The following is a 115922-nucleotide window of genomic DNA, read 5'->3' as shown; positions in this document are numbered from 1 at the left end:
AGAGGAGGATCTGTTTAAAGGTCGAAGTGGGGCTGGGGCTCTCTGGTCCGGATGAACTTGCCTGACCTGATCAGTTGGCAGTTGGAGAGAAGTAGAGAGAAAACAGGAGAGAGAAAAGTGAGCAGAGAGCTGGTGAGGCAAGCCAGAGCACGGGCGGGCGTGCTGCAGCAGCTGTGGGAGGGCCACGGAGGGGAGGGCGCAGGTGCAGGTGTGGCAAGGTTCCTGGAAAAGAGGGACTGGAAGGGAAAGGGGAGGAAGAAGAAGGGAGGAACTGGAGCTTCACAGGTAGTACATGGGGACTGCGGCAGCCCTCCCCAGCCCACACACACTGGCCTCTCCCACAGCACCCAGGCACTGCACCCACAGTTCAGACCAATACTCAGCCCCCTTGGGCTTCCCTCTTCTCTGGTCACCCTGCCTTCCAAACCACTGGCCCAGGGCCACCTCTTACCTTGGGGTGCCTCACCCAACAGCCACCAGGCCTGATAGAGAAGGAACACTGCTTGACCCAGGTTGGTGAAGCTAAAAGGGATGGATGATTGGAGTGAGCGCCAGAGCCCCCTCTGGGTGGTCAGAAAGCCCAGGACCCTCTGAAAGGACCCTGGGGGAGGAAGGGAGTGTTGGCAGCCAGATGCCACTGGCCATAGACTTATAAGTCTAAGAGGGGAGCCTCAGCTGGTTGTGGGGTCCACAGGTCGCATAGGTGAGGCTGGGCCTTTCCTGCTGGGAAAAGTGTAAGAGGGATTGTCCGTGGGAGGGGAGATGGGTGGGCTCGCTAGGCAGAGCTCAGCTGGGCCAGCAGGCACTGTGGTCCCCTTGGCTGAATAGCACAGGCAACCCCTAGGAGCAACAGGCCAAGGTGCATGAGCCCACTGGCCTGTGGTAGTGCCTCAGTGGGGGCCAGAGACCCTGCCTTCAGTCACACGCTAGCAGCTATGATGGTACCTGGGAGGGAGGGAAGGGGCCTGTATGGGACTCTCAAGATTTTATCCTAGATCGCCACTGGATTGCTGACAGACAGAGGAGGTGGGACCCTGACTATCACCCCTGCTCTGCAGTGGATTCGGCTCTCGGCACTCCCAGGCTGGGAGCTGGATGCCCTGCCCTGACAGCATGGCTCAGACTGCACTACAGGTACAGCGTGCCCAGGATGACGTTCCTAGGCTTCTGGCAGCCTCAGAGTCCAGCCCCATATACAACCCCCTCCAAGTTCCCAGCACCTAAAACGTAAACCATGAGCTCTCTGCCCTCTCTGACAGCTCCAGAGAGCACCCACGTCTGCCAGCTTGGGCATGGAGCCTGTTCCAAGAGCCCACAGCTTCAGTCATGCAGGCTGGGAGGCTTTGGGGCTGTGGGGGCCAGCCCTGGTACCTGCGTCCGGCTGGGACGCTCTGCACCTGCAGCCAGGAGTTGTCCACAGGCCCCCATGGGCGTGCTGATGGTGGTCATGCTGATGGTCGTGTTGATGTCTCCGATGATGCCAGGTGCCTCCTTCAGCACATGGTGTGTGCACAGCATCTCATTGCACCGCTATGCCTACTGTGCCAACTCCTCCATCAGCGTGCTCTGGTCCCCACATGAGTACACGTTGGCCAGCAACTCCGAGAAGATGAACTCCTTGGTCTGAGAGTGGGCAAAGAGGGAAGGAGGTTGGGACCTGATGCTTGTGCCCCACTGGCCACCCCACCAGGCCCTACTGGGGCTGTGTGCTGGACTTGGAGCCCTGAGTATGGCTTTTCAGACACGGCTTCTACACCACTTAGACTCAAAGACCTGCCTCCCCACCGCCCTTTTCTCACTCAGATAGGGAAAGAGGTCCAGAGGAAAAGTCACCTGTACTAGGTCACAGATCTGGGAGGGGACCCAGGACCCATCATGCCACCAGGACACCTATCTACTCAGTTTTTAATTTTTGGAGACAGGATCTCACTCTGTTGCCAGGCTGGAGTACAGTGGGTGAGATCAATGCTCACTGAAGCCTCAACCTCCTGGGCTCAAAGTGATCCTCCAAGGTTAGCCTGTTGAGTAGCTAGCACTACAAGCACATGCCACCACCAGGCCCAGCTATTTTTTGAATTTTTTTGTAGACACCAGGTCTCACTATGTTGCCCAAGGCTGTTCTCAAACTCCTGGGCTCAAGCAATCCTTCTGCCTTGGCCTCCCAAAGTGCTGGGATTACAGGCATGGGCCACCATGCCCAGTCCTGTTATAGTTCTATGGGACAGCTCTGGTCTGGACCATGCCCCTCTCTCTAGACCTGGTCTCATAGGGCTGGTTGGCATCTCCCCCAGGCCAACATGGCCACCTGCGTTCCCAGTGCCACAGGAGCCTCTGACCCCATGAGGCAGTGCATGCACATTGTTGATCATGAGGCGCATGGTGGTTTTGGGCATGAGACCAACCATGAGGTCCCACACGGTCTTGTTGACAATGGCCACATAGGAGTCCACCAGGCTCTGAGTGGTCTCCATTTGCTGCTCCAGCTGTGGCTCCATGGAGTGCAGGCACCCCCAGGATCTCAGCCCCTCGAAGGGTACCTGGAACATTGAGGCACAGGGAGAAGCAACCGGCCAGAACACACACCCAGCTCCCCACATGCTCTAGAGGGTTTCAGGTCTCTGCCTCTCAGGACCCCAGACTCCCCTGATTCAGCCTCATCTTCGTTCTGACTCGAGTACCCAGAATTTGCCTCCATTTCCCAATCCAGAAATTGGAAAAGAACATCTCCAGGTCCCTTGCTTGAAGACCTGGCCAGAGCTGGTGCCAGGCTATAGACACCTGGCAGGAGGCAAGAGAAGGGCACACTCGCTTTCCCCTTGTCCTGGGAGGCCCATGCACCAACATTGCCACCACGGCTGCCACCTGGGAGCCCAGCCAAAGTAGACACTTACAGGAAAAGGGGAAGGGTTGAGTGAACCTGGGACACCGCACCCCAACTTTAATGTGTTGATGAATTCAATTTGCTAATATTTTGTGGAAGATTTTTGCATCAATATTCATCAGTGATATTGGCCTGTAGTTCCCTGTTTTGGATGTATTTTTGGTTTTGGTATCAGAGTAATACTAGCTTTGTGGAATGAGTTTGGAATAGTTTGGTTAAGTTCTCTAGTTTTGGAATAGTTTGGGTAAGGTTGGTATGAGTTTTTCTTTAAATGTTTGGTAGAATTCAGCAGTGAAGCACCAGGTCCCAGACTTTTCTTTGCTGGGAGACTTTTTCTTACCACTTCGATCTCATTATTTCTTATCAGTCTGTTCAGGTTTTGGATTTCATCATGGTTCAATCTTGGTAGGCTGGATGTGTCTAGAAATGTATCCATTTTTAGTAGGTTTTCCTATTTCTTTGCATATAGTTGCTTATAATAGCCACTAGTGATCCTGTGAATTTTTGTGATATCAGTTGTAATGTTTCCTTTTTCATCTTTGATTTTATTCACTTGGGTCTTCTCTCTTTTTTTCTTAGGCTAAAAGTTTGTCAATGTTGTTTATCTTTTCCAAAAACCAACTTTTCTTTTCATTGATGCTTTGTTTTCTTCATTTCAATTTCATTTATTTCTGCTCTGATCTTTATTATTTCTTTTCTTCTACTAAATTTGAGTGGTTTGCTCTTGCTTTTCTATTTCTTTAAGATGCATTGTTAGGTTGTTTATTTGATGCTTTTCTACTTTTTAAAAGTAGGTGTTTACAGCCATGAACTTCCCTCTTAGTACTGCTTTTGTCGTATCCCATAGGTTCTGCCATGTTGTGTTTCCATTATCATTTAAGAAATGTTTCAATTTCCTTCTTGATTTCTTCATTGACCCACTAGTCATTCCAGGGCATATTATTTAATCTCCATGTGTTTGTATAGTTTCCAACATTTCTCTTGTTATTAACTTCTAGTTTTATTCCATTGTGATCAGAGAAGATGTTTGATATTATTTCATTTTTTTCTAATGTTTTAAGACGTGTCATGTGGCCTAACATATGGTCTATCCTTGAGAATGATCCATGTGCTGAGGAAAAAAAATGTGTATTCTGTAGCCCAAGGGAGAAGACACCCACCCCCACTCTGCTGCAACACACAGCGCTCCGCTCAGGGATGGGGCAGTGGTGTGCTGTTGTTACCCAAGGGGCTCTCTGTTGGGGAGTGAACAGAGTCTGTTCTGTAGTGTTTGACATTTTCTGTGGTGTAAATATTCCATGGCTGATTTCAAGCTGCCACCGTCTTCTCAGTCTGGGCTTGTTTGTACCCACCCTTGGGAAGGCTTTCCAGGTATTTGAAAGGATGTGGGTGTTGTGCTCTAAACTGTATCTTTCTTAGGGGACGCTCCAAGCCCAGTTATGCTATGGTTCTGGCAGACTCATAGAGGAACTGTCTTGGTGGTCTCAGATAAGATCTGGAAGAATTCTCTGGGCTGCTAGGCAACAGAGACTCTTATTCACTACCTGTAATTTCTCTCCAAAAAACAGTCAGTCAGTCTCTCTCTCTCTCTCTCTCTCTCTCTCTCTCTCTCTCTCTGCTGAGCCACTTGGAGCTGGGGGTGGGCTGACACAACATCCCTATGGCCACCACTACTGGGACTGCACTGGGTCAGACCTAAAGCCAGCAAAGCACTAGTTCTCACTCAAGGCCCACTGTCAACACTACCTGGCTATTGCCTATGTTCACTCGAGGCCCTGGGGCCCTACAGTCAGAAGATGGCAAAGCCAGCTAGGCTGGTGTCTTTCCCTTCAGGGCAATGAGTTTCTTGAGGCCCTGCTGGGTCCAGAGATGCTGTCTGGGAGCCAGAGACTGGAGTAAAAAACCTTAGAAATTTACCTGGTGCTTTATTCTAAGGCGGCTGAGCTGACACTGAAACCATGAGACAAAGTCCTTCCCACTCTGCCTTTCCCTTTCCACAGGCAGAGGAGCCTCACCCTGTGGCCACCACCACAGGCCCACAGGGAGTGCTGCCAGGCTACTGTTGATGTTTACTTAGGGCCCAAGGGCTCTTAAGTCACTTGTGGTGAATGCTTCCAGGCCTGGGCCTCACCCTTCAGTGCAGTGGGCTCCCCTCTGGCCCAGGGCAGGCCCAGAAATGCTGTCTAATAGCCAAGGCCTAAAGTTAGTGACCACAAGAGCCCATTTGGTGCTCTCTACCCTATTGTGGCCAGGCAGGTACCTAAGCTGCAAGACAAATTCCCTTTTAGCTTTCCCTCTGCTTTTCTCAAGCAAAAGAAATCTCTCACCTTAGCCACCATAGCTGGGAATGTGCTGAGTCTCAGCTGAAGCCAGCCACCTCGCAGCGGGAAGGATTGGTAGAGACTACTATGCAGCCATCTTGCTCTGCCCCTCCTCCCTCACTTCACTTTACCTCCTAAGAGTCCTGTTTCCAAATACAATCACATAGGGGGTTAGGGCTCCAAGTATGAATTTTCAGGAGACACCATTCAGTCTATAGCATTTAGACTTGGGAAGAGGGAGGAAAAGAACATGCACAGGAAGGTCACAGTGTAAGCAACAGTATGGAGGTGGGAAAGTTCAGCTCATGGATAGGAAAAATTGACCCAATTAGGCAGGGCCCACAGGGTGGGGTGGTGAGAGGTGGGCCACATCAGAAAGAACCTTGAATGCCAGGCTGAGGTGGGAGGCATTTCCTGTTGTGTAGAAGGTGCCATGAGGTGGTGGGGAGGGTAACATGATGAAAGGGTATTTGGGAGGATGGATCTGGCATCAGTGATGGGTAGAGGTAAGGAGTGAACAAAGCTGGATGCCGGGAAACCGGACACATGACCCAGAGTTCAGGCTTAGGCTGTTCAAAGGCAGTTTCCACACTGAGTTCCAATGTGGATCCAAGCATGCAGGGGGTAGACGATTTGGAAAAGCAAAACCATTCCCTTCCCATTACAGTTTCCCAGCTGAGTTCATCACCATAATCCTATAAATCAGACAGTTGACCTGCCCTAAACTCTGTCCCTGGAAGCTGTGACCCAGAGGGAGCCCTTGTCCAGCTGTAGCCCTGGGACACTGCAGCCTGAGCAAGACTGCACCTGTTCCCTCCCAGGAGCCTCATCTCTGGCCAGGCTTTGGCTTCAAATGCCCTCAGCTTTGGCTTCAAAATCTGTTGGGTCAGATTCATGACAGCTCTGGCATTCTTCAGTTTAGGGATTTTTAAATAGTTTTTTCAAGCAGGCAGTAGATCAACTCTGCTTGCTTACCTCTAAGAACTGGCTACAACCCACAGAAATCTGTTATACTCATAGTTATGGCTTGATTACACGGAAAGGATACAGATTAAAATCAGCCAGGGGAAGAAAGGCACAGGGCTGAGTCCAGGAGGGCACCAGGCATGGAGTGTCCATTATCCCTTCCCCATGCAGTCAGAGTGCATTACCCTCCCAGCTTTGCTATGTGCCAATACACATGGAGTATTCCCAGCCAGTGAGGCTCCCTCAAGCCTCAGTGTTCAGGATTTTTACTGGAACTTCATCACAGAGGCATGCTTGATTGTCCATGTGGCTGCTCTCAGTTTCCAGTCTCCAGTCCTTCCAGGGGTGACCTAAAGCCTGAACTCTAAATCAGATAGTCGCTTTTCCTGGCCTGGCTAGTCCCCACCCTAAATCTTTTTTTTTTTTTTTTTTTTTTTTTTTTTTTTTTGAGACGGAGTCTCGCGCTGTGTCACCCAGGCTGGAGTGCAGTGGCGCGATCTCGGCTCACTGCAAGCTCCGCCTCCCAGGTTCAGGCCATTCTCCTGCCTCAGCCTCCGAGTAGCTGGGACTACAGGCGCCCGCCACCACGCCCGGCTAGTTTTTTATATTTTTAGTAGAGACGGGGTTTCACCATGTTAGCCAGGATGGTCTCGATCTCCTGACCTCGTGATCCGCCCGCCTCGGCCTCCCAAAGTGCTGGGATTACAGGCTTGAGCCACCGCGCCCGGCCCCTAAATCTTATTATTAGACCATCCATCATGAGCCAAGATCCCCAGGCAAAGATATTCCTATCAGATATTACATGTTGATGGTCACCTCCCAGGAGTCTAGGACAAAGGCCAGACCTCTTTTTGGCCAAGGTTAATTTTTTTTTTTTTTTACTATACAACATGCCATCATTCTGTTATTTTTTCTGTTTTGTCTTCAAAATAACCCTAATTGGTGGGTAAGGATGTTTGTTATTATAAACAAGAGGGAGGACACTTGGGCAAAGTTTCACAGTTGATCCTGGACTCATAGTACAAGACTCTTTCTACTCTCTGAGAGCCCCAAGTCCTGAGAAGAAGACGGAAACAAGGTGTGTATATGTGTTTGTGCATGTGTGGGTTTGTGTGTGTAAATGTATATCTAATGAGTATGTGTGGATATGTGTATATCTATGTGTGTGTGTATACATGAGGATGTCTGTGTGTCTATGTGTGTGTGTGTGTGTGTGTGTGTATACAGTGGTGCACACCTGTAATGCCAGCTACTCAGGAGGCAGACAGGGGAAGATCACTTGAACCCAGGAGTTTGAGAGAGACTATTTCAATGATCTGTTTCTTGCAGTTAGAAGGAAAAACCTGGGGCTGGGCATAAAGAGACAAAGCATAGCATAAAGAGGCAGAGAAATGTCTAATAAAAACAAGTGACCAAGAATTAATTAGTTCATCTATAAAGAAATGTAGCACTTTAGCAGCAGACTAAAACTGGAAGATAATTTCCTCTAGAACCCTGATAATCTTTGTGAGAAAACTCTTGGCCACATATGTAATTGTCAAAACTCACAGGGCCCTGTGCAACAGAACTGAAGAGTAAAACCATCTTTTTAAAACTTGCTATGCCACAAGTGGCATTCAACTCTTTCTCAACCAAGACTTCACAAACCTATCTCCAGCTTCCAGATGGTGAGGGAAAGTGTGATGAGATTTTATGATAAATTGTGCCTGTCTCTGAGCCCATCTCCTCCTATTGAAGAGAAGGAAAATGAGGCGAGCACATTACAGCCCTGCTGACAAAAGTCACAAGAGAAGCAAATGATTATTATTTAAAACCAGAGACGCCTATAATTTATTCATGAATGCCACACATTCTATATTAGATCTTCCATTTCAATTTACTTGTATTCTTTGAAGCAAATTTATAAGATTCAAATTATTCAGAAAATGCTCCCAAGTAAATAGAAGAAAACACTTTAACCACAGGAAGTATCATGCCTCACAATATGGTGTGGTGGTGAAGGGTGCAGGCTCTAAAACCAGAAAACACAGGTTCAAGTCCTGGCTCCACCACCTTGGGAAAGTTATGTGGTCTCTCTGTGTCTCAATTTCTCCATCTAAAATGTGGGGATGACAATAATAGTGTCTATTTCACAGAGTTGTTTTGAGGTAAAATATGTAAAGCACTTTGAACAGCAGTTAGTGCTATGTAAGTGTTTGCTATAGTTATTTTAACATTTCAGATTATAAATATCTACCCTGTTATGCAGATAACAAGAGTCCCTAAGCTGATAATATGATGAAGAGCTTTTGGGTTTCTTAATTTCCATCAGTTTTGTGAGGGAAAAAAAATACCACATGAAGAAGAGCAACTAAGCAGGCGTGAGAAGGAAGCTTGGCTTAAGATTGGGGGGCTTGGGTTTATTAGGCTTTTGTCTTCTAAAACTGTCCTAAGCTCCATTGATAAGATGTTTAATATCAATCTAGCTAAAAACGACCAATAGACCCCACAAGACACTGAGTTAGACATAAAAATAGAAGGGTAATAAATGGAATATGGAAAACTATACAACCAGAAAAATAAACAACTACCGGTACCCAAAACAAGGCTAAATCTCACAGGATTATGTTGAATGAAAGAAGCCAGCCACAAACATGCACATACTGAATGATTCCACTTATATGAAGTTCAAGAACAGGTGAAACTAACCCATGGTGACAAAGGTCAGGATCCTGATTAACTTTGAGGGAATAGCAACTGAAAAGGGGCAAGAGGGAGCCCTCTGTGTTGATTCTGTATCTTGAGCTGAGTGGTGGTCACATGAGTGTGCACATATGTAAATACTATGGAGTTGACCAGGTACGGTGCCTCACACCTGTAATCCCAGCACTTTGGGAGGCCGAGGTGGGTGGATCACTTGAGGTCAGGAGTTTGAGACCACCCTGGTCAACATGGTGAAACCCCATCTCTACTACAATACAAAAATTAGCCAGGCGTGGTGGCAGACACCTGTAATCCCAGCTACTCAGGAGGCTGAGGCTGGAGAATCACTTGAACCCGGGAGGCAGAGGTTGCAGTGAGCCAAGATCTTGCCACTGCACTCCAGTCTGGGCAACAGAACAAGACTCCATCTCAAAAACAAACCAAAAAACAATAGTACAAAGTTGTAACTTAAGGTATATGCACCTCACTGTATATAAGATACCGTCTTAGTCCATTTATGGTGTTATAACAAAATATCTGAAACTGGGTAATGGGTAAAGAATAAAAATGTATTTCTCACAGTTCTGGTGGGTGGGAAGTCCAAGATCAAGAGACCAGCAGGTTTGTAGTCTAGTGAGGGCTGTTGTCTGCTTCCAAGATGGCACCTTGAACACTGTGTCCTAACATGATGGAAAAGACAGAAAAGCAAAAGAAGAAAAGTGAGCTAGGTAGCTCCCTCAAGCCCTTTCATAAGGTCACTAATCCCATTCATGAGAGGGCTCCTCCCTCACGACTTAGTCATCTCCTAAAGACTCCACCTCTTAATGCTATCACATTGGGGTTTAAGTTCCAACGTGACTTTTAAAAGAGACACAATCATTCCAACCATTGCAAAAGTACTTTACTAAAAAGAAAAAAAAGGAAAATCTTGTCTCTAAACATAATATTTTAAGAATTTATATATTTACAGCCCAATTTTCCACTTGCTTACATACATATTTGTGACCATGAGTGTCATTCTTAGCTGAGAAAAGTTTCAGTAAATTATTTTTCTCACATTACCTATTAATATCTTATTCAGATAAAACCAAATTTCTAACCTAGATTTTAGGTTAAGACAGAAACCCATAGTTGTTCGTTGCAATGTGAGAATGACAGAGAGAGAGATATTAACTAGCAGAATCCAACTATAAAACTAAATTTAAGGGCACAGTTCTCTGCTAATGACTCCCCCAGACAAATCATTACTTAGATAGCAATGAATCAACCAAAAATGGAAGTGAGAACAGCTAGAGTCCTTTTTGCGATGGATGGATGTTTATGAGACTATTAAGTGAAGAGGGTTCAGAAACAAGGGGATAAATGGCATGCTAATTTGGGGTTGAATGGAGTAATGAGATGATCTTGGAAATATAAGAATCCTGCTTAATGGGACTTGTCTACTTGCAATTCAATAAACCAATATAGTAAATTCAAAGAGACAAAGGACATGAGCACTCAGAACAAAATTACAGGAATAGGGCCGGACGCAGTGGCTCACACCTGTAATCCCAGCACTTTGGGAAGCTGAGGCAGGCAAACCACCTGAGGTCAGGACTTTCTGACAGGCCTGGCCAACGTGGTGAAACCCCATCTCTACCAAAAATACAAAAATTAACCAGGCATGGTAGCATGCGCCTATAGTACCAGCTACTTGGAAGGCTGAGGCAGAAGAATTATTAAAACCCGGGAGGCGGAGCTTGCAGTGAGCCGAGATTGCACCACTGCACTCCAGCCTGGGCGACAGAGAGAGACTCCGTCTCAAAAAAAAAAAAAAAAAAAATTACAAGGAATACATTTAGCAAAGAGGCACCAAAGTTGAGATAAGGGCCACTGTCCCACCTCTGACATCTTCTGACATCTTTAATTCTCGAGTCATGGGGATGGCAAGCCAGGAACAGAGTCTTCTGACTGGAAGCTAAAACCAGCCTTTGGGGTGGGTTCAGAGAGACTGTTCAGACTCAAGCTGCAAAAGCAGATGCTGCCAGGTCGAAAATGTCCTGATTGCAAGAGCATTTGCAAAGACAATGATGCTCAGGGAAAGAGAATGCTGTGTGTTTAAAAAGAAAAAAAAAATTAAAAGAAAGAATGGAAACAAGGAAGAAAAAGTGACCGGAGGGTAGGGTGACCGTATGTTCTCGTTTGCAAGGTGCCTCTAAGGTTATATCTGTTGTCCCGGTGCAATTATTATAGTGCCCCTTTCACTCTCCAAAGTGTCTGGACTTGGATGATAAAGCATATGATCACCCTGGCAAAGAGAGAATATTAGCCAGAAGACCCATGTGTCCATTTAAAATGGTGTGGACTGATCCGCAGTCGCGCTTGTGCCGCTGCCCAGCCGAGCGGTGTGCACTACCTCTGCCTCGCCCTACCCCGCCCTGCGCGGGTCTCCAGGAAGGCTGGAGCGGAACCCTCGGCTCCCACGCTGCTCTGGTGCTCCTGCAGGTTATATGGGGGAACTGCTTCTCCACCCCTACCCCAGTATCCTCCACCCCGCCTCCCCACCCGGACCCTGGGCAGCCTTGGACTTGGCCAAAAGACATTCAGAGCACGCAAAGCCCTGGCTGGGGAGTGGGCTGGACCCGACAGTGAAGCCCGCCTCACACAATCAGACTGGCCCAGTTTAAACTAACAAAGCCCAGCTCCTCTTCTTCCTACCCACTCCTGCCCTGTCTCATTTTGTAGAAGGTAAACTGAAGCCTAATTCAGATTTTTCATTGGTAGGATTGTGAAGCATACAGCTGGAGCCTCCCAGGTGCCATTCCCCACATCTCTGTCTTTCCCCTAATACATTAGGATAGTGGGGAAGCAAGAGAGCTTAAGCTTAGTAAGCTCCTACTGTGTACTGGCCACAGTGGGCACTTTTCTCTCCAGCCTCACAATTGATGGGAAATAGGTGATTACACAACTAGGATACAGGATCAGAGTGGGCTAGTGACGTGCTCACAGTCTCTCAGCTGAATCTGGAACCCAGGGGTCTTTGACTCTGAAGCTAGTGCTCTTTCAGGGTCTCCAGCTTGAGCAATAGTTGCAAAATGCAAAGAGCACCTGAAAATCTAATATTGATCTGTATGAGAATGAATTGCAAGCACAAACATGGAGTGTCTTCGTGGCGGATGATGGCGTGGTGGGGAGATGATCTCAGTTCTATGTAACCTGGAAACTCTCCGAGGAAAATGAATGAAGCATGACTGAGTGCAATTTATCTGATAAGACCTGTCAGAACGTGAGGCCTTGTGGACCCTGAGTGAAGGTAAGAAACCATAGTGCTGGACATTTGCTAACGTGTTCTTTTTAAAATTGCTTAGGGCCTCAATGCCTCCACCTACTTCATGACCGTAGAGCCACTTGCCTCGGCCTCCCGAAGTGCTAGGATTACAGGTGTGAGCCACTGCGTCCAGCTGGTAGGTCTGACTTACTGTGCAGTCAATCCAAGCTGGGGTCAGGCAGGGCTTTAAGGCTCTAGAACTGTAGGAGATAGTGCTCCTAAATTCCACCCCCAGGTCCTCTGCGCTCAGTCTGAGATGAATGATTTCAGGAAATCAGACAAGCAACACAGGATTTCACAATATCTCATACTTGTCTGACTGGCTAGCTTTTTGGAAAATTTCTGTGGTTAGCTAGCTAGCTTTTGTAATCTGCTTGGCTATCAAGTTTGGGATATGTATAATATTTATAAACTGAATTTAGCATAGTCCAGGCAGCTGGTCTCAGTTTAAGGAAGTTCCCTGAGCCAAGAATGAAGGAATTTTCCCCTCACTTGACAGCAAATGCATTTTGTAAGGGTAAATAGAGACTTCCAAACTTCCTGTTTTTTGTTTTTGTTTGGTTGTTTCATTTTGTTTTTGTTTGTTTGCTTTTAGTATGGGGAGAATCTCTTGAAATTCTAGACTCTTCTCTCAACAGAGTCTGCACAGGTATTTGCTTTATTCAGGTCCAGCGGGTCTGGAGCTGACATCTGGATTCAGAGACAAAAATAAATGATGGTATTGGCCCCATTCCTCCCCCAGGCCCAGGCTCAGCCTGTGCCTGTGCCTGGGACCAGGATCAAGGCCACTGCAGGGGAGTGTGTCCTCAGAGACCTGGATCTCCATTCCCTCCCGTCTCCCTCTGCCTGGCCCACCTAGTCTCCACCCACATCGAGGTGCAGCCTGCATCCCACCCACTCCTTCCCGTGACCACTTCTTACCTACATTATAACTGGGGGTGGGGCCTTATCCTAAATCATGCATTCTCAACAGAGGTATTATCACCCCACAGAGGATGAAAAGGCAGGGGAGGAAGGGCAGTTGACCATCTTAGCTATTACCATGGTTTCTGACCCTCCAAAGGCTCACAGTCCATACATATGTCCATGTAAAGAAGAGGTAAAACCATCTCTATTTGCAGATTATACAATCTTGTATTTAGAAAATCCTATGGAATGTATAATGTATCCATGGTATTAAAATTTCATAGAGGGAGGCACAATTGGGAAAAAATGCTAAAAATGCTCCTTAAGAGGACAATAATAATTATTATTATAAAAAGATCCAGAAGCACTGCCCTAAATGAAAAAATTAAAATGAAAGTTCAAGCACAGGCACTAGAAGGTGGGGGTAGCTTCCAGGGACCTGCCTTCTGCATCACCTGAGACTGAAGCTCACGAGGGCACGGGAAGGAGAGACCATGGAGCCTGTCCTCCAACACATGGCCATGCACTCCATGGTGTGGGCCACAGATGGTGCCCGTCTAGACACAGGCTCCCCGCAGGCAAATCCCGGCTCTGCCACATACAAGTTTAATGACCCTGACAAGGTACTCAGCCTTGCTGCTCTGCTGTGCTCCTCTGTAGGAGAAGGATGGGCTGTAACCACATAGGACAGTTGGGGAAATTAAAGAAAGTTACTTGTGCTAAATGGTGAAATCATGTCTGGTACCCAGTTATCTTACCTGGTTGTCCCATGCTCTCCTGCCTGGGCAGGCTTGCCCACTCCTTGGTCCCTCCGATCTCATTGGTGTACATTGACCTTGTTGGAGTTGTGAGCTCTGGCAGAGCCACTGCCAGGTGCTCCTAGAAGAGGATTTAGGGGAAAAGGCAGATTGAACTTGGGGTGCCTATTAGGGGGTCGAGAAGCTCCTGCCCATTTGTTCACAGTTTCATGGACTTTTCAGTTACTAAAGTCACAAAGATTTGTGACCCGAAGAGTGACTTTAACTCCATTTCTAACTAAATTCCTAACTCACCCCAATTCTAACTCAATTCCTAATTCCTAAGGTTTATTCTCAACCTTAAGCACCAAGTGTGCCCCTCCATCTGATCTAATCCCAAATCCTAACCTGGGGCCTCCCCTGAACTTTAGCTCCAACCCTCACCCCAATTCTAAGCCCACCCCATCATTACCCCCAGTTCTAACTTGGGCCCTATCCTTAGCTGTAGAGCTCACCCCAAGTCCACTGGTAACCCAGTATTTCCCCAAATTAACAGCTCATTCACTTCGACAGTCATAAGTTTTGCTCTACCTGCGTCCCTTCCGAGCATGGAGTTACTATTTGTCCTAAGTGGATCTTTAAATAATTCCACTTCAGCATCATTCTGAGCAACTAGGTCCCAGAAATCACACTTTTTTGTTTGTTTGTTTTTCGAGATGGAGTCTCGCTCTGTCGCCCAGGCTGGAGTGCAGTGGCGTGATCTCAGCTCACTGCAGCCTCTGCCTCCTGGGTTCAAACCATTCTCCTGCCTCAGCCTCCCAAGTAGCTGGGACTACAGGTGTGCGACACCTCGCCTGGCTAATTTTTTGTATTTTCAGTAGAGACAGGGTTTCACCATGTTAGTCGGGATGGTCTTGATTTCCCGTCCTTGTGATCCACCTGCCTTGGCCTCCCAAAGTGCTGGGATTACAGGCATGAGCCACCACACCCAGCTGGAAATCACACTTTCGATGAGCTGGTTGTATTGTTTCTTTTTTTTCCTTTCTTTCTTTTTTTTTTTTTTTTTTTTGAGACAGAATTAGACAGAATTTTGCTCTTGTCACCCAGGCTGGAGTACAGTGGCACAATCTTGGCTCACTGCAACCTCCACTTCCCAGGTTCAAGCAATTCTCCTGCCTCAGAGCCTCCCAAATAGCTGGGAATGCAGGCACAGGCCACCACACCCAGCACATTTTTGTATTTTTAGTAGAGACAGGTTTCACCATGTTGGCCAGGCTGGTCTCGAACTCCTGACCTCAGGTGATCCACCTGCCTCGGCCTCCCAAAGTGAGTACTGGGATTACAGGTGTGAGCCACCGTGAACGGCCTGGTTGTATTGTTTCTAACAGATGTTAAAATAAATATAAAAGGTTTAACATTTAACAAAAATGTTCCTCCACATGTCTCATATCTACAGTTATCTCCCATACCACAGGAAGTGCACACAGAACTTTAGAAAGGACTGAGGTGCCGGAGCCTAAACCGCCAGCACCACCAGCACCACCAGCACCACCAGCACCACCATGGCTCATGCCCTTTGCCAGGCACTGTGTGGGGGCTGCAGCTTCTGCTGCTGGCAGAGTCTGGGAGCAGCCCTAGCTCAGCTCCCCTTCTCGCCAGACAGGGTCCCCAGTGTCCTACCCTCTTTGACTTGACATTTGGTGCATCCCAGCCTGGGTGGTATGCACACTAGCCGTGGAGTTTCCTTAATTGTGAGGAGTGAAGAAAGGTGAGAAGGGAGCCCCTTACTCAGGCATACGTGCTGGAGGCACCTGGGGTGTGAGGCGGAGACAAGGCTGAGGTCAGAGGAGGAGATGGGGTCTGCTGGCAGGGCTGGGCTGAGGGGGAGACTCTGAGGCATGAAGAGTGGTCAGGGTTGGGGCCAGGAGTCAGAGTGAGGCTGGGATAGGGAGAAGGGTGGACATGGGCAGGGAGAAGGGTGAACATGGGCCAAGACAAGGGGAGGTAGAGGGTGGGAGAACAGCCTGGCCAGGCTCTGGGACAGCAGCTGGAGCTAAGAGCCAGGTTGGGGTAGGGGGCAAAGCAGATTTTTAAATGACTTTCCCAGGGGTGTGAGGCCCTTGGGCCTCAGAAGGAGACCCTGGAGCACGGCTTGGTTGAGCTGCCACACAGAAAGCTTGTTCTCTACTCTGGGCCCCAGTGACTGAAATGTCCCATCTGGGTGTTCTGGGAGCACAGTGCCACCTCCTGCCCAGACCCTCCATGGTGGGCCCCTTGATCTTGGCTCCCTCAGACCCCAGGACCCCCACAATTGTTTGTTCATCCCAGATTTTGTTCTTTGCTACCCTGAAGACAAGCCCACGTTTTTTTGTTTTTGTTTTTTTCTAAGATCTAAAATGTGTTTATTTTCCTATAATTCATAAAGCACTTTATAAAGCAGTAAGATCTTAAATTTGTGTACTTTCAAAACACACCAAAAAGGTATCTTCACACACATTTTCTCACCGGTTCCCACAAAGATCCCTTGAAGTCAAAAGGAGCCACATTATCCCATTTGACAGAGGTGTGGCCTGAGGATCAAGGAGGGAGGTAAATGTGCCAAAGAGGGCCACAGACTACTACCAAGTGAGGATTGAAACTCTGCATCCTGACTTCTAACCCAGTAAGTTCCCATTAGCTGACATGAGATATATAGTCCAAAGATGAAGCACAGGTGACGTATTGGGACTGGATCTTCTTGGTCAAAGGGTCAAGCTGAGAATAAAACTCCAGGACTGGAATCTGGGCATCTGGGATGGTAGTTGGGGTCAAGGGTGGTGGCACTGATCAATTCCCATTACCTGGCTGCTCACCCACACCAGTGGTGGACTAATTCCTGTAATGCTTGTGCCATGGGAATCCCTCGGGTACTAACCGAAGTTCCATCTGTGATGGCCAAGACAACACATTCATCACCTGTTACCAAAGTCCTGGGCCTCCCACACCTCCCTTTTTAAGGGTTTTACCACTTGTCACTCAAGGAACACAGAGAGAAGTACAGGATTAGCCAGTGAGGGGCAGTGGCAAAGTTCCTGCAGACTCTGGTCTCTGGTTCCTGACTTTCTCTAGGAAGTAATTCTTGAAATCGGTGTTTCTTTCCCTCCATGTGGCACTCCCATTTGGAGATGATCCCAAGGCAAGCCTACCCTGGGTCTCCCCACTTGTCATATGGGGGTTCACATGCTTAAGGCTCACAGCACTGAGCAACAAAGGGCTCTCAGCTCTGCTAAGTCCTAAAAGACGCCCCACAAAACACAGTTGTGCTGGGCAAGTGGCCACAAGCCTATGCCTGGGAGAGCCCCCTCCTATCCAGGCAAAAGGCTTCTCAGTGGTTCCTCTGGGGGTGCTGAGCAGAGTCTGTGATTGGAGCATCAGGCTTTCAAGATTTACATCTTTATTAAAGACTGTGACAGTGGAGGCAGGGCAGAACACCCCTCAGTCACATCTGAAAACAGCGCACATGGTGGGGCTGGAAATCAGTGGGCCCAGTCTCCCTTCCTCCTTCCATCTGCATCAATCTATTTCCATCGGTGCTTCAGAACCAGCGCCTGCTTTAACAGTCTGGCATCAGAATCTTATTTTAAATGCATCAAAGTTCACTGTTAGAGCCAGCACTCCAATTGTGGGAACAAGACCCTGTGGAATTCCTCAGTGGGTCTTCAGGGCCCCCATGGGATGGAGCTGCAGTATGGGCACACACATTTCACCTATTCAGGTCATCAGCCATGGAGGCTAGAGGTCTTGGAAAGCATCCCAGGAGCAGGGAGCCAATGAGAAGGGATGGGAGGGAGGGAGGAGGAGGAAGGGTCCGTTGTTCTGCTAATCAGAGAGGACAACCCTGACCTGCCTCTGTTCTGCTGTTGACCTCTGATGTGACCACAATGCTGGGGGCTAACAGTTTGGAATGGGAGCTAGAATTCAAGGATGAGAAAGCTTCCTGTCCACTGCCTCAGAGGCCTGCTTTCCATTCCCAAAAATGCAGGATGGCACAGAGGGATGGCAGCTCTGAGACCATGGAGGCCAATCAGTCCACTTTACAGATGGGGACATTAGAGCTTAGGAAGGGGCCTGTTCCTAGGCCACACTCACTGCACAGTCAGAGATAGGGACGGGACTTTCTCTCCTGTTCCACACTGCTTCCCCTTGGAGGAGCTGTCTATGAGAGCAGCGGTTCTCAAACTTGAGCATGCACCAGCATCACCAGGAGAACCTGTTAAAACACAGACTGCTGGGCCCCACCCTGAAGATTCTGATTCCAGAGGCCTGCAGTAGAGTCCACGGGTCTGCCTTTCTAAGAAGCTCCCAGGGGATGCTAATGCCGCAGGTCCTGGACTACATACTGAGTAGTGCTGGGCACTCCTTGGGACGGCTGAGGATGAGGGCAGTACAGGAAGAGCCAAGGGCCATGCTGTGAGGGGTCTGGTGGCCTGAGGACCAAAGAGCAAAGCTGTGGCCAAGTAGAGGTGTCTGTGCAGCCAGGAGGAAGGAAGCAAGCTTTGGAAGGTCAGGCTTTGGAAGCAGGGACGTGCATGGAACATCAGTTTCTGTCTTTGTTGATGAGGCCCCTCTGGGATGAAAGAAGGGAACAGAGTTGGCCTCTGGGCAGGTGGAGGGTGGGGGACCCTAACCTCATGAGGGGCAGTTTGGTTTGGAAGGCACTTTGAGTTGCCATGGGCTGCTGGGGCTGTAGCCAGCATCACCTCAGACTGTTCTCTGTGGGAGCTGTCAACAGGTGTCCTGGGGCAGGGGCTGGGGTCAGGACTGAGCTGTAAGGACACCCAAGGTAGTGGCAGGTGGGATGGATGGGGCAAGACCAGGGCCACCTAGAGAGCCCAGAGGTCATGACTTCCTCACTCCAGACCTCCCTGGTTCTGGCTCCTGGAAGGAGGGGGCTGGAGTCTGGTGCACACCTGGGGTAGTGGGTGCTCAGCTTTGGAACCTTCTCTGTAGGATTTTTAGAGAAGAGAAATTTGGTCCCAGAGAAAGGGAATTGATTCTGAACCAAATGACAACTGAGGGCTGGGTACCAGGACCTGGGAATGCTGTGATGGGTGGGGCCTGGCTCAGGGACCCCATCCCTCTCTGCCCACCAGAGACTCCAAGATGGTCACCCCCTCCTCTCAGCTCTGCTGGGAGGCCCTCTCTGCCAAGCTATGGCCAGCAAGAGGGGTGCAGACTCCTTCGGCCTGTGCCAGCGCCAGACCCTCCAACAGCCCTTCAAAGTAGGTACCCAGAGCCTGCAGGTTGAAAGCAGGCTGGGCAGGGGGCAACGCGGTGGTCTGCAGGCTTAGGTAGCGGCTGTACTTCTTCAGGCCCCCCTTCCGGTCACGGCGGTGTGCGCTCAGCAGCTCCATGAAGCTCACATTGCGGAGGGCCAGGAGGCGGGCGTTAGCCCGGGGCAGCACAGCCGCCTGCACCAGGGGCTGCAGGGAGGCAAAGCACTGCAGGTTACTGAAGGGGTAGACATGCTGGGCCAGCTGGGGGCCCGAGGAGACCTCAATGAGGCGGCACAGGTCACGCATGGCCAGCACGGCAGCCATGGCACTGTGCTCGCTCATGTTTCTCGCTAGGTAGGTCTGGGCCAGGTTCTTGAGTTTGAAGCTGCTGGCCCCGGGCACACGCTCCTGGATGAGGGGCAGGGCAGCGAGGAAGCCCGAGATGGCCTCCTGGAATTCCCAGAGCCTGTTAATGTCCTCCAGGGCCTGGAAGAAGTTCGGGAGGCCAGGCCCCCACAGCTTGTAGCAGGCCAAGATAGGGCGGCGCATGGAGCTCAGAAAGCTGAGGAAGTGCTGCAGCCCCACCTCCAGGGACACGGCTTTGGAGTAGATGCTGAAGAAGGCTTCGGGCTGGATGACCACGCGGAACTTGCTTTCCTGGTTCACTGCAGCCAGCTGGCTAATCTTCTGGGCTGGGCAGGAGAGAAGGGCAGGGTGAGGACCCAGGGGCACAGAGAGCTCTGGGGTGGGAGCAGGGGGTCCTCTAGGGCTGCTGACCCACCATCTAGAGACCTCACCTTGGGGCCTGCTGGCAGTAGCCACACATCAGCCCCCAAATGCAGCTCTGACCCTGGTTCTGATGGGATAGCAGTCAGAAGGGGAGGCTCGGCTGCCCTCCAAACACTTTGTTCACCAGCTGGGGATCCAGCTCACCCCTTCTTCACTACCAGCCCCAGAGTTGGCCAAACTCCATGGATCCAGGTCCCTCCTGTCTTCTGTCAGCCTCAGCCACTTACACTAGAGATCCCAAGCTGTTTGAACTTAGCTCTCCATCCCATGCTCCTTCCTCCAATTCCCTCAAGGACGCCAGCCCAGTTAGAGCCCTGGGACATAGACAGCACTCCACTCAGAGCAAGGCCCAGAGCCTCCCACTGAGGTCTGCAAATGACTTTCCTGTACCATGAAAACACTTGCTGTTTCTGTCTGGCTGGGCTAGCCCCAATGTTGAGTCCATGCCACAGGGTAGGGCCTGGGGCTCTGGCTCAAGGAGGGGCATTTGCAGAGCCAGGGTAAGCACTGGAGGAAGTTGAGGGGCTTCCAGAATAAGGCGTCTGGTCCCTCTGTGACCTTGGATCTGTGGGCAGCCCTGTGCAGCCCCCTGTGGGACTGGCCCTCTACTCAGAAACGTGTAGCACAGCCAGAGGCCTTACTTGGATGACTGGACTCATGGCAATGAGCTCGCACATTGTGTTTCTGTCTAGGAGTGTGTTCCCCAGGCTCTCCGTCTAAGAGAAGAACTGGTCAGAGGTGCACTTGTGGAGGCATCTGCCTCCCTCGCACACTCAGGCACTGGACAAGGCAGACATCTTCATTCAAGCCAGCAAATGACACCCCCGGAGCCCAGGTGAGCCGGAGTGCTCTGCCCAGCCTGGCTGCAGTTGTTGGCCAGAGCTCAGCGCTCTCCCGCGCCTGACAGATGGCTCTGCCTGCACTTCTTTTTGGGACTCAGAGACTCAGTTAGAAAGGGGTGGGGGTAGCCCCAGGAGAACCCACTTTCATTGTCAATCTTGAGGTCAAAGAAAACCAGAGGTCTATCTTCTGCTTGGGAGTCAGCAAGGTTCTCATCCAGGACCCTGAGGCTAGTGGGGCCTTCCAGCTGGAGGTCACTGGACTCACTGCTGCTGTCATCCAGTTCTCGGGAGGACTGCAACACAGAAAAACCAAGCGTCAGGGGTTCAGAGCGCCAAGGCAAGCACCTGTGCAGAACACTAGCAAGCTGGTATAGCTGGGGGCATCTGCGTGCACATGAAGGAGGGTGTACCACTGGGAAAGGGGACATGTATGCACAAGAGAAGGTATGTGTGCATGAATGGGTGTGAATTAGGTGTGTCACATGTGAGGGTTACGTGTGTGAACCAGGGCATACACCTTCATGAGTAGGGGAGGGAAGGTGACACACACAGGTTGTGAACGTGCATGTGTGGGAATGAATCCAAGTGCTAAGCCTGTGTGTGCATGCAGAGTTAAGTGTGAGCTGTGAACCTGCGTTGACACAAGCATATGGAAGTGTGAGAGAAAATGCCAGTGGGTGTGTGCACGAGTGTGTTGTGCTGCTTATGGAGGCTCAGGGAAGGAGCCATTTGCTATGGCAGGCAGGACCTGAGATGTCTGCTCCTAATTTCATATTTTTGAGCAGACTCAGAAGAAACACCAAAAACTTGGGATGGGAGAATGAAGCCTCATCTTGAATCCCAGATGATTCTTTGGAAGGGGTCAGGAGCCTGCCTTTTCTTGTCCCCGAAGTCAGCCAAGGTGCCAGTGTCCTACACAAAGGCGAAGGGAAGGGCTGCTTGGCCTCCTGAAGGCCACATCTAGGTGGACACCCAGGTCCCTGGCAGTGAGAGAGCAGTGGAGGCCCTTGGCATCTGACCCAGAGGCTTAGAGAAACCTGAGTTTTGGGAGTCCTTCAGGTGAGGTGTTCTCTCCTGCCCCAAGGTCCTGGTGGGAACACTGTTCGAGAAGCCATGGGCTGGGCAGCCAGAGGATGAGGGAAGGGCTCCAGCTCTGAGATTTTCCCAAGGGACTGGGACTACAGAGGGAGGTGGTGCCTCTGATGGTAATACAGAGTTAACTGCTTATCTGCTGAGCTGCCAAGCCCAGATGTTTAGTCTTTGGTGACCAACTTGGAACCTTCCGTGAATGCCACCTGTGGACGTTAACCAGAGACCAGCAAGGAAGAGACGTGGCCAGGATCACAGGGCCAATTGGGAGCATGGCTGGGACAGAGTCCAGGGCAGGCCTTGGGTTTTTCCTCCTTATGGACTGCCTCTGGCTTCTCAGTGAAGTGGGTGTCACCTGGCGCTAAAGCCTCAGTTAATTCTGGCCTCTGGCTAATGTCCCTGGCCTAGGAGACAGTGCATTTCACTTCCAATGCCCAAGTGAAACATCTGTTTCCAACCAAGCTTCAACTGAGAGAAAAAGCATTTCCGCCTACGAGTAACCTAAGATGTGGTGGGTTTTCCTAGGAGTGGCAGGGTTTCACTTGATTTGCATTTCACAGCCCTGCTCCAGGCTCGCCAGCTTTCTGCCAGTCAGTGTCAGAAGCACTCACTATGAATCCATCTAGAGCTGGCTTTGCCTCTTCATATCCAGGGATCTAGTCAGAGAGTCTGCCCAGCGCCTCGCATCTCCAGATCCTCATTTAGCCACGGTGTCAAAGGCTGATTTCACACGTCTTGCTCCGGGTGAGCCCACACTGCTGTCTCACCTTCCCGACTTGGTTTCCTCCCTGTAAGGAGCCTTCTACAAGGCGTCTTCCTAGCTTGTAGCTGGGTGGCTGGAGGCTCCACCTTCTCCCGCTTAGGGAGAATCCAGTTGTTTCCTCTCTCCAGGCTTCACTGGGCAGCAGCACTCTCCCACAAGCTGCCAGAGGGGCTGGGCTCCCCTCCTGGCTCCTCCCTGGTTCAGATCCCTGGTGCCAATAGCTGAGGCTGAGTCCATGCTGCCACCTACTGACACCACACACAGGACTTTCTCTTTTTCATTCTTCTTCCTGCTCCAAACACAACTGCAAATGCCCTGTGTTCCTGAGTGCCTCCACAAAGCTCGGGGCAATGTCCTCGGCCTTAGAACCAGTCTTCTCTCAGATCTGCTCTTCCAAGAGCAGAGCTCCCTGGAGAGCCACAGTGCTATCTCTTTAGGCGATCTCTCCCATCGTTACAGCAGGGCCATTTATGGCAGCCACTAGACCCTCATTTCTAGAGCCTTCCATTGTCCTGGGGCCAGGGAAAGTCCTTTGTCCTAAACTTACTGGAGCTGCCTTCTCTAAGAAACCTCTGCTTTCTCCCTTAATAAAAGGACACCCCATTCCACCGAGCTTGTTAATGGAGGACAGGCTGGAACTTTCAGCCCTGACTCACTTCCTCCAAAATTCCTCTTGCCGTTGGGAACTTCCATAAAGTATGGCCACCCATGGAGCTGGTCTCACTGGAACTCCAGCCAGCTGTGAACTCAGAATTCTCCCCTGCCCCACCTTAAACTCCAGCATCACGGCTGGGGAGTGCTGACGCATTTAAACAAGACTTTCCGAAAGACTCAGGTTTGCCAGCAGGGCCATCAGACATAGTGGCCTGGTGCAGGACACACTCCCCTCCCTGCTCACTAGGGGAGACTCTCCCATTCTGCCCCCAGGCCCCACACCTTGGCCTTATTTCACAAATTAGGATAACTGGGTGTCGGGGGAGCATAGAGAGGGACAGTCACTAGAAAAGGCTTAGATTTGCTTGGAAGAGAAAAGGAAGGGAGACAGAAGAAAGAGGATGGGAAACAGAGTCTTGAGCCTGCATGTGAGGACTGGGAAGGAAGGGGGAAACCTTTGCTATGTAGTGAAAGATGCCAGGCGCCAAAGAAAAGGGGAAGAGGGACTGAAGAAGTGCTGCTGGGGTTATGAGCTGGATTCCCTTTAATATTCTTTCAAAAGATGCAAGTAGATACTGGGATTTATTTATTTATCATACTTGGTTCATGGACATTGTTTCTTTGAATGCAAAACTGTGTTCAGGCTGAGCCTCGTGAGAACCGGGATTTTTTCAGGATATACATGCAACTTGGATACACATGCAGTCTGGCCCATGAGCTACACCCATCTCACTCCCCTTCCTCATAGATCTCCCGGCCTGAGCAGGTCAACTGCATTCCAACTCAACACAGCAGGTCTAAGAGTTGTCCTAAGCATGCTCAGAGGAAGTGGCTGGATTGGCACTTTAATCACCTTCCAAAAGTCTAGGAGGTGCATCAGGGAAGATCCAGCCTCTCCTCTCCTCTGCTGTATCACAGCCCGGTATGAAAATGTCACCTGCATTCAAGACTGTTACATCTATAAACAAACGATCAGCATTCCTCTACCAGACATGCAATGAATCCCATTCAGTGGTTCTTGACTTTGGCGAGGCATTCGTAGCTTTAAGAAAAAACTCTTGGGGCCTAGGCTGCAGCCAAGACTGATTCAATTAGAATCTCGGGGTGTGAGACCTACGAATCTGTAGTTGGGAAAACTCCCCAATGTACAGCCAGCTTGAGAACAATCGTCCTTATCACTGATTCATTCCAGGTTTGCTCATCAACCAAACACACACAAGCCGAACTCTGAGAGTCAGCTTCCAGCCTCTGGTAGATACAGAGCATCTGACATTCATGCTTATCAAGAGCCCTCAAGCTCCTGAAGAACTTTCTGAGCACTTAAGCATCAGCTACAGCTGGAATCAGTTTGGCAAGACACATGCACTGCTGTCTTTCTGCAGACACAAAACCCCAGCTCTTGCAAAGCCTCAAAGACCCCAGGAATACCGCACATGTTATCAGTGAACTGGACCATAAACTTGGCCAGCCTGTGGCCTCTGCTGCCCTTCTGCCTAGCTCCAGCCTCTTGGTCAGCACCTCCATTTCATTTTCTCAGATGCACGCTCACCAGGGCCACGGCCCCTCCGTGGATCAGCCATTCCCCACAGGCCTCCCTTCCTTCGCCATCACCACTGCCACTTCTGCCACAGGCTGCCCCCTCCCGTTGACCCCCTCCTGTTGCTGCTGCCACCAAGGCACCGGAACCAGTAATCTATCACAAGAGTGAGTGAGAACACCTATCTTTTCCACTTTGGATCCTAAAGCAGAGGCCCCCAGGGCAGGTGCATTGCTGTCCCACTCTGGCAGTTTTTAAGCAAAGTCCTCACCCGAGGTACTCCACAACCAGGCCTGGGGGACTCACCGCTCCACCCCATGACTATGCCCTGCTGCCTCTCGCTCCTCCTTGCACCAGCAGTCTCTCACTGAATCCCTAGGACACAGCTGAAGCTCAAGGGAGGGGTCCCTAAATGCCCTGATACACTTGGAAAGTGTCATATCGTAGCAGACCAGTATTCTGCAACTTTCCTCACTGTAAGGCTGGATACAAGCGGCACAGCTGGGGAAGATGGGTTAGGAGGGAGCCGGGGTCACCTTGGGAATATCACCCTACCCCCTCCCTCTAAGCTGGGGATTAGGAATTTGCAGTGGGGGTGCTGGGGGTACTCTAGGGGCACCAGGGGTCTGGAAAGGGCATAGAAGTTGAGTGACAAATGCATGGGGGGACCTCATTTGTTGGGGTTTTAAAATATATATTTTCTAAAGTTTGGGACTCCTGTAACAATTTTTAAAACCTGTGTCTCAAAGCTACATACACAAAAGCAGCGGTCCTCTGGCTCTCTCCCCACATCTCCAGACCTGCTCTCTAATGTGAGCTCCTAGGTGTTTAATTCATCATCACCTGAAATGTGCTCTTACCCACTCCCTTAATTCACTGGATAGCCCCTAATGACTCCTTGCTGATAGCTGAGCATTAGATACTCTCCGCCCCTAATATTGCTGGGGTCCCTCTACTTGACTGTCCATGATGTCTGGGGAGACTGTTGGCATTCCAATCCCGTTCTCCACCTTTCCTTCCCAGGCTTCTGCCTCTACCCAGGGTCAGTGGTAGCTTTAATTTTACCAAGATTATGAGATGGAAATAAGTGCCCAGATTTCAGAGGAATTTAGACCCTAGAAAGACAAGACACAATAACTGGTTGGATGTAAGGAATAATCAAAAGGGGGGTGCCCTGGGTGGCTGGGGTCTCGGCTTGCACAACGGGGCAGAGAGTGGGGTGAGCTACTGAGAGGGGAGGAGGAGGTGCTGAGTTTGAGGTGCCAATGGGCATCCATGTGGAGCTGTTAGAAGGTCATTGGCCACGCTGGTCTGGCAGGCAGGTGCGAGCATTGGGTATCAGCTACCCCTGGGCGGTAATTGAAGTCAGGGGCATGGCTGAGAGCACCTGGGAGAATACACAGACCGAAAAGAGGAAAGGGCCCAGCAGCAAAGCTGGAGGAGCATCACACCCAAGACAAAACAGAGCCTGCAGAGGAGAGGGAGGAGTGCCCAGAGCTGCACCAGAGCAGGCAATCTTTCCAGGAAAGACTGGGCCCGGCGCCAGTCAAGAATAATAAGGACTAAACACAACATTGCACCTAGAGGCATGGAGGCCACTCTGGTACTGGCGGGGAAGCGCAGGAGGTGGAGTGAAGAAGGGGCAAGGAGGGGGTTGAAGTTTAAACAAGGAAAGCAGAGGAAGGGGAGCCGACAGTTGAAGAGGGAAGTGGATGGAGTTTTCTGAGATGAGAAAGACCTCATTCAGGGTGTTTCGTTCAGAAGGCAGTGGATGCATTAGAGATGCAAGACAGATGAGGAGGAGGAATGAGGCTTCCAGGGGGTCAAGGGCTGGGGCCAGGACACAGGGTGAGTCCTGGAGGCAGGCAGACATCCCTTCCACCCTAACGAGGACAGGGAAGCGATGTGATGGGGATCTGTAAATAGGGAGCAAGATGTTAACTGTCCCTATGCCATTGGAGAGCTCCTGTCTTCTCCCTGGAGCAGAAGGTGCTACCACCAGCTGAGGGTGAGGCTGGGACACGGGTCCAGTGAGGAAAGGCAGGCGGGGGCTGCCCTGCAGAGCAAAAGGATATGCTGGGTAGAGAACTAAGGAGCCCTTAGTAGTTACAGACAACCACTCATAGTTTTCCCAGGCCTTTCTCCCGCAGATCTCGGCCTCCAGGTGGCAGCACAGAGGCGACAAGCACGTGAGTCCTTCCAGGATTTTCTGCTGGGCAGGCAGCTGTGATCCTGATGAAAGATGGGATGAAATGGCGAGTGTGCGGGGCTGGAGGGAGGCAAAGGTAGGACCTAGAGCTCAAGGAACAGGAGGCTGCGGTCAGAGTCCGAGGGGGCCAGCTGAGGGACTGACAGTGCTCGGTGATGGCGAGGTGCAGGGCGCAGCCATGGGGCAGGCAGTTGTCGGGGGGAATGGGGTGATGACCCCTGAGAGGTCAAGGAGTGGCTTGGCGGGCAGGTCGGGGGATGTAGAATTCACTCAGGAGGAAGGCAGGAGCTGAGCAGGGAGAAGAAATCTGGGAGGCGAATGCTCACGTCTGCCCTCAGTGAGGGTAGGCAGGTGAGTGTCTGAGATGAGCTGGGGAGCATAGGGCCCACCCTGAGAGGGACAGAGGATCCTCAGAGGCACAGAGGATCTTACCAGACGGCCAGGAGGGGGATGCAACAGTCCAGGAAGCACGGGGCCTTGACCCTACCTCCCACCTCTGATGCCCATAAGTGTGGGCAGAAGAGGGGACATGGTATCCCCACAGGAGAACCAACTTCCACCGTAGGGAAGAGAGAACCAGCCTGCAGCCAGGAGCTGGATCCATCAGAGAACATGATGGTCATGGAATAAGGGTTCGCAAGGGTGATGGTTCAACAAGTGTTTATTGAGCAGCCACGTCTGCCAGGTCTTGGGATAGCCAGTCCCTGTGCTCGTGGGCTTAGATCCTGGCAGAGGCCCCGTGGAAAAGCTTGGGGTGGGGATCAGGGCGTGGAAGGCTGTGCTATTTGCCAGGGACTCAGAACACAGGAGGGTGCAGGGGTGACAAAAGTTTCTTTCTTGGGCAGAGTCCTGGAATGGTGGCTTGAGTCTCAGCCATGCCTTAGCCTTCCCCTCTCAGCCAGAGAAGACCCATGTCTCCCTGCCCAGAGGTCCATGCGTAGCCATGCATTCACTGAGTCATTCCTTTACCAAGAATTAACGAATGCGTACTCTGTGCAGGGCCTGAAAGAGCATGGGCTAGAGGAGGCAGCTCAGGGGCCGGGCAGGGGTGTTGGCTGCAAGGTTGTAAGAGAAGGGTAGCACTCTCAGAGGCCTGCTTGACGGGCGCCTGGGACTGGGCTGATGGGGGGCCTTTCTGGGGGACCGGGTGGTGGGAATGTAATTGGAGAGGCTTCCAGAGGCACTTGGACTTGAGAAGCCTCCATGGCGCCTCTGACAGAATCTCCAGGGGAAACACCCGTTCCAAGAGTCTGGGCTCTGCCTCCCCCTGCCCCCACCATGGAAGAGTTATCAAGCTGGGAATTCACGGAGGAGAGGGGAAGGGAAAAAAAGTGGTTGAGCCACTGGGATAAATAGGAGGAGCCCCGGAGGGAGCGGCTGCGGGATCGCACAGTCCCTCGTATCCGGCAGGGTGGGCAGATGCCCCTTTGCAGCTGGGCAGGATGTTCCTGGGCATTGGCAAGACGGTTGAGGGGCCCTGTGGTGGCAGGAGTGCTGGCTTGGACCACATGGGGAGACCAAGCCCGAGTAGGGACCCGATGCAATCGAGGGTGCAAGCGGAGGGCGTGGCGAAGGCGGATGGCTCTCTGTGCTCTGTACAACAGGTAGCGGATCCCACGGTGGACGGCAGGGTGCTCCTGGTGATCAGGAGGCTGGCTGTGAGGCTCAGCATCGGGGACGGCAGCCTGCTCAGCGGGCTGGTGGGGAGGCCAAGCTGGGGGGTGGTGTGTGCCACGGGGCAGGCTGGAGGCTCCTTGTGCTCTCAGCAGAGACTGGGCTGGCGAGGACTGTGGCTCGGCGGTCTCCATGGGCTCTGTGCACTTTCCAATACAGAACCTCAGACTGAGGGCTGGAAGAGACCTCAGGGGCCACCCAGTCCAACCTTTCACTCTATTCAGATCCCATTTTCCCCTGGACAGGTGATGGTCCAGCCTCTAGTAATAAACCTCTAGGGACAGAAGGGTCACTACCCATGAGGCCACCTGTTTCATTGTGGAATGGATTTACAGTTCTTTCTTACATGGATAGAGTCAAACCTCACTTGTTTGGCCCCTGAACAGCTGTCCTGTGGCCTCACACCCCTTCATTGGCCCCCACTGGCTGCAATAAACCAAGGAATGGATTCTTGTCCAGCCCTCCTCACTGAGGACTTAGAGGACAGTAAATGCATAAGGAAGTTCCAGACAAAGGCCTTGGACATTCCAGAAAAGAGACAGGGCTCTGGACACATGCTGTCAGCATTTCACAAGAGTACATATGGCTACTGAAGGCTCCTGCCCTGGTGTAGTGGGAGGGCTGGGGTGGTCCAGGCATGCAGCTAGCATTTGGAGACTGTCCTCAGCACAGCTTGGGACTCAAGGCCTCACTGGAAAATTCCCCAGGTGCAAGGCAAGTCTGAGAGTTTACCTGCTGTGGCTGTGTCCCCTGGGACCTGAAATGGGGGGAGGCAAGAGTCCTGGGCTGAACTTCTGGGCTACTCACCGAGTTTTCGGCATCTGAGTCTTCCGAGCTGCTGATCACCACAATGCGCTCCTCTGAAACGGGGAAGCAGAGATGCATTATTAACTGCCCAGGACACACGCTGGGAGGGTGTGGGTGTGCACCTACTGGAATCCTTGCAGGCCAGTGGACTGGGGGCAACGGATGCCCTGCAGGGGGATGGGAATAGCCACTGTATGTGCCAATGTGACTGCTTTACACTTGGATTTGTGTAATTCACAAATGGGTTTCCATAATTTCTTGCTGTGCCTTATCTATGAATATTCAATTAAGTTATTTGCCCAGAATTCAGAATTTGCCCCCTGTACAGCAAGCCTGACAACCACTACCTGGTCTGGAACCTTCTGCAATCCTAAAGAAGCACACTGTTTGTCCCCATTCGCAGCTCCATGAGCTGGGGTGTCTAGAGTTAAAATATGCTTCATTTAGTTAATCAAAATCCATCGATTACCAATAGCATTTGTGGGTAAGGAATATCAGTCAGTGCTCAGTGTGCGACCAGGGCTGGGGCTTGGTCAGAATGAAGAACAAAGCTGTACTCTGGGTTAAGCAGATCCAAGAAGAACTCTCTTGTTCCAGATTTCTCTGGGTTGACCTCAACTCCTGCCCAACTGACTACCTGCCTGGCAGTGTTCGTAGAAGATAACTCTGACAAATGAGATACCTAGGTAGGTGGCCTTTGTAGAAACACTTGGGGAAATGATGGGTGTAGACTGAGAGAGCAGAGTTAAGGTCACGGGGAGTCCAGTTTCCTGTGACGGTATGCCCAAGTCCTCTCTGGGAGTATGCTAGGCATCAGCCAAAACTTCTTGTGGAGACCTGCCCTGTGCAGAGGCACAGTACTGGGCACTGTAAGATTCATGTTTGGGAGAAAGGACTCATAGAACTGTGCATTTTAGCCTGTCAGGCTCCCCACACCTTAATCATGGCAAAACACATGGTAAACCGTATCCACTCTCACCCCCAGGCACACTGTGAACTTTCCCTATCTTATTCAGTGGGAATAAGGGACTCCTGTTGGCTTTGTGCTTTGTGGATGGGGCCAAAAATACAGAAGAGGGGTCCCACCCAGACCCTGGCAGGCAGCAACTGCCCTACCCACCTCCCTACCTGCCTCCCCGGTGCCACTGGCCACGTGGTTGCTGTTGGGCGGGAAGACCTCACTTCCTATGACGGGGCTCCTGGGGTTAGGCGGCCCATCCAGGTGGGGTGGTGAGACTGCCTTGGAGGTGCTGGGCCTGGGCTGCTCCGGGGAGCTCCGAGCCAACCTTGCCTCCTTCCCCTCCTCAGACTCCATCTTGATGACCTTTCTGGGGCACTGGGTCTGGCTGTTCTTCCTCTTCTGGGCTGTGGTTGTATTGGAGACATCCTGCACAGAGGGAGTCACAGAGCCACGTCAGATGCCTCCAGGGGTGGGTGGGCAGAGCCTGCCCTGAGTGCCAGGGGCTTGTGACCACCCTTTTGCTCCTACTGTCCCCTCTCCTCTGCTCTCAACCATGCAGATCACGTCTCTCTTCAGACAGGAAGTCTTCCCAAACTGGTACTGTCTGCTGTCCACCAGTCTCTGCTGGCCTCTGACAGCCCTGGGTGTCTCAGCACCCCTGCTGGGCTGGGAGTGGGCCATGCTTTTGGGGAGCTCCCTGACCATGCAGCCAAGAACAGGGGAGAGCACAGAGAAGGCGCTGAGCAAAATCTTTCCCACGAAGAGCTGATCTGATGAAGGCCTGGATTCCCACCCCAGTGCCAGCTCACTTTCCTGGTGGAATCGAGGCCTTCGGAAGGGGAGGCCGGGGCTGGGGAGAACCTTACCTCTCCGTAGGAGGGGCCTTTGATGGAGAAGGCGTACACTGGCACAGGGTGTGCCCCGGGCACTGACTGTACCACAGCCATAGGCTGGGCTTCAGCCAGCCCCAAGGCCTGAGCCTGGGCCTTCACTCTCTCTGCCTCCTCGGGCTGCAAAGTTGGGAAAATCAAGTCAGAAATGACTAAGCAGTAGCCCCAGGACCAGGTACCCCAGACCTGTGGTTGGCCCAATCCCTGGGGCCTCACCGAGTCACAGGTCCAGGTTCCCTGACTCACAGCTCCGAGCTCACTGGGGACAAGAAGTCCTCCAAACTCTCCATCACATCACTTCCTTTTTTAAAAAAAAATTTTTTTGTAGAGACCAGCTCTCACTATGTTGCCCAGGCTGGTCTTGAACTCCTGGGCTTGAGCAATTCTCCTGTTTCGGCCTCCCAGAGTGCTGGGATTACAGGCATGAGCCACCGCGCCTGTCATCACCTCCTTCTGACTCTGAGTTACTGGTGCCTAGGGACCACTTTGGTTCTTGTGTGTCCTAAGAGGGCTGGAAGATACCCCAGGAATCACAGTGCCCGACGCAGGACATGCTCAATAATTAGCCCAACTTATACACACACCTCCAGGGACAAAGTGCTCACTACTGGCGAAAGCAGCTCCTGTAACAATGAGAAAATCTTCCCATTGAGCTGAAACTGGCCTCCCTGGGACCTTGCCTCTGCCCTCTCAGCCTTAACTCTACCTGGGTCAGCTACTACACTAGTTGGGTGAATTGCTTAAAACTCCTCAGGCCTCAGTCCCCCTCTATAAAGTGGCAGTAACAACATCCACCTTATATGGTAATGTGGATGAAATGTGTTAATACAAGTAAAATATAAAATACCTGGCACTTAGAAAATGTCGTTGATGATAAATATTGTTCTTATTACTACTCTGTGCCAGGCACAGTGCTAAGTACTTCATGTATCTACCTCAAAATTAAATAGAGGCAGTTTCTTAAAAGACTAAATGTAGAATTACCATAGGACCTAGCAATTCTACCCCAGGTGTGCACCCAAAAGAAGAGAAACCAGATGGTTAAACAAAAGGTTGCACGTGAATGTTCAGAGCAGCACTGTTCACAATAGCCAAAAGGTAAAACAAACTAAATGTGCATCAACTGATGAGTGAATAAACAAAAATGTGGTACAGCCATGTGATGGAATATTATTAAGCCATAAAGAGGAATGGAGGACTGAGATGTACAACATGGATGAGCCCTGAACGTATTACATTAAATGAAAGAAGCCAGCTGCACGTGGTGGTGCGCATCTGTAGTCCCAGCTACTTGGGAGGCTGAGGCACAAGAATCGCTTGAGACCAGAGGCAGACATTGCAGTGAGCCAAGATTGTGTCACTGCACTCCAGCCTGGGGCACAGAATGAGACTCCGTCTCAAACAATAATAATAATAATAATAATAATTAATTAATTAAAAAAAAAAAGAAGCCAGACACAAAACACACATTGTATAAGCCTATTTACATGCAATGCTCAGAATGGTTAAATCCATAGACACTGAAAGCAGATTGGTGGTTGCCAGGAAATGGGGGAGGGGGAAATGGGACTGCTTCATGGGTAAGGGGTTTCCTTTTGGGGGGATAAAAATATTCTGGGGCTAGATAGGTGGCAATGGCTGTGCAAGATTATGAAAGTACAGCAGGCTGAGGTGTGACAATCGCCTCAGCCTCCCACCTAGGCAACATAGCAAGACCTCATCTCTGAAAATTAAAAAGAAAAAAATTTAACCATTTGAGCTGGAGCTGCAAAGAAAAAAAAAATTTTAAAAATATTATGAATGTTAATAAATACCACTAAATTGCACACTTCAAGAGTTAAAATGGTGAATTTTATATGAATTTTATCACCATAAAGATTATAGTTTTAAAAAAAAGTAGGTGCCATACTATGATTATTGCCAATCTTCAGAGAAGGAAACGGAGGCAGAGAGAGGTGAAGTGATTTCCAAAGGTCACATACCTCGGGACCTCTGGCCTGGCTTGAATCCAGTGTTTTTTGTTTGTTTTGAGACAGTCTTGCTCTGTTCCCAGGATGGAGTGCAGTGGTGCGATCTTGGCTCACTGCAACCTCCGCTTTCTGGGTTCAAACGATTCTCCTGCCTCAGCCTCCCAAGTAGCTAGGATTACAGGCACACACCCCCACACCCAGCTAATTTTTGTATTTTTAGTAGAGACGGGATTTCACCATGTTGGCCAGGCTGGTCTCAAACTCCTGACCTCAGGTGATCCGCCCACCTCAGCCTCCCAAAGTGCTGGGATTACAGGCATGAGCCACCGCACCCGGCCAAATCCAGTGTCTTGAAATGGAGGCCTCTTCCTGCCCCAGCGTGCTCTTCATTTTCTTTACTTGCTGAGTCTTTTACATCCTTCCCCACCATCTTTCTCTCTTATGTGAACTTTAAACGTCCACTGGACCAATTGTTGAAAATGAGTGAGTGGCAGGGATATGCCTTCCTCATGGGGACAAGCTCTGTCCCTCCCATGTGGGCCTTCTGAGAACCACCCAGGCAAGCTGGGGCTGGGCGAGGAGGCTCCCCACAGAGGCTGCTGGGTGTGTGAGTTAAGGCAGGGATGGCCCCAGCACAGTGCTGGCTCCTGGCTGTGCCAGGTACCAGAACCCCGCCGTGGGTCTTTCTCTTGGGCTCCACACCATTGGCCACGATGGATTGACCTCCTTCCCTCCTCCCTTCCTTCCTTCCTTTTTCTCCACATCTTTAAAAAGAAGGAGGATGATCTCTGCAGATTAGAGAGTGTGAGTCTGTCTGGGGAAGGAGAGAGAACAGATGATCTCCCAGGATCTGTCTCTGCCAGGCCTCTAGGAGAGTCTAGTCACTCTTAAGGCCAGTGGTTTTCAAACTGCAGCTTGTGACCCATTAGTGGATCCAACCATGAAAGCAATTTAGTGGGTCATGACCAACATTATTATATCAAAAATAATAGTATAGAATAGAAATATTATCAGAGTATATCCCATGTAACAATCATAATTTATTTTGTAAAACTTTTTTTTTTTTTTTTTTTTTGAGGCAGAGGCTCGTTCTTGTTGCCCAGGCTGGAGTGTAGTGGCGTAATCTTGGCTCACTGCAACCTCTGCCTCCCAGGTTCAAATGATTCTCCTGCCTCAGCCTCCTGAGTAGCTGGGATTACAGATGCCCACCACCAAGCCCGGTTAAGGTTTATATTTTTAGAAGAGACTAGGTTTCATCATGTTGGCCAGGCTGGTCTTGAACTCCTGACCTCAGGTGATCCACTTGCCTCTGCCTCCCAAAGTGCTGGGATTACAGGCGTGAGCCACTGCACCCAGCCTATTTTATAAAACTTCTCCTTTAGCTACAGTATGTGTGTGCATATGTATACACTATAAGTTAAGATGTAAAATATATACATTTTTAATAGAGGATAGTGGTCAAAAAAGAGTTTAACCCACCTCATACACATTAGAATGACTATTATTTAAGAAAAAAAGAGAGAGAGACAATATAACAAATGTTGGTGAAGCTGTATTCTCTCCAGTCAAAACTTCTATACAGTGCTGGTGGAAATGTCAAATTGTGCAATAAAAAATGGAAAACAGCATGGTGATTCCTCAAAAAAAATTAAAAATAGAATTACCATATAATCCAGCGATTCCACTTCTCAGTAAACATGCAAAATAATTGAAAGCAAGGTCTCAAGGATATATCTGTACACCGTGTTCACAGTAGCATATTCACAATAGCCATAAAATGGAAAAAGCCAAGTGTCCATCAACGGACGAATGGATCAACAAAATGTGGCAGATACACATTATGGGATATTATTATTCAGCTTTAACAAGAAAGGAAATTCTGACACATGCTACATGGATGAACCTTGAGAACATTGTGCTAAGTGAAATTGGCCAGTCACAAAAGGACAAATACTGTGTGATTCCACTTATAGGAGGCACCTAGAGTAGTGAAAATCACAGAGACAGAAAGTAGACAAGGGTCACCAGGGCTGAGGGGAGGCAGCTTGGGGAGTGACTGTTTTATGGGGACAGAGTTCCAGCTTGGGAAGATGAAAATCGTTCTGGAACGGGTAGTGGCGATGGCTGCACAGCAGTGTGAATGTACTCAATGCTACAGAACTGTACACTCAGTATACACTGAACTGAACATTTTGAAATGGTTAAGATGAAATATTTTATGTTATGTGTATTTTACCAAAATTAAACTTTTTTTTTTTTTTTTTTTTTTTTCCAAAAAGGAGTTTAAAAGGTCCTGCTCTATCATTCTGTGTCTGGCTCTGCAAACTGCTGGTATGTAAAAGACCCTCTTTCCAGACAGGTCACGAACTCCCCAAAGGCCGGGCTGGCCTCCTCTCTGCCTCTGTCCCAACCTCCCTGACACACCCTCCATCCACGTTAATAAAACAGGGAACACACCAGAGGGCTCAGTAGAGAAAAACACATCATAATGACGGATTTATAATTTTTATAGCTTTAAATAATAAATTTATTTTTTTCCATTAAAGTATTATAACATGATTACAAAAAGCCTATGAGAAACAGAGGAGGGAAAATATCCAAGCTGCTGCCACCCCACCCAAACAATCCTAGTGAAGCCTGTTGAGTTTTCTCTTCATCTCTTCCAGGCATAGAGTTGCAATGAAAGTAAACAAACCAGCAGTTTCAAGAGGGAGGAGCGCTGGAGCTAGATGCCCAACTCCCGCCTTCTAAGGCAGAAACATGGACCCAAGAGCTGCTTCTCTCCTGGCACAGCTGATGGAGCACTTTCCCTTAGGACAGCCGTCTGTGCCTGCCTCACCTGTCCTTGCGCTCACACTGTGTTCCCCACTTTCTTCCCTCAGCTCCACTGCCATCCCCAGGCAAGGACTGAAGCCAGAGGCTCCGCAAAAAGAGCAACCCTCTAATAGTCCAAGTTCAAACTGCTTCCTAGCTGATAGTGACAGGCCACGTCTATTCTGATTTTATCAAGACAAAGACCCAAAATACCTAGACCTTCACACAAGACAGTGCAGGCTCTCTTGCTGTTCATTCACCAATGACTAGCACCTGGAAGACAGCTGAGTCTGTGGACCAAGGGCACTTCCCCATTATTATTTTGATTTTATTTGTTTGTTTGTTTTTTGAGACAGGGTCTCACTCTGTCACTCAGGCTACAATGCAGTGGTGTGATCACAGCTCACTGCAACCTCAAACTCCCTGGGCTCAGGTGATCCTCTCACCTCAGTCTCCTGAGTACCTGGGATTATAGGCAAATGACACCACAACTGGCTGATTTTTTTTTTTTTTTTTGAGACGGAGTCTCACTCTGTCACCCAGGCTGGAGTGCAGTGGCCGGATCTCGGCTCACAGCAAGCTCCGTCTCGCGAGTTCACGCCATTCTCCCGCCTCAGCCTCCCGAGTAACTGGGACTACAGGCGCCCGCCACCTCACCCGGCTAGTTTTTTGTATTTTTTAGTAGAGACGGGGTTTCACCATGTTAGCCAGGATGGTCTCGATCTCCTGACCTCGTGATCCACCCATCTCGGCCTCCCAAAGTGCTGGGATTAACTGGTTGATTTTTACACTTTTTGTAGAAACAGGATCTCACCACGTTGCCGAGGCTGGTCTCAAATTCCTGGGCTCAAGCAATCTGCCCGCCTTAGTGTCCCAAGGTTCTGGGTTTACAGGTGTGAGCCACCATACCCAGCCTTATTATTTTATATTATTTATTTGCAAACATCATCCATTGTAGCATTGTTTGTAATAGCAAAACAACCTAAATATGCAGCAACAAGGAGCTGGCTAAATAAAGCCTGCCATATCCATTTAATGGTCCATTATGCAGGTATCAGGAAGCTCTCTACCTATTGATAGGATAAGAATTCTGGTATGATGCCGTGTGTATATGGTATTATGCTACCTTTGTGAAGCACAGAATGCAAAAGGCAAATATCTGTAATAATATTTGCTTGTAATTACATAAATAAATTGTGGAAGGATATATAAGAAATTTAAAAAGAGGCGGGGTACGGTGGCTCATGCCTGTAATCCCAGCACTTTTGGGAGGCTGAGGTGGGTGGATCACTTGAGGCCAGAAATTTGAGACTATCCTGGCTAACATAGCAAAACTCTCTCTCTCCTAAAAATGCAAAAAATTAGCTGGGTGTAGTAGTGCACACCTATAATCCCAGCTACTCAGGAGGCTGAGGCATGAGAATGGCTTGTACCCAGGAGGCAGACGTTGCAGTGAGCCGAGATTGTGTCACTGCACTCCAGCCTGGGTGACAGAGCAAGACTGTCTCAAAATAAATTTTTAAAAGATAGTTACATGGGCATAAGAACTGGGGACTGAAGTGGGAGTAAGACACTATTAATCACTTTCTATGTTTTTATTTCTGACTATGTGATTGTATTATGTATATATATATATATATATATATATTTTTTTTTTTTTTAAAGTCCTCTTTTTACTTTGAGGTTGTGTATATAGGAATGCAGTACCCAAGGCAGTTAAGAGTCAGCTTTTAGGCCGGGCGCGGTGGCTCATGCCTGTTATCCCAGCACTTTGGGAGACCGAGGCAGGCAGATCATGAGGTCAGGAGTTCAAGACCAGCCTGGCCAATATGATGAAATTCCACCTCTACTAAAAAATACAAAAATTAGCCAGGCATAGTGGTGCGTGCCTGTAGTCCCAGCTACTAGGGAGGCTGAGGCAGGAGAATGGCTTGAACCCTGGAAGCAAGACGTTGTAGTGAGCTGAGATTGTGCCACTACACACCAGCCTGAACAACAGAGCGAGACTTCATCTAAAAAACAAACAATCAGTCAAACAAACAAAAACACAGTCAGCTTTTAATCTTGCCCCTAACTTGCTGTGTGTAGCCTTAGGTAAGTCACATCCTCTTTCTGGGCCTTAGCTTCGTCCTCTGTTTAAAAAAAAGGGGGTTAGACTCCATGCTCTTGCCTGGCTCTAAAACTCTGAGACTCTTTAAGTCCTGTCTCTTCCAGGAAGCCTCTCCTGATTGCCTCAACCTACAGCACTCTCTCTCTCCTATGGGTCATGCCATGGCAAAAGCTAGGCCCCTACCCACCACCAGAAGACCTGCTGTCCATGAAGGACTGGCCAGTCCTGGGGCCAGACCCTTGATAGGCTAGGTGCACACAAATCTGAGTGACCAGGCTGGGGAAGAGACCAGACGCCAGGTCCAGGAAGAAACCGAGGATGCTTATTCTGGTGGAGAGGAGCCATACTTGTGAGTGCCAAAGGGGGCAAGTCAAAGGGACACCACTGCATTTCCACCCAGAGAAGCACTTTCTAAGTCAGAGCAGTCCAGAGTTGGGAGCAGCTGCCTCTAGAATGAGTAAGCTTCCTGTCCCTGGAGATGTGTACATGAAAGCTGGACAGCCACGGCTCAGGGATGCTGCAGAGGGAACGCCAGCATTAGATGGGACATAGATACCTTCCAACCCTGAGACACTCTGGTTTGTTACATGTATGGTGGCCCTGGAATCACACCAGCAGAACCTGGGCAACTGGGATCGAGATCTGACTCCTGGCTTCATTTCCCATTCCTTTCCAAGAACCACCTGTGGGGAACAGCGGGGGAAGGCCCACCTATGCTGACTCCAAGAGAAGGCTCACACATTGGGGACAGGGTGCAGGAGGGGAGAGGACATCTGCCACATCCCTTAGGGCTGCTGACCCTATATCTAACCATACATCTGACAACCATAGTTTCTCATGGCTGGAAGGCACCCATATGCCATCTAATGCTGGAATTCCCTCTGCAGCAGCCCTGATCTGTAGCCGTCCGTCTACCCCACATCTAACACCCACTGAACCTGGCTCATGGACCATCAAGAGCAACTTCGGCATTTAGGAGCCTAGAGTCAGCCAGGTAGCCAGCCAACCCTTCCTTAATGTCTTCCTTTACTTCCTCTCACTGAAATTTCCAGTCCAGCCACTTGCTGTCCCTCACTCAGACACTCTCCCTGCACACACAGGGATAGCAGGACTCACAGCCTGCCTGACCTGCTGGGCCCCACCGCCTCCCCTTCAGACCTCAAACCCATCTCACCAAGTCAACGTCAGTGGGATCCCTGGGAGTGCTGGCAGCCTCTGGGCTGGCTTTCTTGGCTACAGCTGCATCTGTAGAACACAGAGAAGGTCACAGGCAGGTCAAGGAAATGCTGGTAAGGGACATCCTGACCTGGGACAGTGATAGACAGGAGGTCCCTGTTGCTTTTCCTGGTTACCCATTTTCTAGGGCATCCCACAGCACTGGACAACTCCCTGGAGGGGCAGCTGGAAGGAGAGCTCTCTCGAATTCAGTGGGCAGGAACCCAGCCAGAAGGGAAAGAGAGGTGGCATTACAGTGCTTGCTTTTGGTTCCAAACTCCAAGTGCACCTCTCTCCATCTCTGAGCCACCAGCAAGGCTAAGTGTGAGCAATCATAAAGCCATCATTCCCAGCTCACTGACTCTCTGCATATAGTGAGAGCTCCATGATCTTCCTTATCTGCAGGCTGGTTTTTATTAAATCTAAATCTCTTACGCTTCAGAATAAAATAGCCCTTCTCTCTGCCACTGCCCAGTTATAACACCTAAGACAAGCTGTGTAAACTCTGTGGGGTCACTTCCTTAATATGGGTAACACTCACTGCCTAGGTGGAGAAGGCACAGGTCTAGGCCCTCTAAGATTATCCTTTATGATCCATGTCCAGCTCCAGGAGAAGTAAGTAAGCTCTCTGTCACTGGCACATATCCAGGTGCCTTCAGATTCCGTAGCCTCCCTCCCCTTTCCCAGTAAGGGCGTCCTATACCAGCTGCTCAGAGCTCACATTCCAGCTTGGAGATTTAGTCAAAGAGTCCTGGAGACCCTCCTGTGCACTCCCCTCACCCCTTACTTTGAAAGTCCCCTTATTCCAGCTAATACACAGCTGCCACATCTCCCGGATTTGGATTGCAGAGCTGAGCACTGTCTCATTCTCCAGCTATGTGATGTGGCTCTGGCTCCTTGAGATCAGAAACTGGTCTGTGTCTCCTTACCTCTCAAGTGCCCAACACTAGGCAGGGCGTGCAAAGGTTGTCAGACAGCAGGTCATCCTAGAGACAAGAGGTCTCCTCCACTGAGCCACTGTACGGTTTTGGGTAAGCATCCAATCATCTCCCGGAGGTTTTCTTAGCTCCCTTCTACCCTAACCCCAGGTCCCAATTGACTTCTCTGTTCCGAGACACTGGTGGCTTAAGAGAACCTCCTGAAGTGGTTGGTCCCTCTGGCGCCAAAATGATACTGGGTCTGATTCTCAGCTTTGCAGTTTTTCGTTCCCCATGAGTCATCGCTAGGTCAATCCAGAGTCTTGTAAATTAGTAAAACGTGTCCCCTCTGGGTGGCTGCAGCCCTTTGTCAGGGCCTTATCTCCCCCTTATCCTGTGTCCTGGAACCTAAGACCTTACCAAATCCCAAAGACTGAATAAAAACCCAGTTTCCTTTTCTGTCAAATGGAGACGATCTCTTCTGACTCGCCTTCCCTAGGGTGCAGCAGAGGCACAGGGCGCCCAGGATGGTGGCTTGCGTGCTTACCTGTCCCCTGGGTGATGCAAGAGCTGAGGTCCTGCAAGCGCACCTTGAACTCGTCGAAACCGTCCGTGCGCACAGCGGCTTGCAGGCTCTGGGGTTCCTCCTGGCGCAAGCGGCAGAGCGCCTGGCGCAGGAAACTGTGCATGTCCAGCACCTCCTGGTCCGATGCGTAGCACTTCATCCTCTGCACCAGCGCGCTGCCAGTGCGGATGCGCTGCAGCACAGCGTCCAGGCGGCCCAGCCGACTGGCCATCTCCTTGTAGTCGCGCTGGTACCGCGCGTCCACTGCCTCCAGCAGCTCGCGCTCCTGCGCCTGCAAGTGAGCTACCATCTGGCGCACGCGCGCGCGGATCAGCTCCTCGATCTCCGTGCGCGCGCGGCCCAGCTGGCCGACAGCCGCGTGCATCTGCGCGTGCACCGCGCCAAAGGCACTATCCTGCTCCTGCAGCGCCTGCGTCATGGCATCCAGCTCCTCCTGTCGCTGCTGGATCTCTGCGCTGATGTCGCACTTGAGCTCACTGTGGCCGCTGTCAAGGAGAGCGCACGAGCAGCACAGCGGCTTGGAACAGCCTCGGCAGTAGATGCTGTGGACACACAAGGTTGGCCTGGGTTAGGACTCTCCTGACTTTTTCCTCTTAAAACGTTCGTTATAAAATTCCTTTTCCAAAATTACCAGACTTTGAATCATGGCGTGTTTCTAGGTTTCTGCTTTTCCCAATTCATTGTTTGTGGTTATGGTGATAGTATCCAAACTACCAATAACACGAGTATAAAAAGTTACTACAGTAACAATTTCAACATCCGGGAAACAATACAAAGATATACGAAACGACAATCATCTCTTTCCACCACTTCTGAATTTCCCTTCCTCACTGAGGAAGCACCAGGTAAGCATTGTGGGGTGCACCCTTCCACACCTCTCTCCAGTGAAACCGCTTTACACAAATGCCAGACTGGCAGCTGCTTGCAGGATGGTACAGACTTGACACATGTCAGCCATGCCACTTAACCTTTGCGAGAGCCCCTTGGATGAGAATTATTGTTATGCATATTTCCCAGAGGAAGAAACAGAACATGTTAAATGATTGACCAGGATATCTACAATTTTGGGGGTTGACGTTTGTCAAAAAAAAAAGAAAAGAAAAGAAAAAGAAAGAAAAGAAAGAAATCGGCCGGGCGCGGTGGCTCACGCCTGTAATCCCAGCACTTTGGGAGGCCGAGGCGGGCGGATCACCTGAGGTTGGGAGTTCGATACCAGCCTGACCAACATAGAGAAACCCCGTCTCTATTAAAAATACAAAATTAGGCGGGTGTGGTGCCGCATGCCTGTAATCCCAGCTACTTGGGAGGCTGAGGCAGGAGAATTGCTTGAACCTGGGAGACGGAGGTTGCGGTGAGCTGAGATGGTGCCATTGCACTCCAGCCTGGGCAACAAGAGCGAAACTCCGCCTCAAAAAAAAAAAAAAAAAAAAAGAAAGAAATCAACTCATATAATTACTTTGTAACTTCCTCCTCTTAACAAACTTTCACTCAGAGCATTCCTCTAGGTGCATAGGCACAGATCAGATGTATTCTCTTTAACAACTCTGGTATATCCCAGATGGGCTACAATTGATTCAATCACTCATTTTGCTGGCATTCAGGTAATTTCCTGTTTGTGCATTTTCTTTCTTTCTTTTCCTTTCCTTTTTTTCTTTTGGTGCCAATATGGACAACACTTTAGTAATATCCAACTTATATAGCCTAAACATGGATGCTTTTGTTCCTATGAAATAGATTATAAATATAGGCTTGCTAGATCAAAGTGTTTGTATTTTAATATTTTTATTTGGTTAATTTTTTTTTTTTTTTTTTGAGACGGAGTTTCGCTCTTGTTGCCCAAGCTGGAGTGCAATGGCGCCATCTTGGCTCACCACAACCTCCATCTCCCGGGTTCAAGCGATTCTCCTGCCTCAGCCTCCTGAGTAGCTGGGATTACAGGCATGCACCACCACCCCGGCTAATTTTGTATTTTTAGTAGAGACAAGGTTTCTCCATGTTGGTCAGGCTGGTCTGGAACTCCTGACCTCAGGTGATCCATCCGCCTAAGCCTCCCAAAGTGTTGGGATTACAGGCGTGAGCCACCACTCCTAGCCTGGTTAATATATTTTAGCTAGCAGATACTTCCATAGCATTTATTGTGTATCAGACACTATTATAAGTGTTGGCAAATATCAATTCATTCAATCCTCCTGACAATCCAATGGAATAGATAACATTATTGTCCCCATTTTAAGGATGAGAAAACTGGTGCAAGAGGCGAAATAATTTGTTCAAGGTCACACGATTAGTAAGTGGTAGAGTCTAGATGCAAACTCTAGTAGGCAGAATAGTGGCCTCTAAAGATGTCCACGTGCAAATTCCTGAGACCTGTGAATATGTCACCTTACTATGGCAAAAGGGTCTTTGCAGGTGTTACTCAATTAAGGACCTCGAGATAAAGAGATCATTCTAGATTATCTGGGTGGGTTCAATGTAATCACGTGAATCCTTACAAAGGAAAGGGCAGGGAGGCAGAAGAATGAGAGGAGATGTGATGAATGCAGAGGTGGGAGTGTTGTGATGTTGCTGGCTTTGAAGACAGAAAGGGGGCATGCACCAAGGAATGTGGACAGCCTCTAGAAGCTGGGAAAGGCAAGAAAACATTCTGCCTGAGAGCCTCCCAAACGAGCAAAGCCTGCTGACACCTTAATATACCTCAGTGAGACCTGTTTCAGACGTCTTACCTCCAGAACCATGAGAGAATACATTTACATTGTTTTAAGCCCCTAAATTTGTGGTAATTTGTTACAGCAGCAAAACAAAATATAAAAACCCGGCCGGGCGCGGTGGCTCAAGCCTGTAATCCCAGGACTTTGGGAGGCCGAGACGGGCGGATCACGAGGTCAGGAGATAGAGACCATCCTGGCTAACACGGTGAAACCCCGTCTCTACTTAAAAAAAAAAAATACAAAAAACTAGCCGGGCGAGGTGGCGGGCGCCTGTAGTCCCAGCTACTCCGGAGGCTGAGGCAGGAGAATGGCGTAAACCCGGGAGGCGGAGCTTGCAGTGAGCTGAGATCCGGCCACTGCACTCCGGTCTGGGCGACAGAGTGAGACTCCGTCTCAAAAAAAAAAAAAGAAAATATAAAAACCCAGGTAGTCCAGCTCAGAGTCCATGTTCTTAACCATTACAAGGCTGCTTCTTCAAATATTACCAGGGAAAATACTGTTACTTCCCCAGAAATATTGCTGTAATTTACCCTCACCGGCAGTGATAAGAATAAGTCTTGGTGGCCTGCGCCAGTAATCCCAGCTACTCGGGAGGCTGAGGTGGGAAAACTGCTTGAACCCAAGAGGCGGAGGTTACAGTGAGCCAAAATAGCACCACTGTACTCCAGTCTGGTCAACAGAGCAAGACTCCATCCAAAAAAAAAAAAAAAGAGGAATTAGGCCACCTGAGGCCAGAAGAAAGGGTCTCATCTGGGACCATGTTGAGATCAACTTGTTCTGGAACCAGCAACAGAGAGCCTACTAGCCAGCCAGACTGATACACAGTGCTCATCAATGCTACGCTTAATTAGAAATACTAAGCAATTATGAAAAGAATAACTCTGAAGACGGCAATTTGGCAATACCCATCAGAATTACAAATGCATTTATCCCAGCAATCCTCTTTCTATGAATCTGCTCCACAGCTCTATCTCCACACATAACAAGATGATATCCATACAATTTATTCATTGCAGCACAGTCCACAATAGCAAAGAATTAGAAGCCACCCACGTGTCCATTACAAGGCAATTAGTTACATAAATTATGATCCACCCATACAACGAATACTATGTAGCTGTAAGCCACTGAGGAATCTATATAATGATAAGGAAAATTCTCCATGGAGAAATGAGGTTAATAATAGGAGTACTGGAAGGATTAAATGAGTTAATATATGGATGAAAGTTTGAAAAATGACTGGCATACAATGAGTGTTCAATAAATGCTAACTATTTGTATTATTATGATATATATTTTAAGTTAGAAATCAAGGTGCAGAAATGTGTGTATCAGATACTACCTTTTGTGTAAGAATGGGGAAAAATAAGAATATCTTCATATTTGATTGTATTTGAATAAATAAATCTTAAAAGGACACGCAAATTATTAAAAGTGGCTACGGGATGGGTGGAATGAGGGTAGAGTAAGACATTCACTGTATACCTTTTTAGATTATGTTTGAGCCTTGTGAATGTATGAATGTATTCCTTTTTTTGAAATCAAAAAACAGAATACTAATAAATATGGGCAATTCTATAGAGTATAAGAATAAAGGGAGGAGAATAAGAAACAGTTGTCAGTTTCCCACTTTGGATCTTGGACCCTTGGGGAGAGGGGCTGTGTCTGATGTTGGATCCCTTTCCTTGGAGACAGGGCTCCAAGCCTGGAAGGGCACGCCTCAGGCAGCCTGGCTGGATAGAGAGCAAGACCTTCTGGATGGCCATCGCCTCCGCTGTGTCCTTTTTCTAAGCTTCTTTTGTCCTGAATGGGGTCTCCTTAGGGAGACTGGCCCCTGCTCCCACTCCACATGGAAATGGGTAGCAAGTGTCTGTGAGGTGGCCAGCCTGAATCAGACACTTGGTCTAAAAGCCCCCAGCCCTCTGGTAAGACTGAGGTGCAGACCCTGAATCAAAGGGCTGCCACCCAGGGCCAGGAATGACCTTAGCCAGGCGGTTCCTTTACCTTCATTCAAAGGACACTCACTGAGTACCTACTGTGTGCTTGGCACTTTGGAGGAGGCAGAGGTGAAGTGGGCAACTGCCCAGAAGGGCTCCATGACAAGAACCCAGACTTAACTGTATCTTCAGAAAGGCAAAATAATTATTTATTTGCTTCTGGAATACTCAAAATAATGAGGAAAAACACCACTAACTTAGTAAGAAATTGCTCACCAAAGTGGCTAGATTACATAATAATTAAGAAAGAAAAATAGCATAATTCTATCTTAGCAAAGCAAACAAAAAGAAATATGGGGAAAATTCCATCTTCCCATTCACAGCAGCTATTTAAAAAATTCTACAAAGCCATGGTTGTGTGCCTATAGTCCCAGCTACTAGGGAGGCTGAGGTGAGAGGATTGCTTATACCCAGGAGTTCAAGGCCAGCCTGGGCAACACAGCAAGAACCCCATCTCTAAAAAACTTGTTTTTAATTTTAAAAAGGTACAAAATACCTAGAAAATTACAAAAACCTACTAAGAGATAAAGTCTAAAAAAACAGAAGACTGTATCAAGGTCCCAAAGAGAGAGACTAAATATTATAAAATTATTAATTCTCCTTGAGTTAATAAACAGGTTTAAGGCAATTAAATTATTTTTGAAACTTAACCAAAGTATTCTAAATTTCTTTCTTTTTTTTTTTTTCTTTCTTTTTGAGACTGAGTTCTCACTCTGTTGCCCAGGCTGGAGTGCAGTGGCACAATCTTGGCTCACTGCAACCTCTGCTTCCCGAGTTCAAGTGATTCTTGTGCCTCAGCCTCTCAAGTAGCTGGGACTACAGGTGTAAGCCACCATGCCTCGCTAATGTTTTGTTTTTTGTTTTGTTTTGTTTTGTTTTTTGTTTTTTTAGTAGAGATGGGATTTCACCATGTTGGCCAGGCTGGTCTCGAACTCCTGATCTCAGGTGATCCGCCCACCTCGGCCTCCCAAAGTGCCAGGATTACAGGCGTAAGCCACCATGCCTGGCTAGGTTTCTAAATTTCATATGAAGGAACAAACAGATAAAATAGCTAAGAAAAAAAAATTTAATTTTATAGAGACAGAGTCTCAACATTTTGCCCAGGCTGGTCTCAAACTCCTAGGCTCAAGTGATTCTTCCACCTTGGCCCCCAGAGTGCTGGGATTTCAGGTCTAAGCCACTATGACCAGCTGCTAAGAAATGTTTGAGGAATCAGTGTAAGGAAGGGATAACACATTACAGAAATGCCATTATTAAGAGAATATGGTACTAGTTCAAGAGTCAAGAGAAGGATCAGTAGAACAGACCTGATAGGCCTGATGTAGTCCCTGGCATATAGAAATGTAATATTTTATATAATGAAGAAAGCAACCCATCTTTTTCTCTTGTTTTTTGAGACAGAGTCTCACTGTGTCGCCCAGGCTGGAGTGCAGTGGCGCGATCTCAGCTCATTGTAACTTCCACCTCCCAGGTTCAAGCGATTCTCCTGCCTCAGTCTCCTAAGCAGCCAGGACTACAGGTGTGCACCACCACACCTGGCTAATTTTTTTGTATTTTTAGTAGAGACAGGGTTTCACCATGCTGGCCAGGCTGGTCTTGAACTCCTGACCTCAGGTATCTGCCAGCCCCTGCCTCCCAAAGTTCTGGGATCACAGACATAAGCCACCACGCCCAGCCAGCAGCCCAAACGGATGGACATTAAAGGGGTTTTCAACAATTGGAATCAGAGAAATTAGCTAGGGAGGAGGGTAGGGGGCAGGAATGAAATTAGAGCTTTGCTTCTTGTTTCATGTCCAGATACGCTTCCAATGAATCACAAAGTTAAATGTGTAAAATTACATCTCGAAGGAGAAAACATAGTGGACTATTTACTCTCGCCATAGTAAAGACACTATAATTACTGAAAAAATGAAAGAAACCACACAATCAGTAGATGCCACTGCCTTAAAAATTCAAAACTAGGCCGGGCGCGGTGGCTCACACCTGTAATCCCAGCACTTTGGGAGGCCAAGGCAGGTGGATCACGAGGTTAGGAGATCGAGACCATCCTGGCTAACATGGTGAAATCCCGTCTCTACTAAAAATACAAAAAAATTAGCCGGATGTGGTGGCAGGTGCCTGTAGTCCCAGCTACTCAGGAGGCTGAGGCAGAAGAATGGCGTGAACCTGGGAGGCAGAGCTTGCAGTGAGCCGAGATGGCACCACTACACTCCAGCCTAGGCGACAGAGCAAGACTTCATCTCAAAAAAAAAAAAAAAAATCAAAAGTATATATTTTTGAAAGATATTCATGACTATTTATAAGAAAAGCAAGTTATACAACAATAAGTGTTGTTCATTTTGTTTTAGATGATCACAGAGATAGCAAAAAGGAAAGGAAAAGGTCTAGAGTGATAGTAGTTTCCTCTTTTACTCTCGTCCCTCCTTTTCACCTATTTAGATTTTCCAAAAGTTTCTATAATCAATTCTAAGTAAAGGAGTTTGGACTTTAAATAGGAAGCAATGGGGAACACTCAAAGAACCTCCCATCTAGGTATTACAACAAAGCTCTTTCTCTTCTCTGGGATGTATTGTTTCATTTACCCCTTTATGACTCTTCAGTGCAATGACTCCACACTGTTAATTTTTTTTTCAGAGACAGGGTCTTGCTATGTTGCCCAGGCTGGACTTGAATTCCTGGGCTCATGCAATCCTCTCACCTCAGCCTCCTGAGTAGTGTATTTCATTTCATTTTATTTATTTATTTTTAAATTTATTTTTATTCATTTATTTTTTGAGACGGAATCTCGCTCTGTTACCAGGCTGGGGTGCAGTGGCGAGATCTCGGCTCATTGCAACCTCTGCCTCCTGGGTTCAAGCGATTCTCCTGCCTCAGCCTCCCAAGTAGCTGGGACTACAGGTGTGCACCACCACACTCAGCTAATTTTTGTATTTTTAGTAGAGACAGGGTTTCACCAGGTGGGCCAGGATGGTCCCAATCTCTTGACCTCATAATCCACCCACCTCGGCCTCCCAAAGTGTTAGGATTACAGGCATGAGCCACTATGCCTGGCTGAGTAGTGTATTTTAATAGAAGCCTCAACATGTTTCCTGGGTTTTCAGTCTCCCCATCCTAAAGCTGTCCATGTCTAAACTGCCATGCCAAGAGTGGTATGTGTTAGCTCCTGCAATTTCTAGCTACAAGGCCTTGAGCAAATTACCTTTTCTCTCTAAGTCTTAATTTCCCCACCTGTAGAATGGGAGTAATAATGCTTCCCTCATAGACTGTTACAAGCACAAAGATAGGCTGGTGTATGTGAACGGCTCAGCACAGTGCTATGTAGTCACTGGACATTCTGGAGCCATAAAAGAAGAGGGGGTATTACACATGGCACGGGACATCCCTGCTGTTGGGTGAACCTATCAATATCAGATCTGGGGTGTCCCCTCCCCAGTACAGATAGGCCACTATAGCCGCACCTCTTGGTTGGGCCAGGGGAGCATGCTATTTCTGCTGTTCTAGGGAACTGGTAGCTCTAAAATGCAAGAAGCAAAAATGTTATGAAACAGGACCAGTGAAGGAGAGCTGGTACCACCTGGCTTACCTGAATGGTGACCAAAAACTCTCCTCTACCTGTCCCACTTCCATGCAGCAACTTGCCACTTTCACTTTGGTAGAGTGGTAAAAGAGCAGCTCTTTTGGAAATTCAAGTAACTACAGTTAAGAGAATCCATCGATCATTTATACAGTAGTATGAACGCATTTCACCAGATCAGTTTCCTGCTATCTCACCGCTGAAAAAACAAGATTTCTGAAACCAGGAGAGGAGATGGGTAATTCTAGAGCCTGGGGTATTTGAAGAGAGTGAATGCATTATTCCTATTGACCTCCCCTCCAGTGATTTATTGGTTGAGAAGGGGTGTTGGAGAGGGGAAAGCCTGAGGTCTTAGAGAAGAAGACACCAGACAAGAAAAGCAGCAAGGAAAGCGGTGAAAGGAAGCACTGTTTCACACTTCTGTCTTATGCTGGTGCCACACCCAGGAATGGGGAAGGGAATATTTGTGCTTTTTCTTCTCCACTCTTTTCTACACAGGTACCTGCTCCCAAGGCATATGGCTGGTGTATCCATGGTGGGCAGTGTTCCTCGGGATCATGTCACTCATTCAATAGGCGGCGGGTACACATGGGTTCCCTGTTTCTCCTGCCATCTTTATGGTGGGGAATGGCACAACCATTCAACAGCCACTCCTGGATGCCTCCCTGTCCTCTACGGCTTCAATGATTTTTTTTTTTTTTTTTTTTCTTTTGAGACAGAGTCTCACTCTGCCAGCCAGGCTAGAGTGCAGTGGCATGATCTTGGCTCACTGCAACCTCTGCCTTCCAGGTTCAAGCAATTCTCCTGCCTCAGCCTCCCAAGTAGCTGGGACTACAGGCGTCTGCTGCCACACCCGGCTAATTTTTGTATTTTTAGTAGAGACGGAGTTTCACCATATTCGTCAGGCTGGTCTCGAACTCCTGACCTTGTGATCCGCCCACCTCGGACTCCCAAAGTGCTGGGATTACAGGCGTGAGCACCTGGCCCAATAATTTTTTATTAAGTCTTCTTGATCCTGTCTTCATTGACTTAAAAAACTTACAACTGAGCGCGATGGCTCACGCCTGTAATCCCAACACTTTGGGAGGCTGAGGCGGGCGGATCACCTGAGGTCAGGAGTCTGAGAGCAGCCTGGCCAACATGGTGAAACCCCATCTCTACTAAAAACACAAAAATTAGCTGAGTGTGGTGGCGGGCGCCTGTAATCCCAGCTACTCGGGAGGCTGAGGTAAGAGAATCACTTGAACTCGGAAGGCGGAGGTTGCAGTGAGCTGAGATTATGCCACTGCACTCCTGCCTGGGAGACAGAGTGAGACTCTATCTCAAAAAAAACCCAAAAAACTTACTGAGTACCATCTAGGTCTAGGCATGGGGCAAGGGTATAAAGATGATTAAGGCAGAATGCTGACTCCTAAACCTGTCCCAGCAGTTCCCACTGCTACTGCCTCTGTTCTTGCCTCGATTATTGCTTATCTCCTTGAGCACGATGTCCTAAGAGGCCTCCCTGCCTCTGGTCTCTCCAGCTCTAATCAGCTCTCCCCAGTGCCACCAGCATGGTATTTCTAAAATATGCTTATCCTCATATGCTGAGGTAATGGCCAGTATGCCCGTCATAAGTACAATCCAAATAATGTCAGCGGTGAGAAATTTTTTAAGCATCATATGTGTTATACGTTATTAAAGGAGATTCAAATTTTGGAGCAAAGTACATCATTGGGGGAAATTCATTGACTTTCATAACAATACACTATAATTATATAGTATTGAATATTGGTGAACATTAACCAATATTCAATTTGGATTTACATGCTGGTAAATGTTGCAAGAAATAAGACAAAGTTTATCACATAAATACTGATTATCAAGCTATTTTATTTAAATCTGATCTATTTTCAGTACATGAAATGTCAAGAGATGGAAATACCTAAAATAATCATTAATTAAAGCCATGTATAAGAAAAAAGATAATTTGATGAGTAAGATAAAAATAACATAGCAATATATGAGTTAATAAACATATCGTGAGAACGGACAGCTCTTCTATTCAGTCATGCCAATTTTGACACACCTCACCAACTCTTACAGCTTTGGCAGAAGATAACCAATTTGCAAAATATGCCACAGCAGGAATTTGTTACAAAATTCAAAGAGTAGAGTTAATCATTAAATATTAATATAATCTGGTGACACAGAAAACAAGCAGTAACTCCTTATGTGACATAAATAATTCTGATATTCTCAAGCACTTTTATAAAAATATGTATCAAGTGAATGTATATGGTGGTTCTAATCTTGGTTACTCATTCAATAGTCATTAAGTAAATAATTTCCCCCCCCCCAAATGGTAGTAGTACTGTTATATTACTAAACTGAACAAACCTAAAGTTAATAAATTACAAATTGCAATACTATTGGTAATAGAGCAAGAAAAAGAAAATGAGAAGGAAGAAAAGGAAGACGGAGGAGAAGCAATTTAAGCAATTGAAATAAAGAGCATTTTTAGATTGAAGGAGCATGCTAAGTTCCAGAATAATTTGATACAAAATGTTCAACACCAAGACAGCTTGGTTAAATTAATAAATTTCAAGAATAAAAAATATCTTTAGGCATCAAGACAGAAAAATCGGCCGGGCGCGGTGGCTCAAGCCTGTAATCCCAGCACTTTGGGAGGCCGAGACGGGCGGATCACGAGGTCAGGAGATAGAGACCATCCTGGCTAACACGGTGAAACCCCGTCTCTACTAAAAAATACAAAAAACTAGCCGGGCGAGGTGGCGGGCGCCTGTAGTCCCAGCTACTCGGGAGGCTGAGGCAGGAGAATGGCGTAAACCCGGGAGGCGGAGCTTGCAGTGAGCTGAGATCCGGCCACTGCACTCCAGTCTGGGCGACAGAGCGAGACTCCGTCTCAAAAAAAAAAAAAAAAAAAAAAAAGAAAGACAGAAAAAGCAAGTCAGTTTGGCCCCAGAGCTGTCCTAATGAACAGCTGATGCTGGAAGACAATGCAGCAGCGTCTGCAAAATTTTGAAAGTGATTGTGACCAAGAATATTATACCCAGCCAAGATATTATTCAAGTATCAGAGTAACCCAGAGACATTCTCAACACCAAGAGACTCAAGGAATTCAGAACAAAGAAGTTCTTCTTGGAAAAAAAAAAAAAAATTGCTTATTGATAACATCTATCCAATTAAGAGCTCAATGAAAATACACAACTTGGGAAAAGTGATGTTAAAGTAAAAAGACCAGTGGTGAACCTTATAGTCCTATTGACATGGAACCAAAACTAGAAGGATGGAAGCCAACCATCTTGATCTTTCATTGCAGAGACTCAGTTACTACCATGTAAAATAGAAGCGTTTCATTAAAAACAAACGATATGAGGCTGGGCATGGTGGCTCCTGCCTGTAATCCCAGAACTTTGGGAGGCTGAGGTGGGTGGATCACCTGAAATCAGGAGTTCGAGACCAGTCTGGCCAACATGGCGAAACCCCGTCTCTACTAAAAATACAAAAAAATGGTCGGGCACAGTGGTTCACGCCTGTAATCTCAGCACTTTGGGACGCACAGGTGGGTGGATCACGAGGTCAGGAGTTCAAGACCAGCCTGGCCAAGATGGAGAAACCCCATCTCTACTAAAAATACAAAATTAGCCAGGAGTGGTGGCAGGAGCCTGTAATCCCAGCTACTTGGGAGGCTGAGGCAGGAGAATTGCTTGAACCCAGGAGGCAGAGGTTGCAGCAAGCCGACATCGCACCACTGCACTCCAGCCTGGGCAATGGAGTGAGACTCTGTCTCAAAAAAAAAAAAAACAAAAACCCAAAAACCCCAAAACAGTTAGCTGGGCTTATTGGTGCACGCCTGTAATTCCAGCTACTCGAGAGGCTGAGGCAGGAGAATCGCTTGAACCCGGGAGGCGGACGTTGCCCTGAGCCACAATCATGCCACTGCACTCCAGCCTGGGCGACAGAGTGAGACTCTGTTTCAAAAAACAAAACAAAACAAAAAAACAGTATGACTGCAACCTCTTAATGTCTTGCGGTTTTTTTCCTTAATCTTAGAGGGATCTTTTAGGAAAATATTTTAAGATGAAGAATTATTTCTTTGAAGTTCAGCAAGTCTAATTTTACTTTAGTTTCTTTATCTTCTGTAAAAGTCAGGGAAAATTAAGTTCAACATTGCTTAAATTGCATGCTTACTTAAGATACACTCTAAATTCTTAAGAAACAACTGTTAGAATTCTTTTTGCAACTCAGTGCAGTCGTTAGCTTTGGGCTGCCTGAACGTAGAGTCCAGCAGGAGTAGGAAAGGGGCACCCATTCTGCAATCAGGAAATCCTGCATCCTGTTCTGGCCCTGGCTCCCGCAAGCTCTTCCTTTTGGGAAGCTCCTGTTAACCCTCTGGCCTCTCACCTTGTTTGTACAAAGGGAACAGCTCTCTCTTCCTAATAATCTTACAGGAGGGTGTGGGAATTATAAGAATAGCACAGGAAAAACATCTCAAATGGCAGGATAGTGCTCTACTCTGTTAACAGGAAAGGCTGAATGCAGCCCAAACAGCCCATTTCCTAACCTGGTTGGAAAAGGATGGCTTTCTATTGAAGAGAGTTTACCCAGGTACCAAGAGGTGAGGGTGTTTCACTTGAGGCTGGCTTCAAACCTGTCCCCTGCACTTCAGTTTCTGTTCCACTGCCTTCCATACACCTGGAGTGTTTTTTATCTTCTTTGCTTTCATTTACAGTGGCTACTGGACATTTTTTCTAAGATGTATTGAAGGCACATTCTTCTTTCTTCTTGTACCAATATGAAACTGGACTTTGCCTTTAGGTAGCCACACATTCCTGTTCTCAGTCCATGAGCTTTGGGGGAGCATATGACTCAGGCTTAAGCTAATCTGAGAACCCCCCTAGCCTTAGCCACCCTTGCAGGGAGAGGAACCTGACACAAAGACACACTGAGATTTAGCTTGGAATGCTGGGAGAGAGTCACACTCTCTTCCCCTTGAATCTGGGGCTGAGGGCGTAACTCTGGAGCTGTCGCAAACATCTGGCACCCATGAGGAGTTAACCCTTCTGTGAATGGACCAGTCTTGGAAGAAAGCCAGGTCACAAGACATACAGAGAAAGTACTTCCTGGTGACACAATCTGAATATCTAATCAGTCAGGTCAGAGGCCAGCTTGACCCCGATTCACTTACATCAGCCATCAATCCAGCTTTTGCTTAACCTACTAACTAAAAAAAGTCACTAATTTATAGTTTGTTTTAGATGCAACTTATAGAGACAAATAAACCTCTTCAAGGTGTAGCTGAAACGCTAAAATATCAAGGTTTCCCTGACCCTCCCACATAAACACAAGTTTTCCCTTCTTAAAACTGCCACAGCACTTGATCTGAACGTGTCTTCTGGGACCTCTGGGTTCTTGCCATAGAGTACAAGGTTGCACACACATGCAACTTATCCATAGGCTGAAACTCTCCACAAATTCAAGCTTCAAAGGCAGGCATTCTTTTTCATCTGGCAATAGCTATCATAATACCAGTCATGAAATAGATGCTTAATAAGTGATTGCTCAATGGCTGTCTGGCTGGCTGGCCGTGGTTCTATTAATAGTTAGTTTTTAATTGTATCAGTTAGCAATCAATGAGAAAAGCTTGTTAATTTCTTTTTTTTTTTTTGGAGACAAGCCCTCGCTCTCTTGCCCAGACTGGAGTGTGGAGTGCAATGGCATGATTTATGGCTTACTGCAGCCTCAACGTCTCAGGCTCAAGTGATCCTCACACCTCAGTCTCCCTAGTAGCTGGGACTACAGGCGTGCACCACTATGCCAAAAGCTTGTTAATTTCAAGTCTTGTTAAAAATCATTTTAAAGGTTGGGCACAGTGGTTCACGCCTGTAATCCCAGCACTTTGAGAGGCCCAGGCAGGTGGATTGCCTGAGCTCAGTAGTTTGAGACCAGCCTAGGGAACATAGTGAAATCCCATCTCTACAAAAAAAAAAAAAAAAAAAAAAAAAAAAGAAAGAAAATTAGCTGGGCCTAGTGGTGCATGTCTGTAGTCCCAGCTATTATACTTGGGGGTCTGAGGTGGGAGGAAAACTAGGGCCTGGGAGGTCAAGGCTTCAGTAAGTTGTAATCGCACCACTGCGCTCCAGCCTGGATGACAGAGCGAGCCCCTGTCTCAAAAAAACAACGAAAAAACCCCAAATTGTTCTAAAATGTCCCAGGCCTCCATCCCTGAATAGCAAAGCCCACTCCCACAGCTGCAGAAAGGAGCGCCAGCCCTAATCCTGATCTTGGCTTGGGCTGCTTCAAATTCTCTGCTTCTGGCTGGGCATGGTGGCTGAAGCCTGTAATTCCAGCACTTTGAGAAGCCGAGGTGGGTGGAGCCCAGGAGTTCGAGACCAACCTGGGCAACATGGTGAAAACTCATCTCTACAAACTAGAAAGGCTAAGGTGAGAGGATCGCTTGAACCTGGAAGGTTGAGGCTGCAGCGAGCCATGACTGTGCCACTGCACTCCAGCCTGGGTGACAGATCAAGACACTGTCTCAAAAATAAACAAATAAATAAGTAAACTTTTTGCTTCTTTCTCCAAAACATCAAAGGAGACCAGAAGGAAAACCCCTTTTATCCACATATTATTCTACAAATCTACCTTCGAGGTAAGTTCATAAAAAACTTGGAAATGGGTCATTTATTGTCCACATCTTTCATCATGTTACCCAACTCCTGGCAGCAGCCTTTCTTCTGCCCATGTAATGCTCCTGGCAGGCCAGGAAGCAATCCCAATAATATCATCAATCCCCAATAAAATGCAATTTACCGCTAACTTCACAGAGGGCACCAAGAGAGCACCAAGCAGGCGTGGGTGCTGATCCTTCAATCACACCTCTTAAACTTGATTAACAGGCCTTTTGTTTCCTCCAATTAATGATAACTCAAGCTCTTTCTGGCTGCAGGCTTTGATGGCTTTGGATTAACTCCCCCACTCCATCCAGCAAACTTTAGGATCTGACACCCAGACACAGATAAGACTCAGCTCCACCTGCAGCCCTAGACCCACACTATGCTTGGGTGGAAGCACTCCTGAGAATGTCTGGTCAGGCAAGTGCTGGCAGTGTGAGACCGCAGCCATCTCTGCATTCTTGGGTGGAAGCACTCCAGAGCACGTCTGGTCAGGCAAGTGCTGGCAGTGTGGGACTGCAGCCGTCTCCACACCCCTCCCTCTCTGCATTCTTGCAGGTCTCACCCCCACCTGAACCTAAGACCTAGTGTACTCATGAGGCTCCCTTTCCCTTCTCCAGATTCTTTGTTTCAGTTTCTATTGGATATGTATCCCATATCTGGTGGCAAGTCCCCTCAAATTCTCCATGGAATGGGCTGAAATATAAATAAGTATGCAGCCAAAGAAATTCTGATCTCCCTGTTCCCAAACTTGCCCACTTTTGTCAAAGTACCAGAGTGCAGAGAGAGGGTCTGATCATCCATCCCACCACTCCTCAACACCCATCAATGGGTTTTTTTTTTTTTTTTTTTTTTTTTTTGAGATAGTCTCACTCTGTCGCCCAGGTTGGAGTGCAGTGGCACAATCTTGGCTCCCTGCAAGCTCTGCCTCCCGGTTCACACCATTCTCCTGCCTCAGCCTCCCAAGTAGCTGGGACTACAGGTGCCCACCACCATGCCTGGCTAATTTTTTTGTATTTTTAGTAGAGACGGGGTTTCACCGTGTTAGCCAGGATGGTCTCGATCTCCTGACCTCATGATCCGCCCGCCTCGGCCTTCCAAAGTGCTGGAATTACAGGCGTGAGCCACCGCGCTCGGCCCCATCAATGGATTTTCAATAGAGCCCACCACAGGGTCCCATTCCCATTGTCTTCCAGAGGATAGTCACTGGTGAGAAGATTAGGTGGTATGAAGGCATGACAAAGGAGAAAGCTGACAACACTGAGTGTTCTGGAAATTGCAGCATAGAGTCCTGACTCCTTCCAAGCCTGCCACGTCTGACCCCAACTCACCCTTCCAGTGCCTGCCCTCACATCAACCTTCTATTGCAGTTCCTGAAATGCTGCAGACTCACTAGTGCCCCTTCCTTGCCCCTGCGGTCCCTCCTGTCTGTAACCTTTCTCTTTCCTTATACATCACACTAAGTGTGATGGCCTCTTGGAAGCCGCCTTCCCCAGCCAATCCCAGCAGGGTAAGTGGCCTTTTCTGAGCTCAGCCACCTTTGTGCCTGCCTGCCTTCTTCCTTCCACAACTGACTGAGCACAAACAGGATGTCGGCCCTGTGCCAGATAAGGCATGCTGCTGAGGCCAAACCTAACACAGAAGACAGTGTGACAAAGGCAACTATCAGAACACAGTCACAATAGACAGCAAAGTCACGCAGCCTTCTGCACAGAACCCTGCCGCCTCGATGTTAATGGCTGATCTGTTTACCAGGCTGTGACCTCAAGGAGGGGCTGTGTCCCTTCATATTTCTACCCCAGCCCCTAGTAAAGAACATGCCACACAGTAGGTGTGACATGAACATGAAAGAATGGACTCCACAGGCATGTGGAGCAAATACCAACGGCCCCAGGGCAGACACCCCAAGTCCCAGGTTTAAAGCCACCTCTGGGGCTGCTCCCCAGTGTGAGCTCTAAATCAGATCAGTGTCAAAGAGCGAGGTGGCTGCTAATTGACTTGGGACCAGAGGAAGTTGTGAGCTTTTATTTATGGCATTGAGGTTTTGTGCAGAAAAAATAAGTTGAGCTTATCCAGTAACCACTGGTAAATTGTGAAGCAGTGTGAAATGGGAGTGGAAGCATATGATTTTTCAGGATTTTTAAGGCCATGCATCGTGCTGAAGGAACAGGAATCCTGCCCTCTTGCTGGCTGAACCTTCCCTGCTCATTGTACCTGACATAGGGGATAAAAATATGCCACTCCAAAATATGCCACTTTGGCATGTGATTGTTTTGAGCTGCAGGCAAATGAAAACCAACAGATACAGAAAGGAGCCTTCTAAGAGCTTATGACTAAAAACAGAAACTCTTTTGACTGTTACGCTCTTTGCTCTTATGACTAAAAGCAGAAACTTCTGAGAAACAAGAACTGCATAAATCTCCTCTCTCAGGGAAGTTTTACAGCCGCGAAGATGGAAAGCTGGCGCCAAGTAGGCCCGCACAAACAAACCTTACTCCATTAGTATTCCCATATATTTGCCAAATCTCCTGTTGAAATGTGACCTCCAGTGTTGGAGGCGGGGTCTAGTGGGAGGTGTTTTGGGTCATGAGGGTGGATCCCTTATGAATGGCTTGGGGCCACAATTCTCTCTCTGGTAGTTCATGGGAGAGCCGGTTATTTAAAGGCACCTGACACCTCCTTCTCCAGCTTCCTCCCTCAATCTCTCTCTCTCTCTCTCTCTCTCTCTCTCTCTCTCTCTCTCTCTCGCTCCCTCTGTTGCCATGCGACACGCCTGTTCCCCCTTCACCTTCTGCCATGATTAAAACCTACCTGCAGGGCCGGGCGCAGTGGCTCAAGCCTGTAATCCCAGCACTTTGGGAGGCCGAGATGGGCGGATCACGAGGTCAGGAGATCGAGACCATCCTGGCTAACACGGTGAAACCCCGTCTCTACTAAAAATACAAAAAACTAGCCGGGCGAGGTGGCAGGCGCCTGTAGTCCCAGCTACTCGGGAGGCTGAGGCAGGAGAATGGCGTGAACCCGGGAGGCGGAGCTTGCAGTGAGCTGAGATCCGGCCACTGTACTCCAGCCTGGGCGGCAGAGCAAGACTCCGTCTCAAAAAAAAAAAAAAAAAAAAAAAAAAAAACCTACCTGCAGCCTCACCTGAGGCCAAGCAGGTTTCTGGTGCCACGCTTGTACAGCATGCAGAACATGAGCCAAATAAACCTCTCTTCTTTATAAATTACCCAGCCTCAGGTATTCCTTCTAGCAATGCAAAACAGAAACACAACTTCCTACAGTTTGCCACCTTTGCAAGCCTAAAACCCCTTTCTTTTATCCTGCCACTTCTTTAAACATTTCCTTTTCTTTCATTAAGATGCTATGTAAGCTAAAGTTCTAACCAATGCTTTGAGTTACTCATCTCTGGATACTCCCATGTATATGCACAATTCCCATGCTAGATGTGATACCCATGCTAGATGCACATGCTAAAATGCTCCTGGTTTTCTCTCTTTTTTTTTTTTTTTTCCCGAGACAGAGTCTCACTCTGTCACCCAGGCTGGAGGGCAGTGGTGTGATCTCGGCTCACTGCAGCCTCCACCTCCAGGGTTCAAGCAGTTCTCCTGCCTCAGCCTCCTGAGTAGCTGGGATTACAGGTGTGTGCCACCACGCCTGGCTAAATTTTGTATTTTTGGTAGAGATGAGGTTTCGCCATGTTGGTCAGGCTGGTCTCAAACTCCTGACCTCAGGTGATCCACCCACCTCGGCCTTCCAAAGTGCTGAGACTACAGGCGTGCCCAGCCTGCTTTTCTCTTGTGAATCTGTATCTTGTGAGTCTAATTTACAGGGACCTAGCTGGACATCTAAAATGGGTACAGACAAAAGGTTTTCTCCATCCTTAATAGGGAGAAATCCACCTCTGACCCCCACAGTAGAGGTGGGACTACTTACAAGCTGACACCATCTGGGACTCGCGGGGAGCGGCCCTGTTCCACTGCAGGGATTGAGTGTGGGGTATAAATTGTGCTTTACACAACTGCTGCCAGCCCACGCTAGCTACAAACACTGAACAATCTGGATGTCAGCCTTTACATGGGAGCAGACAGCACAGACCGCAGGACAACTATGAAGAGAATCAACAGCCAAACTGAGCAAGTCCCCATTGAAAAGGGGATCATGTAGGAAACATACACCTCTGTAAATGCGAAGTGTGTTTTTCAGGGAGTCTTAAGAACATATTACAGTGAGAAAACAAGAACAGGCTGCCAAGAAAAAGCATCCTGACAGCATTAAGCTCTTTTGGCAACTAAAAAAAAAAAAAAAAAAAGATTGCTGGGGGGGAAAACCCACAACAATTCAACAGGGGTAGCAGATAGAAGAATGGAGTCAGCTGTGAAAAGATGAGCTGGCAAGTTAGAAAAACAATTCGAGGAGCGCTCAGAGAATCTCGGGGAAAAAGGGCAAAGCAACAGAATTCGTGGGGAAAAAAATTAAAAGATGCAAAATATGTTCTTGGAGTTCCAATATCCATATAACAACAGTAGTAAACATTTTAAAAATAAACAAATGGGTCAGGTGCAGTGGCTCACACCTGTAATACCAGCACTTTGGGAGGCCGAGGTGAGTGGATCACAAGGTCAGGAGTTCAAGAACAGCCTGGCCAATATGGTGAAACACCGTCTCTACTAATAATACAAAAATTAGCTGGGCATGGTGGTGCACACTTGTAGTCCCAGCTACTCAGGAGGCTGAGGCAGGAAAATCGCTTGAACCTGGGAGGCGGAGGTTGCAGTGAGTCACAATCGTGCCACTGCACTCCAGCGTGGGTGACAGAGTAAGACCATGTCTAAAATAAATAAATAAATAAATAATAAATTAAACAAATGAAGGGCTATGAGTACATTAAAAAGTATGGCCAGGCACAGTGGCTCATGCCTATAATCCCAGCACTTCGGGAGGCCAAGGCGGGCAGATCACTTGAGGCCAGGAATTCAAGACCAGCCTGGTTAATATGGCAAAACCTTGTCTCTACTAAAAAGAAAATGCAAGAATTAGCCAGGTGTAATGGCGCACTTCTGTAGTCCTGGCTACTTGGGAAGCTGAGGCATGAGAATTGCTTGAGCCTGGGAGGCAAAGGTTGCAAGGAACTGAGATCATGCTACTATATTCCAAGAGTGAGACTCTATCTCAAATAAATAAATAAATAGCAAAATATAATTTCCCTGAGCTGAAAAGCTGAAGAAAGACTTGAGTTTTTCAGATCAACAATGGTGATAGAAGATTATTGAAAAAAGAAAAAATTATATAAAGATCTTTAGCAGGCTGGGCATGGGCTCAAGCTTGTAATCCCAGTGCTTTTGGTGTTTAAGGCAGGAGGATCACTTGAAGTCAGGAGTTTAGACCAGCCTGGGCAATAGAGTGAGATCCTATTTCTATACAAAATTTTAAAAATTAGCCAGGCATGGTGGCAGGCACCTGTAGTCCTAGCTACTCAGAGACTAAGGCTGGCAGATCTCTTGAGTCCAGGAGTTCGAGGTTACGGTAAGCTATGATCACACCACTGCACACCAGCTTGGGCAACAAAGCAAGACCCTGTCTCTAAACAAACAAATAAACAAATGAAAACCATCCAACTATATTTATTAGCCAGGCGTGGTGGCAGGTGCCTGTAGTCCTGGCTACTTGGGAGGCCAAGGTGGGAGGATTGCTTGAGCCCAGGAGTTTGAGGCTATGGTGAGCTCTGACTGCACCACTACATTCCAGCCTGGGTGACAGAGTGAGATCCCATCTCTAAAAAGTATACTCACAGAGAAAAAAATAGACCATAACTGGACTTCTCATCTGCAACACCAGACTAGAAATCTGTGAAGCAAGGTTTATACATTCTGAGGTAAAAGCACTGTGATTGTGACCTCAGAATTTTACACCTAAACTTTCCCTCATATGTGACAGCAAAAGAAGGACATACAAGTAAAGACACTTAAGGTCTCAGAAAGTAAACTCTGGAATAATTTTTTTTAATTACTTGATGGAGTATTCCTGCCAAATGGAAAATTAATCACCTTAAATAATTCAAGAAAGGGGAAGAAAAGCTATAGGAAAAATTATGTTGAGCAATGAATCCAATTAAAGTCTAAGGTATGGCTAACAGGTGGGTTGTAATATGACCATGAAGCTTAATACCTGTTCAGAAAGGATGCTTACAATAGAAAAAAAAAATTAAAAATTTGGTAGTAATCTGGAACTAAAAGTTCACATTATTTCAACTAAATCTGAAAGTGAGAGGGAAGAGGGAAGAAGAAAAATTATAAAAGTGTGCTAAATGTTTTATTTTCTCTGGAAGAACAGTTATATTCTACTCTTTGTGGTGATAGATGAGACAGGTTCTAGAGTGTGCATGTGCGTGTGTGTGTATACACACTTTTTTTTTTTTTGAGACAGAGTTTCGTTCTTGTTGCCCAGGCTGGAGTGCAGTGGTACAATCTCGGCTCACTGCAACCTCCACCTTCTGGTTTTAAGCGATTCTCCTGCCTCAGCCTCCTGAGTAGCTGGGATTACAGACGCCCACCACCACGCCCGGCTGATTTTTGTGTTTTTAATAGAGGCGGGGTTCACCATGTTGGTCGGGCTGGTCTTGAACTCCTGACCTCATGATCCACCCGCCTCAGCCTCCTAAAGTGCTGAGATTACAGGTGTGAGCCACCACACCTGGGCCTTTTTTTTTTTTTTTTTTTTTTTTTAAGACAGAGTCTCATTCTGTCACCCAGGCTGGAGTGCAGTGCAGTGGCGTGATCATGGCTCACCGCATCCTTGAACTGCCAGGCTCAGGAGATCCTCTCTGAGGAATACCTCCACCTCCTGAATAGCTGGGGCGAGAGGCACGTGCCACCATGCCCAGCTAATTTTTGTATTTTTTTGTAGAGACGGGGTTTCGCCATATTGCCCAGGCTGGCCTCAAACTCGTGGGCTCAATCAATCCACCGGCCTTGGCCTCCCAAAGTGTTGGGATTACAGGTGGAAGCCACCATGTCCGGCCTATATATATGTTTTAATGGGGAAGTTACCACTCTGTAATTATTATTTAGAGAATTGGTGAAACAGAATGGAAAGAAAGGTAGAAAGTTTTGGCCAGGGGTGATGTCTCACTCCTGTAATCCCAGTGCTTTGGGAGGCTGAGGCAGGTGGATCACAAAGTCAGGAGATCGAGACCATCCTGGTCAACATGGTAAAACCCAATCTCTACTAAAAATACAAAAAAAACTTAGCCGGGCGTGGTGGCACGCACCTGTAGTCCCAGCTACTCAGGAGGCTGAGGCAGGAGAATCACTTGAACCCCGCAGGAGGAGGCTGCAGTGAGCCGAGATCACGCCACTGCACTCCAACCTGGGCGACAGAGCAAGACTCCATCTCAAAAAAAAAAAAGAGAAAGAAAAGTAGAAAGTTTCAATAGAGTGTAGATACACACACACACAAGCACTAGAACTTACATATATATGGATATACACATATATATGCATATATACATTATATATACATATATTTGTATATTATATATATGTGTGTACAACAAATACAACTTTTCAACTCTAAGGATTATTGCTAGGAATATGTGAGTCCAAGGAATATCCTAGGCCACTAAGAAAATCTCAATATAGTCTTAGATGTAGAACTCATACAAACTGTATAAACTGGCCATAGTGCAGAAATTAGCAAGTATGAAATCGCACCACCACATGCCAGCCTGGGTGACAGAGCGAGAAACCAAACATCACAAACCACTTGAAAATTTTAGAAAACACCCTTCTCTAAAACTTTTCAAAAGAAAAAAAATTTTTTCTTTTTTCGAGTCAGGGTCTGGCTCTGATGCTCAGGTTAGAGTGAAGTGGCACCGTCACAGCTCATTGCAGGCTCAAATTCCCAGGTTCAAGTAACCCTCCTGCCTCAACCTCCCAAATAACTGGGACTACAAGCAAGTACCACCTAACATGCCTGGCTAATTTTTTTTATTTTTTGTAAAGATGAGGTCTTGCCATGTTGCCCAGGCTGATCTCGAACTCTTGACCTTAAGCAAGAGAACCTTTTTAATAAAAGACTGAAATGATATTTGAGAAATGATTGACTATAAGAACACTCATAAAATTATCAAAGTTATGGCATACAGCCAAAGCCATATACAGAAAACTTATGCCTTAAAAAAGTTATTATTAGGCAGGCATTGTAGCTCATGCCTGTAATCCCAGAACTTTGGGAGACTGAGGCGGGTGGATCACTTGAGGCCAGGAGTTCGAGACCAGCCTGGTCAACATGGGAAAACCCCGTCTCTAATAAAAATAAAAAAATTTGCCAGGCGTGGTGGTGGGCACCTGTAGTCTCAGCTACTGGGGAGGCTGAGGCAGGAGAATCACTTGAACCCAGGAGGCACAGGTTGCAGTGAGCCAAGATCATACCACTGCACTCCAGCCTGGGTTACAGAGGGAGACTCTGTCTCAAAAAAAAAAAAAAAAAAGTTATTATTATTAAACAATAAAGATTGCAAATAAATGAATTATAAGTTCAAGAAGCTAGAAAATGAATAATGACAAAAGTTAGAAGGAAGAAAATGACAAAAATAATAAAATGACCAAACAGAAAGAAGGAAAATATTAAAATCAGTAAGCAATCTCAGGAAAGACTAAAAGTACAGTACTTTGAAAAGACCACTAAACCACAAATATACAACATCAGAAATTAAAAAAGGGGGTACAGTTACAGACATAGAGGATTTTTTTTTTTTTTTTGAGACGGAGTCTCTCTGTCGCCCAGGATGGAGTGCAGTGGCACGATCTCGGCTCACTGCAAGCTCCGCCTCCTGGGTTCAGTCCATTCTTCTGCCTCAGCCTCCTGAGTAGCTGGGACTACAGGCACTCGCCACGATGCCTGGCTAATTTTTTGTATTTTTAGTAGAGATGGGGTTTCACCGTATTAGCCAGTATGGTCTCAATCTCCTGACCTCGTGATCTGTCCACCTCGGCCTCCCAAAGTGCTGGGATTACAGGCGTGAGCCACCGCACCTGGCTGAGATTTTTAAATTATGAAAGATAACTCAGGATGAACTGGAAAATTTTCCAAAAATCTGACACAAGAACCAGAACAGACTAATTCCATGGTAAAAATGGGACAAGTTCTCAAAAATCTACTATAAAAAAGGCACCAGTTCCAAGATGGTTTTTCAAAAAACTTTTATAAGCCTAAATTTCTTATATTCTTCAAACTGTTCTAGAGCAGAGAAATTATAATAGAATTTTAACATTCACTGAGTATTTAATATGTGCCAGGCACTATGTTAAACAATTTATATGTACAGTTGGCCCTCAGTATCTGCAGGTTACACACCTGTGGATTCAACAAATCTTGGATCAAAAATATTCAGGGAAAAAAAAATCAATAAAAAAAGGACCACAATAAAAAATAATACAAATTCAAAAATATAGTAAAACAACTCTTTACATAGCATTTACACTGTATTAGGCATTATAAGTAATCTAGAGATGATTTAAAGTATACAAGGAGAGACTGGGTACAGTGGCTCACACCTGTAATCCCAGCACTTTGCGAGGCCTATGTGGGAGGGTTGTTGCTTGAGCCCAAGAATTCTCAAGACCAGCCTGGGCAATGTGGCGAAACCCTGTCTTTACAAAAAAATTTAAAAATTAGCTGAGCGTGGTGGTGCACACCTGTAGTCCCATATAATCTGGAGGCTGAAGTGGGAGGATTGTTTGAACCCCAGGAGACTGAGGCTGCAGTGAGCCACGAGTGCAGCACTGCACCCCAGCCTGGGCGACAGAGCAAGACCCTGTCTCAAAAAATAAAAATAAAATAAAAAATAAAGCATACAGGAGGATGTGTAGAGGTTATATACAAATACTATGCCATTTTATATCAGAGACTTGAGCATCTATGAATTTGAACCAATCTCCCATGGATCCCGTGGGATGGCTGCATTATCATGTTCAAAACATGAAAGCTTACAAATTCATTAAGAAATTAGTATAAGGCTGGGTGCGGTGGCTCACGCCTGTAATCCCAGAACTTTGGGAGGCCGACGCGGGTGGATCACCTGAGGTCAGGAGACCAGCCTGACCAATATAGTGAAACCTCGTCTCTATTAAAAATACCAAAAAATTAGCCAGGCACGGTGGTATGCACCTGTAATCCCAGCTACTTGGGAGGCTAAGGCAGGAGAATTGCTTGAACCCGGGAGGCGAAGGTTGCAGTGAGCCAAGATCGCGCCACTGCACTCCAGCCTGGGTGACACAGGGAGACTCTATTTCAAAAAAAAAAAAAAAATTAAAAAAAAATTTTAAATCCAAAAGATATAACCAGAGATAAAGCCAATTTCCCCTAATTTATTACAATTTCAATCAAAATCCAATGAATATGTAAGTTTTAAAACTGCACAAATTGTAAGAGCAAAAGAAACGCATAAATTTTTTTCCTTCGAGGAATTTGTTCCTGAATTCCTTAATTAATCCCTTAATTCCTCAAAGGAAACAACAACAACAACAGGCAAAGGACCTAAACAGGCCATTCACAAATGAAGAAACACAATGGCCAATAAACAAGTGGAAAGCCACTCAACCTTTACAACAAGCTAAGAAATGTGGTGATACCAGCTGTTGAGAAGTCGGAGGGGAAAGCTTATTCTGATAGTGGGGGAAGTTTATCCTAAAGCAGGAAACAAACCACACTCCGTTTAGCAGATATGTAGTTTAGCAGGTATGTGGTTTAGCCATATATAGTTCTGAGTTGTCAAAAACAAGCGAAAAATGCTTCCATTTTGCAAGTGGATCCCTAAGAACCAAGAAGAGCCTTCTATAAACAATCTATTTCTGATGGTTGAAAGTTCACATAGTTATGCTACCATTTTGGCTAAAAGAGGGAAAATAGGACCTGATAAGACTGCTGCTACCTGCATATATAGTCATAAAGAAACTCTCAGAAGAAACATTCAAAACTACCTGTGGATGGGAAGAGGGAGAAGTGGTGGGAATTAGACAGTTGAGGATGGACAGAAGACTGCACTCTCTCTCTCCTCTTTATAAATTTTGTTCGTGAACTGTACAAATATATTACCTATTAAAAAACCGAATTAAAATCTGTTTAATAAAAATAATTACAACTGGACGTGATTTTTTTTTTCCCATACAGACATTCTCAGATAGCACTGCCTGGTGTTAATGGTCTCAACTTTTCAGACAGAAACTACCTACCTGTCTCTGATCCTAGAATCCAGCCTTACTGAGATTCCCTGTCAGCGCTCACGGAAAATTTCACTCGAAGACTTTCTAAAGCGCAGTTTGGTAACATGTATCAAATGTAGAATTTCTGTCCCCCTACAGCCAGCAGTGGCACTTCTAAAAATTTATCCTGAAGAAATTACTGGATAACAATGCAAAGATGATTCTGCAGCATTATTTATTACAGGAGGAAACTGGAAACTTACTATCCACCTGCGTGGGGACTGGCAGCATAAATTGCGGTCGTCACCACAGATGCTGCATATCTGCAGACCACATTTAGAGTTGCAAGGCCCCAGAAGCTCCTTGTCCTCAGCTGTGTGACTCTTTGGATCTTTGCTCCTCTCACCTCTACCTGGTTCTTGGATGCACCATCCCACCCTGTGCCAGCCCACTCACCTGGTCAGCGTAGGGGTGCGGTGGTTGGGGTTGGAGCAGAAGATATTGTTGGTCTTGCGGGTGCCATCCAGGAACTCACGCACGGACTGGTTGCGCAGCTCTGCTAGGGGCCGGGCCTCGTGCTTGAGGAACCACTGGTGTGCCTCGAAGCACTTGGCGCAGAGGAGCTGCTCACACTCAAAGCACCAGAAGTCGGCGGACTCTTTGCAGCGGATGCACGCAGCCTGTGCATCCACAATCTGCCGGTACACCGACAGGCGCCGTTGCAGACTCTCGAAAAAGACGTTATCCAGGGCAGACGTGTCTGCACCTAGGGGCCAGGGCGCCTGGCAGATGGGGCACTGCATGCCCGACTCCTCCAGGCATCCTGAGCACAGCGTGTGCAGACAAGGCAGCAGCTTCGGGCACTTGGCTTCAGCCTGGCATTGCTGGCAGCGCAGAAACTGGAACTCCTCCTCCGGAGAGGGGGCTTGCTGGGGGACCAGAGAGGCGGGTGAGGCCCGGAGAAGTCCCAAGAGCCCCCACCCACTGGCCAACCACCCTTACAGCTGGAGCCTGGAGTAGGACCTCATATTCCATTCCAGCCAGTCATTGGATGATGCAAAACCCTGGCTTATCAGCACCCCAATACTCCCACTTATTCAGGCCCTCCTGCTCTCACTGCACCATTTATTGAGCATCTACTTCTCATCACACACAGTACTAGGCCCTGAGATATAAGAGGTATAGGATACATTCTGCCTTCAAGGAACTCAGTTTGGAAGGTAGATACAGTAAGTACCAACCTCATATAAAGTGCTTAATGCACAGTTTGGGGGTTCATCAAAGAGGTAAGCATGGAACAATCATATGACCCAGCAATTTCACTCTTACATATATAACCAAAAGATCTAAAAACAAGGACCCAAACAGATACTTGTACAACAATGTCCAGAGCAACATTATTCACAATAGTCAAAATGTAGAAACAATCCAAGTATCTATCAACAGATGAATAGATAAACAAAATGTGGTCTACACATATAATGGAATATTATTCAGCATTAGAAAGAAATTAAATTCTGATCATGCTACAACATAGATGGACCTCAATGACATTATGCTAAGTGAAATAAGCCACACACAAAAGGTAAAATACTGTATGATTCTGAGGCAGGAGAATAGGGTCTGGAGGCAGGGAACCTAAGGCTGATTCCCTCTGACTTCCTAGAACTAAATCCAAAGGAAACCGAACTCTCCACGCCTAAGTAACAAAAGGACCAGAGGCTACTCTCTTTGCAAAACACCCCATTTCCTGCCTGGCAGATGGAAAATTGAAAGTACCTCTGATTGGTTGCTTTCTACAACCAATGGGGTGAACACCAAGTGGCCAATGGGAAACCTCTAGGGCATATTTGGAACCCAGAAGATTCTGTAACTTGGGCCCCTGAGCCCTGCTCCAACCCATCCCACCCTGTGGAGTGTACTTTCATTTTCAATAAATCTCTGCTTTCATTGCTTCATTCTTTCCTTGCTTTGCTGTGCATTTTGTCCAATTCTTTGTTCAAAACGCCAAGAACCTGAACAACTTGCAGTCAAGACCGTCTACTGGTAACAATTCCACTTATATGAAATATCTAGAATAAGTAAGTTCATAGGGACAGAAGGTAGATTAGAAGTTACCAAGGGCTAGGGGAAGGAGAAAATGAGGAGCTATTGCTTTACTGAGACTCAGGACACACCACTTCAAAATATGACTGCAGGAGGCCAGAATATGCCACCCTTGAAATATACTTTGTTGGCATATTTTAAGCTGGTTATTCTGAGAAACTGCTGATACAGGAATAGCTCTGAAAAGCTCTCCTTTTGTAAAACAGAAAGGCATTTGCATCCTAAAGAAAATCTACATTAGTAAAATGGTCTATATTAAAAGAGGGCTACTCCAGACAACTCTTATTATCTAAGAACTTTTTATCTACATAGCAAGACAACAGCTCCTCTCCTCACCCTCCCATAACTTGTGTCATCATCACCACCCAGAAGCTCCAAGCTCTTTTCTGTAGATCAGGATGCTATATAGGCTTCAATCATCTGACCTTTCTTTGAGTCTCATACTTTGTGGGACTCCTGAGTATACATATGTAATTAAATATGGGTTTTCCCCCTGTTAATCTATTTTATGACTATTTAATTCATAGCCCAGCCAAGGAAACTAGAAGGGTGGAGGGAAGCCATCTTTCCCTCCCCTATGGTTTAAAGGGTACAGAGTTTCTGGAGTAATTAAAAAGTTCTGAAAATAGATGGTGGTGATGGTTACACAATATTGTGAATCTACTTAATGCCACTGAACGTTACACTTAGAAATGGTTAACATAGGAGCTTATCCGTTACGTATATTTTACCACAATTTTTAAAATACAAAAGCAGTCTGGGCATGGTGGCTGACGCCTGTAATCCCAGCACTTTGGGAGGCCGAGGTGGGCAGATCACGAGATCAGAAGTTAGAGACCAATCTGGCCAACATAGTGAAACCCCATCTCTACTAAAAATATAAAAATCAGCCAGGTATGGTGGTGTGGCCTGTAATCCCAGCTACTCAGGAGGCTGAGGCAGGAGAATCACGTCAACCCGGGAGGAGGAGGTTGCAGTGAGCAGAGATCGCACCATTGCACTCCAGCCTGGGCGACAGTGCAAGACCCCATCTCAAAAACAAACAGATAAGGCCGGGCGCGGTGGCTCAAGCCTGTAATCCCAGCACTTTGGGAGGCCGAGACGGGCGGATCACGAGGTCAGGAGATCGAGACCATGCTGGCTAACACGGTGAAACCCCGTCTCTACTAAAAAATACAAAAAAAATTAGCCGGGCGACGTGGCGGGCGCCTGTGGTCCCAGCTACTTGGGAGGCTGAGGCGGGAGAATGGCGTGAACCCAGGAGGCGGAGCTTGCAGTGAGCTGAGATCCGGCCACTGCACTCCAGCCTGGGCGACAGAGCGAGACTCCGTCTCAAAAAAAAAAAAAAAAAAAAAAAAAAAAAACAGATAAACAAACAAACAAAAAACAAAGCAAAACAAACAACAAAAAAACCAAAGTGCTTAATACAGTACCTGGCACATTCGAAGTGCTCATAAATGTTAGCTAGTGTTGTTAAGTAATGTTATTCTTAGTTGTAATAATGCTTATAAAAGTTACTGTAATACAGTGTCCTCTGTACTTTCATGAAGGGGAGCAAAAGGGCCTGGAAGGCAGCAGAACAAGAAACCCAAGTAGTTCCTTTGCGGGTGGAGGTGGGAGGTAGGCAGGACAGGTGTGGCAAGAGAAGGGTTTGTTAGGGAGGCTTCCTTAAGCAGAAACCACATGAGCTGGGAGGCCTTGGCAAAGATACCTCTTCAGTCTGAGCCACAGTTTCTCACCTCGGATCTGGGAAGTTGGTTTTAGTTTTGCTGTGCCTGGGACATGCTCCTGGCTCCAGGCCAGCGCAACAGGGCTACCACCTCCATCCTCCCTAATCTGTGGTCCTGCATCTGAGGCAGGGTTGAGGCAGGGCTCGAGGGTGGGCGGAAGGGCCCAGGCCCGAAGGCCACTGACCCTTCTCACCTTGCCCAACTGCTCAGTGGAGAAACCGCAGCCCAGCGAGGCCGCCCCAACTCCTCCGGGTCCTCTTTTCTACTCTATCCTACCCTCCCATGCCCCAGCCAAGAGGGTCAGGACCCTGGTGTCTGGTCTTACCGCTTTGTGTCACTCTCTAACGTACTTGACCAAATCCTCCGTTAGACCCTCTCTTCCCCACTCTCCCCACCACAGTAAACCAACAAAGCCTTACCCCATCATCCCCTAACCCAATAGTACCTCTGTAGGGCTGTGGCTGGGGCTGGGCTGACGGCCTTCCGAGGGGGTCTCGGGGGGAGGCATGGTGGGCGCGTGGGGCCGGGCGGGGTCCTGCTGGGGCCTCGGAGATCGGGCGGGTGCAGGCTCCATGGACCTCAGCTTAGTTTCGATTCTCGGTTTAGATCTTGGAGGGCGTGAAAAGAAACTAAAGGGGAGTCGTGAGCCAGTTGGCTGAGCCCCTTGAGCTGTCCGAAAGGGGAGGTGCCAGCTCAGGGCCCGCCTCTGGAGAGGAAGTGAGACAGAAGCTGGGGACGGTTCTAGGGGCAGAGAGGCCGACTGTGGGTTTTAAAGACACGCCCAGAGCGGGGAGGAAGGAGAGGCGGGGAGCCGCAGACCTACTGCTGACTTACGATAAAGCGGGAGAGGCAGGGCAGAGCTGCAGAGGGGCAGCCCCGCCCCCAGGTTTGATCCATTCATCAGTTCACACTGGCACTGCTTCGTGCCACCTCCTGCCGGGAGCTGGGCGCACAAAGATGAGCCACACGCAGCCCCTGCTTTTTAAGAGCCCTAGATGTAATGGAAGAGCAAGCTTGCAAACGGAGACATTCTGGAAAGGAGAGCCCTCAGCTGGGACCTGAAAAAGCAGTGGGAATTCACCAGGGACTCAGGGCTGTAGGTGGTGGGGTCCAGGGGACACTGGAAACACAAAAGATAGCTCTTGCAAAAGGCATGGAAGTTTGAAACACGAAAGCCTGTTTGGGAACTAGTTTTGGCCGTTTTCTGATTTAAGAGGGAATTCATGAGAAATGATGCCCAAGAAGTGTGCTGGGACAAGATCCTAGCTAAGGAGATTGGACCAGTTCTGGGAGTGATGGGAAGTTGATGAAGGATCTGGAACCAGGGAACAACATGATCAGCTGTGCATGATGGGACGGTCACTCTAACAACCTAGGGGCATGTACCCTGGTCTAGGACAGTGGCTGTGGGATGCAGAGGAGGGTCTTGAGTCAGAGATCCTGGGAAGCCAGTGACTGGAGGTGAGGGAGCAGGGTGACGCCTTGAGTGACAGCTGGAAAGGCTGGTGGATGTGAGGTGGTGGGGGCAGGAGGGAGGGGGAGAGCTGGAGAGCTGGTATGAAGAGGGAGAGGGGAGAGCCAGCTAGGTCTTCACCAGTGGAAAAGCATGCCAGACTCCCAGCTGGTGAGGGGAAAAGGGCACAGCTCCAGGTGACCTCACTGGGCCAGTGCCCCTGGCTTCAAACCTAAACCATCGCAACCACTGTGCTGGCTCCTGTGTACCCATTCTGTACTCTGTTCCAACTTAGAAACAGACTAGAAAGGATGATGATAGGGCCTGGCTCTTGTAAACCTTATAGTATGCGGGCTGGAGGTCAAGGGTTGGGTGGATACCCAACTTCCTAGGGACTGTAAGAGGCCTCAGGAGCCTGCCCTTCCCTCCAGCCTGGTCAGTACTCCCAGGCCTTTAGAGAATCAGTCCATGAAAGCCAAATATGGTGGGCAGCCATCTGCACAAGGGACCTGGAAGTGGGCTATGGCAGGATGGGGCTTTGGAGGCCAGAGGCGATTGGCTGAGGAGGCAGAGCTGGGGAAGCTTTATTCATTTATTTGCTTGCTTTGAAAGATAGCCTGCTCCCAGACTACCCCAGAGTTCTGTTGGAAGTTAACACTTCTCAAAGTAAATTCGCAAGTTGCATTCAGGTTTTCTCAAGCCCTGGAGAGGCCAGTTAATTTCAGCTACCTAGATCAAGGGGCATGCTGTTTCTAGACCTGCAGGACTGAGGGCCTCACCTCTGTGGTGCTCTGGGGCCCCTGCCCTCATGTGGCTCTGTGCTAGCCCCTTCTTCCTTACACTTCCGTGCTCCTCGAGGTCTGCATATGAAACTTCTTTCTTTTTGTGCCAAAGTTCAGGCCTTCCTACTCCACCTTGATCACGGTGACCTGGCTAGGCCATTACTTAACAAATAAGTACTGAGATCTGCCCTATGCCAGTCCCTGCTTGCTGGGCTATGGGTTCACAAAGAGGAATAATTTGCAGACTATGTCCCAGAGAAACCCAAAGTCCAGATATGGCATGCCCTGCCTCCAGTGTGCGAGAAGGAGTGCTGAGAAGGCTGATACTAGCATGTCCTTGATCCTGGAGAAGATTCGCTTCCTGTCAACCCTGATGAGATCTTGCTCTCTCTCTCTCTGGCTGCAGTGCAGTGGCACAATCATAGCTCACTGCAGCCTCAAACTCCTGGACTCAAGAGATCCTCCCGCCTCAGCCTCCCAAGTGGCTGGGACCACAGGCAGGCATCCCCACGCCAGGCTAATTTTTCAATATTTTTTGTAGAGATAGGCTCTCACTATATTGCTCAGGCTGGTCCTGAATTCCTGGCCTCAAGCGATCCTCCTGCCTGAGTCTCCCAAACTGATGGATTATAGGCGTGAGCCACCGTGCCCAGCTTCCCCTCCAGCTTTTCTAAGGCTGAGTAGAAGACGGGAGGAGGCGACGACCCCAGCGTGCTCCCGGGAACACCGATCACACCCCTTGGCCCTCGGCTGCAGTTCGGTCCTCCCAGCACTGGGGACGCCATACGACAGCGGGAGCGGGCCCCGGCCAGTCTCCTCCTCCTGCGCCCGCCGCTGCAGCGGGTGGCAGCGTGGGTGAAGCCGGAAGCAGCAGCCAGCAGGGCGGGGCCGCGTAGGGTCCGCTGGTCAGGGAGGGCGCCGTGTGGGGTGCGGGGCGTGTCTCCTGTCAAAAGCCATGCTGGGCAGGTCTGGGTACCGGGCGCTGCCCCTGGGGGATTTTGACCGCTTCCAGCAGTCGAGCTTTGGCTTTCTGGGTTCGCAGAAGGGCTGCTTGTCCCCGGAGCGGGGCGGCGTGGGGACGGGGGCCGGTGAGTGGCCGCCCGGCACGGCGGACCCGGGGGGGACCGGCCGGCAACCCCCAGGCCCGAAATCTCTGCCTCCGAGGAGTCGGCCGGCCCGGCGTCATCGCACCCTACGAGGGGGGACTGAGAAGGGGATACGATGTGGAGAGGGGACTGGACCCGGCGCCTGGTGCTAGCGCTGATACGCCCTCCCTAGGGTCACGGGGCGGTGGCCCTGGAACCAGCCAGCGTTGCTTCTATCTTCCAAAACCTCACCTCACCACATTTGTTCTCGGTTCTTATTAGCCCTTTAGGCCTGGGAAGACGTTTCAGATTTCTATTTCGCATAGAAGAAACCGAGGTCTAGGCAGAGGAGGCCACCAGCACCCTAAAGGCACCTGCTGCCAAGAAATGGAAGTATTTTCACCCTAGGGGGCACCTCTAGAAGCCCGGGAACTAGGCATCTCCTGGATGTGCAGGCCAAAAAGACAGGTCCTCAGCTGCCTGTTGGATCTGCCCTGCCTGTGTCTTGCCCTCAAAGTCTTCTGTGGCTCCTTTGGCCTAGAGGCCAGATCCCACACTGTTCAGCCTGACCGCCTAACCTTGGATTTGATCCCTCCCTGGCCTTCCTGTCCTGAAAGCTCTCCGTATCCAGAACTCTCTTGAGAGGCCTGGGGGATCAGAGCCAGGCACAAAGTGGAGCCTCAGTGCTCTGGGGATTAGCCCAGAGGGCAGGGCTTCCGTGAAGAATGGAGCAAGGGCTCCTGACTGCTTCCTGTCCAGGGTTGGGGGAAGGAAAGCAGCAAATAACCTCATCCCAGATTCTGGAGCTGTCTTGGCTGCGCTCCCATCCTGGTTCTCCAGGGGCCAGGACATTTGGCTTGGATAAGCCTCATCTTTCTAGCCCTGCCCCTGACCCCGACCCCTAACAATTTTCTTGAATTTAAATAGGCAGGGTTTTTTTGTTTTTTGTTTTTTTATTGTTTTGTTTTGTTTTGTTTTTGAAGCAGAGTCTCGCTCTGTCCGCCAGGCTGGAGTGCAGTGGCACAATCTCGTGAAATAGACATTTTTAAATGGTCATTAAGGCATTAAAGTAGGGTGAGGAATAGAAAATAATAATCTTATTCCTCATTTATGGCTCCTGCTGATAAGCTATTTATGCTCTATCCCTGTAGGCTAAGGCATCATCTTCATAAGGACTCCTGGAAAGCATACTTCTGGGGCTAATGGTATAGGAGGAATGTGTTTTGCCAGCAATATTCAGTGCATGTTTACAGATGCCCAGGTGCTCCTGGCTGCATGCCAGGTATGAGTAGGCAATATAAATTAAACGAGAAGATTGACCCCTACTCAGTCCAGTGAGGAGAGCATCATCACCTGGGCTGGATTCTGAGATTGATGACTGTTGCCTAGCAGAGAATAAGGCCTTGTGAGGGTTGTTGGACTTGGGACAAATGAGTATTGATGTATGGGAGGAGGGAACAGATCCTAACTCGCAGCTGCCCAAAGATATGGGGATATTAGGCAAGGAGCCAGACTGAGAACCCTGAGAAGGAAGGAGCCTCTTGAAGGGAAGGTGGGCGTAAGGTACGCTTGCCCAAGTTCACTCTACTTGCAGCTGTCATGGCAGGTCCAGTTGACCATCTCTGCTCTCACCTGCAGATGCACCCCAGAGCTGGCCCTCCTGCCTCTGTCATGGCCTCATCAGTTTCCTGGGGTTCTTGCTGCTGTTGGTCACCTTCCCCATTTCCGGCTGGTTTGCCCTGAAGGTAAGGCTGGCTGGGTCAGCCCCCAGGGTGTTTGGGCCACACAGAGCTTTGGCATTGATGAATAAATTTGCCTATCCTCTGTCCCGTCTCCCTAAATATTACCCCTTTGCGGAATGGGCTAGGCAAGAATCATTCATTCACATTGTTCAGGGGAGGAAACGAGGCTTGGGCTTGTCTAAAGTCATACTGGGAGCCAGTAGAGGGTAGAAACAAGTCCCAAACTCCTAAGTCCTGGGATCTGGACACTGGCTTTAAGGTGCACACAGACGTCTTTGCCAAATTATCTTCTCTTTGGGTTAGAATAAATTAGAAATGAAAACACCCAACTTAGCCCAGCAGGTAACACATAATAGGAATTCAGGCCTCATTTTCAATAAGGGGTGGTACAGTGGGAAAAGGATGAGTCATGGAGCTGTAGTTCAGCATCACACATGAAAGCTATGGGGAAGGTGGAAGCCCAAGGAGGCCTTGCCCTTTGTGTAACCCTAGGCAACAGTCCCTCTCTAGACAATCACTGGGTTTGGTGTGGTCTGCCAGGGAGTCCTTAAATGGCCCCAGATCCTAGTTCTAAAACTGCCACAGAAACAAATGCTGTGTGACCTTGAGCAGGTTGCTTTGCCTCTCTGGGCCTTCATTTCTCAATTTGGATATCACTACTTCCCTAAGAGGTCCAGGGACCTAAAGTTGACAAAGCCCTTTGCCCGGGGGTGCTGTTAGGGCAGCCCAGCCTTTTCTCCTAACTAATCCAAGGACAGACAGTTTCCTGGTATGAGTCATGTCTAGCTTCAGACCATAGAGATGAAAAGTTTATCTTAAGGATCAAGTCAATACAGTGCAGTGGTTAAGACACATGGCCTTTGGAGTTATTCAGAACTGCACTCAGGTCTTCCCTGTTTCACTTAGGGCTATGCAATTTTTGAGCAAGTAACTTAGCCTCCGTGAGCCTTGGTTTTCTGATCTGAAAACAGAGCTAGGGATACCTAACTGTGACCCAGGTGAGGAGGAGAGAAGTGAGGAAGGGACTTAGGCAGACGGCATTGGCCAGCCTTGGCTAACCACTTTCAACTCTTTCCCTTGCCATTGTGGACAGATCGTGCCCACGTATGAGCGGATGATCGTGTTTCGCCTGGGCCGGATCCGCACCCCCCAGGGACCTGGCATGGTTCTGCTCTTGCCCTTCATTGACTCCTTTCAGAGGGTGGATCTGAGGACACGAGCCTTCAACGTCCCTCCCTGCAAGGTGAGGGGCTTCTCAGCTGCCTTGACAGAGGAATTGGGGGCCTGTCCAGAATGTACTATGGTGCAAGGACCTTGGCCTGTGAGTCACCATCTGAGGGGGGAAGGGGGAAGAAGAGACCAGAAAATTGATGGAGGCTGGGAGGACATCCTTGCTTCATACACCTAACCCTACATACTTGGGGACACCATTTGCCCTTGAGGAGCTAGCTGCCAAGCAGGTGGGTCAAGCTGGGTGGCCCCAGTGGGCCTGACCTCCCTGCACCCCCAGCCCTTCCAGTGTCTCTCTCTCATGGCCTCCCCCAACAGCTGGCCTCTAAGGACGGGGCTGTGCTGTCCGTGGGAGCCGATGTCCAGTTTCGCATCTGGGACCCGGTGCTGTCGGTGATGACTGTGAAAGACCTGAACGCAGCCACACGCATGACGGCCCAGAACGCCATGACCAAGGCCCTGCTCAAGAGGCCGCTGCGGGAGATCCAGATGGAGAAGCTCAAGATCAGTGACCAGCTTCTGGTAGGTAGCCCCTCACAAGACGGAGCTTGGGGAGTGGCACCGGCCTGGCTCCACCTGCCAGGTCACTTTGAGCAAAGCATCAGACCACTCTGGGCCTCAGTTTACCATATGTCCCAAAAGTGTAACCACCTCTGAAGAGCCAGTGCCTGGGTGGGGCCATGAGTTGAGGAATGGCAGGTGGGCATAGACCATAACGATCTTGGGCAAACTTGTCCCTGAGAAGAGGAAGTGGCCCCGGCAGACATTCTTGGGGTCTGCCCCTGACTGCTGAGTGTTTACCCCTCACTGCTCTGCCATGATGACGCTGGCCTCTGCAGCTCTCATTCCGGGCCTGACTCATGGGGCAGGCAGGTGGGTAAAGGAGCAGGGACCCTCCCAGCCCAGTCACCTGCTGGGGAATTCCAGGCTCACCATGCAGCGTGTGCATGCTTGTGATTTCGGTTTCCTTGTTTGGAACAGAACAAAGACACATGAGGACATTTGGATCTTTTTCCTGCCTCTTCTCCATGTATATACTGGAGTTTGCCTTAAATGTCTTCTACTACAAGATGGGGTAGAAATAAATACACATGCAGAGGCATGTCCCCTGCAGCCACACTCAACTTGTGCTTCCTCTTGTGTCCTGACAGGGGAATGTAGGTGAAGTTTCTCCCCATTCCTCTTGGCTCCTCTTTCCTCTTTGCCCTGGGGAATCGAGGTTAGAGGACAGGCAGGGGAGTGGGATAAATGCCAGTCCTGGAGTTCCCACTGCAAGCAGCGAGGTGAAATCCCTGAGGAAATACTATTTGAGGTCCTAACAATAGCTCTCACTTGCTTAGCAGCTTATGGTTTACAAAGTCCTTTTGTCTGGCCCAGCGTGTCTGAGCTTCACGTTTTTGCTGCAAGTCAGTACTATGGTTTTATTTTGGAGGGAGGAAACTAAGGCTAAGAAATAATTTGACTTGCCTTTGTCATAGCCAGACCACCTGCTTCCATCCCACCAGCTCCCCTCAATCCAGTGCTTGATCTAACACAACTCAGATAACAAGTGGATAACAACTTTTATTCATAAAACCATGTCCCATGTTAATTCACCTTTAGGAAGAGAAAATTGATCTCAGTCTTGTTGCACATTTCTTTGATGTGAGAGAGGCAGTTTGGGGAAGCCATTCCCACACGAGGATGTAAGAGTCATTTAGGCCCCATTTCCCAGACTGAGTGGGCACCTGGTAGAGTGAGATCTGTGCCTGTGGTTGAGACAGAACCTCAGGAAGTCCAGCACACCGGCCTCAGGCCCTGGTTCAGGTGTACACTTATTCACATGCCTGATTTTCTTCTAGAGAAATCAGAGTCCCCACTTCTCACCTGCTGGACCCTCCTTAGCCAGTTACCACTCCTTACCTGCCAGAGGTCCAGGCCAGCTGCCTCGGCCCTTCACTGCCCTCCAGCCCCCACCACTGCCCGTTGCTCTCTGCAGCAGGCCTTGCCTCCTAACACTCAGGAGAAAGACTAGGATGAGCACTCTGCTTCCTCCAGTTTCAACCCACCTGCCTCTGTGCTGCTTTCCTGCCTCTTTTCCTGGCTGTCTCCCCTCTCTGAGGCTCATCCCTGTACTGCGCAGTGCTCTGGGCCCCCTGCTGTCCCAGGATGCCTTCCCTCCACTCCATGCACTCTTTCTCTGTTACTTCTCCTTTCTGTGTAGAAATGTACTCTCCCTTTGCCCCAGTGCCCTCTGGCTCCCACTCCCTTTCTCCCCTTTTCTTCTGCAAGACTTTCATCCATGCCCCCAACCCCTGCCCCCACATCCTTCGTCTTTACCTCCTTGGGCTCCTGAGTCAGCGCTGGCCAACATCACGGTGACCTCCCACATGCCAGCCCAGTGGGCACCTCTCAGCCCTTCCCTTACATCACCTGGTGGCAGCATTCGACATGGTCGACCCAGCCCCCAGTCCCCAGAACCCCCTGCATTTCCTCCTTCCCTGTTACCCCTGGTTACTGCCACTTGTTCTCCTGCCCTTGAGTTTCCAGGGTTTCATCACTGGCCTCTTCTCATCTGTGACATCCCTGGAAGAGCTCATCCATCTGGGCTGTCTGCTGCCTGTGGACGCTGATTATTCACAACGACCTGCCCTAACCCTGATGCTTCTGTACCCTGGGCCATTTCTCCAGCTGCCTACTGGACAGTTGACTGCCCCACAGACACTTCAAGCTTACAATAGTTAAAAAAAAAAAAAAAAAGGTTGCCGACCCTCCCTTCCCACCCCCTGTGTGTCCTCTCTAGTGAATGCCACACTCATCCATTCAGGAGCCTGACTCCTCCCCACTCCTGCCCCCTCTTGTATCATTGCACATCAAGGCAGCCCCTAACCTGGTGCTTGCACTTCTCTAGTGCCCTGTTATGGCTCAGTAGAGTTGATAGAGGCATGCCTCCTTCAGTGGATCTTGGCTTCACAGCTGCCCTCCGCCCTCACGAGAGCTGCATCATTCCTTGGCTGTATTTTGAAACAATGTCTTACTTGGTCTCCATCCCTCCCCTCAGCCCCCTAAAATCCAGCTTCCACAGCAGCTAGGAGGATCTTGCCTTAAAGCAAGTCTGCTCTGTCACCTCCCTGCTCAAACTCTTCTCTGGGGCTCTTTGTTGCTTCAGAATAAATCCAAGTAAGCAGAAATACCCCACCTCTGACCCCTTAGCTGTCTCCAGTCCTCAGCCCACATGTGAGGGTCCAGCTAAATGGAACTCTCGTTCCTCGCAGCTCCGTGAACATGCCAGGTTTTCTTGTCTGGGGTTTTGCACATGCTGTTCCTATTGCCTGGCAAGGTCCTCTTCCACCTGAGGACTCCCTCCTGCTGGCACCACCCTCCTCTGCTGGGGGCTCACCACCGGCCTTGCTTCTGTCTTGGCACTTACTACAGCTTGAGTGGTCATTGCCCTCTGCCTGTGTCCCAGGCTAGGAGCGTCTCAAGGGTGGTGTGGTGCCTCCATGTCCGTGCACAGCCACACAGTCTGCCCAAAGAAGGTGCTCAGGAAAGGTTTGTTGAATGAATTACATTTCTCCCCACCCTGTCCTCCAGCTGGAGATCAACGATGTGACCAGGTCTTGGGGGCTGGAGGTAGACCGAGTGGAGCTGGCGGTGGAGGCCGTGCTCCAGCCGCCCCAGGACAGCCCAACTGGGCCCAACCTGGACAGCACCCTCCAGCAGCTGGCCCTGCACTTCCTGGGAGGAAGCATGAACTCAGTGGCAGGAGGTGCCCCGTCCCCGGGGCCAGGTGAGGACCCCTGGGGAGGAGGCCGGGGGTGCTTATCAGCTTGGTGCCGGCACAGACTGCTCGCTATCCCAGCAGCCCTGTGCAGTACACACCCTGCACAGATGTTCAGCCCACGCTGACCACAGCCCAGGCAGTGAGAGGAGGCCAGGTGTCTGAGTGTGTAGAGGCCATTGGCAGTCTCCGTGGGAGGAGGCGACAGCACCAGAAGGGCAGCTGGAAAGAGTTTTATATCTGAGGCTGGAGTAGTTTAGAAACTGAGTTTGTGGTTTAGGCTGAAAGCTCAGGGGCACCTTTCCAGTAGGGCAGGAACTTGAACAAAGGCCGGAAGGGGATGTAAGAGGAGACGTGCAAAGGCCACAGTGAGTGTTCCTGACCTTGGCAATGCGATGACCTCTCTGCCTCCTTCCCCAACCCTGTTGGCCATCCCCAGCAGACACTGTGGAGATGGTGAGTGAAGTTGAGCCGCCTGCCCCTCAAGTCGGTGCCAGGCCCAGTCCAAAGCAGCCTCTGGCGGAGGGGCTGCTGACTGCTCTACAGCCCTTCCTGTCTGAGGCCCTGGTCAACCAAGTCGGGGCCTGCTACCAGTTCAATGTCGTCCTGCCCAGCGGCACCCAGAGCGCCTACTTCCTGGACCTCACTACAGGTGCCGCTGCCCTCCCTGCCTCTCCTTCCCATCCAGCTTGCTAGGTTGCATGTTACCCACCCCAGTGGTGCTCTTATAGACTGCCCCCTGCTCCTGCTAATAATTTGGAGTGAACCCATGGCAGGCAGGGGCTCAGACACCATTTCCAGGCATTTTCTATGCCCTGGTCTCCCCACCGTCCGCAGGACAACACAGCCAGGCTTCCAATACCAAGAGGCCTGCCCATGTTTCAGGCCTGCTGCCTGTCAGGCTCTGTGCCAAGTACTTTTTGTGCATTATCTCACCGACTTCTCACCATGAGCTTATGCTTTAGGAATTGTCATCTGTAAAGGGATTATCATCACAGATTTGGAAACGGAGGCTCCAAGAGTTCACACAGCCAATAAGACTCAAACCCAGGGTATTAGAACCCGAACTCTGAACCAGTACTCTCCTCCCAATGGGAAATGCCAGCCCCTCCCATCCCCATAGCTCTCCTTCATGTTCCTCCATCCCCCTACTGACACTCGGTTTTCTTTTCCCCCACAGGACAAGGAAGAGTGGGACACGGGGTGCCTGATGGCATCCCTGATGTGGTGGTAGAGATGGCCGAGGCAGACCTGCGGGCCCTGCTGTGCAGAGAGCTACGGCCCCTGGGGGCCTACATGAGCGGACGGCTGAAGGTGAAGGGCGACCTGGCCGTGGCCATGAAGCTGGAGGCTGTCCTTAGGGCCCTGAAGTAGCAGCCTTGGTTGACTTTCCATAGCCCAGTCCCAAGCCTGGCACCAAGCCCGAGGGGCCTCTTGGGGGAGGAAGTGTTCATCTGTACCACTGAGAGTTGAGGCCCTAACAAGTTTCAGGCCCAGCCAAGAGCCCATGGATGGAGGCTGGGGGAGACTGAGTCTGGCTGCCATGCACTTCTCCCCTACAATGGTTCTCTGGACAAGCCTTTGTCCATCCTGGTCCCCAGCTGAGTGCCCAGCCTTGAGCTGGGTGCACGGTGTGATGCCAGGAGGTAAGCCAGGCCCGCCCTGCCGGGCCCTACCTTGCTGGCTTCCTGACTGAAGAGGCAGGACCCACAGAAACAGCCTGACAGCAGCTGGTTTGGACCTTGTGTGAGGGACCAAGCATGTGGTCCAGGCTCTAAGCTCTGCAGTGATTGGAGAGGGATGGGGAGGGATGGGAAGGCAGCCTCCAAGAAGAGGTCCCTGTGGCGAAGTTACCTGGGGATCCTGGCTGGCCTGCCTTCCTGGCTGCAGTCCAGGCCCAGGCTAGCGGGAGTGGACATGGGAAGGAGCAGGGCCTGCTGCTCCCCTGGCACTGCTCCCGAAGATATCTGACTCATCTGCCAGCTCCGTCCTGCATGCCTGGCGAGCTGGGGCCCAGGGCAGCATGAAGTAGAGCCCTGTGTTCTGTGCTTCTTACCAGAGGTTTGCAAACCTCAGACAAATAAATGTGGTGTTTACAATGTATAAAAGAGAAGAAGCCAAGCGGAGCTCCTGGGGGCATGGGGTGGGCTAGGAGGGTCCACGAGGTCCCTGCTGCCAGCCCAGGCAGGGATTGACGTCCTGGTGGCTGACACAGACAGACCCTCACAATATTTGAAGCTCTTTCTCCTGAGTGTCTCAAAGCCCCTGGAAGCAGGGATGGCGCTGGGTGGGGAGTTATCTGTTCCTCTTTGTAGTGGGGTACAGGTTCACCAGGAAAGCAAGGCACGAGTGTGCCAGAGTGTCCTGCAAACACTGAGGGGCAGGCGGGGTGGTCATGTCCCATTGAAGAGAGGGGTTGGGACCACTGCCAGCTTCCCCTCCTGGTACACTCTGTCACTGCTTCTCCGCTGGCTGCCGGGAAGGAAACAGTCATCAAGACCTGGCCCCAGGCCCAGCCCAGCCCAGCCCTGCTTTCTGCTCCAGTACTCCCGCCCAAACCCCAGGGGCCCCAGAGAAGGGGGGCCTCTGACTTCTTGAGTCCTAAGAAAGGAATCTTACTCCTTGGGGAGACTTCTGGGAAAAACAAAACCACAAAAATCAGAGCCTCCCCTTAAGAACAGCCCCCAGCCTGTCCTCTGGCACCGTATCCCCCCTTCCCCCAGGGGTCTCTCCCCTTCCTGGGTGCCTGGCTCTGTCTTGTTTGCTGTCTGTCCCTGCCTTTGCCAGACACTGCCTTGTCCTTCCTCCTGGAGGTCCTCCACATTGTCTGAGGCACCTCCCTAAAGCCCAGCACAGACCCCTCTGTCACTGCCATGGCCATTGAGGTTCAGGTTTCCAGGGCCCCTTCCTAGAGTCCCAGGCTGCTGCACCTGCTGTTGCCCCTTTGCTTACTTGGTGGCCTCTCATGGGCGCTTCCAGGGCTTTCTAGCTGAGGCTGTCTGTTCCAAAGCCTGCCTTCCAATCCCCACAGCCACACTGCGGCCACACTTTGAGGCCCAGTGGGACTTGTCCTCTATGCCCTCGCCTGGCTCTCTGTACCCATTCCACATTGTGTGTTTCTCCTCCTTGCATATATGGCTGCCCTCCCTGCTGGACTGGGAGCCTCCCACATCAGCATTCACCTGTGGATTCCTTCCATTGCTATTACACAGTATGTGAAGGGCTGCCCAGGAAACCCCAGGCATCTTCACCATGAAAGCTGGCACTGCCCCTTGGCTGGGGTAGGGCTGGGGGGTAGAGGAAGACAGGAAAAATGACATCACAATTTAGGGGAAACCCAAACTCTTCTTTGTGGGCATGGGAAGATCAACATAACATTTAGGAGAACCAAAACTCTTCTGGATGTGTGTGTAGGTGGAGAGGAAGGCCTGCCCTGCCATTGATCCCCACCCTGCGGAGCAGAGCTCGATCCTGGGCCAGCACTCTAGGAATGGGGGTCTACGGGTTCTGTGGCCCCTGGGCTACAGAGGACTGAGCAGACCCTGCAATCCACAGGGGAGAGAGGACAAGGGCCACCTAAAGGGTCGGTGTGAAGAGGGAGGAGGAGGATGTGTGTCAATCAGAAACTTCCCTGAGGAGGTGATGTCCTCCACATCAGATAGGTGGACAGTAAGAAGAGATGGGGAAAATGATTCAGCAGAGGAGAAGTCCCTGCAAGGGCAGAGCTAGAAGAGGCAGCCAGGCAACTGGGCTTTGGGGAACTAGAACCTGAAGTATGAGACAGGTTGTGTGCGGGCATTTGAGGGGCAGGGTATAGAAAAAGTAACCATAACTGTGTGCCAAATATGTCCTTATACTGGACAAGGCACTTCTTATGTATTATATTTTTCTTCAAGATAACCTGGTGAGTAATGATAATAGTTATAGTATCCTGGTTAATATATTAATATATAATGTGTTATTTTGATGTTATTTTAAGGTATTTTCTTTAAAAAAAGAGTCTTACTCTGTCGCCCAGGTTGGAGTGCAGGACGATCTCATCTCACTGCAACCTCCACCTCCCAGGTTCAAGTGATTCTCCTGCCTCAGACACCCGAGTAGTCAGGATTACAGGCGCACACCACCACACCTGGTTAATTTTTGTATTTTTAGTAGAGACGGGATTTCACCACGTTGGCCAGGCTGGTCTCGAACTCCTGACCTCAAGTGATCCGCGGGCCTAGGCCTCCCAAAGTCCTGGGATTATAGGCGTGAGCCATCGCACCCGGCCTTATTTTTAAGCATTAAAAAAAATTTTTTCTCAGATGGTCTTGCTCTATCACCCAGGCTGGAGTGCAGTGGCATGATCATAGCTCGCTGTAGCCTTGAACTCTGGGGCTCAAGCGATCCTCCTGCCTCAGCTTCCTGAGTAGCTGGGACCACCACAGGTGTGTGCCACCACAACCGGCTAGTTTTTTAAATCTCTTTTCTAGAGATGAGGATGTCTCCCCCGTTGCTCAGGCTGGTCTTGAATTCCTGGGCTCGCAGTATCCTCCCACCACAGATTTCCAAAGTGCTGGGATTACAGGTGTGAGCCACTGTACCCAACCAGTATTTAAATTTTGGTTGGCTAAACATTTAAAAAGATAGGAAAGCATATTATGAAAATTCTCCCTCCACACATATTTCCCATGCCTTCCCCTACCCCCTGCAATTAGTTTCTTGGTAATTCTTCCAGAAGATTTTGTTTCTTTAAAAAATACATATGCAAGAAAATCCAAATATGTATCTTCTGGGTTTTTGTTGTTCCTGTTTTTATACAATGGCAACCTAGAAACACAATGTTGTCTTTTTCGCTTAACATCACCCATTGAGGATCTTTCTATGTTACCACAGACAGCGTTTCCCTGTTCTTTCTTGTAGTTACATAGGATTCCATAGTATGGATGTATCATAATTTATTCCACCTGTCCTGGACTGATAGACATTTAGATTATTTCTTGTGTTTTGCTATTTTAAATGCTTTTGCAATGAATCACCTTTAAGATGTGCTATTTATGGTAGAGTTTATCTATAAGATAAAAGCCTGGAAGTGGAATTGCTAAATCAAAGCATTTATAATTTAGTAAATATTGCCAGAATACCCTCTCTGGGGATTATACCAATTTACACTCCCATTGTCAGTGGTGTTTTTTTCTCAGAGTCATGTCAATACACTGTGTTATGAAACTTTTGGGTCTTTTGACATTCTGGAAAGTTAAAATTTGTATCTCAGTGTAATTTTTTTGTTTATTGTTCAATTTTTTTTTTTTGAGACAGAGTCTCACTGTGTCACCCAGGCTGGAGTACAGTGCAGTGATCATGGCTCACTGCAGCCTCAACCTCCCAGGCTTAAGGGATCACCATGCGTGGCTTTTTTGTTTGTTTGTAGAGACAGGGCCTTCTCAAGCTGATCTCTAACTCCTGGCCTCAAGTGATCCTCCCACCTCGGCCCTGGCCCCACAAACTGCTAGGATTACAGGCACGAGCCACCTAACCCAGCCTGTTTATTGTCCAATTGTTTATTGCTTTGTAAGTCTTGGATTTCTAGCTCCAGCAAAGAACAGGGTTTGGTTTGGTTTGGTTTCTGTCTTCCCCTAGCATTTGAGTATTTTTTAAAGGTGTAATTTACATACAACAAACACCCTTTTGAAATGTATTATTTGACTGGCTCGCGCCTGTAATCCCAGCACTTTGGGAGGCAGAGATGGGTGGATCACCTGAGGTCAGGAGTTTGAGACCAGCCTGACTGATATGGTCAAACCTCATCTCTACTAAAAATACAAAATTTATCTAGGCGTGGTGGCACACCGCTGTAGTCCCAGCTACTCAGGAGGCTGAGACAGGAGAATTGCTTGAACCCCAGAGGCGGAAGTTGCAGTGAGTTGAGATCATGCCACTGCACTTTAGCCTGGGCAACAGAGCGAGACTCCATCTCAAAATTAAATAAAGATAAAAATAAAAATAAAATGTATCATTTGATGTGCTTTGACAAATGTGAACACCTGAGTAACCACCACCCCTACAATCAAATACAGAACATTCCCATCCACTCACAAAGTTCTCCACATCACTTCCCAGTCAGTGCTTACCACCTCCAGCCTTGAGCAGCCATTGACCTTTCCATAACCGCTGACCACATTTCACTTTTCTAGCATTTCATATGAATGAAATGAGTACACAGTATGTACTCTTTTGTGTCTAGCTTTTTCCCCTCACTGTAATGGTTTTGAGAGTAATACATGTTATTCTGTATCTGTAGTTCACTATATTGCCAACACATTCCATTGTCTAGGTAGAGGCACAATTTATTCATTCATCCATTGATGAACATTTGAGTAGTTTTCAGGTTTGGTTATTAAATAAAGCTCCTCCAGACATCTGTGTATGAGTCTTTGTTTGGACATATATTTTCATCTGGGTAAATACCTAGAAGTAGAATTGCTGGATTGAAAAACCGTCAAACATTTCCAAAGTGATCCTGTCAACATGCAGTATAGTCAGTCTTTTAAACGTTAGCCACTCTAGCAGGTGTGACTGACAATGTTGAGCCACTTTTAATTTGCTTTTTGGTCACGTGTCTTCTTTTGTGAACTATCTGTTCAATATTTTGCTCGTTTAAGAAATGGGCTATTAATATTGTTGAGCTTTAGAAGTTCTTAGTATATCTGGATGCAGTGACATATGCCTGTATTCCCAGATACTTGGGAGGCTGAAGGAGGATCACTTGAGCCCAGAAGTTCGAGAACAGCCTGGACAACATAGCAAGACCTGATCTCTTAAAAGAAGAAGAAAGAAAGGAGGGGGGGGAGAGAGAGAGAGAGAGACAGAGAAAGAGAGAGAAGGAGGAGGAGGAGGAGGAGAGGAAGGGAGGGAGGGAGGGGAGAGAGAGACAGAAAGAAGGAAAAAGAGAGAGAGAGAAAAAAAGAGAAAGAAAGAAAAAGAAAGGAAAAGAGAAAAGGGAGTTCTTAGAATATTCTAGACACAGTCTTTAATAGATATGTATATTTGGAATATTTTTCCACAGTCCATAACTTGCCTTTCTAGCTTCTTAATGCTCTAACTTGAAGAGCAAAAGTTTTTAAAATATTGATGAAGTCCCATTTATAATTTTTTGATGGTTAGAGGTTTTGTGCCTGGCCTAGGTGATACGGTTCAACTGTGTCCCCACCCAAATCTCATACTGAATTGTAGTTCCCATAATCCCCACATGTTGTAGGAGGGACTCAGTGGGAGGTAACTGAGTCATGGAGGCAGTTACCTCCATGCTGTTCTCGTGATAGTGAGTACCTATAATCCCAGCTACTTGGAATCTCTTAAAAGAGATCTGATGGTTTTATAAGGGGCTTTTCTCCTTTTGCTGGGCACTTCTTCCTGCTGCCATGTGAAGAAGGATGTGTTTGCTTCCCCTTCTGCCACGATTATAAGTTTCCTGAGGCCTCCCCAGTCCTGCGGAACTGTGGGTCAATTAAACCTCTTTCCTTTATAAACTACCCAATCTTGGGCAGTGATTTATAGCAGAATGAGAAGGGACTAACACAGGAAATCTCTGCTCATCCCAACTTTTTGAAGATTTTCTCCTATGTTTTCTCCTAAAATTTTACAGATTTAGCTATTGACTTCATGTCTATGATCCTTTTTTTTTTTTTCTTTTCAGACAGTCTCGAGATGTTGCCTAGGCTGAGTGCAGTGGCACAATCCTGGTTCACTGCAGCCTCAACCTCCTGGACTCAAGCAATCCTCCCCACTCAGCATCCCAAGTAGTTGGGATTATAGGTACACATTACCAAACCTGGCTAATTTTTAGGTTTTTTGTAGAAACAGGGTTTTGCCACATTGCCTAGGCTGGTCTCAAACTCCTGACCTCAAGTTATATACCTGCCTTGGCCTCTCAAAGTGCTGGAATTATAGACATGAGACACCTTGCCTGACCTGTGGTCCATTTTTGAATTAATTTTTGTATATGATATGAAGTAAAAGTTGAGGTTCTTTTTTTTTCATGATGATATCTGATTTTTCCAGCACTTTTTGTTTAAAGATATCTTTCCCCCATTGAATTACCTAGAAACATTTTCATTTGCTTTTGTGTTATTTTGAGTGAGGTTGAGCATCTTCTAATATGTTTAAGAGCCACGTGTCTCCTTTTCTACAAACTGTTATTTTTTCTACTTTGTTCATTTTTCTAGTGTTGGTTGTTTCTATTTCTGTTTTTGACATTTGGGAGCTCTTTAAATATTAGGAAGATTAGCCATTTTGATATGAGCTGTAAATTTTTTTTCACTCAATTTGTTGGTTTGTATTTTGACTTTGCTTATAATATTTTCTCATGAAATTTTAAAAATGTATTTGAATTGATAAATATTTTATGACTTCTGGATTTCGAGTCATAAGTAAAAAAACCTCCATTCTGAGATCATAACAGAATTTAATGTAATCTTATTATTTTATATTTTACATGTAAAATTGTAAACTCATTTGGAAATAATAAAGTATAAAATATTGATCCCCCGTTTTTCAACACCATGAATTTTTTGTGTTGAGGTCTATAGTTGGGCTTTCTGCTCTGTTCCATCAAGCTAATGTTTATCCATGCTCTAGGACCACTTTGTTTTAATTATTGAGGTGCCATAAAACGTTAAATATCTATAGGAGTAATTCTTTTTAATGCTTCTTAAGAAAGACCTTCTGTCTTTTTTTGTTTTAAGAGACAGAGTCTTGCTATATTGCTCAGGCTGGAGTGTAGTGGCTATTCATAGGTGCGATCATAGCTTACTGCAGCCTCAAATTCCTGGGTTCAAATGATCCTCCTACCTTGGCCTCCCAAGTAGCTGGGACTACAGATGCAAGCCACTTACCATGGCTGACTAGTGTTTCTATTTTCAATGAACTTTAGAATTACCTGGTGTAGTTTTTTAAAAAGAATATTGTCAGTATCTTCATTGGGATTATATTAAATGTGTCAGGTAACTCATAGAAAATTGCAATCTTTAGCCGAGCGTGGTGGCTCAGGCCTGTAATCCCAGCACTTTGGGAGGCTGAGGTGGGTGGATCATGAGGTCAGATCAAGATTGAGACCATCCTGGCCAATATGGTGAAACTTCATCTTTACTAAAAATACAAAAATTAGCTGGGCGTGGTGGCATGCACCTGTAGTCCCAGCTACTTGGGAGGCTGAGGCAGGAGAATCACTTGAATCCAGGAGTTGGAGGTTGCAGTGAGCCGAGATTGAGCCACTACACTACAGCCAGCCTGGCAACAGAGCAAGACTTCATCTCAAAAAAAAAAAAAAAAAAAAAGAAAAGAAAAAGAGAAAGAAAGAAAAGAAAAAGAAAATTGCAGTCTTTATGATAGTGAGTCTTCCTATCCATGAACATGGTGTGTTTTTATGTCTTCTTTTGTGTCCTTTAGAAGTTTTGAAATGTCCTTTATATTGTCTGAACATTTATTCCTAGATACTTTACCCTTTTTGGTACTACTATAAATGGAATATTTCTTCCATTATATTATCTGAACAGAATACAATTTATTGCTCTTTAGTGATTTTGTTTCTCTGTGTATGAGTAGAAAACAAACTCAGTTTCTCCTACCATACTCCAGAAACACACTTCTGGTACCACATGTGTGGAGTTCCTCCACCCACCCATATCAAGCAGCAGCCAGTTCTGCAGTGGCCACCAGCTGGGTGTCCTGATTCAATTCCAATAGTATCTACCTGGATATAGCATCAGATCCCACAGGTCGAGGGCTCAGTCCCACAAGACTGTCCCCCACTTCCAGTGTCAATCACAAGCCCCAGGTTGTGTTACCTGTACTTCTGGCCAACTGGCTATAAATCAGGATTCCCATGACCCTCTTCTTGGGTTTAATTTGCTAGAGCAGCTCACAAAATGCAGGGAAGCACTTGCTTACATTTAGCAGTTTATTATAAAGTATATTTTAAAGGATACAAATGAAAAGCCAGATGAAGAGATAAACAGGGCACACTCTGGAAGGGCCTCGAATACAAAAGCTTCCATCCCTGAATACAAAATCTTCCATACAAGACCACCTTCCTGGAAAACCCCTCAACTCAGTCGTTATGGGTTTTTATGGAGATTTCGTTAAGTAGGCATGATCGATGACATCATTGGCCATTAGTGATCAACCTTTGGTCCCTCTCCCCTGCCCGAAGGTGGAGGGTAGGGCTCTGAGCAGATGGTTGGTTCCCCTGGCAAGCAGCCACCCATCCTGTGGTTATGAACATAAGCTCAGTTGTGGCTCTAAAGAACAAGCCCATCTTTCACTTTTTTTTTTTTTTTTTTTTTTTTTTGAGATGGAGTCTCACTCTGTTGCCCAGGCTGGAGTGCAGTAATGATCTCAGCTCACTGCAACCTCCGCCTCCTGTGCTGAAGCAATTCTCCTGCCTCAGCCTCCCAAGTAGCTGGGATTACAGATACACACCACCACGCCCAGCTAATTTTTGTGTTTTTAGTAAAGACAGGGTTTCACCATGTTGGTCAGGCTGGTCTCCAACTCCTGACCTCGTGACCTGCCGCCTCGGCCTCCCAAAGTGCTGGGATTACAGACGTGAGCCACTGCGCCTGGCCCATCTTTCACCTTTATGCTTATTCTGGAGCTGCTCCAGAGCCGTTTCAGGAACCAAGGATGAAAGGTCAAGTATTTTAAGGAAAGATACTCTTATCACACTTCAGTCTCTTAGGAAATTACAAGGGTTATATGGGCTGTGAGTCAGGAACTATAGACAGAAACAAAAAATAGATATATCATAGTATCATACTTACCAACTTCTATAAAACAGAATGAGCGTACCATTGAGCTGAGCAGAGGATGCAGGTTTTAAAGACAGAATAGGCTTTAAGCCAGAAACAAAGAACGAAGAGTGGATGGGTCATTTCAAAGTTACTTTCTTCGTAAGGCAGGAACAGAGAAACAGAACAATTTAAAAATAACTGGTGGCCAGGTGGGGGGGCTCATGCCTGTAATGCCAGCAATTTGGGAGGCTGAGGCAGGTGGATCACAAGGTCAGGAGATCGAGACTATCCTGGCTAACACGGTGAAACCCCGTCTCTACTAAAAATCCAAAAAAATTAGCCGGGCGTGGTGGCAGAAGCCTGTAGTCCCAGCTACTCGGGAGGCTGAGGCAGGAGAATGGCGTGAACCTGGGAGGCGGAGCTTGCAGTGAGCTGAGATCGCGCCACTGCACTCCAGCCTGAGCGACAGAGTGAAAGTACATCTCAAAAAAAAAAAAGAAAAAAGAAAAAAAGAAAAATAACCAATTGATGTCAGGTTACTTCAGGTAAGTTTCTTTCTTTCTGTTGTTTGTTTGTTTGTTTGTTTGTTTGTTTGTTTGTTTTTGAGACAGAGTCTTACTCTGCTGCCCACGCTGGAGTGCAGTGGTGCAATCTTGAATTTCAGATCTCAGATGATATTGGGCTCACTGCAACCTCTGCCTCTGTAGCAGGATGAGCCGCAGACAAAACTTCTCAGACACCGGATTAAAGAAGGAAGAGGTTTTTTATTCGGCCGGGAGCATCAGCAGACTCGCGTCTTAAGGGCCGAGCTCCCTAGTAGCTGGGATTTCAGGTGTGCACCACCATGTCCGGCTAATTTTTGTATTTTTTGTAGAGATGGAGTTTCACCAGCTCACTGCAGCCTCGGACTCCTGGGCTCAAGTGATCCTCCTGCCTCAGCCTCCCAAGTATCTAGGACTACAGGTATGCACCACCACACCTAATTTTTAAATTTGTTGGAGATACAGGATCTTGCTTTGTTGCTCAGGCTGGTCTTGAACTCCTGGCCTCAAGCGATCCTCTTGTCTTGGTCTCCCAAAGTGCTGGGATTACAGATGTGAGCGACCACCACACCTGGCCAGGAGGGAGTTTCTAGATGAAGAGAAGAGACTGGGGTCCTGAGCCCTGGTGGAAGGACAAAGAAACTCTGCCCTGGAGAAAGACGGGAGAAAGGATGGTGGGCTGGGGGAAGCAGGTAATGCCTGGGTAAAGGTTGAAAATCTTCATAGCCCATCTTACCCCATTGGCTCTGGGATGTTTAGTGCCTGTAACAATTTCAAGGGAAAGAAGTGCCAATGGTAAAATCTTAGTCATTGGGTCATTTGCAGCAGCTACTCAACTACTCTTGGTTAGCCCCTCAGTGGGGCCTCCCAGCCCAAAATCATAGAGAGTGATGGGGAGGGGCACTTGGGAAGACTTGTTTATATACTGGAGTGGTGAGGGCTGGTGGGTAGTTCTTCATTCCTGTCCTGGACCAAGTGAAGTCCAACCAGGAGATCAAGCCTTTCAGTGATGACCCAAGGCCAACATCTTCAAGACTGATGAGGGCAGCTGGGAGTGTTAGGTGAAGCTAAAGGAGCAGTGAGGAATCGGTCTGGAGCACCTTGGGGTGCAGAGTGGGAGAAGAGCAGGGGATTACTGATCCACCGGGCTCATTGCCAAGGAAGATGGGGGTCCAGCAGGCCCAGAGAAAACCTTCCCAGAGGAATCTGGGGGCAAAGCAGGTTCCTGAACCCAGGTCTCATGGCTCCAAGCCCATAACTGTGGGGAGGTAGGATGAGTTTAGAATAAAGAAGGTCTCAAGACCTGGGACTCTCAGTTGCTCTGCCAAGCCTGACTCCACTGCATAGGGGTTGATGGGGGGACTGTTGGGGTGGGGCAGAGGGGGACACAGTTCTACCCCTACTGCCCCAGATTCCCCCCTACTTAGACAGGATAGGTGAGGTGGTGGGGAGAGACAGAGAGGGAGGAAGCTGAAGATGAAAGAGACTCTTCTCGGCACTGAAGATTTGTCCACCATAGTTCCCCTCTGGGCTGGGGCTCCAGTTTGCTTTCATTGACTTTCCAAAGCCTGGCATGGTGTCTGCCATGTAACAGGCACCAGCAACTGGTTTTTAAAATTAGCTTGTTGAGTAAGATGAAGAAGTCTTAGATATTGAGGAGGCCAGAAGAAGGGAGGAATAGAAGAAGGGAGGGAAAGAGAGCCAGAGATAGAAAGAGAAGGTAAACTAGGAAAGACAAAACCACTGGGAGACAGGGATAGGGGGAAGGACAGGAGAGAGATAGAGGCAGAGACAGAGTGAGAAACAGGGCCACAGAGGAAGAAAGGAGAAGCAAGCCCGGCGCAGTGGCTCATACCTTTAATCCCAATACTTTAGGCAGCTAAGGTGGGAGGACCACTTGAACCCAAGATTTGGAGACCAGCCTGGGTATTAGCTGGGCATGGTTGTGTGCACCTGTAGTCCCAGCTACTCGGGAGGCTGAGGAGGGAGGATCTCTTGAGCCCAGGAGGTCAAGGCTGCAGTGAACTATAATTGCACCACTGCACTCCAGCCTGAGTGACAAAGCAAGAACCTGTCTTTAAAAAAAAAAAAAGAAAAAAAGAAAGAAGCAGGGACTGAGCTGGGGAGGAGGGCTGGTGCCTGTGCCGTGGGAAGAAGGGCAAGGTGCTCTCAGAGTTGCTCTGGGGTCAGGGACTCTGCCCCATGTTCAGATCTCATCCCAACCTTGGTCTGCATGCTGGGTATGAGGAGAAAAGTGGCCCAAGAGAAGCCCTGAGTCTCCATGCTGACTTCTGGGTCTCATGAGCACCCAAACCACAAAGCCATGCAGGTCACTCCAGAGGGTCCGAGTCACCCCGAGGAGGAGAAGACGCCCGGGCAGTGGCATCCAGAGGCCTCCCTGGGCGCCTTGGCTCCCAGGTCAGATCTCCCGTTTTTTCATGACGGAAACGTAGAGAAAACCAGTCCCGAGCTTGTGGTGCCATCTTGTGGCGACACGGGAGATAGCTGGTTTCCTCTTTCCAAAGGCTGCTTTCCAGGGCCGGGGAGGGGAGGGGAGGGGCGGGGCGGGGCGGGGAGGGGCAGTGAGCTGCTGTGGTAGAGTGACGGTGAAGAGCGGGATCTAGGGAATATTCACCCTGCCTAGCCTTTCCCAAATGCATTCACGCACACACACTCACACTCACACACACACACACACACACACACACCGCTGTTGTGCCTGGCCCAGGTGCACTTGACAGGGTTGTGGGGGTAAGGAGGAAAGTGGGAGGCTTTGGCCTGGAGAAACTGGGGGAGGCGGACTACTGCGTCGCCAGAAACTGCAGATTCTGGATTAAATCTGCAAAATGAGGCATTCTGAAATCAAAGGGCGTTTTAAGACCTCCTGGACCAGGTGCTATTACCTTTGGAAGTTCCTTCCCACATCTTATTAAATATTAAAATACACAGAAATCCTACGTTAAATATTACATAGCACTGTAAGATAACACAGGTGATTTTTGCATGTTTGCCTTGGAAATTACTTGGCTAAGAGTAATTCATTTATGGTGTAATTACCTATGCGTTCTCAGCCCTCCCTGGGTTATTCATTTGCATTCTTAAAGTACAATCACACCCCAAATAACGACGTTTCAGGTCAGTGATGGGCTGCGTATACGATGGCGGTCCCGTAAGATTATAATGGAGCTGACAAACTGCTATCCCCTAGTGACGTCATAGCCGAGCTAACATTTTAGGTGACACAAAGCATACTCATGCAAATCTATGATGGAAAAAAGAAACAAACCCGGCAAACCACCATGGACATATTTCTGAAAAGACCGACATTTCCTCAAGAAGAGCCTCAGGCAGGTCCTTTAGGAGAGATTCCAGAAGAAAGCATTGTCCTCTGGGCGCAGTGGCTCACGCCTGTAATCCCAGCGCTTTGAGAGGCCGAGGCAGGTGGATCACGTGAGGTCAGGAGTTCGAGACCAGCTTGGCCAACATGGCAAAACCCCTTCTCTGGGCGTGGTAGCACGTGCCTGTACTCCCAGCTACTTGGGAGGCTGAGGCTGGAGGATCACTTGAACCTTGGAGGCAGAGGTTGCAGTGAGCTGAGATCATGCCACTGCACTCCAGCCTGGGCGACAGAGTAAGACTCTATCAAAAAAAAAGAAAAAAGAAAAGAAAAGAAAAAAGCATTGTTGTAACAGCAGGTGACAGCTTGATGCATGTTGTTGCCTCTGAAGACCTTCCAGTGGGACAAAGTGTAGAGGTGCAAGACAGTGATATTGATGGTCCTGACCCTGTGTAGGTTTAGGCCAATGTGTGTATTTGTGTCTTAGTTTTTAACAATAAGGTTTTAAAAGTAAAAATAAAATAATTGAAAAATAAAAAGTTTATAGAATAAGGATACAAAGAAAAAATATTTTTGTAGAGCTGTATCATGTGTTTGTGTTTTAAGCTAAGTGTTATTATAAAAAGTCAAAAAGTTAAAAAAAAATTAAAAGTTCATAAAGTTGTAGAAAGCTAAGATGAATTTATTACTGAAGAAAAATTTTTCTTTTTTTGAGACAGAGTTTTGCTCTTGTTGCCCAGACTGGAGTGGAATGGCGCTATCTCAGCTCACTGCAACCTCCGCCTCCCAGGTTCAAGCAATTCTCCTGCCTCAGTCTCCCGGGTAGCTGAGATTACAGGTGCCCACCACCATGCCTGGCTAATTTTTTGTATTTTTAGTAGAGATGGGGTTTCACCATGTTGACCAGGCAGGTCTCGAGCTCCTGACCTCAGGTGATCCACCCGCCTCGGCCTCCTGAAGGGCTGGGATTACAGGCATGAGCCACCGCGCCCTGCAGAAGAAAAATATTCTTAATAAACTTAGTGTAGTAGCCTAGGTTACAGTGTCTTTAGAGTCTACAGTAGTGTACAGTATTGTCCTAGGCCTTCACATTCACTCACCACTCACTCATGGACTCACCCAGAGCAACTTCCAGTCCTGCAAACCCCTTTCATGGTAAGTACCCTAGACAGGTATACATTTTAAATATTTTATATCATATTTTTACTGTGCCTTTTCTATGTTTAGATACACAAATACTTATTATTGTATTATAATTGCCTACAGTGTTCAGTACAGTCACATGCTGTACAGGTTTGTAGCCTATATCTCATATAGCCTAAGTGTATAGCAGGCCACACATCACAGAGTGTGTAAGGACACTCTCCGATGTTTGCACAACATTGAAATCACCTAATGGCGCATTTTTCTGATGGTATTCTTGTGGTTAACGGATGCATGACTGTGCTCCAAGAGTTAAAAAACATCTAGTCTACAGATTCTTTTTAAAAGTAATGAAATTCTTATGAGCACTACATTTAATAATTAAAGAGGCCAATAGAGAATTAATGACATAAATTAACAATCGATGACACTTTGTAGACATTTGATTAAACATTTATCAATTTGGATGATTCTGTAGTTTTTACATTTTGGAGCCAAGACTTTTCTCAGGTTTTAAACATTGATTTAGGTCCCTGAAAACTCATGGGCTCTCAGCATGTCCTTTGAGCTCACTTTACCTGAAAGATAAGTGGCCTGATGACACCTACCCATAGGAAAGCTATGAAGAATAAAAATTGGATACTAGATAAAAGCACTTAGCATAGTGTCTGGTAAACGCTGAGCACCTAATTGAAAGTAGTAGATGTTAGTAAATGTATCTGCACACACATACTCGAAAACTCATTCATTCACTCAGACATTTTTTATTGGGTACTCACTATGTGCTGGGCAAGGCAATGTTCTAGGTGCTAAGGATATAGTAGGGGAACAAACCCACCAAGAACCCTGTCCTTGTGAAATTTACATTCTCTTTGGGAGAGCTAAACTTAAGCAATAAGCATTAAAAATCAGAAAGGAGGCTGGGTGCATTGGCTCATGCTTGTAATCCTAGCTCTTTGGAGGCTAAGGTGGGAGGATCGCTTGAGTCCAGGAGTTTGAGGCTGTAGTGAGCTAGGATCACACCACTGCACTCCAGCCTGGGTGACAGAGTGAGTCCCTGTCTCAAAAAAAATACATGTGTGTGTGTGTGTGTGTGTGTGTATGTATATATGTGTGTGTATACATATATGTGTATGTGTGTGTACACATATATGTGTATGTGTGTGTGCATGTGTACATATTGTATACACATATATATAGAGAGAGAGTGTGAGAGAGAGAGAGAGAAATAAGAAAGGCATACAGCATGTTAAAAGGCCATGAATGCCTTGGGAGAGGGCCTGGCATGTTCTAGAACAGCAAAGAGCCCACTGTGGCTGGGATGGAGAGAGGCAGGAGAGTGGCAGAAGACCAGGCCAGAGGGGAAATGGGGCCAGCTCGTGTAGGGCCTGGTAGGCCACCGGAAGGGCTATGTGCAGTGGGAGCCCCGGCAGGGTTCTAAGCAGAGGAACATGAGGGACTGAACATACAGGTATACCGTGGCCAGACCTTGTGGAAACTAGAACTCCGAGCCTAGCCTGCAGCAAGCTGCCCAGGAAACCAACCCCGTCATCTGGCATCCACAGCCAAGGATGCCAGTCTGCTATAAGTCAGACATGTAGGAAGCCAGATCACTGTCTCCAGTAGCCATCCAGGAAGCAAAACAATAACTTCTCTAACAACCAGCCCCCAAAGGCCAGGACTTGATTAAAAACTGGCAGCTTCCCTAATTTTTGTCCCAGCTTCCAACTTGCGGCCAGCAAGAGAAAGCCAAATATGCACCCACCTCTCCCCAGCCAATCTCAGAATCCCCTCCAAATTATCCCACCTTCAGCTCCTCCAGGCCAATAGCCTCCAATTAGGGCACACCCGAAGCCTTCCCCAACCTCTTTTTTTTCCCCCCACTATAAGGCTCAGCCTGACTTTGAATCCCTACAAAAATGCAAGTGATGCTGGCTGACTCCCTTGCTATAGCAAGCTCTGAATAAGTAGCCTTTATGTTTCTCATTTGATTGGTTTTTGTTTATTTCTACAAATGGTAGGAACCGTCTTACAAAGCTGCTTTATTGAGAATAGACTGTATGTAAAAGCAGGGAGATCCATTAAGAAGCTGTTGCAAGACTCCATTTCAAAAAAAAAAAAAAAAAAAGGAGGCTGTTGCAATAATCCAGGCAGGAGAAAAAGTGGTGTGGACCAGGCTGGTAGCGGGGTGGGAGTTGGACTCTGGTTATTTGTATTCTAAGTTGTTAATTTTGAAATAATTGTAGGGTCACAGAAGGTCACAAAGGAATGTAGAGAGAAGTCCCATGTTCCCCTCATACGAACAACTCACATAACCAGAGTACAGTATCAAAATGAAGAAATGGAACATTGGCACAATCCACTGAGTTTATTCAGATCTAGCCAGTTACACACGCACCCATTTGTGTGTGTGTTTGTGTGTGCCTGTAGGAAATGGGAAATCATGTATATAGTGAGAAAAATAGAGTTGGCCTTTGTCTGTGGTTCTTGGCACAGAGCTTTTTAAAACACTCCTAAAATTTCCTGAGTTACAGTAATGTCTTGTTATTCATAACAAACCCCTTTCAACCATACCTGAGCTTATGCTAATAAGGACCCTAAATAGTCTCTGGATGCAGGCTGCTCATCAGAAAGACTAAGCCATGATTGGTGATGAGAGGGCTGGAACTTTGAGCCCCACTCTCTGACCTCCAGGGAGGGGACAGTGGCTAGAGATGGAGTTCAGTCACCAATGACCAGTGATTTCATCAATCATGCCTCTGTAATGGAACCTTCAAAAAGTTCCAAAACAATGGAGTTTGGAGAGCTTCCAGGTTGGAACACATGGAGATGCTGGACGGGTGACGCGCAGAGGGGGCAGGGAGGCTCTGCACACGCACCCCGCGGTACCTAGTCCTATGCATCTCTTCACTTGGCTGTTCTGAGTTGTATCTTTTATAATAGACCAGTAATGGTTAAGTAATATGTTTTTCTGAATTTTGTGAGTCATTCTAGAAAATTGTCAAACCTGAGGAATGGGGGTCATGGGAACCTCCAAATTTGTAGTTGACTGGACAGAAGTGTGGGTAACCTGGGGACCCAGTACTCGTGACTGGCATGTGAAATCGGGGTAGTCTTTTTTTTTTTTGGAGATGGATTCTCACTCTGTCACCCACGCTGGAGTGCAGTGGCACAATCTCAGCTCACACAACCTCTGCCTCTGGGTTCAAGCAATTATCCTGTCTCAGCCCCCCAAGTAGCTGGGATTACAGCCACTCACCAACACTTCCAGCTAATTTTTGTACTTTTAGTAGAGATGAGGTTTCACCATGTTGGCCAAGCTGGTCTCAAACTCGTGACCTCAGGTGATCCACCCGCTTCGGCCTTCCAAAGTTCTGGAATTACAGGCATGAGCCTCTGCACCTGGCCCCCTTTTTTTTTTTTTTTTTGAAATGGAATTTCACTCTTGTTGCCCAGGCTGGAGTGCAGTGGCGTGATCTCAGCTCACTACAACCTCCGCCTCCTGGGTTCAAGCAATTGTTCTGCCTCAGCCTCTTGAGTAGCTGGGATTACAGGTGCCCACCACCATGCCTGGCTAAGTTTTGTATTTTTAGTAGAGACAGGGTTTCACCATGCTGGCCAGGCTGGTCTCGAACTCCTGACCTCAGGTGATCGGCCCACCTCAGCCTCCCAAAGTGCTGGGATTACAGGTATGAGCCACCGCGGCTGGCAGATATGGGAGTGGTCTTATGGGACTGAGCCCTTCAGCCTGTGGAGCCTGACACTAACTCCAGGTAGTTAGTATCGGAATAGAATTGAATTATTGAACACCCAATTGGTATCACAGAATCAGAAAATCAATTGGTACTGGAAATGATACCACTTACTTGATATCAGCACAAAGACCACAAAAAAGCTTTTTTTTGTTTGTTTGTTTGAGACAGAGTCTCACTCTGTTGCCAGGCTGGCGTGCAGTGGTGCAATCTGGCTCAATGCAACCGCCTCCTCCCGGGTTAAAGCGATTCTCCTGTCTCAACCTCCTGAGTAGCTGGGATTACAGGCATACACTGCTACACCTGGCTAATTTTTGTATTTTTAGTAGAGACGGGGTTTCACCATGTTGGCCAGGATGGTCTCGATCTCTTGACCTCATGATCCCCCCCACCTCAGCCTCCCAAAGTGCTGGGATTACAGACATGAGCCATCACGCCTGGCCAACCACAAAGTTGCTCTATGCAAATTTGTCCCATGAGTAGCCTGGAGTAGCCACCAGAATGATCGAGGTGCTCAACTGTACCATCACCACAAAGCCTCTTGTGTTACCCCTTTGCAGCCACACCCTCCCCTCCCATTCTGATATGGTACTGATCTGTGTCCCCACCAAATCCAGCGGAGTTCTCATGAATGGGATCTCACCATGAGATCTGGTTGTTCAAAAGTGTGTAGCACCTCCCCTTTCTCTTCCTCCTGCTCTGGCCATGTAAGTAGTCCCTGCCTCCTCCTTTGCCTTCCCCATGATTGTAAGTTTCCTGAGGCCTCCCCAGAAGCTGAAGCCACCATGCTTCCTGTACAGCTTGCAGAACCATGAGCCAATTAAACCTTTTGTCTTTATAAATTACCCAGTCTCAGGTATTTCTTTATAGCAAGAGGAGAACAGGACTAATACACATTCCTAACTCCTGACAACCACTAGTCTATTCCCTATCTCTCTAATTACATTATTTGCTATGTGAATAGAATCATGCAGTGATGTATCCTTTTGAGGCTGGCTTTTTCACTCAGCAAAAGTTCATCCAAGTTGTTGCTTGTATCTATAGTTCATTCCTTCTACAGCAAAACAGTATCCTGTGGTATGAATACACCATAGTTTGTGAGTATTTTTTTCTGGTTTAGGGCTATTACAAATTAAGCTTCTGTGAGCATTTGTGTACAACTTCCACCATAGAAATAAGTTTTCATTTCTCTGGGAAAAATGCATGAGAGTGCAATTGCCAGGTTTTATGATAAGTCCATTTTTATTTTTGAAAGGAAGTGGTTATATTTTCAACATAGGGCCAACAGGATTATCTGACAAATTGAATGTGGGTTTGAGAGAAAAGAGGAGTCAGGGATGGTTCTAAATGAAACCATGCTGGAACACAGTAAGGGCTTGGTAAATGTCAGCTGCACGAGTGGTAGCAAATACAACTGCAATCGTCAAAGAAATAAGAAAAATCACGAGGCACTGTAAGCCATGAGACATTGCCCTAGAAGGCATTTGGAGTCACTCATTTGCATATGTTAAAAGTGAAAGAGAAGAGTGTTTATTTCCTCTTAGGATGTAGAAAATCACAAGGGAACATCATTCCCATTCTTTTTTGGGGGGGCTCCAGTGATGCTCCCACATCAGCCTCCTGAGTAGCTGGGACTACAGGCTCCTGCCGCCACGTCTGGCTATTTTTTTTCTTTTTTTTTTTTTTGTAGAGACAGGGTTTCACCAAGTTGCTCAGGCTGGCTGGTCTTGAACTCCAGGGCTCAAAGGATCCACCCACCTCAGCCCCTGAAAGTGCTGAGAGTACAGCAATAAGCCACCCTGCCCCATGACTCTCACAATAACAAAACACCAGATAATCTGCAAAACCATCATTTCTTAAACCAGTCAGGAGCTGAGGGGGCAGGCAACCAAGAGAACTGAATTCCAAAGAGTGACAAGCCCCGCCAAGGAAAGGCAGGACAGAGCATGTGGTGGGCAGGAGGGAGTCTGCCCTGCCTTCTGAGCTTTTTGCACAGGTCTTCACTGCGGGAAAAAGACTGGAGGCAGAGGGGGAGCCGGGAGAGATCCCTCCCCGCTTGCTGGTGACACAAGCATGCAAGCGGTGATTGGCTGCTGTGCAGCGACCCCCACCTGCTTCCCCAGGATGATTCTCTCTGGGCAAAGCCACGTGGGAGGCTGCTCTCTCTGGCCCTGGGCTGCTACCGGAGAGGCAGAAACGAAGATCCACTACTTCTGGGGCAGAATCAAAGTAAACACCACTTGCCCCTGCAGGAGGGGCAGGACACACTCTCCTGTGTTAAACCTACAGGAGATAGAAGGCACGAGAAGAAGGGACAGGAGCACTTCGAAGACTCCACGTTTTGAGACCCTAGTACACAGGCTCTGCGGAGGCTGGGCCAGGAGAATGGAGCAACATCCCACTGCTAGTATACCCTTTAATACACATCTACAAACCGCCTCCACCACTAGCCCAACCAAGAGTAGCAGCAACGGCATTTACCACCAAGAGGCGGGCAAGACCTCACATCCCCTAGGTGGTGCAGGCGAGCAGGGGCTGCTGAGAGCTGAGGGTGGAGCCGCAACTTTGAGAAAACTTCCGGGCCCCCCAGGCTGTCTGTGAGAAACACACTTTAAATATAAAGACCTAGGGCTGGGGCCGTGGCTCACACTTGTAATCCCAGCACTTTGGGAGGCCAAGGCAGGCTGATCACCTGAGGGCAGGAGTTCAAGACCAGCCTGGCCAACATGGTGAAACTCCATCTCTACTAAAAATACAAAAAGTAGTCAGGTGTGGTGGCATGTGCCTGTAATCCCAACTACTTGGGAAGCCGAGGCATGAGAATCGCTTGAACCCGGGAGGCGGAGGTTGCAGTGAGCTGAGATCACACCATTGCACTCCAGCCTGGGCAACAGAGTGAGACTCTGTCTCAAAAGAAATAAAAAGTAATAATAAAGACCTAGATAGCCTAAAACCAAAGGAATGGAAAAAAGACTTGCCATGTAAACACTAATCGAAAGAAAGCTCAAGTGTCTATATTAATGTCAGACGAAGCAGAAACAGAGAATATTTTCAGGAATAAAGAAGGACCGTATATAAAGGGGTTGATTCATCAAGAGGACATCATACCTGTCCGTGCATGTGCACTGGAGAACACAGTGAGGATCGAGACCGTTAGAGCTGAAATCGAGAAATCGAGACCGTTAGAGCTNCACAGTGAGGATCGAGACCGTTAGAGCTGAAATCGAGAAATCGAGACCGTTAGAGCTGAAAGGAGAAATAGACAAATCCACTCTTCTCTCAATACTTGGTAGAGTGAGTACACAGAAAATCAGGCTGGGTATGGTAACTTGAGTAACACTAATAACCAACTTAATCTGATTACATTTATAGGACATTCCGCACAACAGCAGAATACACATTCTTTTTGCGTGCCCATGGAACTCTAGCAAGATACACCATATTCTGGGCCACAAAGCAAATCTTAACAAATTAAAAATAAGTGAAATCATACAAAGTATGTTCTCTCACCATAATAAAAATAAGTGAAATCATACAAAGTATGTTCTCTCACCATAATGAAATTAAACTATAAATCAGTAACAGAAAGATATCTGGAAAGTCCCCAAATGTTTGGAAATCAAACAACATACTTTTAGACAACTTATGGTTCAAAGAAGAAACCATGAGGATAATTAGAAATATTCTAATGGAAATAAAAATACAACATACAAAACTGTTGACGAAAAGAGTCGAACTCTGGCTGGGCGCGGTGGCTCATGCCTGTAATCCCAGCACTTTGAGAGGCTGAGGCGGGTGGATGACAAAGTCAGGAGATTGAGACCATCTTGGCTAACATGGTGAAAGCCCGTCTCTACTAAAAATACAAAAAATTAGCCAGGCATGGTGGCGGGTGCCTGTAGTCCCAGCTACTCGGGAGGCTGAGGCAGGAGAATAGCGTGAACCCAGGAGGCGGAGGTTGCAGTGAGCCGAGATTGCACCACTGCACTCCAGCCTGGGCGACAGAGCAAGACTCCGTCTCAAAAAAAAAAAAAAAAAAGAGAGTCAAACTCTGTAAAATATTTTAGGAGATTTATTCTGAGCCGAATATGAGTGACCATGGCCTGTGACACAGCCCTCAGGAGGTCCTGAGAACACGTGCCCAAGATGGTCGGGGTGCAGCTTAATTTTATATATTTTAGGAAGGCATGAGACAGCAATCAAATACATTTAAGAAATACATTGGTTTGGTTCAGAAAGGAGGGACAACTCAAAGCGGGGACTTCCAGGCTATAGGTAAATTTAAACATTTTCTGGTTGACGGTTGGTTTATCTGAAGATCTGGGATCAATAGAAAGGAAATGTTCAGGGTAAAATAAAGGATTGTGGAAACCAGGTTTTATTGTGCAGAGGAATCTCTCAGATAGCAGACTTCAGAGAGAGAGAGAGAGAGAGAGAGACAGCAGGTTGTAAAATGTTTCTTATTAGACCTAAAAGGGTGCCTGGCTCTTAGTTGATTATCTCCTGGATCTGGAAAGGAAGAAAGGAAAACAAAAGGGAAAAGGGATTCTCTATAGAATGTGGATTTTTCCCACAAGAGACTTGCAGGGCAATTTCAAGGTATGGCAAGGAAATACATTTTGGGGTTAAATATTTTTTCCTTGTCTCGTAATGTTATGCCAGAGTCAGATTGAAAAGTAAGTCACGATATATAAATAAAATCCATCTGATGAGAATTTATGATTTGTAGGGCATGACTTCCTAGACCACTTAGATAGAAATTTTGGCAAGATCAAAACTCAGAACTTAGTTCTAAAAATTCATGGGATACCATTTACTGCAGTGCTTACAGAAAATCTTTGTGACATTGTTTAAGTTGAGGTTTAGATAGGACAAAAAACACAATCCATAAAAGGAAAAAAACGATAAATTCGCTCTTATCAAAATTAAAAACTTCTGCTCTTTAGAAGGTACTAGTAAGAAAATGAAAAGACAAACTATAGATTGGGAGAAAATATTTGCAAAACATATAACTGATGAAGAACTTGTATCCAGAATAGATAGATAAAGAACTCTTCCAACTCAATGATAAGACAAACAAGCCAATTAAAAATGGGCAAAGGATTTGAACAGAAACTTCATAAAAAAGAAGAGATATCCTGGCAAACAACCACATGAACAGAGGCTCAACATTATTAGTCACTAGGGAAATGAAAATTTAAACCAGAATGAAATACAGTTGGCCCTCGGTATCTATGGGTTCCACATCCACGGATTCAACCAACTGCACAGTGAATGCACAGATAAAAAATATTGAAAAAAATAACAATACAACAATAAAAAACAATACGACATAACAAGGATTTACATAGCATTTAAATTATATTAGGGATCATAAGTCATCTAGAGATAAAGTAAAGTGGGGGATGTGCATGGGTTTTATGCAAATGCTACACTATTTTATATCAGGGACTTGAGCATCCCCGGACCCTCCTATTTTCAGGAGTCCTGGAATCAGTCCCCAGGAATATGGAAAGATGACTGCCACTGGGTACCTAGTAGAATAGCTTTAAAAAAGACGATACAGGTCAGGCACAGTGGCTCGCCCCTGTAATCCCAGCACTTTGGGAGGTTGGGGCAGGCAGATCACAAAGTCAAGAGATTGAGACCATCCTGGCCAACATGGTGAAACCCTGTCTCTAATAAAAATACAAAAATTAGCCAGGTGTGGTGGTGCGTGTCTGTAATCCCAGCTACTTGGGAGGCTGAGGCAGGAGTATCGCTTGAACCCCAGGGGCGGAAGTTGCACACTGAGCTGAGATCACACCACTGTACTCCAGCCTGGTGTCTCAAAAAAAAAAAAAAAAAAAAAAAAAAAGAAGATATAATGTGTCTGTTGAGCATGTAGACACTTTGTTTTTGTTTTTGTTTTTTGTTTTGAGACAAGGTCTCCCTCTGTCACCCAAGTTGGAGTGCAGTGTCACTGTAGCCTCAAACTCCTGGGCTCAGGTGATCCTCCCATCCCTGCCTTCTGAGCAGCTGGGACTGCAGGTCCACCACCATCCCTGGCTAGTTATTGTGTTTTTTGTAGAGACAGTGTTTCACCATATTGCCCAGGCTGGTCTGGACCTCCTGGGCTCAAGTGATCTGCCTGCCTTGGCCTCCCAAAGTGTTGGGATTACAGGCATGTGCCACCACCCCTGGCCAAGTATCTTAAATAATGTACATTTCAAAATTGTCAACAGAGTAAATTCCAAATGTTCTTACCACAAAAAATAAGAACAGTATTTGAGGTGATGGATATGTTAATTAGCTCAATTTGATTATTCAACATCATATTAATACATCATAACATCACTTCATACTCAATAGATACAACTGTTATTTGTCAGTTTGCAATTAAAAATAAGATTAGGTCGGGTGCAGAGGCCCATGCCTGTAATCCCAGTACTTTGGAGGTCAAGGCAGGCAGATCACTTGAGAGACCAGCCTGGCAAACATGGAGAAACTCCGTCTTTACTAAAAATATAGAAATTAGCCAGGCGTGGTGGGGGACACCTGCAATCTCAGCTAGTCAGGAGGCTGAGGCAGGAGAATCGTTTGAACCCGGGAGACAGAGGTTGCAGTGAGCTAAGATTGCACCACTGCACGTCAGCCTGAGTGACAGGGTAAGACTGTCTCAAAAATCAAAAATAGGCCTGCACAGTGGCTCCTGCCTGTAATCCCAGCACTTTGAGAGGCCAAGTTGGGAAGATCATGAGGTCAGGAGTTCGAGACCAGCCTGGCCAGCATGGTGAAACCCCGTCTCTACTAAAAATACAAAAAATTAGCCGGGCGTGGTGGTGCGTGCCTGTAATTCCAGCTACTTGGGAGGCTAAGGCAGGAGAATTGCTTGAACCTGGCAAGTGGTGGGGGTTGCAGTGAGCCAAGATCTTGCCACTGCACTCCAGCCTGGGCGACAAAGCGAAACTCCGTCTCAAAAATAAATAAATAAATAAAAATAAAATTTAGATTAAAAAAGCATTATGTTAAGTGAAGCAAGCCAGATACAGAAGACCATATACTATGTGATTCCATATATTTGAGATTCTGGAGAAGACAAAACTACAGGAACAGAAAACAGCTTAGTTGTGGCCAGGGGCTGCGGGTCGGAGGTAGAAAACGGACCACAAAGAGGCATGAGGGAAGTCCTGACTGATGGAGGTATTACATCTTCATTGTGGGGGTATTTTTTCACTGCATATATTTGTCAGAACTCATCAAACTGTACACTTAAAAAGGGTAAATTTTGCTGTATGCAGATTATTTCTTGGCCAGACACTGTGGCTCATGCCTGTAATCCCAGCACTTTAGGAGGTGGAGGCAGGAGGATTACTTGAGCTCAGAAGTTTGAGACCAGACTGGGCAACATGGCGAAACCCTGTCTCTCCAAAAAAATAAATAAATCCCAGCACTTTAGGAGGTAGAGGCAGGAGGATTACTTGAGCTCAGAAGTTTGAGACCAGACTGGGCAACATGGCGAAACCCTGTCTCTACAAAAAAATAAATAAATAAATAAATAAAATTAGCCAGGCATCGTGATACTTGCCTGTAGTTCCAGCCACTTGGGAGGCTGAGGTGGGAGGATTGCCTGAGCCCAAGGAGGTTGAGGCTGCCGTGAGCCATGATCTGCACTCCAGCCTGGGCGACGGAGTGAGACCTCGTCTCAAAAAATAAATATATTTCTTAATATACTTGAATTTTAGTGAAGAAGTGGAAGGGGCAGTGGCTGTGAACCAGAAATGAGATGGCCTTTGATGTCATATCTGAAATAGAGTGTCCTCCAGCTGCAGCGAAGATCTCTTCCCTGGCCGAGAAGCTCCAGGCTGCTGCAACTCCCGCAGAGGGCAAGGTCTCTTTTTCTCACCTGGCACAGGGGCACTACCAGCTGGATCATGTCCCTTGGGCCCAGGATTCGGTTTCCCAGGGCACCACAGGCACTGTCTCCCAAGTTTTGGGGGTATCCATGTTGATACAGCAAACAGGGCATCTATTAGGACTTGCTTATTCAATCATGTTATCAAACCCGCAGGGAAAAGGCAGAGAGGGTAGCCACCTACCAACAAGAAAAAAGCACAAAAAATACTTAAGAACTTCTCAACAAGGAAGAGAAATGACAGCCGGGCATGATGGCTCACACCTGTAATCCCAGCAATTTGGGAGGCCGAGGCGGGTGGATCATTTGAGGTCAGGAGTTCGAGACCAGCCTGGCCAACACGGTGAAGGCCCGCCGCTACTAAAAATAAAAAAATTAGCTGGGTGTGGCAGCAGGCACCTGTAGCCCCAGCTACTTAGGAGGCTGAGGCAGGAGAATCACTTGAACCCGGAAAGTGGAGGTTGCAGTGAGTCGAGATAGCGCCACTGCACTCCAGCCTAGCGACAGAGCGAGGCTCTATCTCAAAAAAAAAAAAAAAAAAAAGAGAAACGACGAACAATCACTCTTAACAGGATATTGTGGTTAACTATGTTGCCAGTCAACAACAGTAATCCAAGCTGTAGCCTTTCTGTATATTTGCAAGCTTTGGACACCTGCTGCATTTTACTCTCTGCTTCCTGAGAGGGGGTGCTTAGGACCACAGAAATGAATGTTGTGTCCAAATTGCCTGGACCCAGATATCAGGTTCCAGTTTTGCCCTAGCACACATCTGGTGTAGGGGAAAGCATGCCAAACACGGGCTGCATCTGGCAGTACAATGGTACAGGATTCCACTGGTGGCATTTTATCCAGGACTTCTGTATTCGTAGCCAGGAGTAAAATTGGTCTGTGGTTATCAGCATGAGGGTGGGTGGTGCAGGATAGCAATCTTTATCAGAGTTTGGTGTTAGGATTAGCTTCATAAAATCAATTTAGAAGCCTAAAATCAATTCAGCGTTTTCCCCATATGCTCTGGAAGAGTTTAAATAACAGAGAAATTCACTGTTCTTCCAGTTTGAAATAACTCATGCTAAAACTCTCTAGGGCTGGTGTCTTTTTAGAGATGATAATTTTTAAATTTTCTCCTGTGGTAATTGGTCTTTTTGTGCTTTTCACTTGAGTCAATTTTGGCAATTTAGAAGTACTAGAAAATTATTATTTAATGTTGGGACACTCCTATTTATAAGCATGCACTAGTTTCTTCAATTTGAAAAGTCATCTCCATGGCTGTGTCCTTATCCCTTCTAATCCCGTATTTTTCTATTAATATTTTGTTGACTAGCTGATGGTTTATTTATTTATTTATTTTTGAGACAGGGCTTCACGGTTGCCCAGGCTGGAGTACGGCAGCACAATCTCAACTCACTGCAACCTCCACCTCCTGGGCTCAAGCAATCCTCCCACCTCAGCCTCCCAGATAGCTGGGACTATAGGCATGCACCACCATGCCCAGCTAATTTTTGTATATTTTATAGAGACAGGGTTTCGCCATGTTTCCCAGGCTGATCTCGGACTCCTGGGCTCAAATGATCCACCCACCTCAGGCTCCCAAAGTGCTGAGATTACAGGCATGAGCCGCTGCACCCAGCTGGTTTATCGATTGTAATTTACCCCCTCTCTCACCCATAAAGAACAATCTAAGTCTGAATTACACTACCACACTACTTCTAAGAGGAATTATACTTCTCGCCAATCCTTTTCAAGCTGTGGTTTCCAGGAGTCACGCATGATTCTAGAGGGCTCGTGGAGGAAGGAGGTGACAGTTTGAACAGTGCTGTGGCCATGTTTGAGCACAGACCTATGGCTTCTTTGCTGGTCCCAGATGCCTTTGAGGACCTGGAGGAACCCATGCCCTGTCTCCAGAAATGTGCCTGTGTTGGAATTCTGGCTCTCCCATTCACTAGCTGATGGAACTGGGGCAAGTCACATGACTTCTCTGTGCCTCAGCTTGTCCATCTGCAAAATGGGAATGACAGCATCTCCCTCATAAGGCTCTTGTGAGAATTAAATGCCCTTAACCTTTGTAGAGCATTTAGGGCAGGGCCTGGCCCATGGCTAAGTGTTGAAGAAGTTGGTGAGTGTCACTAACATTATTGGCATTCCCCTGCTGGGTCTTTTCTTCTTTCTCATTTCTAGAAGGTACTTGTGATTTCTCATCTCAAGGGCCAGAATCCAAAGTTGATCCGTGAACCAAGGCACATGGCAGGGATAATGGAAGGTTGCCCCAGAGAGGAAGAGGAAAGGAGTGAGTAGTTAGGAGGGAGTGAAGACAGGCCCAGGAAAGAGGCTGGGAGAGTTCCCCAGGCTGGGGAGGTAGTGGCTATGGTCGTGGTGGTGGCTCTGACTCTGCTAATAGTGAGGACAGTGCCTCCTGGCAGTGCCCTGGGGAGGTGGCGAACCTCGAGGGACATGGCTGCCCATGTGCCCAAGCTTTGCAGGAAGTGGAGACACCACCCCTAGAGGAGAGTGAATGAGCCACAGAGCGGTGACCGGGAGGACTGAAGACCGCAGGACTCCTCTCTGAAATTCTGAAGTTCTAGGCATCTAGGGTGGGAGTAAATGATTCAGGTCTTTGAATTTCCCACCTAGTAGCCAGGGGGCTCAACGCATATTAAATGTGATTTTGAAACAGTTTTTTTAGAAGCTATTTCACGTAAAAGGAGACCAGAATCCATACCTGCTTCCTCTGCCTTCCATATGTTGAGTTTTGTAGTTAAAGCTTTTCCAGGACTTTGTCATCCTTCTCAGAAAAGCTCAGCTGCAACTTTCAGGGTGGTGTGTGTCACAGGCACCCTTGGGTCCCAGCATCTGGCTGCTCTCCTGACTCCTATGCATGGACTTTGGGGAGGTTCCTGGGTGTGGTCAGTGCCTCTCATTCTCTCTGGCCAGCTGGTGCCAACCCTGGCCAGGCCTGCTCACGGGCACCGCCTGCATGACTCAGTCTGGGGGATGCGAGGGGAAGTTGCAGGGAGGTGTGCAGTTGCTTTCCAACAATGCTGTGGTTGTGGTGTGGACCCGGACGCAGCTGTGGTGAGGAGCAGCTGGGGAGGGCCCATCCATATGAGTAGCCGGCAGGGACTCAGTGCCTGGACATCCAAGGGGGTGTGGTCTCTCTTGCCTTGACCACAAATGGGTGGAGAGGCCTGGCAGGAGCTGAGAAGTGGGCCCCCTAACCAAGGCTGGAGTAAGTAGGGAAAGCGGGAAACCCCCCCCCCCACCCGCCAGGAGGTGCTGAGGGAGCCCTTGCCAATGCCAGCGGCCTCAGGGGACATCAGAAGGGAGCCATGGCTTGTGGGCCAGCGTTAGGGTGTACAGAGTCAGGCTCAGAGGCCTCCAGTTCAGAGAAGAGGCTCGGGCAGGGTAAGGAGTTGGGGCCCGGGCTCCCACTCTCTCCAGGGTTAAATGTTGGAAGTTCTGTTTTCAAGGATCTGGAAATGTCCTTACAAGCCCTCCACCCCTGGCTGAGAAGTCTATTAAAGGGCTCTCTTCCAAGTCATTTTTTTTGAGGATGAAGAAACTCTTCATCTAAAAGTGAGACAGGACATGGGACCAGCGCCACCACTCTCACCTTGGTTATCAGGTGCTTCCTTAACACAGGCCCAGCTAACTTCTCAAAACAGGTGGGATTCTAATGGAAGGAGAGGAGACAGAATGGGTGGGATTTTAGCCTGGGCCCTCCCTGTAGGGGGCTGCTGCCCTGGGTGGGAGGGCACAGCGTAGTGCACAGGGTGTGTGGGCATCTGAGGTGCGGGGGAGGGAGAAGGTCAAGGCTGTGGCCGGGATGGTAGGCCATGGAGGGGTCAGGTCTGGGCTGGTCCTGTCGTGCTGGCTTTCAGAGCCCACCCCGCCCTGCCAAGGGCCCAGCGCACTTCTGTCTCTATCAGCAGGCCCTTCCAAGGGTTTCAGGCCAGCCCTGGTTTGAGGTCCAGTATCCCCACTTCAGGCCTCTGTCTGTGGCATCCTCCAAGCCAGATAATGCCCCAGCCCTCCAGGCAGCAGTCCCAGCAGTGCCTCTGCTGGCTCCCTGCTCCCCTTTTGAGGCAGTCCCCCTGCTGCCTGCCCACCTTCCCCCAGGTTGGACTTTGCCTACCACTCCCCACCCAGCTTTCTTCTACCTCCCGTTTCCTCCCCTCCCTCTCTTCTCTTCCCCTGCCCCCTCTTCTCTGCCAGGCAAGGACTAGCAAGACACTCAGTCTCCTCAGGACAGATGGGGAGACTGAGGCCCACTGAAGGACAGAGTCAGGGCCACAGCTGCGCCCCCTGCCAGGCATTGCCTCTGCTCTCTCTGTCCTTCCTGCTGTCCAGTCACATCCACCAGAGTCGTTTACTTAGCAGACCCTGAGGACCAGCCCAAGGGAAGGCTGTGGGGCAGGGTGGGGGGTCTGTTTCACCTCAAGGTGTTTCTAACAGCAAATGTCTTGAGAAGCAGTGAGCTCCCCAGCACTGGGGCTGAGCAAGAAGAGGACAGGGAGGGATGCTGGGCAGGTGACTCCAGGCCCTTACAGCCCAAGTGGATTCCTGCACAGCAGTGCCCAGTGTACCAGCAGAGACCCTCTTGGTCTGTGCAGCCCAGAAGGAGGTGCTGGGTCAGGAGCGAAGATGGCACCTATGTTTGTTTGTTTGTTTGTTTGTCTGTTTGAGATAGAGTCTCACTCTATCTCAGGCTAGAGTGCAGTGGCACAATCTTGGCTCACTGCAACCTCCACCTCCTGGGTTCAAGCGATTCTCCTGCCTCAGCCTCCCGAATAGCTGGGATTACAGGCGGGTGCCACCGTGCCCAGCTAACTTTTGTATTTTTAGCAGAGGTGGGGTTTTGCCATGTTGGCCAGGCTGGTCTCGAACTCCTGACCTCAAGTGATCTGCCCGCCTCAGCCTCCCACAGTGCTGGAATTACAGGCGTGAGACACTGCACCTGGCTGAGATGGTACCTATGTAACCTTTGTCCAGCATCAAGGCCTGGGTGCCTCCTCCCACACCCATGTGTGTCCATGGCAGGGTGGGGGTGGGAGAGTCCTCAGTGAGGCCAGTTGAAGGGGAGAGGGGATGGTTAAGGAAGGCTTCGAGAAATCAGGGTTTCAGCTGGCCTTGAAGGGGCAAACGGAAGGGTGAGGGGACCAGTGGGCCTGAGTCCCTGCGTCATGTGACCTGGCCTCCTGTGGGCCTCACACACCTCTCCCTGGGCCTGGCTTGGTGGGGTGAGCCCACCAGGTGAGCTCTATCTGGGGAGGGGCCCGAGCCAGGTGACAGCAAGAACAAGGAACAAGCAGGCTGTTCTGCCATGTAGTGACAGCCAGACAGACCTCAAGAGGCCAAGGCCGAGCTGGAAGGGCACTCCTCTCCCAGCCGCCCCCCTCAGCTCAGTGCTTGCCAGGCTCCTGCCGTCTTGACAGTTTTTCTCTCCCCACTCGCAGGGAGACTCTGCCATTCTACATGGAGTCAAAATACCTGAGGAGACCCTGTCTCCTGAGGTGGGAGCAGTGCATCTCCTTTCCTGAGGGGCCATTACTGCTGGACAGTGCCATGAAGCTGCACTGATAGGGCACTGACAGGTCAGCCAGGAAGTGGTGAGGGCTGCCCTGGTCCCTGCGCGTTGTGGCTGTCTTCTCTCTTCTCTCTCTCTCTCTTCTCCTTTGGGTGAAAGCCTTCTCTGCTTTTTGGGGGGCAAATATCTGAAGCCCCTCCCCAGAGATCTAATCTCAGAGTCCTCCCAGCATGTGAGGACTGGCCCAGGTGTCCTCACTCTGAGGGCAGGCTTGGGGACATCCACTAGCCCCCCAGAACCTGAACTCCAGGCCAAAGGTTCACGAGCATGGTGGAGCACTGTGTTTGGGAGTCTCCTTGTATGCTCCCCACCTCCCCACACTTTATGATGTGTGGGCTTTTTGGAAAAGCCACCCTTACTCTCTCCTTCCATCCAATTCTGTGTTCAGGGCCATAGCTCCCCCTTGACATCTGCTGAAGGTACAGATCTCCCCAGAAAACTGCGCACACCCGGCATTTGGCCCTGGCCTAGGGCTTAGAGACGTGAGCTACAGCGCTGTGTCTGCCTTGAACTTGCCTGTGGTCTCAGACAGCCTTCAGTTTTCTGACCTGAGAAATGGGGGCTTTTGTCTCTACCTCATAGGGGCCTCCTGACAGCCTGGAATTGGTTGACCTTGTCTGCCCCGTCCCCAGCTCACTCCTGGGAGTACCTAGGAAGGAGAGGGGGTGGGGCTGCAATAAGGATGGCATCTTGGGAGGCACACACCGGCAGGGGATGCAGCAGAATGGCGGCCCTGGATGACAGGCATGTGCCCGTACTCCTCTCAGCCCTCCTGGTCCAGCTCCAGAGGGAGAGTGGCAGAGCTGCAGCACCTACCCTGTCAGCAGAGTTAAATCCCAGCCAGACTTGCAGAGGGAAGGCGAGAGAGGGCTACAGCCACACCCACTCCACCCTACTGCCTGGGCTGGTGAGTGGCCCAAGGGCTCCAGGGTACTGGGGCAGGACCCTCCTGGATGCACAGCATGGCTCCAAGAAGCCCTCCCTCTCTACTGCATCAGAAAACCTCCTTGCTACCAGGGGCCCTGAGGCAAGGATCACATCAGAGCCAAAAGCAGGGGACACCTCCTTGGAGGACCTCTGCTAATGGGCGGGGACCCACCAAGATCTGGAGGGGTGGGTGCCAACACCCTGTAGCTCCCCCGGTGCCTCCCTGGCAGCAGTAGCTCATCAACTCTCCATGTCAGTGTGGGAGCCAAGCAGGAGGGCATTCCCATCTTACTCGTGAGGAAACTGAGGTGAAGTCTCACTTGCCCACAGTCACACAGCAGTGAGCAGGATTGGCCCTGGAATCCAGAGCCCTGGTACTTGGACAAAGTCTCTTTCCCTTTCTCACTGGTGTTGCCCCCACAGGGAAGCAGGTGGGTCTGGAGGCATCCCGAGGGCTCACTGGTCAGGGGAGGAGGAGAGGCACCACCCTCTCGCTTCTTCCTGGTCCATCCCAGTGTCCAGGACCTCTGGGATGCCACAGCCAAGGCAGGGGACGGGGCTGCAGGGCCATGGGGCCTCCCTCCATCTCCCACTCACACCATCAGCCTATAGCTCCACCCTATGATCTCTGCTCAAGGCGGTCTCTCTGCCAAGAATCCTCTTCTCCCCTCCCTGCCTGGAAGGAGGAGGCCCTCTCCTATGTGAAGGCTCCCTGGTGCCCCTAGGTTCTGCCTCACTGGGCGCTGCGTGCTCCCTGTTCCCTGTGGTTGTGCGCTCCCTGAGGGCAGGAGCTACGATGCTCCTGCGTGTGCCCTAGCACAGTGCCTGGCCTTCAGGAGACTGAATTCGGGAACCTGCAATTGTAAGGGAGTGGATGACTGGTAGAGAGTGAATGGTGTGAGAGTGAGAGGGCCGGGAGTGGGGGACGGTGGAAGTGTGAGGCTGAAGGCTGAGAAGGGGCAGCAGTGGGCACACGAGCCCAGATAGGAGCAGGGGCTAAGCAGGGAGAGCAGGCTGGCACTGCCCACCCCACTGCAGGGCCCTCCCCTA

General features: G+C 48.3%; 2 protein-coding genes and 1 pseudogene across 17 annotated transcripts; 1 reads left to right on the top strand and 2 right to left on the bottom strand.

Annotated features, from left to right (window-relative positions):
• LOC112627506 overlaps nt 1-1518 on the bottom strand; it is a 13043-nt pseudogene extending 11525 nt beyond the window's left edge.
• A 15698-nt stretch (nt 1519-17216) lies between these two features.
• On the bottom strand, nt 17217-71583 carry PML (promyelocytic leukemia). Of its 9 annotated transcripts, XM_025389775.1 has the most exons (9): nt 71321-71583; nt 67496-67968; nt 40844-41424; nt 39339-39409; nt 31247-31390; nt 30548-30806; nt 29420-29472; nt 20829-20979; nt 17217-19747 (listed from the first exon to the last, which is right to left on the bottom strand). In XM_025389775.1, the coding sequence occupies exons 1-9, from the start codon at nt 71447-71449 to the stop codon at nt 18960-18962; spliced, it is 2649 nt and encodes an 882-aa protein (XP_025245560.1). In that variant the 5' UTR covers nt 71450-71583; the 3' UTR covers nt 17217-18959. The 9 variants fall into 9 exon arrangements, with proteins under 9 accessions (XP_025245560.1, XP_025245561.1, XP_025245569.1 ...); XM_025389776.1 differs by lacking the exon at nt 31247-31390 and having other exon boundaries at nt 71321-71565; XM_025389782.1 differs by lacking the exon at nt 17217-19747 and having other exon boundaries at nt 20631-20979; nt 30540-30806; nt 71321-71565.
• Nucleotides 71584-73939: 2356 nt separating this feature from the next.
• STOML1 (stomatin like 1) lies at nt 73940-83030 on the top strand. Of its 8 annotated transcripts, none has more exons than XM_025389788.1 (8): nt 73943-74198; nt 75347-75477; nt 75834-75940; nt 77031-77180; nt 77486-77689; nt 80741-80936; nt 81370-81579; nt 82108-83030. In XM_025389788.1, exons 2-8 carry the CDS (start codon nt 75471-75473, stop codon nt 82299-82301), a joined length of 1068 nt encoding a protein of 355 aa, XP_025245573.1. In that variant the 5' UTR covers nt 73943-74198; nt 75347-75470; the 3' UTR covers nt 82302-83030. The 8 variants fall into 8 exon arrangements, with proteins under 8 accessions (XP_025245570.1, XP_025245573.1, XP_025245572.1 ...); XM_025389787.1 differs by having other exon boundaries at nt 81367-81579; XM_025389785.1 differs by lacking the exon at nt 75347-75477 and having other exon boundaries at nt 73940-74198; nt 81367-81579.
• The last annotated feature ends 32892 nt before the right edge of the window (nt 83031-115922 follow it).

The sequence above is a fragment of the Theropithecus gelada genome, chromosome 7a (genome assembly GCF_003255815.1).
Source record: "Theropithecus gelada isolate Dixy chromosome 7a, Tgel_1.0, whole genome shotgun sequence".
NCBI classification, from domain to species: Eukaryota; Metazoa; Chordata; class Mammalia; order Primates; family Cercopithecidae; genus Theropithecus; species Theropithecus gelada.
This window is presented reverse-complemented; position numbering and strand designations above follow the sequence as displayed.

Excerpts from the sequence above, each read along its gene's own strand:
- STOML1 (XM_025389785.1), top strand. The coding sequence starts at position 74,066 with ATGCTGGGCAGGTCTGGGTACCGGGCGCTGCCCCTGGGGGATTTTGAC. Across the intron at positions 75,941-77,030 it reads CCGGCTGGTTTGCCCTGAAG|ATCGTGCCCACGTATGAGCG; the intron begins GTAAGGCTGGCT and ends CATTGTGGACAG. Across the intron at positions 81,580-82,107 it reads CTTCCTGGACCTCACTACAG|GACAAGGAAGAGTGGGACAC; the intron begins GTGCCGCTGCCC and ends TTTCCCCCACAG.
- PML (XM_025389775.1), bottom strand. The coding sequence starts at position 71,449 with ATGGAGCCTGCACCCGCCCGATCTCCGAGGCCCCAGCAGGACCCCGCC. Across the intron at positions 41,425-67,495 it reads CGCACCCCTACGCTGACCAG|CATCTACTGCCGAGGCTGTT; the intron begins GTGAGTGGGCTG and ends GTGTGTCCACAG. Across the intron at positions 20,980-29,419 it reads ACTCAGATGCCGAAAACTCG|TCCTCCCGAGAACTGGATGA; the intron begins GTGAGTAGCCCA and ends TCTGTGTTGCAG.